This window comes from Pristis pectinata, chromosome 20, assembly GCF_009764475.1.
Source record: "Pristis pectinata isolate sPriPec2 chromosome 20, sPriPec2.1.pri, whole genome shotgun sequence".
NCBI classification, from domain to species: Eukaryota; Metazoa; Chordata; class Chondrichthyes; order Rhinopristiformes; family Pristidae; genus Pristis; species Pristis pectinata.
This window is the reverse complement of record NC_067424.1, coordinates 36,966,271-37,110,449: the sequence shown is the minus strand read 5'-3', so window position 1 is coordinate 37,110,449 and position 144,179 is coordinate 36,966,271. Positions and strand designations below refer to the sequence as shown.

The 144,179-nt window shown below is 45.5% G+C and overlaps 1 protein-coding gene across 8 annotated transcripts; it reads left to right on the top strand.

The window, feature by feature from the left end:
• Positions 1-80,715: 80,715 nt before the first annotated feature.
• LOC127580773 (potassium voltage-gated channel subfamily A member 2-like) lies at positions 80,716-124,156 on the top strand. 8 transcript variants are annotated; one of them, XM_052034625.1, is made up of 4 exons: positions 80,716-80,807; positions 81,432-81,503; positions 86,075-86,330; positions 120,565-124,156. In XM_052034625.1, the coding sequence occupies exon 4, from the start codon at positions 122,275-122,277 to the stop codon at positions 123,772-123,774; it is 1,500 nt and encodes a 499-aa protein (XP_051890585.1). In that variant the 5' UTR covers positions 80,716-80,807; positions 81,432-81,503; positions 86,075-86,330; positions 120,565-122,274; the 3' UTR covers positions 123,775-124,156. The 8 variants fall into 8 exon arrangements, with proteins under 8 accessions (XP_051890585.1, XP_051890583.1, XP_051890587.1 ...); XM_052034623.1 differs by lacking the exon at positions 80,716-80,807 and adding an exon at positions 80,865-80,884; XM_052034624.1 differs by lacking the exon at positions 80,716-80,807 and adding an exon at positions 80,906-81,232.
• Positions 124,157-144,179: the final 20,023 nt, after the last annotated feature.

Below are 144,179 nucleotides of genomic sequence, written 5' to 3'. Positions count from 1 at the left end.
TGGGTTCTTCCAGAGCTTGGTCGGCTACAGGAACAGTACAGTAAGTAACGTGAATCTCCGGAATTCTAAGCTTGACACATGCAGATCTCTCTGAAAATATATTCAAATATTGCAATTTGAGACCGAGCATCAAGAATGAGCACTCCATTACTGGAGGAGATTGCTGCAATTGTTGCCTGACTTAAACATTCTAGAAAATTGGGGAAATTATCAAGCAAACTGTTGCTTTTGCATGCATTGTTTGTGACGTGAGGTTAAATAAAGGTGTTAGAAGTCTTAAACTGAATATTTCAAAGCGCGAAAGCTGGCGGAATTGAAACCAATATTGAATCGATAATGTGATTACTAATTCAATCTAACACCTCCAATTAGGAAAGAGATCATCAAAATACAAGTAGCACCTTCCGGATGTGGTCCCATTTCCTGTCAATGAGGATAAATGTGAGGCTATCCACTTTTGATCTAAAAATAGCAAAAACAGAGTGTTTTCCGAAGAACGATAGATTGGAAAAAAGCAAGATGCAACGAGACCTGGGTGTCTTAGTACACCAGGCTCTGAAAGAAAATTTTTTAAAAAAACACATGAAACGTAAACAGAAAATGTTGGAAACACACAGCAGCTTGGACAGCATCTATGGAAGGAGATACTAAGTGAATATTTCAGGTCAAAGAAAAACTCAATTTCCCTTCTACGGCTGCTGCCTGGCCTGCTGACAGTTTCCAGCATTTTTTGATTTAGTCGCCGAAAACAAACATTCAGGTGCAGCCAATGGTTTGCCAAAATATTTGAAAACTGGGACGGGGATGGCTTGCTACAACTGTATAGGGCCCTGTGGTAACACAGCTACAGTTTTGCGTGCTGTTTTGCACTCCTTATCTGAAGAAGGAGGTTCTTGCCATGGAGGGAGGGCAAGGTAGATTACTAGACTGATCCATTGCATGGAGACACAAGAGACTTTTGGTCCTGATTCCTGGGATGGCAGGACTGACGTATGAGGAGAGATCGGTTCAATTGGGCCAATATTTACAGGAGTACACAAGATGAGGGAATTTTGCAGAAACCTATAAAAGACCAATATGACTATACTGACTAGATACAGGGAAGATGTTCCCAATGTCTGGCGATTCCAGAACAGGGGTGGTAGCCTCTATATCTCTGATTTACAAATAAATTCAGGAGAAATTTCTTCACCCAGTGGAATTCTCTACCATCGAAGTCAGTAACAGCAAAGTCATTAAATATATTCATGAAGGAGGTAAAGTTTTGTAGACTGAAGGGAATAAAGTGGTATGGAGAAAAGGCAGAAACTGAAGTGAATGATCTGTCATTTTCGTGTTAAATAGTGGTGATGGCTCAAGGTCCTCAGTTTTATGTTAATTAGCTGCCAGTTGGTTGATTTAATATTAAACAACAAAACGCCTTTTAAAATGTCTTTCAGAGAAGGAAATCAGAGAAAAAGACATGGGTAAATTTTCATACTATCCTTTGTGTTATTTTAATTCCTCCATTATGTTTTGGGTAGAAAAGCATTATGCATTAATTGCCCCGAAAGCAAAAGTGATGTTGCTGTGAACGCATTTTGGTAGAGTCGACGGTTAATGTGAGTTAAAAGTCAATGCAGTTTTGAGGTATTGTGAACAGCATAGGTCCATTCAGTAACTGGCCACATGGGTCCAATGAACTTAACTCTATTCACTACAATAGATAACAATGTAATTAATGGAAGCAAGCATTCAGTTATTTGTATAATCTAATGTTTGTTCCACAATGAGAATTTCATGCTTCAAAGATCAGGTTGAAATTTAGCCAGTTTCCTCTCTGGGCAACGTTAAGAACATAAATTTCCGTGTAAACGGGATTCAAGGCTGGAATTGTCTGTTTAGATTATCTGTTTGTCAGGCTTGAGGAGGTCAACTTCAAACATTTCCTCACAAACTGCTCTCCGGAGGTAGTCTTTGGTGATGCAAGTACAAGACATTCACATGTTCTTCAAATCTGGCCATGTCTCACTCTGAATAAAGGTGCATTTGTTTCCCATCTACCTAAGCCAAGGTACTAACTTAGTTTCATACGTTAAGTTATGCACGTTAGACTGCAAATATCCCATTCTCAAAAAATGCACCAAAACTGGAGCAGTGGTTGGGTGGAAAAAGTCAGCATTTGACGATTTGGGGAGGTGGTGAATCGTAGTTGCTGCACGTCTCACTCCAATTTCTTTGATCCAGATCTGCCAAGAATAATTATGCCATATGAATGTGCTGTGCGACATAAAACGGTGTAAAGTGTTAATCTTTGAACAAGCTCAAAAACTTGAAGGTTGACTGAAACAGATTAGGTTTAAAGGAGGTATTTTTCTTCCAGAGATTGATAAACTGAAGAAAGGTCAAAAAAGTGCAGGTGAGATTGAGATAACAAAGGGAAGAAAGAATATGTAAAGAGATAAAATGATTTATATATCTCTGCCATCGTCAGTTGAACCAGTGCTGATAATTTTGTTTTATTTGTTCTTTCATTTGCTATTGGATATTGTTGACAAGGACAACATTGTTCGTCACTCCTAATTGCCCCGGAACTGTGGATGCAATAAACGCAGGTCTGGAGGCAAATATAGTGCAGACAGGGAAAGGGTTGGAGATTTCTATCCCTAACCCAGATCGGTTTTATAATAAATGATGAGTTTGCAGCCACCATTACTAGCATTGTTTTTTTGTCCAGGTTTACTTAATTACTTCTACGTATAGTCTTCAGCTGCTATGGTGGAATGCAAAGTCATGTCTCCCAAGCCATATTCCAGGTCTTTGGGTTGTAATCTAGTAATTAAGCCAGTATGCTGTTACATCAGGAGATCTCCCCTGCTACCTGAACTGCTGGGTATTTACAACACTTTCAGTTTTTATTTCAGATATCCTGTAGTCTCCCTTTAAAACCAAACAAATAGACACAAATTTATCCTACAGGGAGCAGCCTCCAAAAGGCAGGTTATTTCAAGCTATAACTGACACATTGGATGATCCTTTCTGGTTTACCCAAAGGGCGAGCGCAATGGCGCAGCTTTTAGAGCCGCTGCCTCACAGTACCAGAACCCCGGGTTCAATCCTGACCTCGGGTGCTGTCGATGTGGAGTTTGCACATACTCGATGTGACTGTGTGAGTTTCCTCCAGATGCTCCACTTTCCTCCCACATCCCAAGGATACTCCAATTGGTCGGCTAATTGGCCAATGTAAATTGCTCCTGGGGTGTAGGTGAGTGGTAGAATCTGAGGGAAGTTAATAGGAATGTGGGAAGGATAATAAGTGAGATTAATGTAGGATTAGTATGAATGAGTGGTTGACGGTTGGCAGGGATTCAGTGGGCCAAAGCGCCCGTTTCCGTGTTGTATGTCTCTATTACTCTATTATTCCTACTAGGTACAAGTAGATCAGTAGATCGGTGATCTTCGTAATCCACTGGTGGAATGTTGATTCCTTCCTTTACTGTGTGAAGCAATTCTGAATTAAAAATACAGTATCTAAATCCTTGCAACCCCTACATAACCTCGACGTGCTAAATCAAGAAAGTTATGGTAAAAGCAGGACAAACTCAGCAATTCAGACGGTATGTGTGAAGGCAAAACCAAGTCGGTGTTTCAGGTTGATAAATAAAACATTAATCCAGTTTTTCTTTGGAAAACCTGAAGTTAAGAGCGATTCTAATGTTTTATACCCTTATAGTTGATTTCCAGCATTCACGTCTTGCTTTTATAAATTTAGGAACACGAAAAGATATGAATTAGGAGCAGGAATAAGCCACTCATCCCCTCATACCTGGCCTATCATTCAATAACATCATGGCTAATCTGACTGTAACCTCAACGTCAAGTTACCACCGACCAGAGATTTTCAAATTTCGATCTACTGCAGCTTTTAAAAATGTTCAAAGATTCTGCTTCCCACCGCTCTTTGAGAATGAGTATTGCAAAGACTCACGGATTTAAAAAAAACATCTAATCTGCATTAAATGGGCCAACCCTTATTTTTAAATAGTAACTCCTAGTTCAAGATTTTCCAAAGAGCAAATCCCTCTTATCATGCCCACGCATTATGTTATGTCTTTCAATCAAATCTCCTTTAACTCTTCGACACTCTACCCTACATAAGCCTGGCCTGCCCAGTTTACTCCTAAGTGTATAGATCCAATATTTGTGGGGAGATAAGGTGTACAACGTATCAGATAGACAGGAAATTTTTGAAGTGAGACTTTTTTCAGTAGCATGATTTTGGGAAATCTTAAAGAGGACTGTTGCTTCTTTGCAGTAAAAGAAATTTATCCAAAACAAACACATAAAAAGTAACATTGAATAACGGTGCTGGAAGCTGGGGGTGAAGGATAAAGTACATTTTCATTTGAAGTTTCATAGTTAGCAAGGAAGAGGGGCACTAACAGTTTATCCGATATATAATCAGACATTATTCAGTAAATATTAAACAGAGACACAAGTGACCAAGTTTACTTTGATTGAAATGCGAATAATAACGTCTTCTGCAATTACACAGGCCTTTAGAAAGGCCACACAGAATGTACAGTTTTGTTCTTCTTACTTAAGGAAGAATAGATTTCCCTTAGGGGGGACGTCAAGAAGATTGAGTGGATTGATTCCTGAGATGAAAGGATCGTCTTGTGTGGAAGGATTTAAAAAAATGAAGATGTTTCAGAAAGTAATCAAATAATGCCAACCTAATAAGTATGCTTTCCATTTGAGTTGTTAATTTGTACAACAGTGGGTAATTAATATGTCCATTTTGAGTTTATAACGGGATCAAAAATACAAACTGATATTGAGTTACAGGACTGACAGGGTTTTTTAATGTGCTTTCACGGTATTTTAACTGAGCTTTTGTTGTCTTGTAACAACTTGTGCTGAAGAAAAAAACTTCTGGACTTACTTCATCCTGAGAACTAAAAGTATCACCTGTAGTGCAGCAAAAATAATATGTTTCACAATAATGTCCCTTAGAAATGATTCAGATTGATCATCTGAGTTGTGAAGAGACCTCAGGGATTTTATCAATAGAAAGCACTCTGCAGTCGAAGCGTTTTTGTATTCTTGTATATCTCATAAGTGTATTCAAATACAACTAAATAAGAAAAACGTAATAACTACTAAAATTTGTGCAACGTTTCTTAATTAAAATAATGTATCTACTAACAGGTATTTAAAATGATTAAAATAACTCAAACACTTAACTGCACACTTATATTTTTGCACTAGGTCCATGATCTTACTTTAACGGCATGTTGAGCTTCAGAATTTCTTGTTAAACATATGATCACATCGATAAATCGATTGTTCGATTTATTTTTTCTTGCTTTTCTTTTCAGCTGAAGGAACAGAAGAGAATGCAGGTAACTCCTGCTGTTCGTCCAACCCACCTTGAGTGAAAGGTTCAATTTATGCACAGTATTTTCCTCAGCGAATTGGGTGTGAATGTAGGAGGAATCGTATTTTGAATCCAAGCCTATTGGACATGTGCACTTTGAATACATGTGTTCTACATTGCCTCTACCCCGCGTATATCTTCTTAGAGTTAGGAAGGTAAAGAAAGTAACAGCATAAAATTAATTTGTTTGAAATATCTACTTTCCCCATGGAATATGGGCGTCGTTATCAGAACGGTATTCGAGTGTGAATCCTATATCCAATTACTATTTATATTTTATTGCTAACATATTTCAAAAACTGAATTTAAAATGCGTCTGTATATTAATAGAATAACATCTGATGGTCTGTAAAATCTGCCAGTCCGGTATCACCAAAATCTCGATCGTACCAGATTAAACGAGTTTTACCATAACATGAATCTTAGTGACGGTTCTACATAGTGCGCCTGCTTGTTGTCATGCTGAGCTGTGGATAGTTAATCAGCTAATGTGAGGAGGCTTCAAGAGCATCACCATCCTCGATGATCGCCCAACAGTGAAGTATCAATCACAAAGCTGAAACGGCTGCAACCGTGTTCTGCAAAACACTCAACACTCTCCCTTCCTCCTCCCCCATCTGGCTCGATCTTCCCATAATTCGGTCTCCCCCATCTGGTTTCCATTCATCACCTGCCAGTCTCTGTCTCACCCCTCCTGATGTACGCTCTCTACCTGAAACGTCGAACATGCCTTTCCCGGCATAGATGCTGCTTAACCGTCTGAGTTCTTCCAGCAGTTTATTCGTTTTCCTAAGTGCCTTACTATTTGCTGTATACGTCCTACCTCTATGTGACTTCCCAAAAGTCATCACCTCGCAATTTTCGGGATTAAAACCCATTTGGCAGCTCTCTGCTCAACTTTCCATCTGATCTATATCCTTCTGTAGACTTAAATAACCTTCCTCACTATCCAAAATACCACCAACTTACTCATCAAACCGCCTATATTCACATCCAAGTCATGAATGTACGTTATAAACAACAAGGGACCCAGCACCAACCCCTGCAGTACGGCACTGGTCGCAGATTTTCAATCTGAAAAGCATCATTCTTCTGTTACCCTCTACCTTCCAGTATCAAGCCAAATTTGGATCAAATTAGCCAACTTGTCTTGGATTCCATGTACATTAAACTTCAGGATCAGCCTACCTCGCGGGACCTTGTCGAATGCCTTACTGAAGTCGACATAGACAACATCAGCCACCGTGCCTTTATCAGTCTTCTGAGTTACCGCCTCAAAAGAAACTCGATCAAATTAGCCAGGCAGGATTTCCCCACACAAACCCACGCTAACTATTCTTGGTAGCCTCTGCCTTTCCAATGTACATAAATCCTATCCCTTAGGATTTTCTCCAATCATTTCCCTACCACTTCCATAAGACAGGCTAGCCTTTAGTTACCTGGCTATTAGTGGGAACATCTGGAAGCAGAAAAAAATCAAAACAGTCAAAAAGAAATGTGGCTGTGCTATACAGCGCAGAGGGGAAAAAAGATGACAAGAAAAGATTGCTCTCGCTGCTGTCTTACACAAGGAAAGTCGCCATCTTGGCTACTCAGCACCACTAAAATTTGCAACCTCTATCACCAAGAGGGAAAGCAGAATTTTAGGTAACTGGGGAGACCACTAACTGCACAAAGTTACGCAGCCTGACCTGGATATCAATCACAGTTCCTTCATTGTCATTGTGTCTAAATCCTGGAAACCTACCACAAAGGCATTGAGTGATTACTTCAAAAAGAGGACTGCAGCAGTTCAAGAATGCAAAGCACCGCCAACCTTGTGAAGACCAATAATGGACGGGCAATAACTGAAAATCAAAAGTACCTGCAGATGCTGGAGATCGGAAAGAAAAACAGAAATGCTGGAAGCCCCTGGGTCAGGCAAAATCTGTTATCTTAATTATATCAGTCATTCCAATGTCAACTCTGGCCTTCATCTCCTGGCATTATTATGTGTGACACCTCTATCATTGAAATAGCTTGCAGTTTTGTCCTTCATTTAACTGAGGATCTACAAGCATTGAAGGCGGTGCAGAAGAGATTTACTTGGCTAATTCCTGGAAAGAATAGTTCGCCCTATAACGTACAGTTCAAAATGTTATCCCTATCTTCTTTGGGGTTTAGAAAAATGAGAGTTGACCTTATTGAAACATGTAACATCATAAGGGTGAACAACAGGGTCATTGTTGAGATATTTCCACCAGTAGGAGAATCTTCAACGTGAGGACATAGTTACAAAGTGAGAGGGTGGTCATTTCAAACTAAGATACATAGGATTTTTTTCTCGCAGAAGGTGGTAAATTCTGGAATGCTCTGCCCCAAGGTGTTGTGGCGGCCGGATAATTGGGGTATTTAAAGAGGAAGTAGATAAATGTTTGAAGCATTGGGGAATTGAGGGCTATACAGATCTTGCACAGAGGTGGAGTTGAGGTCGGGGTGTATATCTATCACAATCACATTGAAAGGTGGAGGAGCCGGATTGAGGGGCCTGTTATTTTCTTGTGCTCTTAAGCGTTCTTGTAAAATCGATTTTGCCACTCTATCAACACCCGGAAAGGTAAAACAAAAACAAGTAAAGAAAATTCTTCTGCATAAAATAATAGTAATTTGTTAATCCACCTGTAGTGATTTTATCAAAATTACTTACTTTTTCAAATGTGTTTGAAATTCACAAACTTGAATTAATTATCTTTTCTTTCAGAGCTCGTCCTCCTCCAACAGAAATACAGTAAATATTTAATGTTTTTCTTTTCCAGAGGTTTATGGCGTAATGGTCATGTTTGCCCTTTCCTCCATTATGTCACTCGCCCCCAAGATACTGTAAATTCTTGTGTAAGCGTCTACGGAGTGGGAGAGAGGTGGGGAGGTTCTGGATTTTAGCAGTGGGAAGGGTTGGTGAAAGAAAGAGGAGAAGACATTAAATCAGAGACAGAGTAACCATCACAAGTTAGTAGAGAAGTCTGGAAGAGAAAGTTGGTATTTTCGAATTTCGTCATGATAAATTGGTGAAAACTTTCCTTATAATCTGCCGGTCAAAACTGACCATGAACTGTTCAGAATAAGTGGCTAAATAATGCCATCCACTGGCTTCTCCTCGGAGAAGGTGATCCACTTAACATGTTCAAAGCCGATGGGTTAAATAGAATCACGCTTGATTTTCTGGTCGTGACGTTTGGAATAACGGAGTATAATTTTACAAGTAATTTGGGAAACACTTTATTTTAGAAAGTATCCAGGACTCCCTTTCCAAAATACTAACATTGAACCATTCGTGGTCGTTCAGTCACTTGAGGGAAATGAATAAAAGACTTGCGAACCTAGTACTCCACGGCAATAATTCAGCAGAAGTTTAAGTGAAGTGCCCAAAAGATAGCTGACCTGGAAAAGTCAATTGCGAAGTGATATCATCTCGAGTTGAAAAGGTAATTGTTAGGTGAGTTTTATTCCCTTGCGTGCACTTTAGGAGGGTTGTAGTTTCAACAAAGCCCTCAGAAAACATGATTTATTTTATTAAATAAATAATATATGCATGATAATTTACGACGCTAAACCAAATTAAATTACTCCCATCTGATTGGAGGTATCAGGTTAGAATTGCTTGTGACGACAAGAGCAGCTGTTGAGCCCTCGCCGTACACATTGAGATGTTCGGTGAAGACCAATAAGACACTGAGCTATCACAATGGAAGTGAGTAGATGCATATAAAGGAACTAAGGTTCAATGATACTGAGCTGGTGAGAGAGAAGTAGACATTACGATGCATCAGAGAGAGACACAGTTTACTGAATAGTTTGATCTGAGGGTGGGGGGGTTGCGTCGAGGCCGGAGTTGTTCGTTTTATGCTAAATTGAATTTTTCAGTTAGATCAATGGCCAGTGGTGGCAGGATGTGATACGGAGACAGGAAGGTACAGAAGAGAACATGCTGAATACAAAAGACTCAGACTCTAATTTTGCTAATAGGCATGAGGTACTGGTATGAAGGATGTAAGAGCACGAGAGAGAATGGTAGGAATAAACCACATGGCACACCAATTCTGCCCCGCGGGTCAACAAGGTCAGAGTTCATCTGATCATTGTCTCAATTCCAATTTTGCCTGCCAAATACACCAAAAATGTGGGATTTGAATGTATTCAATAATTCAGACTGCATGTCTCTCTGTGGAAGTTAATTCCAAAGATTCGCGATGATCTGAGGGCAGAAATTTTTCCTCATCTTTGTCGAAAATGTGCGATCCCGTATCCTGAGACAATGATCAAGTGTTCCATACTTACCCATGTCCTGGATTTCTCCTCCTCTCAGCATCGACCACGTCAAATTTCTAAATGATCAATATGTTGTAAGCCCAGCAAGAACATGGGAAGCAGTAATTCTTGGTTGACCTTGAGAGAGCAGATGGAAGGAGTATTCAAATGAGAATGTTTTCAGGTAGTTATCACAATTCAGTTAGTCGGTTACAGAAACAACCAAAGATAAAGTAAACTTTAAATTAGGGCAAGGCTGTTTCTACTACTGGGAAGGGATTTTGAGAGAGTGGAGTGGAAACAGATACTTTGGCAAATAGGTCTCAGAGCAATGGAGATATTTAAGGAAGTCAATGCAAATATGCACCGAAACAGGACCTTTGGCCCACCAAGTCCACGCTGACCATGAAGCACTCATTTTGCATTTCTCCCATGTTATTCTCCCTAAATTTTCATCAATGGCCCTTCACACACACACACACACACACACACACACACACACACACACACACACACACACACACACACACACACACACACACACACACACACACACACACAGATTTTACTACTCACCAATACCCTGGGGGAATTTACAATAGCAGTATGCGTTCTGAGGCAGAATGCCAGACTTTCGGGGTTATATTCAGGCTAAGTGACTGCGCAAGGACATTCCAGATGTTATATAATGTGGAAAAAGTGGAGTTCCTCCGCCTTGTGGGAAAAAGTATAAAGGCAAGGCATTTCTAAATGATGAAGGATTGAAAAGGCGTTACTCTTTGGAGGGGCCCTTGTAGCTTTGTACGATAATTACTGACACCAGGGGAAACCGGAAGGACAAACCTCAAAATGAGATTGTACCATCTGCTGCTGATGTTGCAGAGCAGATGGGGCAGCATCTTCACAAAACCGCCAGATCGATTGAACTTGTAAACGCAGAAATGTTAGTTTTATAGTTTTCGTGTAAAATTGGACTTTGAGTCTGTATTTTATGTTCGTTTTCGTTCAAATTTAAGGGAATGTCACGTGGTAATGTATGTTCTGAGGGCACTTTAAGAGCCATGTGAGATAACTGTGTTGTCATCCGACTCTTACCAGCGCCCTCTGGTGGATGAGCAGACAGATAAAATTCCTTCTTTCAACAGCGTGGCCTATGTTTCAATCGTCAAATCGTGTTGTTTGATATTTGAATACATTGAGCAGTGTCATGACGATATGTAAGGCTTTTTTTATGTTTTAAAAATATTTAATTGCTTATTTCATCCTTTTAAATGTTTTTAAAGTGAGGGACATTCCGAAACAGTGAACATTTTTGGCACATTCCATGGGTTTGAGCGTCGCTTTGCCACCTGTCAGGTTTCTAGAGGCTCATACGGAGAGCGAACCCCGCTGAGAATGTCCACACCAGAGAGAATTACAGGGTAGATCCTTCTGGAACAAGAGGAGATTAAACAAGGATAACCATGATCTATATAATACTGCTATATGAAGAAGTTTTTATTTAGGGGATGTCAGTTATGTAACATATCCAAGTATGAGACATATGCTTTGGATATTGAGCACATGGGTGGATATAGGGATTATGCAGTAACTGGGTTTAAAGGATTAGGATCTCCAGGACGTGCAGGTAGATACTTTACTTAGCCACTGTAAATTGCCCCAAGTGTGGCGGTGAGAGGTAGAATCTGGGGGAAATAGACAAGAATGTGGAGAGAAAATGGGATTGATGTAGGATTAGTGTAAATGGGTGGTTGATGGTCAGTGCGGACTCGATGCGCCGAAGGCCCTGTTTCCGTGCTGCACTCTCTGTGACTATGTTGAACTAATATATTGAACGGCGGGGCATGTTTCGGGATTTATGGTCTCTTCCTAATTCTGTTTCTTAAGACCATGTGGTCTTTAAAGTGGAAAAGCTTCAAGAGACTGAAATGCCCGTCAGAATTCTTCTGCTTCTGTAGTCCTGGGGCCACAGAGGATCGTTAGAGATGGCTTATTCTTGACTCTTGACCCACGGTTATGGCTGGTGTCATCTTCTTTGGTACAGCCTCAGTCAGGCATTGGATTATTAAAGAAAATCCTTCCTGCCCAGATCGCATGAGCTGACACTGCTGGGTCCGAAGATAACCCTTGAGATTTAGCTGTTTAAGTGGCTGTAAGTTCAAGACATCCGCAGAAGGGGTCCCGTGGCGGAGGCCAGTCCAGCTGAGATTCCCAAAGTCCGAAAAAAACCCTACAGGTTCGGCACATCTGAAACAACAATAAACAGCGAAAGAGAAACAGACCAAGGGTCCTGTACATGAAACATTAACTCTGCGTCGCTTTCCACAGATACTGCCTGACCTGCTGAGTGTTTCCGACATTTTCTGTTTTGATTCTTTTCGGAACCCCAATATGGAAATCAGGAGATGCTTGCTTATGAAGGGATAACTCGGACGCTGTAGTCCCTTGGAATTACAAAAGCGCCAAACGTTGTTGCACTAAATGTTGGTTAAATGTTGTGCGTGGTGTGAATAGAGAGAAGCGCTTCCAGGGTGAGAGGAGATTTGGGTTTTAACTCTTATGGACCAGTGGGTCATTTAGATCTGTTTCTATGCTGCACAGTCGATTATTGGTATTCAATGCAACTTGCATTCTCGAGATGGCTCAGAACTGCTTTGTTAACTGTTCTGCCTTGCTTATGTCTCCTCAGTTGAGTGCAATGTCAGACTATCAGGTAAGACTTAGTATGTTCTAAACTTAAAATTCCACGGGTTAATGTTGTGCTCATAATCCAAAGTTCAGAGCAGTTTTGTAAGGGAATTGCACTCACGAAGGACCTGTGCATTTATTAAAGAGTTTATGTCTGCTCCCAGATGGACCTATTATGGACACAATTGGAAGATGATTACGTCAGACCTTGTTTATCTCACAGCCAACATCACTGAAACCTGATCGTTCCTTGACGTTTATGAGATCTTGTGGAACATAAATTTCATGGACCACAATCAAGACAACAAATAAAGAACAAATGTCCTTCATTTATTCTGAAACATGTTGGGAAGGTCCTGCTATAAAAGAACACGGAGGTCAGATATTCATACCACCGAGCCAGTACCATGTCTTGGTCAGTACAATCCAAGTTGACCAACCCTGAACTATAGTATAGTTAGATTACCTTGAATTATTTATCCAATTTCCCAGTAGTCTGCATTTTTTTCCTACCGCCCTTTCAGAGAGTTCAAAACAATCTACTGGCTTAAGTTTTACCTTAACTTTGAACTTTCAATCAAACAGATTACCAGCTGCTTTACCACTACAAACAGTTCATTGAGTCACAGAGCCATAGAGCATAGAAACAGGCCGTTCGGCCCACTGGGTCTATGCTGGCCATCGAACACTTGGTTATAGAAATCCCTCTTTCCAGCACGTGTCCTGTGTCCTTTTATGCCATAACATTTCAAAGGATCATCCAGATACTTCCTAAATATGAGAGTTTCTGGCGCCATGAATCCCTTCAGACATTTTATCCCTGTCACTAGCTTTTGTTCACGTATGTCTCTGCAATTCACCAACCATGTAGAAAGGCGAGGTTATGAAGTTACTTTGATAGACTCTCCTTGCACTCCCTTGAATATGAAAGACTGGTGTGTTAAAATTTTTATAAGTGTTGACGGGGTACGTTGGGACAAACTATTTTCTTTCATCTTAAACAAATAACTTAAACCATTAAGTGGCCTGATCAATCATCGGGAAACTTCATGCAAACAGCAGTAAATCTGAAACCCTCTCCGCTTTTCATCAGAACATCATCATCCTCAAACATTAACTCTGTTTCTCTCTCCACAGATGCCGCCTGAGCCGCCGATTATTTCCAGCATTTTCTGTGTTTAATTTCAGATTTCTAGCATGTACAGTGCTTGCTTTTGGTTTTGAGTTGTTTATTGGTCTACAACTTAACTCAATAATGCACACGGACCTTTCGTCAAGTCCTCCTAAAGTCAAGGAAGCAGTTCCTCTCACAGTGATAACAGATCGAAAGAAACCAAAGGCATACACATGGAGCAGTAAACTATGCTTTCGAGACCAGAAACAGGCATTAGAAACTGGACAGGAATAAGCATAAGCATACTCCCCTCCCCTCACCTCCAGCACACAGCGTATTTCCTCCAAACCTTCATTAACCTGGCCTTTCTATGGACACAGCTTGAAGGTTCGTGTTATATACAATAAGCTACATTGATGCTTGGGTCTGTGTGTAATAGATACAAGGAAATGGTTTTATTTTGTCCTAATTTGATGACTAAATTGTTCACTATTATTTTCAGAATTTCAAGAGAAGTTTGAAGGATTAGGTAGGACTGACTTTGCTTCCATATTTTGCTCTTAAGATCTCACGTTGTGAGGTGATAGCAGTGAGAGAACGGTTGCACAGGCTCTGTTTCACCTTGAGCATCTGCGCTGAGTTCTGGGCAACACACTTGAGCACAACTTGAAGCGGATGTAGCATAGAATGAAGAGAACGCAGCAGAGTCGAAAAGGACAGATTGCACAAACTTACCCCATGTTCTTTTGATTTCAGAAGATGACGGATAATATAATTTGAATGTTTTAAAATTAATTTACAAAAACAATATTGGCCGTTTTGAGGAGTGGTGGTTAAATTGCTGGACTAGAGATGCTGATAATATAAGGTCACTTTTCACCGTGGCTGCTCGAGAGTCATAGAATCATAGAGCATGGAAACACGCCCTTCGGCCCAACTCGTCCATGCCGACCATGATGTCGACCATGCTTTCATTTGGCCCATGTCCCTCGAAACTCCTACACATCCAAATGTATTTTAAATGCTGTTGTTTTCACCTGCCTCGTCCACTCTCTGGCAGCTCATTCCATATATGCATGACTCTCTGCGTGAAGAAGTTGGCCCTCGGATCCCTTTTAAATCTTTCACCTCACCTTAAACCTATATCCTTTTAGTTCCCCTTCGCTGGGAAAAAGACTATGTGCGTTCACACTATCTATGTAGACTTCTATAAGGTCACCCCTCAATCTCCTATATTCCAAGGAATAAAGTCCTACCAGCCCAACCTCTCCCTATAACTCAGACGTTCAAGTCCTGACAGCATCCTTGTAAATCTTCTCTGCACTCTTTCTAGTTTAATGATGTCTTTCCTATCACAGGGCGACCAAAACTGTTCACAATACTCCAAGTGCGGTCTCACTAATGCCTTATACAACTGCAACATAACGTCCCAACTCCTATACGCAATGCCCTGACTGATGAAGGAGAGCATGCCCGAAGCCTTCACACTGGCCTTCATCAGTCAGGGCATTGAATACAGGGGTTGGAACGTTATGTTGCAAATGTTGGTTAATAATGACAGCTTGAATAGTTTGCGATCTGAAATTTGTTATTATACATGACGAGAAGTGGCCATGTTAGTGCAAAGAAAACCATCTTGTTTAGAAATTACTTCCAGGGAGGAAATTACTCTTCAAGCCACAACCTTATCCAGTGTATGGATCTAGAACAACACCAAAGGGCGTGATTCTATGCTATCTGCTCATTTGGCTCAGCCAGCTATTCAGTGGTGCCAAACGTGCTACAGTCAATGGTTCAAGAGGAAGGTGAATAATGATGTTTCTCAATAAAATTGTTTGTTTATGGTGATTACTTACTTGCATTAAGAGCAGGAAATTGCCAAGTGACTTGTCCAGTATAATTAAGAATCATTAATAGCCAATTGAAATCGCAGCTACAAGGTCAATAAATTAAATTATGATCGACATCACAGGTCAATGGAGGCATAGCGGCTGTGGCATTTGGGAGCTAGTGGAGACTATTGTAATCAACAGCAAAGAGGTCGGCAACGAGGGTGTGTGCAGCTGTAGGGACTTCAACTCTGACATTACAATGCCCTAAGGATGGCGAAAATTGCCTGGATATGTTGTTCGAGGAAGTAGTCCATTATGAGACCATTGACCTAGTCAGTGGTCAGCGATGTGAAAGGAACTTCAGTTAGTCCAACAAGCAGGAGCTTCTTGTAGCCCGTGTGGCCAAGAGCAGAGTCTGAGGGGAGGGTGACCACAATACTCTGATAGAAGGGGATACTCAAGATGGGAAGTAAAATGGAATGTAGTGTAGTGATAAGGGACTGCATAACCAGTGGATAAATGATGTTCTTTGCATCTGTGAATATGAGCCTGTAACCCTGTGTTGCTCATCCATTCTGAGAATTCAGGACGTTTCCTTGGGAAAGAATAGAGCAGCGGAGGGAAAGAGCTAGATATCATGGTGCACAAAGTTCAACTAGAAATTCTGAAGCAACGCCATCTCCCACCATTCTACTGATCTCATGCTTCATGGATAGAGCTTCATCAATTTTCCTTTCTGCATATTTTCCGAAATGTACGGCACAGCAGAATATTTATTTTGAAGCAACAAACAATCTGCTAGAGGAACTCAGCGGGTCGAACAGCATCTGTGGAAGACCTGATTGCTTGTTGTTTCGGATTCCAGCATCTGAAGTCTCTTGTGTCTCCATATTTAAAGTCATAGAGTCATACAGCATTGAAAAAGGCCCCTCAGCCCAACTCGTCCATGCCGACTGTGTTGCCCATTGAGCTAGTCCCATCTGCCCGCGTTTGGCCCATAGCCCTCTAAACCGCTCCTATCCATGTACCTATCTGGACGGCTTTTAAATTTTGCTAATGTGCCCGCCTCAACCACTATTTCTGGCACCTCATTCCAAGTCTGCGTCACCCTTTCCCTGAAGAAGATGCCCCTGATGTCCCTTTTAAATCTCTCGCCTCTGATTTTAAACCTGAGCCCTCTTGTTTTAGCATCCCCTCCCTGGGAAAAAGACGATGTGCTTTCACCCTGTCTATGCCCCTCATGATCTCATATACCTCTATCAGGTCACCCCTCAATCTCCTACGTTCCAGGTAAGAAAATCCTAGTGCAGACAACCTCTCTTTGTAACTCAGGCCCCCAAGTACAGGCAACATCCTGGTAAATCTTTTTTGAACTCTTTCTAGTTGAATAACATATTTCCTATAACAGAGTGACAAAAACTGTACATAATACTCCGAGTACGGCCTCACCAACATCTGATATTACTGCAACATAACTTCCCAACCAACATAACTGCAACCCAAACTTCCCTATCGTCAATATCCCAACCAATGAAGGCAAGAGTGCCAAACGTCTTCTTCACCACCCTATCTACCTGTGATGCCGCTTTCAGTGAACTATTCATTTGCACTTCTAGGTCCATAACACACTCCAGGGCCCTACAAGTCCTACCCTGGTTTCATCTCCGAAAATGCAATACCTCACATTTATCTGGATTGAAATCCATTTCCCAATCGTCAGCACACTTACCTAGATGACCAAGATCCCCTGTAATTTTTCATAACCTTCTACACACTCTAGAACACCACCTATTTTAGTATCATCTGCAAATTTACTAACTATGCCTTGTACATTGACATCCAAATCATTTACATAAATTGCAAACAACAAAGGTCCCAGCACCGACCCCTGTCGCACCCCGCTAGACACAGGCCTCCAGGCTGAAAAAGAACCTTCCATCATCACCCTCTGCTTCCCACCACTGAGCCAATTATGAATCCAATCCACTATCTCTCCTGGGATCCCATGCAATATAACCTTTCAGACTAGCCTGGCATGAGAACCCTTGTCCTGGCCTTGCTAAAGTCGATATCGACAACATCCAATGCCCTCCCCTCATCTGCCTTCTGAGTTACCTCCTCGAAGAACGCCGAGATCTGTCAGACACCACTTCCCACACACAAAGCCGTGCTGACTGTCCCTAAACAGACCCGGTCTGTCCAAATGTTGGTAGCTCCTGTCCCTCAGAATCCCCTCCAGCAACTTACCCACCACCGATGTCAGACTCACCGGCCTGTAGTTTTCTGGCTTGTTTTTGTTACCCTTGTTAAACAATGGTACAACATTAGCCACCCTCCACTCCTCTGGAACCTCACCTGTGGCCAGAGATGAAGCAAACCCCTCTGCAAGGGCCTCCACAACTTTTTGTCTAGTTTAAATCCTTGGCTACTTTGCAACCATGCCTCTAGAATGGCTATCCCCTTATTCTGGCCGTTTCCAGGGGCACCTTTCTGTCAAACTTTCGTTATTATCACCCTTGTTGTTCGTTGGCACTATTGACGGTATTTTTTCCTAAATTTCCCCTCAACCTCCACCCTCAATGACCTGTCTCACACTACTTAGCTTAAAACCGTTTTCAATTTGCCAGAACTCTGATCCCAGCCCTATGTCATTGTGCACATGGCTCAGACAGTAATCTTAAGTAGTAAACGTTTGAGTTTTGTTTTTTTTTATTTAGACGCTGGTTCTTTTTATACCTTTGATAGCACCTCTTCCGTCATCCTTCCCATGCAGTTCAGAACTTTGTGCACCATGATATCTAACTCTTTCCCTCTGCTACCAAGTCTTAAAACAAAGCCATTATACGCCAGATAGTTTAACATAACTCAGTTATAGGAAGACTATTGGTATCTATTCTGAGAGAGAGAATGAATCTCTCGAAAGGGACAGATGAATCAAGTATGGATTTCTTAAGGGGAAGTCCAACTAAAGATTGAATTTTTCAAAGAAACAGTAAGGACAGGTGAATGAGGGAAGTGTACTTTAAGTATTTGACCTGCACTTCAGGAAGGCTTTTCACAAGGTCAATCTGGTTAACGGGAGATTGCCCAAATGATGCAATAGTGGCTTAGTAGAAGGAAATCGAGAGGAACAATTGGTTGGCGTTTTTGTTACTGGAAAGCTGTTACTGGTAAAATCTGATGAGGCGCAATACTAGATCCTTTGCTTTTAGTCGTACACGTCAATAAATTGGCCATGCTAGGGTCATTTGCAGTTGACACAAAAATTTGTCACGGGGTTGTCATGGAAGAGAAAAGCTGTTGAGTTCAAGAGAATATAGTCGATCGGGAGGAAGCATGGTACATCTACAGTGCAGAATGTACACTTCTCGTCGCCGTACTGCAGGAAGTATGTGGTAGCAATGGAGAGAGTGCAGAAGTCATTCAAAGCGATATTGCCTGGAATGCAGCGATGTAGTTATAAAGAGGGATTACATAGGCCTGGTTTATTCCGACTGGAACCCAGGAAACTGAGGAGAAACTTCACAAAGTTTTATAAAAATTATGAGGGGCAAAGGTAGGTTTAATAAACAGAGTTTTTTTTCCCGGGGCAGGAGAGTCTAGAACTAGAGGGCACAGGTTTAAGGTATGGGTGAGACATCTAAAGGAAATCTGAGGGGTACGTCATCACACACAGGGTGGTGAATATCTGGAACGAGCTGCCAGAGGAGGCAGTGGAGGGAGATACAATTACAACGTTTAAAAGGCGTTTGGACAGGTCCTGGGATAGGAAAGGCGGAGAGGGATGCAGGCTTAATGCGGGCAAATGAGATTAGAGTAGATAGGCACGGGAGGCGTGGACGGGGTGGACTGAATGTGACCGTTTCCTTGCTGTAACTTCTTTGATCTGATAATTCAAGGATAATTTAATCCAGAGGAGTGTGCGGTTATGTATTTGGGAATGTGCAACAAACCCAGGGAATATAGAGAATATGGGGGCGGGGGTATATTAAGAGACCTTGGAGCCTATTCCCAGAGATCCTCAAAAATAGAAAGAGAGGTAGATAAGATTATAAAGTCAAATGAAATCAGTTCTTTTTAGAATCTAAAAGCCCAAAGATTATGTAAGAATTGGATGCGATTTTTGTTCAGGCAAAGCTCATTTACAGTCTCCACATAAAAGGGAACATGTAATTGTGTTGTAATGGGTGCAGATGACGTATCTGAGGATGCTGCCAGGATTAGAAATTTTTAGCTGTGAAGAAAGCTTGATAGACTTGGGAAAAGAGGAGGCTGGGGAGACACTCAATGAGGTGCATGCAATTATGAGGGGTCGAAAATAATGAACGGGGAGAATGTATTTCCCTTAGCCCGGGGTCCAAAACCGGGGGCATGTTTAAAATACTTGGTAAAAGGCTTAAGATTTTTTCCCCACCGAGAGGATGGTGACTTTGGAGGAGACAAAGCCCCACAACACATGTAATAGATTACCTGGATGTTTCCCTGAAGGATAATGATATTAAGATGGATTTTTCACGCATTTTCTGAAGAGGATGTGACTGGACAATCTTCCACAGTGTTGTAATGGTACCCGCATGGATTAGCTGAAGACATGGCTAGTTCTGCTGTGCCATACTTCTGTGCAACAGCCAGGGTATTTTCTGGCCCCGTTGCCTGTTCTGTATCCCGTGATCCCATCTGTTTCTTGACGTTATGTTGAGGGAATCGAACTGACTGACGATCTCAACAGAAGTCTCCAATACACTAAATGCTGCATCAGACAGACTATTGAACTATTTGGACATTTAGTGTTGTGGGGAGTAGGAAAGAAAGTGGACGCAACCACTCGATGAGAGACGATTTTAGATGAAATGGCTGAGCTTGCTCAAAGAGCAATGTTCATCTTTCTTGATTTATTTTTCAAATCTGTCGTGCCTTTTTATTGCAGCCGACTGCACAAGCAATGCTAAAGCTGCAGGTGAGATCCTGGCCATTGGTCCTCTGACTAAATGTCTTCATTGGGCTTCCTCAACTTGTCACCTGTTCTGAACTCCCGGATGTAATTTAAACCACTGTCATTATGTAGAGAGGGTGATACTGAAACCGAAGTGGTCTAACTGCGCGGTCTATGCGGTCTGTAACTAATTATGCGGTCCTTGCAAGGAATTTCTTCAGCATTATTACGGAATTTGGCGAGTGCCCATGCAAGTGATATGAAATTTGTACAACAGCAGCTTAGACACAATGTTCCCTGAACCTAACCTAGGGTAGCGCTATTCCGAACTCACGTGCCCAACCCTCTCACTCCAATACATTAGAAACTTTCATTTCGCTGCCTCAGTCTTCAGTCCCATCAGCTGGTCAACACCATCCCTCCTAACATCCTGCATTGCTCTCCTACTCCTTCTCCTATCCTAACCGCCTTCTTCTTAGGTAGTCCCCTGGAGTCGAAGATGACTTGTTTGCTCTCATGTTCTGTGGGTTCTGGGGTGATCGATGGAACCCGCATACTCTACCACTTGGGCGGCCAAGATGGCTGTGCAGGTTGCAAGGTGATGTGCACCTTCTGCTCATTACACTGGGGTTCTGTTTGCTCCCAACAACTGGACTGAGTGTTCTCAATACGATCCCAAGTTGAGAGGTCATTGGCCAAGGGTTTTGGTATTGGTGTTGGTATTGGTATTGCTTTATTATTGTCACTTGTACCGAGGTACAGTGAAAAACTTGTCTTGCGTACAGATCGTACAGGTCAATTCATTACACAGTGCAGTTACATTGAGTCAGTACAGAGTGCATTGAGGTAGTGCAGGTAAAAACAATAACCGGACAGAGTAAAGTGATTCAGCTATACAGGAAGTGCAGTGCAGGTAGACAATAAGTACAAGGTCACAACAAGGTAGATTGTGAGGTCAAGAGTCCATCTCATCGTATAAGGGAGCCATTCAATAATCTTATCACAGTGGAATAGAAGCTGGCATTTAGCCTGGTGGTATGTGCCCTCAGGTTCCTGTATCTTCCGCCTGATGGGAGAGGAGGAAAGAGGATGTCCGGGGTGGGTGGGGTCTTTGATTATGTTGGCTGCTTCACCAAGGCAGCGAGAGGTATAGACAGAGTTCATGGAGGGGAAGCTAGTTTTCTTGAGGCGCTAGGCTGTGTCCACAACTCTCTGCAGTTTCTTGCGGTCTTTGGCAGAGCATTTGCCATACCAAGCCGTGATGCATCCAGATAGGATGCTTTCTATGAAGCATCGATAAAAGTTGGTGAATGTCAAAGGGGACATGTCAAATGTCTTTAGCCTCCTGAGGAAGTAGAGGCGCTGGTGAGCTTTCTTGGCCGTGGTGTCTACGTGGTTGAACCAGGACAGGCTATTGGTGATGGTCACTCCTAGGAAATTGAAGCTCTCAATCCTCTCGACCTCAGCTCTGTTGATGTGGACAGGTGCATGTACACCGCCCCCTTTCCTGCAGTCAATGACCAGCTCTTTTGTTTTGTTGACATTGAGGGAAAGGTTGTTGTCATGGCACCATGAGACTAAGCTCCCTATCTCCTTCCCGTACTCCGACTCATTGTTATTTGAGATACGGCCTACAACGGTGGTATCATCTGTAAACGAATGTGGAGTTAGAGCAGAATCTAGCCACATAGTCATGAGTATATAGGGAATACAGTAGAGGGCTGAGGACGCAGCCTTGTGGGGCACCAGTGTTGAGAATAATCATGCTGGAGATATTGCTGCCTATCCTCACTGACTGCGATCTGTTGGTCAGAAAGTCAAAGATCCAGTCACAGAGGGAGGTGTTGAGTCCCAGGTCTCGGATTTCGGTGATGAGTTTGCTGGGAATTATAGTACTGAAGGCGGAGCTATAAGTCAATAAACAATGGTCGAACGAAGGTGTCTTTACTGTCCAGATGCCCCAGAGCTGTGTATAGGGCCAGGGAGATGGCGTCCACTGTAGACCTGTTACGGCGATAGGCGAATTGCAGTGGGTCGAAGTTGTCTGGTAGGCTGGAGTTGATGCGTGCCATGACCAGCATCCCAAAGCACTTCATGATGGTGGATGTCAGAGCCACTGGTCGGTTGTCATTAAGGCATGTCACCTTGCTTTTCTTTGGTACCGGGATGATAGTGGTCTTCTTAAAACAGGTGGAAATCTGAAATTGAAGCAGGGAGAGGTTAAATACGTCTGCAAATACTCCCGCCATCTGATCAGCACAAGCTAGGAGCACTCAGCCAGTGACACCATCTGGGCCAGATGCTTTCCTCGAGTTCACTCTCCGGAAGACTGATCTTACGTCCTCCACGGTGACCACGGTTTCAATTGCATTGGAGGCTGTCAGGGTGGGTGGTGACAATACACTTCTGATCAAAACGCGCATAGAATGCGGTAAACTCATTAGGAAGGGATGCGCTGCTGTTAACTGTGCAGCCCGACTTCGTTTTGTTTCCATGGGTCGGCTAGTATATTGCATATTTCTAAGGAAACTTTGAGAACGTAGAATAATGGAGTCATACAGCAGGGAAACAGGCCCTTCAGCCCACCAATTTCATGCCGACCACGTGCACTAATTCTACATTGATCCCATTTTATTCTCCCCACATTACCATCAATTCCCCAGATTCTACCACTCATCTACAGACTACAGGCAACTCACAGTGGACAATTGGCCTAATTAGCCCGCACGCCTGTGTGTGTGGGGGGGGGGGGGGGGAGAAGGTTGTAGTGGCCGGTGGGGGGGGGGGGGGGGGGGGGTGGAGTTTGGAACCGGAGCATCCGATGGAAACCCGCGCAGTCACAGGAAGAACGTGCAAACTCAACGCGGCACCAGAGGTCAGCATTGAGCCTGGGTGACTGCAGCTGTGAGGTTACAGCTCGACAAGCTGCTCCACTGTGCCACCCATCCTGGTGTATTTTCCTATGTCCACCTGGCAATTAGGCACCACTGCTGGGAAGTTGGCCTGAGGGAGAACGTCAGCTTAATTTGCTTATCCTATCAATCGATTTGGAGGGTTTTGTACAGAGATCGTTGGTGGTAAATCTCCACTACTTTGGGAATCTATATCGCAAAAGCATGTGAAAGAGCAGGGATCACAGTTGCTTCTTGGATCATAACGTTTAGGCCAGATTTGACGTCTTGATCTTGAAACACTTTTTCCCTTTGATACCCAGAAGGTGTGCTGGTGCACTGAAGGCCCCGCCAAAGGCATCGTTGTCTGCACTCATTGAGGGTTATGTCCAGCGATGTGGGAAGCACTCTGCATTCTTCAGGGCAATGTCGAGGACCTGTTTTGCCATTTTGAGGAGTTTGGTAGAGAACCTGTCGATGTTTAAGTGCCAGACCAATTCCACGATATGCTTCAGTGCGCGAGTCAACATCGAACCATAGCTCAGGCTTTGAACGTGCAAGCGGTGCCCGCAGTCTGCATCTCAGTGACTGAAGTTCGGACTAACCTTGGTACTGACAATTCCCCTCGGTTCCACTCCGACTTCCCCCGGCGCTTAGTCCAAACCTTCCAGAAATGTAAATAACTGTTTTTCTTCCGTGTTGTAACCATTCCTTCAGTCAAAAGGCGGGTGTTGCCTGCTATTGGCAGATCGCAGTCCACTGGGCTTTCTGTTCAGTCCCGGGCAGGTTTTCTGGCCGGTGGCTGTGGATTTACCCTGCGAGAGCGGGAGCAACTCACTCGGGTCCTGGCTTTTCTTATTAACAGGAATTCCTTCTTCCTCCAAGCACTCTGACAGACAGGTTGCAGACACAAGCGAGAGGTGGCACAGTGGCGCAAATAGCAGAGACGCTGCCTCGCAGTGCCAGACACCCGTTCGATCCTGACATCCGTGTTGTCTGCGAGTTGTCAGGTTCTCCATTTGACCGCGTAGGTTTCCCCAGATTTTTTCTGGTTTCCTCCCACATCCCAAAAACATGCGAGTTGGTAGGATAATTGGCCGCTGTAAATTACCCCCAGTGTGTAGGCTAGTAGTAGGATATGGCGGAGATAATTAGAATGTGTGGGGAAATTTTTAATGGATTAAGGTAAGGTTGATATAAATGAGTGATCGATTGTCGACGCGTTCTGGTGGGCGGAATGGCCTGTTTCCATTGCTCTATCTCTCGATGAATGTGACCTTTGTACCTGTTAGCACAGGTACTGACTAACAGACTAAATTGATTTAGATTTTTAAAGATGCATGCAATTTTGAAAACGCAATGCTTAAAGCATGAACTGAGTTGCACGGGACTCTAATGTGTTAGATAACTTTCATCTTTTATTTTCTGCCCAAGAAATTCCAACCATGGACTCCAGTCCAGGCCACCAAGTAGTATCACACCATGTAGTACAACAACCATGCAGTACTCTAGTCCAGCCCACCATGTAGTACCACACCATATAATACTACAACCATGCAGTACTCCAGTCCAGCCCACCATATAGTACCACACCATATAGTTCTACAACCATGCAGTACTCCAGTACAGCCCACCACGCTTCTACTTCTGCCCAATATACCCATCTGTGAAATCCACTCACTTTTTCTTTGCCCTGATGGGTGTGTCCCACAGCCCTGCTGTCAGCAACATATAATTACAAAAAAGTGTAATTGTTCTCTTCGCTTCTCGTTTCATAAGACCTGCGCTGACCATTTTGGAGATATTCCCTTTATCCTATCCACTTCTCCCTCCTCTTTCTCTGCTATTTAAAGCCATTTTCAATCTCTCCTTCCCAGAATCTTGGACCTGAAACATTAACTCTGTTTCTCTTTCCACAGATGCTGCCTGGCCAGCTGAATATCTCCACCATTTTCTGATTTTATTTCAGAATTCCATTACTTACAGGGTTTTATTTCATTTGATGTTAAATATTCCTTTAGCTCCTGAATTGAAATCCAGGTTCACCCCAACTGAATATGTACCTTGCCGGAGGTGCTGCCTGACTAACTGAGTGTTTCCAGCATCTTCTGGTTTTGATTCGATGTGCAACCCTCTCGGCTGCTGGGTCAGAAACCGATGGGTTTCCTTCTCCTAGGTCTATGCTTCACTGCCGGATTAATATTGTGCCCTGCAGCCTGAGAAACCGTTCGCACATCGTTGACCAAAAACGGCAATCTAATAACTTCTTCACTTTATTTTCAGAATGGAAGAAGATTATCAACTTCAAAGGTGAAACACTTCAAACCAGAAGGAAAATCACTAAGGGACACCTAGAAATTCACTTCTCCAGTATTGTTCCAATAAGATAATCTGTTGGAGAGATGCACTGTCGAACCCCAGACAGTAACTGGGAAGGCCTTTTAGTTGTTAGGGTCAGGTTACTCAGATCGGGCGTGGTTCCCTTGCACAGAGATTAATGGATTACGTACACGACTACTTGAAATATTTAATAGATAAAAATAATTTATTCAGGAAGAGGATCATCCGTATCAAGTGGATACATCGGAAAGTTAAAGAGAGGCTTCTAAGAAATGGCAGATGAGATTCAATGTTGAGAAATGTGCCGTTGTACACTTTGGAGAAAGAAATAAATGGGCAGATTATTATCTAGATGGGGAGAAAATTCAAACTACAGAAGTACAAAGGGACTTGGGGATACTCGTGCAGGATACCCTAAAGGTTAACCTCCAGGTCGGATCGGCTGTAGAGAAAGCAAATGCTATATTGCTATTCATTTCGAGAGGTATAGTGTATAAAAGTAGGGAAGTGTTGATGAGGGTCTATGGAGCACTGGTGAGGCCTCATTTGGAATACTGTGTGCAGTTTTGGGCCCCATATCTTAGGAAGGATGTGCTGATGTTGGAGAGGGTTCAGAAGAGATTTACGAGGATGATTCCCAGAATTAAAGGGCTTACTTATGATGAGCGTTTGTCGGCTCTTGGACTGTACTCACTGGAGTACAGAAGAATGAGACGGGACCTCATAAAAACATTTAGAATGTTGAAAGGACTGGACAGAGTAGATGTGGTTAAACTGTTTCCCTTGGTGAGTGAGTCCAGGACTAGAGGGCACAATCTTAGAATTAGAGGGTACCGGTTTAAAACAGAAATGACGAGAAATTTCTTTAGCCAGAGGGTAGTGAAATTATGGAATTCTTTCCCACGTACAGCTGTGGAGGCCCGATCATTGGAGGCGTTTAAGGAGGAGATAGACAGGTATCTAATTAGTCAAGGTATCAAGGGATATGGGGATAAGGCCGGAAATTGGGGCTAGATAGGAATAGTTTTAGTTTAGCTCATGGAGCAGACTCGCTGGGCCGAATGGGCTACTTCTGATCCTTTGTCTTGTGATCTTCTGAAATGGGAAATCAGGAAGCAAATCGCATGAGGCTTTGTACAATTTGATATAGATATGCTGAAAAATTATCGCTGGGAAGCATAAACTGAACACTTCATAATGAAATACCATGGCTCCACCTTTTAATCGGGGCAGGAGATATACAATCTGGGTGGGAAGATACAAATTTAATGACATAAGTGACTCGAGCGATTGAACTTCGTGAAGTGAAATCTTGCTTTATTTTAGTTCCAAAAGTGTAAAAGTCACTTATAGCGGCATTAAAGAATTTTAAGTGATTGTTTTTCTTCATGGGGATTGCTGTTTCTTCCGAGGGGGGGAGGTGGAGCGTGTACACGAAAAAGGGGGCTTCATTTTAAATTTGGAGCTAATCTGTTGAGGGATGCGTCTGCAAGTATTGTTTTCTATTCGGAATTCGGCCAAAAGAAAATTGCTGTGTTTGTGATCATTTGGAGCTTTCGAGGCCGAGGTTGAATGATAATGGGACTAACGCTCGATTTCCGTCTCGTTTTTCGCAGTGACGGTGCTGCTGGACCGATACACAGCCGACCCGCGCTTCACCGTGTCCAAGGATTCGACCGGCGTTTTCTGGGATAAGGCTATGGAGGATGGTCCCATCTCCTGGAAGAAGCACTCCAATACGTGGACCGTGTGGGGGGCGGAGGGATTCACGGGGGGCAGCAAGTACTGGGAAGTGACTGTGAGTCCAGGCACGGTGTGGAGTATAGGTCTGGCCAAGCAACACGTGGCCACAGGCCGCTGGAACAGACCGCAACCACAGGACGGTTACTGGACCTTGATGCTATGGAACGTCAAGTCACCGGGTCGCGGGGTCCGCACCCTGGGAACATCCATCGTCGTAGTCGAGTTGAATAAGGTGGGGGTTTACCTGGACTACGAGGAAGGAAAGATAGCCTTCTACAACCCGGAAAACTCTTCCCACCTCCACACCTATCACGACAAATTCGCCAACCGACTCTTTCCCATCTTTAAGCTTTGGGTCGGCTCCTTTGAAGAGGCCATTTTGACCGTTTCCTAGACGGACCCCTCCCGCATTAACAGCGCTGCAGACTCCACCGAGTAAAACCTTTAGATCCCGCAACTCCCCTGTAAATTGTACGTTCCAACTGATGTGGAACCAATTGTAGTCGGCAGATGGACTATCCGAATATGTACTGAATGCCGAGAGTATGTTCTTGGAAATCTCTCAACGGCCGTGGCTGCATTTCTCTCGGCCTCTGCTTTCTCTGCCGTACGTTCTGTTGCTCTCCCTCGTTCCCTAAGTTTTTACATCTCCCCCCTCCCCCGACCAATTTTTACAACTTTCTCCCCAGACCTTCGCTTGCTGTTTCTATTTAATTGTTTCATGATCTTCCTCTCGCTGTTTCGGTTCTATTGTCTCCCTCTTTCCCCCTCCGGCATTTTATTTTGTTGAACTTCCTCCTTTCATTCCCTTGTCTTCTCCCCCGTCCTACTTCTGTTCTCGGGCTTCGTTTCATTTCTCTTGCCCTCTCTCCTTTCCTCCGTCTGTTTCGTTGCTCTGGCCCCTTCCCAGACTCTCTCGCTGAATGTGTTTTCTGACCTACCCAAGTTCCAAGTCAGGTCACCCTCGGCCACGCCCTGCCCTTGTCAGTTAGGTGATCTCCTCCAGCTCTGCGGACATCCGCACTCCTCTAACCTGGCCTCGGGATCATGCCCCGAATCCAATTGTTCCATCAGGGTGATTGGCACCTTCAACTCCCAATGCTTAAAATCGGGAATTTCCTCCGGATACCTTACCGATGTTCTAGCTTTCTGTCCCCTTTAAATCAACCCTTTAGCGTAACTTTTCATCATCTGTCTTTTTATTGTTTTACATGTTCCATATTCTGCTTGATTTTTTCCCCTGAAACGCCTTAGGACATCCTACAACGTTGAACGAGTTAATATTAAAAGCATGTTTTGTTAATAGTTTTGCGAATACTTCCTTAGTTCTACTGGTATCTATCTTCCTCTATTCCCCACGCCTTTCTCTTAAGATTACAATCCGTCATTGAGTCAAACAGCAGACAAGCCGTGTCCGTGCGGACATCAAGCGCCCATTTCCACCAAACCCTCTTCATTCTCCCCTGAATTCCCGCAGATTCTATCATTCACCTACACAACAGAGGTAATTTAGCCAATTAACCGACCAATCTGCACGTCTTTGGGATGTGGGAGGAAACCGAAGCGCCCGGGGGAAACCCGCTCAGTCACAGAGAGAACGTGCAAACTCCGTGCAAACAGCACCAGAAGTCAGGATCGTTTTCGGGTTTCTGGAACTGTAAACTGCGCCTCTCACAATCTCTCTATCAATCAGTGCTACTAACCATATATCATTGAAGTCATTGTTGTTACCTCATCTTCTGGGTAGAATCTTCGAATTTCACTGCAAAGGAAACAGACGAATGGAGATGTGGAACTTGTCTATAATTTTTTCCATGTGAATTATAAAGTAGAGCACAAATTCAAAACTGGCTTGTCATTTGTGGATTATATTTAAGGTCAATCATTTGATGGGGAGAGTTTAAGCTCTGAGAGGAACTGTTGCAGAAGGCCATTAGTTAATGAGCGAGGTAACACGAAACAGCACGGTAACTCTTCATAAACCATTAGTAAGATTATTTTCAACGATTAAAGCAACAATTTAGTGGAAATGTTAAGGCATTTGTCGTGCCACATGAGAAATTTAATAAAATTATACTACGAAACACGGGTTACAGTTTTAATACAGATAGCCATAGAGTCACACAACATGGAATCAAGCTGTTCAGCGCCCTGAGTACTTGCCGACCTTCCGCCGCTGATTCGTCACAGAGTCAGCGTTCTGTAGAACAGAAACGGGCCCTTCGGCTCAACTCGTCCAAAGCCACTGTGATGGCTATCTACCCTAATCCTACTTTCCTGTATCCGGCCTGTGTCCCTCTATTCCTTTCCTATCCAAATACCTGTCCAAGTGCGTCTAAACAGTGGAATTGTATCTGCTTCAATACCGTAGATGTTAATCCCATTTTCGATTTACTGTGCATTCATTAGAGAAGTTGGGTGAGATTCCTTTAGAGCAGGCTTCAAAAGTTACCCTCGATAGATGTATCCAAACTCTTCAAGGGTTTGATGGAATAAATTTTTAAAATGCTCTCTGCAAAAAGTCAAACCCACCACTACACAATTCTCAGTGTAGGATAGGTGTCTGCCCTCTCAGGGGCTGAAGGTACTTCATTCTAGATCCAGCATTAACACCAAATTAGCTTCACTAACCAGAATCAGCTCTTGTCCGAGTTAGACGTCCCATTACAATTGCCCTCAGGACGGATACCAACCATACCATGACTGAGCAAAGAAATGCAACTGCATTTTGAATAAGAAATAGTATCACAATGTATCTGGTTAAAGATCAATAGTCCATTTCACACAGTTCAGGACATTTAAGTGGTTCATAATGAGAATGTTGCCAGGACTTGAGGGCCTGAGTTATAGGAAGAGATTGGGCAGACTAGGACTGTATTCCTTGGAGTGTCAGAGACTGACGGGTGAATTGATAGAGGTGTGTAAAACCATGAGGGGCATCGATAGGGTGAATGCACACTTTTTCCCAGGGAAAGGGAACCAAAAACTAGAAAGCACAGGTTTAAGGTGAGACAGGAAAGTTTAAAAGGGACCTGAGAGGCAACTTCTTCTGGTGAGTAATATAGAATGAGCTGCCAAAGGAAGTGGTTGAGGAATAACAACATTTAAAAGACATTTGGACAGGTACATGGATAGAAGGATATGGGCCAAACGTGAGCAAATGCAACTAGCTTAGATGGAAATCTTGGTCGGCATGGACGGGTTGGGCCGAAAGGCCTGTTTCTGTGCTGTGTTACTGACTCTACAATTCTAAATGCAAGCTGTATAAGACCTCACAGTATATACGTATACATTGTACCCTGAACTCACTGCACATCACCACAGGACCACAGTGTAAATCAGCAGAGGTGATGTGGTTTGTCTTGAATAACCAATATTATCATAGTGATTCCTGGCATAGGTGAATGCCACACTACACCTTGAGTGGATACAATGGACCAGATCATGCACAGTATGTCCAGCAACTCATGCTTGTTCCCTGCCCCCTACAATTTAAATCGAGCTGTAGGCCTCGCTACTGGGGCCATCCCAGGAAAGGGAGTTGACCGTGAGCGGTGACTTAACCACAGATGGCGGATCCAAAAGGCTTAGCCTTCATGGCCATTTATCAAAGATATTTAAAAATCATTCAAAAGGATTCCAATAACTTAAAAACAAAAATAATCATAATCAATTATCGAAAAACAACTATTTAAAACACATTCATCTGATATAAATGAATTTAAAAGCTGATGTAAGATGAGCTAAACTGAGGGCAAAATAAAACATTTATTTGCATGTGACTTTTCACTCCAGTTCAATGACCACATTCAAATAACTGGAATCATGCTACACAGACCAGTATAGCATAAAGCTGACAGGCCAAATCTACCGCATTGAGATTCCTTCTGTTCAGAATAATTGTATTCATGTTCTAGATTCATTGTTTGATGTTCAGCTTTCTGACTTCTCTAATGTGATACACAACTCTGCCGGCCGGCACTTCTTACTGGAATCTCAGACTGCCATTCATTAATCCAGGTCTATAATTGTGATACATATAACAGTCAATTGAACTTTGAGGTAGATATCTACTCTGCCCTCCCCTAGGATGACTTACCAAAAAAAGCATGGCTCAGTGTACGTGCAGCACTCTCATCATAAACTCTTGCACAGATAGCATGTGATATCCCAACTCAAAGAAAGTTTCCACTTTCTAATGCCGCATAATGACACCTAACTGCTCCACAGTTTAAAATGGTACCAACCGCAAACCAACATTAGGGGAAAGCTACTTGACCTCATTCTCGCCAATCTACCTGTGGCAGATGCATCTCTTGTTGACCCTTACCTCGGTCAACTAATTTCGGTTGGGTAAGTGACCAAACAAATCCTAATTAATTCAAACTCGTAACATTATCATATCAAGTTTATTGTATCAATGCAAATATCCATGCAAGTTATGTTGACTCCGGATCAATGACTTAGATTCCTGAATGCCATTGCTCCTTCTGTACCAATTCTCACCCAGACCCTCGCTCCAATTTCTCCAACTTGTAACACCGAAATAAGGGATTTTCTGTTGGCCAAACCATTGATCCCTCTTCTCCCTGCCCCTGGCATGAAGGTCTTCTTTGTGATAGTTAGTCTTCATTCGCTACGCATCCAAAATCCTTCATTATTATTCTCTTTTCTTATCAGTTCTGAACTGTAATACTTTGATTCCATTGGTTCTGACTTATTGGGCTAGCCTGTGTCCATTTTTCATTGGGTCTGGCCCAAGGCTACAGATAGCGTTACCTCATTGCTCTTCTCCTAAATAAAGACATGCCTCTGATGTTATTCCTTTGCTTTTCCCTGAATCAGGACATTTCAAACCAGTTACAGCCAGGTCAAGTCAGACACTGGCCTCAGGTTATTTTAGTTCATGGACACAGACTATCCTTCTAATAAGAGTGTGTTGATTCTTCTACCTTATCAAAGAGCACCCCAGAAGTAATTGATTTAGCAGATTATTGGTAGAGCATTTGTTACGTTCACTTTCAAGTGCTTTAATCCAGCAAAAGTTAGTTCAGAACATCAGTTCACAAAATGGTGGTCACAAGAACAATCACACAAAATAACAGCCTCCATGTCTTCCACCACACGGAGAGAACAAAGACATTTGTTCTGTCTACCTGTCCACTGTCCTTGACTTGTCCCAGCTCGCTCTTTTGCCGATTTTGAATTTCTTCAGGCCAACATTCTCAATGACCACATTGGTGGAAATGAGTACCACACAGTCCTTAGCCGAGGCAAAGTTCCATCTGCAAATTGCAGAAACAGTTCCATTGTCCATAAGGCACTGCAGTTCTGCTAACTGCGATTAACTCAGGACGGAACTGGCAGCTGGAAGCGGAGCATCCAATGGATCAACAGCAGCAGCAGAAATGCAAACCAGCACAATCTATAAGCTCATTGCATATCCCTTGTGATAATGTTCCAAAAAGCCCTGGTTCAATGCAGGTTGCAGAAGACCATGCCTGAAGGAGCAAACTATTAGGTCAATTAAAAGCATTAAAAAGAGTGCAAAAGAACTATTTTGGTTACACTTGCTGGCACATTGGCACAGCCAGTAGAGCTGCTGCCTCACAGCTCCAGAGACCTGCGATCAATCCTGACCTCAGGTGCTATCTGTATAGAGTTTGCTTACTACATCACATTAATTCTATAGTTTTTAAGTACTGGCAGGATACAAAGAAAAATGAAGTGCCCACCTACTGAAGATAAAACACGGGACAACATGTACACTAAACATTAATACCATTCAATAGACAGAGATAAGAGGAAACACAACTGACAGATCAGATCAAAGCTCTGCATCTGGTCATGATTGCTGGCGGACATTTAAACAAGTAAAGAAGGATATCCACACCCTCAATGATAGTGGACTCAGCTTGTGATTGTCAAACAGAAGGCTGTAACATTCACCGACATGTTAAATGAGAAGTGCCAAGTGGATTATCTGTCTTGGCTTTCTCCTGAGATTCACACCGGCAAAGAAGCCATCCAATTTGACCCAATCCACGTAACATCAAGAAATACTGGGAACACTGAATGAGTAAGGTCTATGGGCCAGGCGACATTCTAGCTGCACTAACAAAACTGACTGCACTTGAACCAGCTGCACCTCCAGCCAGGCTGTTCCCATACAGTTACAGCATTGGCATCTATCAAACGCCGTGGGAAATTGTACAGGTATGTCCTATACACAAAGCCAATCTAATCTAATTGTTGTCCACACAATCTGCACCAACAAAGTGATAGAATGTATCATTGAAAGCATCATCAAGTGATGCTTACACACCAGTAACCTACTTACCAATTTTCAGTTTGGGTTCGCCAGAGCTATTAAGTAATGTGATGTATTAAGCAAACTCTATACATACAGCACCTGAGGTAGGGATTGAACCTGGTCATTGGACCTGTGAAGCAGCAGCCCTACTAGCTGTGCCACTGTGCCATTGTGTATAAACAAAATAGTTCTGCTGCATTGATTTAAGGACTTTTATTAGACCCAATAATTTGCTGGCATTTCTAAAGTCTGGAGGATTAAACTCTAAACATGAAACACGACAGTCTGTTACAACAGTAACATTATTAAAGCTCTATGAACAACCATCAACCTCAGGGATCAGAAACATGTTTCACTCTTTCTCTGTCACCCTACCCTCACAGCAAGTAAATTCACGGAGCCATGTTTCCCTTGGGCAACGCTGCGATACTACGCCTGGTCAATTGTCTCCCACTTTACAACCACCCACCTCATTGTGTGGGTGCAGTTGCCACTCTTCTTGTAGGTGTTGTTACAGGTAGTGTTCAGTGCAGTAACCGAGATCCAATATCTTCAGCAGCTGCATTAATGACTTTCCTTCCATAAAGAGGTCAGAACTGCGGAAGCCTGGTGATGATTGCCTCATGTTCAATCAATTTGCAGCCCCTCAGAAAACAAAGCAATCCATGTTTGATGCAGTGATTCCTGGATTGAGACATTCGCTGATTTGTGGCAAGTAACATTTATGCCACAGAAGTGCCAGGCAGTGACCATACAGAATAAGTAACTAGCCTTGCAATTCAGTGGCAATTACTATTGCCTGAGTGCCCCATTGTCAACATCATTGGGGTCACCATTGACCAAAAGTTTGACTGGAAGGCCACATAATTACTCGACCTACAAGAGCAAATTACGGGCTAGTATTCCATGGTGAGTGACTCACTTCCTGACACACCAAAGTCTTTCCAATATCCACCAGATGCAAGTCAGTAGTGTGATAGAATATTCTCCGCTCAAGAAGTTCGATACCATCTTGACTGTAACCCAATCCACCCTGCTAAGCATTCACTCACTCCACCACCATCAGAACATGGCTGCAGTGTGTTCATCCATAAAATGTACTGCAGTTACTTGTATGGATCTCTCCAACAACACCTCCCAAACCTCCACCAAGAAGGGAAAATGTCGTCAGCATGTGGGAATGCCACCAGTTACAGAAACAGAAAATGCTTAAAATACTCAGAAGGTCAGACCGCATCTGTGAGGAGAGAAAACTGAATCACAGTTTAGGGTCGGAAACCCGTCGTCAGAATTTCTCCAACCTGAAACGTTGACTCTGTTTCTCTTCCCACAGATGCTGCCTGACCTGCTGAGTATTTCCAGCAATTTCTGTTTTTGTTTTAGATTTCCAGCATCTGCAGTTTTTTTTTATTTTCACCACCAGTTATAGGTTCCTCTTCAAGTAATACATCAATCTAATCTGGAAATATGTCACTGTTCTTTCAACATTTTTAAGTCTAAATCCTGAAACACGATATCGGAATATCAGACACCATTGTGAGAGTATGTCCACAAGAAGGACTGCAGCAGTTCAACAAAGTCGCTCCAACTACCTTCTCAAGGGGACTGAGAGGTGGACAGTAGACGCTGGTCTTGCCAGCAATACCTACAATCAGAATAAATGAAAAGGAAACTAAATTCACATCAGTTTAAGGGGTTTCAGACTGTGGTAGAGAAGGTTTGAAGCAACCCAGCCTGTGAAGTCATATTTACTTACAGCCAGCAAATTTTATGTTTTCCTGTTCAACAATGCGAGCACAGAAGTCTGGAATTTGTTATCAGTTTCACGGAAAGGTGGTGGTCACTTTTTCACCTCTGTAACTGTATCTTCAATCTTTTGGCCAAACTTAATGGGGCAGTGGTGCAGTGGGGAGGGACACAGTGGAGAGCAAGCTAAAGAGAAAAAAAACAGGGAAGCAGTCAGGGAAGAGACTGGGTCAGGAGGACCAGATTGTGTCAAGAGGGGGCAGAGCATAGAAACAGAAGAATGTACTGACAAATAGGGTCCAGGTAAAGATCAAGGTAATAAAACAATCCAAAGAACAATGTTAAGATTTCTAAAAATTTTAACAAGGAAAATCTAAGGCTGCTTTATCAAAATGTGTGTCTGTTCAAATGGCATCTGACCCATCCCGACACTGGAAGCCTGTCAAAGGTAGATGATGACATTGTGCCAACTTGTTCTGCCATTGTACTTACTTTAACTTCATTTCCGTTCCACACCTGTTGCACTTGCTTCACCTTCTGAGCCTGTCGGTATATCTGGGTCTTCTTCACTTCACAAGACACACATAGATGTCCAGTACTCACTGCAGTTTCAATCACTAAAACCACCAACACAATGCAATTCACAGCCATAAACCAGGATATGTCTTCTACAGCACATCAATCAAAGTTATCGCAAAACAAAAGATAATAAATGCTGAATGCATGAAGTAAAAGCAGAAGATGCTAGAAATACTCATCAAATTAGGCCTCACCTCTGGAGAGAAAAACAGCATTCACATTTCGGGACAATGACCTTTCATTGGAACTGTAAAAACTTAGGAATGAAGCAAGTTTTAAGTTACAGAGAAAGTGGGTGTGGAAGAAAGCAAGAAGAAAAGCCAGGGCTCGGATGGAGACCAGAAGAGACTGAATATCACAAGTGCCACTGTCCCAACTGAAAAAGGCTTGGTCCACAGGAGGTGCAAGAAGGAGGAGATGAATGAAATATGAAACTCCAAAAGGGAAGGGAAAAATAATCTGAACATTGGAAACATGAGGTACAGTTACCTGATCATCCAAAATAGATGAAGTTGATGGTGATTCCTGAAGGTTGCAATGAACCAAGTCATAAGATGAGTTACTGCTCCTCACACTTTTGTTCAGCATCGTGGAAAGTTGAGCTCTGGATGTGTAACCTGCCATATAATGACTGATATCACATATCCCACAGTATTACATTTCTGGATGGTTCAGGATGGAAATGTAACATGACAAAATACACAATAAAATCACAATTTAAATTGGGACATCAAACCATTGTTCAGCATAGAATATACAAGACCCCACAGGTAAGTAGCAATATGACCATGATTGGTATAAATACGACACACCCCCAGACCCCCTCTTCCACGCCCAGACCCCCTCCCCCCAGACCCCACACCCCCAGACCCCATCCTCCAGACCCCTTCCCTAGACCCCACACCCCAGAACCCCTCCCCAGACCCCATCCCCCAGATCCCCTCCCTAGACCCCACACCCTGAGAACCCTTCCCCCAGACCCCCTCCTCCACCCCCAGACCCCCTTCTCAGACCCCACACCCCAGAACCCCTCCCCCAGACCCCCTCCCCCAAGACCCCACACCCCTAGACTCCCTCCCCTAGACCCCACACCCTGAGAACCCCTCCCCAGACCCCCTCCTCCACCCCCAGACCCCCTTCCCAGACCCCACACGCCATAACCCCTCCCCCAGACCCCCTCCCCCCAGACCCCACACCCCTACACACCCTCCCCGAGACCCCACACCCCGAGAACCCCTCCCCCAGACCCCCTCCTCCACCCCCAGACCCCCTGCCTCAGACCCCACACCCTAAGACCACCTCCCCAGACCCCACACACCTAGACCCCCTCCCCAGACCCCCTCCCCCAGATCCCACACCCCCAGAACCCCTCCCCCAGACTCCCTCCCCCTAGACCCCACACCCACAGAAACCCTCCCCCAGACCCCCTCCCCAGACCCCATACCCCCAGAACCCCTCCCCCAGACCCCACATCCCCAGAACCCCTCCCCAGACCTCCTCCCCCAGATCCAACACAAAACCTCAGACCCCACACCCCCAGAACCACTCCCCAGACCCCCCCATACCACACACCCCCAGACCCCTCTCCCCAGACCCCTTCCCCCAGACCCCACATATAAATATGACACCTGACTAAGATTAGATTTCACATGTAATAACTTCTCAAGTTCGGGACCTTATAACAGATGACCTCAGAAAAGCTAAGCCACAGCATTTGGTCTCAGGATTAGAATCTCCATGCAAGTCATGGCTCAGGATCCATACACCAGTGCAGGAGAGATACTAAGATGACCATGAATCAGATTCAATACAAGACAAAGTCATGTCCAAAGGCAGTTGACAATTTCCCTCACGGCAGATAATCAGCTACACCATGGCTCAGGTTGGATCCCTCAATCCAAGAAGTTCCATTGCTTCTTAATAAATTTATCGACTGGCGTTGTCTCCTTTTGTGATCTTTGTGGCTGTTTACTTGGAATCCTTTATTTCAAAGGCAGAATTAGACTCTTCTTTTCAAGCAGTATTTGATCTCCTAATGTTCTTTGTGTGATTTGGATAATTGTTGCTGCAAGGGAACCAAGTGCACACTCAGAGTGCAAAGGAAGAGCAAGGAATTGGTTTGGTCCACCAGTGCACAACTCAGCATCCCTGCTATGACTGATCACCTGTGACAAAATTTCGAATGGTGCTTCTGTTGTGAAGGTTCAAATCCCATCTGACCAATCCCAAAATGTTGTCAAAAACATAAGCCTGCCAGGGATAGACGGTGGCATCGTATGGATTTGTTATGTCATGCTATTTATTTCAACTTCACTTTCTTTCTATACCAGTTTATTTTTGTAACACTGGTGCAAAACCAAAATAAAACCAAAAGGTGTCTCACAGTTTTCAATGTGTATCATTTCTCAGCAAAAACATATGTCTTGAAGGAGCATGATTGCCTAAATCCAGCACACCACCCCACTGTACCAGACACTCCATTATACACTCTATTATACACACACTGCACTGCAAGTGGATCTGATAACAATGTACAAACATCCGTGATGCATAGAGATACAACCTAATGAACAGACACGCTCTCAGAGTACATACACAAAGGTATGTATGAGTACTGTGACGGAAACAGAGAGGAAGAGATGACAAGGAGACAATAATGAGAGGCAGACAGACTTTAAAGCTCTACTTTTCAGAAAACTCTTACAACATCCTCCAATAGCAGATTCAGTTCCAAATGTATGCTAGCAACTCACTGTTCTATTTAATCATTACCGCACTGGACAGCTTTGCTCAGGAAACTAATGTTAAGTCATGCCAGGGGGACAAAACTATGGTCGTTGCAGATTAAGTTTGCATGCGATGTAGTAAACAAATGCTCAAAATTTAAACAGCTGTTTTCAGATATGTGAGAGGCAAACTGACTGGAGTATTTGGGACTTTGGGTTAAGAGACATCATGTTCTTCTTTCTTGATTAGTCTCTTGGGGTTGGGAATGACTTGCATTCACTCTAATTCTGTGGGCTCAGGTGCCTGTTGGGAATGACTTGCATTCACTCTGATTCTGTGGGCTCAGGTGCAATGTGGGAACTGTGAATGGGGCAGTTGCTGCTTGATGGACGGATGAGCTGTTTCCTGGGATAATAAGAAAAATTGCTCGAGGAACTCAGCAGGTTTAGCAGCATCTGTGGATAGTCAACATCTCAGGACCTAAGGGCAGGGTCTCGACCCAAATCATCAGCTCTCCCTTTGCCTCCACAGATGCTGCTTGAGTTGAGTTTGTTGTGTTCCTCCAGCAGTTTGTTTTTTCAGCTCCAGATCTGCAGTCCCTTGTGCCCCTCTTTCCTGGGATGTTGTGTGCATCTTTTGCTCTTTGTACATGGCTTCCACAAGCTCCCATCAGAGCGACTGGAGATGCTCATTGCCATCCTAACAACAAATACTCTACTTTGTGCACTCGCAGGCTTGGTATTTGTGGGAGTCAGTGAGGAATATAGACTTTTTAATGGAGATTGTGAGAACATCTTTGAATCATTTTCTCCGTCCTGGAAATCCCTTCAGAGCTCAGAGGAGCCAGCTAATGTTGGGAGTCCGGTGTCAGGCTTTTGAACAATGTGGCCCATCTACTGGATCCCCTTGGCCATGATCAGAGCTTTGCGAGTGAGGATATCATCATCCTGGAAGCATGATACTGTCCCGCCAATGACATGGAGAATTTTAGAGTCATGGAGACATATTACATGGAAGCAGGCCCTTAGGCCCAACACATCCATGCTGACCATGATTCTACCTGAGCTAGTCTCTATGCCTGCATTTGGCCCACATCCTTCTGAACTTTTCACATCCATGAACCTGTCCAAATGTGTCTTAATTGGTAGTGTAGCGGTTAGTGCGACGCTATTACAGTGCCAGCGATCAGGGTTCGATTCCCGTCGCTGTCTGTAAGGATTTTGTACGTTCTCCCGTGTCTGAGTGGGTTTCCTCTGGGTGCTCCGGTTTCCTCCCACATTCCAAAGATGTACAGGTAGGTTAATTTGGGTTTAAAATGGCCGGCGCGGACTGGTTGGGCCGGAAGGGCCTGTTACCATGCTGTAAATAAAATTTTTTTAAAAACTTAATTGTACCCGCCTCTACCACTTCCTCTGGCAACTCATTCCATATACCCACCACCCTCTGTGTGAAAACATTGTCCCTCGGGTCCCCTTTAAATCTATCCCCTCTCACCTCAAATCTATGCCCTCTACTTTTAGACCACCCTACCCTGGGAATAGGAATGTGACCAGCCACCTTATCTATGCCCCTCATGATTTTATCTATCAGGTCACCCCTCAGCCTTCTACACTCCAGGGAAAAAGTCCCAGTGTATCCAATCTCTCCTTATAACTCAAACTCTCCAGTCCCAATAACATAATCGTGAATCTTCTCTGCACCCTTTCCAGTTTACTGACATCCTTTCCTGTAGCTGGGCAACTAGAACTGCATAAAATAATTCAATTGTGGTTTCTCCAACAACTTGTACAGTTCCAACGTGACATCCAGCTCCTGTACTCGATGCTCTGACTGATGAAGACAAGCATGCCAAATGCCTTCTTCGCCACCCTGCTGATCTGTGTTGCCGCTTTCATGGAACTATGTACCAGTACCCCTCAGTCTCTCTGCTCTACAACACTCTCTAGTGTCCTAGCATTTACTGTGAAAGTCCTGTGTAAGTAATTTTGATGAGATAGCATTTGTAGTACGTCTTGTCTTTTGTTATGCCTTCTGTACATTGCTCATGTCTCAAAAGCACAAAGGAAGTTGGTTTCACTGGTATAGATGAGCATCAAAGATCCCCACCATCCAGGCCATGCCACCTTCCTGTCAGGCAGAAATTACAGTAGCCTGAAGTCCCACACCTCCAGGTTCAAGAACAGCGACTTCCCTTCAGCCATTCAGTTCTTGAACCAACCGGCACAACCCAAATCACAGCTCAGTAATAACAGCACTGTCACCACTTTGGACTTGCTTTTTGTTTGTTCCAATTGATTTCTTTCATGTCGAAATTGTGTATAATTTATGTCTAACTAGTATTTTTCTTCTGAATGCTGCTTATCTGATGCTATGTGCCTGTGATGTTGCTGCAAGTAAGTTTTTCGTTGCACTGTGCAGACATGTACTTGTGGATATGACTGTAGCGGTTGCTACTGCGGAATAAAACAAGACTCTACTCGGAGGATTGCCAAACAGAACTGGTTTATTTTCCCGCCTTGCGCGGGCCCTTTAAGGGAGAATGTTCCCGCCCAAAACAACCGGCAATGACGTAAGTCCTACGTCATCAGGACTTTCCCGCGCGCGGGTTCTCCCCGTCGCTCGGAAAGATGAGGCTCGCCGCCATCTTGGGCCTCGTCACTCCGACGCCGCGCGACCCGACTGCCGAGCCGGTTCGCCCGACTAGACGGTGAGTCGCCACACAACCCCCCCCAGAACCGGCGAGACAGTCCCCAAGGTCCGTGGGCTGTGCCAGCTGCCGCTTAGGGGGGCAGCCTCTGCGTCGCGGCGTGGCAACCTCGACAGGCTGTTGCAGATCCAAATGGGCTGGTTTGAGGCGGTCCGCCGTGAAAACCTGTTCCCTGCCTCCAATGTCCAAAATAAAAGTGGATCCATTATTCCGTATGACTCGGAACGGTCCCTCATATGGTCGTTTCAATGGCGCCCGAGGTGTGCCCCTGCGAACGAAAACAAACTTACAGTCCCGTAGTTCCTTGGGCTGGCAGGATGGGGCTTGACTGTGCCGTGAGGTGGGAATCGGGGCTAAGGCACCAAGCTTCTCGCGCAGTCTTTGTAGGACTGCTGGGGGTTGTTCCCCTTGGTCCCGAAGGGCAGGTATGAAATCCCCGGGGACAACTAGTGGCGACCCGTATACAAGCTCAGCTGACGAAGTGCGGAGGTCTTCTTTGGGGGCAGTGTGTATGCCGAGCAGGACCCAAGGCAGCTCGTCAACCCAGTTAGGACCCTTCAGGTGGGCCATCAAGGCCGATTTCAGATGGCGGTGAAAACGTTCCACCAACCCGTTTGATTGAGGATGGTAGGCCGTGGTGGTGTGCAGCTGCGTCCCAAGCAGGTTCGCTAATGCAGCCCAGAGACTGGAAGTGAATTGGGTGCCTCTGTCTGAAGTGATGTGGGCCGGAACGCCAAAACGTGAGACCCAAGTTGTGAGCAGCACCCGGGCGCAGGAATCAGTTGTGATGTCAGTCAGGGGGGTTGCCTCAGGCCACCTCGTGAACTGGTCCACGATGGTAAGGAGGTACCGGGCTCCTCTTGAAACCGGCAGAGGGCCCACGAGGTCGACGTGTATGTGGTCGAACCTCCTACGGGTAGGCTCGAACTGCTGTGGTGGGACCTTGGTGTGTCGCTGGATTTTTGACGTCTGGCAGTGCGGACAAGTCCTGGCCCACTCACTGACCTGTTTGCGCAGGCCATGCCAGACAAACTTGCTGGCGACCAGTCGGACAGTAGATCTGATGGACGGGTGCGCCAACCCATGTACTGAGTCAAAAACGCGTCTCCGCCAGGCTGCAGGGACTATAGGGCAGGGCTGACCAGTCGCAATGTCGCAAAGTAGGGTCCGCTGACCTGGACCAACCAAGAAATCTCGGAGCTGCAGACCCGAGACTGCGGTTCTGTAGCTGGGCAGTTCGTCGTCAGCTTGCTGTGCGTCAGCTAGGGCCGTGTAGTCGACACCCAAGGATAGGTTGTGGATGGTTGGTCTGGAAAGTGCATCAGCAACGACATTATCCTTTCCGGAGACATGTTGGATGTCAGTTGTGAACTCGGAAATGTAGGATAAATGTCTCTGCTGACAAGCCAACCAGGGATCGGAGACTTTGGAGAAGGCAAAGGACAGAGGCTTATGATCGGTGAAAGCGGTGAAAGGCCTGCCTTCTAGAAAGTATCGGAAATGCCGGACCGCCAGATACAGCGCTAGAAGTTCCCGATCAAAATCGCTGTACTTCAGTTCAGGCGGTCTAAGGTGCTTGCTGAAAAATGCCAAGGGTTGCCAGCGGCCTTCGAGTAGCTGTTCCAGTACCCCACCCACCGCGGTGTTGGACGCGTCTACCGTGAGGGCAGTTGGGACGTCAGTCCTGGGGTGTACCAGCATCGTGGCGTCTGCCAGGGCGTCTTTGGCCTTAACGAAAACAGCCGCAGCCTCGTCAGTCCAGGTGATGTCCTTGCCCTTACCAGCCAGCAGCAAGAACAGAGGGCGCATGATACGGGTTGCTGCAGGGATGAAACGATGGTAAAAGTTGACCATCCCAAGGAATTCCTGTAGGCCTTTGACTGTGTCGGGGCGGGCAAAATGGCGGATAGCATCCACCTTGGCGGGTAGGGGTGTTGCCCCGTCGCTGGTGATTTTGTGGCCGAGGAAATCGATAGAGTCAAGTCCGAATTGGCACTTGGACGGGTTAATTGTGAGGCCGAAATCGCGGAGGCGGGAATACGGCTGGCGGAGGTGGGAAAGGTGTTCCTGGCGGTTATGGCTGGCGATCAGTATGTCGTCCAAGTAAATGAACACGAAGTCCAGGTCTCGGCCTACCGCATCCATCAGCCGCTGGAAGGTCTGCGCAGCGTTCTTAAGGCCGAATGGCATCCAAAGGAATTCGAACAGGCCGAATGGGGTGATAATCGCAGTTTTGGGGACGTCATCCGGATGGACCGGGATTTGGTGGTATCCCCTAACGAGGTCCACTTTGGAAAAGATGCAGGCCCCGTGTAAGTTCGCTGCGAAGTCCTGGATGTGAGGGATGGGATAGCGGTCCGGGGTGGTGGCGTCATTCAGCCTGCGGTAGTCGCCGCAGGGCCTCCACCCTCCGGTGGCTTTGGGGACCATGTGCAGGGGGGAGGCCCAGGGGCTGTCTGACCTGCGAACAATCCCCAGCTCCTCCATGTGACGGAACTCTTCCTTTGCCAGGCGGAGCTTGTCTGGAGGTGATTGTCGTGCTCGGGCATGAAGGGGTGGCCCTGTGGTAATGATGTGGTGTCGTACCCCGTGTGTGGGCCTAGAATTTGTAAACGAAGGTGCCAAAATCGATGGGAATTCGGCTAGAATCTTGGCGAAATCGTCGCCAGAAAGGTGCGGGGCTGGTGGGCTGATTTCTCCCAGGGGATAGGTCCGGAGAGTGCTAGAGTGGACTAAGCGCTTCCTTTGCAGGTCGACTAACATGTTGTGGGCCCGAAGGAAATCGGCTCCTAGGAGTGGTCGGCCGACGGTGGCAAGGGTAAAGGTCCAGGTAAAACGGCTGCCGCCAAAGTGTAATTGAAGCGTACGGGTGCCGAAAGACTGTATCGTTGTACCGTTGGAGGCATTGAGTAGAGGACCTGGTGGCCTGTCACGAGTGTCGCGGCCTGTCGGGGGCAAAATACTGACCTCCGCTCCAGTATCAATGAGGAAACGCCGTCCAGATTTCTTGTCCTGAACGAAGAGGAGGCTCTGTCGGCGGCCAGCCGCCGTAGCCATCAGCGGCGGCTGGCCCTGGCGTTTCCCTGAAACTTGCAGGGTGGGCGGCATCGACGGGCCTCCGCACCCCACCTCTGATGGTAGAAGCACAGCTGGTCACCCGTGTCGTCGTCTGCATTCCTGGGGCGTGGCTGCTCGGTTGCTGGGGCCAGGCGAGGCGGGCGTTGGGTTCGCAGCCTGGTGATTTGACTGACGGACGAACCGCTCTTGCGCTTGGCCCTCCACAGGACATCTGCCCGGGCAGCCACCTCACGGGGGTTGCTGAAGTCGGCGTCAGCTAACAACAAGTGGATGTCATCGGGGAGCTGTTCGAGGAAGGCCTGTTCGAACATCAGGCAGGGCTTGTGTCCCTCGGCCAATGCCAGCATCTCATTCATTAGGGCGGATGGGGATCTGTCCCCCAGGCCATCCAGATGAAGCAGGCGGGCGGCGCACTCACGACGGGAGAGGCCGAAGGTCCGGATCAAAAGGTCTTTGAAAGCCGGGTACTTATCTTCCTCCAGAGGCAACTGGATGAAGTCTCCACCCTGGGCGGCTGTCTCCTGGTCCAGAGAGCTAACCACATGGTAGTACTTCGTGGAGTCGGAGGTGATCTGCCGAAGGTGGAATTGCGCTTTGGCCTGGTCAAACCAGACGCTGGGCCGAAGTGTCCAAAAGGTGGGCAGCTTGAGGGCCACTGCGTTGGCTGCTGCGCTGTCATCCATTTCGCGGGTCCAAAAGCCGTTTGGACCATCGGGGTCACCAATGTAGCGGTTGCTACCGCGGAATAAAACAAGACTCTACTCGGAGGATTGCCAAACAGAACTGGTTTATTTTCCCGCCTTGCGTGGACCCTTTAAGGAAGAATGTTCCCGCCCAAAACAACCGGCAATGACGTAAGTCCTACGTCATCAGGACTTTCCCGTGCGCGGGTTCTCCCCGTCGCTCGGAAAGATGAGGCCCGCCGCCATCTTGGGCCTCGTCGCTCCGACGCCGCGCAACCCGACTGCCGAGCCGGTTCGCCCGACTAGACAGTGAGTCGCCACATGACAATAAACTAAACTTTGACTTTGACATTGACTTGAAATGCCATGGCATGGAAGACTATGAGCCAGTTGTTGAGAAATAGAAATAGCAGAGGTTGGTACTTGATGGCTAGTGTGAACACTGTGGGCCGAAGGCCAATTTCCAGGCCATGTGGTTCTCTGACTTGATGACCATGACCCTCATGCCTGAGTAAGAGCAGGGCACATGTCCTCTCAATCATGCTCTGGAATTGATCTTCCCATGGGGTGGGAGTGATATCATCCCCTCAGAACTTACCTCATCCCTGGTCCTCTCAGAACCAAGTAGGTTTCAATAAGATCATCACCTCTCATTCTACTAACCTCAGATGACTACAGCTTCAGCTTGCTCAAACTTTCTGCAATAAAACAGCCCTTTCATCCCAAGAATCAGTCTATATGACCTTCTCTGATCTTCAAATGCAGGTAGATCTTTCCTTAAATCCATTTGGTTACATTGTTAAAGTACTCCAATGAATTTCTCAAACATAGTTTTCCTTTCATGAATCTACACTGACTCTTCTTGATTGTATTAGGATTTTCTAAACGTCCTTCATGACAGATTCCAGGATTTTCGCAATTACAGATGTCAGGCTAACCAACCTGCTTCCTGTTGTTCTACTTACTTGAATAGAGGCATCAAATTTGGGCTTTTACAATCTACTGGAACCTTTCCAGAAGTTAAGGGATTTAGGAACTTCACCCTCACTAGCTTTGCAGTTACTTCCTTCAGGAATCTGGTACTCAGGCCATCTGATGCAGGGACCTGTTGGCTTATAGACCCATTAGCTTGCTTTTTCCCTTGTGACAGTGATTACTTTTGGCTCATCCATTTTTTTTTTTGCCCTGAATTGTCTACTATTACTGCAACATTTTTGGTGTGAAAACAGGTAAAAAGATATTTGTTCAGTCTCTGCCATTCTAATTAATTCTCCATTCTCAATCTCTACCTTCGAAATTCTTTTCCTCTTATAATCTTGTCGAACCTCTTTCTGCATTTGCCTTTTTTGCTTGCTTCTGCTCAAAATCTCCCTTTTTTATTGACATCTTTTACTGTGATTTAGAAAGTTGTTACCAATCTTCTAACCTTCCTTTAATCTTCAGTATACTTTGTCACAGAGTCATCGAGCCATACCGCACAGGTACAGGTCCTCTAGCCCATCCTGTCCACGGCAACCATCAAATACCCATCTACCCTAATCCCATTTACCAATTTTGATACCATTCTTCACTTTTTCAGTCTTGATCTTCAAAAATTATTTTCCTCAGTTGGATTAAAACTCTGCCGGTGCACAGGGTGGAGCTTAGAATTTCAACATCAAGGTCCTTCTTCAATGTGAGGTGCCTCCCAAGAAATAGAAAGTGATTCAGGTTTCCACGATCTCGTCGTGCATCTTGATCATTGTTGGGGAACAGTTTTTCTGAAGGAGTCAACGATGAGGTGGCTCTCTGAGTCCAAATGTCACGAATGTAAACATCATCATTGTACTGTGAGTTGATAAATCAGGTTCGGATAATCTTGCTTCTGGTACAGAAGTGACGAACGAATGGTTTCCAACCTGTTCTTCAGATTACCTCTTCCCCATGTTGAAGGTGAGGCACAATACTGCAGCAAGGAATATTGGGAAGGAGATTGGTGCAGTGTCACAGCCTTGCTTCACTCCAGTCTGTACTGCCATTGGACCATTGATGACCAGCAATAAGGACTATGTGGCAAATGGCGGTAATACAGTTCTCAGACGGCAATGGATTCTCCATAATCCCTCAGTTGATAGAATCAAAGGATTTTGTGTGATCACAAAAGGCCATGAACAGTGCATCATACTGCCATCTACTGTACAATTCTTCTTGGTAATAACTAATTCAGTTTTCCTTCTCGATGGATAGAGTCAGCATGATGATTCTGGAAGGAATTCTTCAGCCATTGAGAGAAGGATACTTGCAAAGACTTTCCCTGTATCAGTGCTCCCTCCTGTCTCTCTGTCTCTCCTGGATACTAGCTGTCTCTTTGTCCTTGATAAACTTCCCTCCAGTCTGTGGCATTGGTCCTTGGGTGTTAGAGCCAGAAGTAGTCTGCATGGTAGTGAAGAGTCCACGCTTGCTGTAGTTATCAACAAGTTGCTGGATCCCCTGCGTTCTCTGGGTTAAAGGTATTTGTCGAACCTTTGCATCCTGCTGCCTGCAGACCTCATTCTTTTGTCCCTTAAGACATGATGGCACTTTCAGTCCAAGAATGTCTTGCATTTACAATTAATTAGTCGATGAATCTCCTGGTCATTCTTAAGAAACCAGATTTGGTCTATCTTCTGGTAAAGCGACAGTGATAATTAATGCTGGAAGGCAGAACACACTAAGCACAGTGAATGTCTGTCTATACCTCTCGCTGCCTTGATGAAGCAGCCAGCATAATCAAAGACCCCACCCACCCGGGTCATTCTCTCTTCTCCCCTCTCCCATCAGGCAGAAGATACAGGAGCCTGAGGGCACATGCCACCAGGCTCAAGGACAGCTTCTACCCCACTGTGATAAAACTATTGAATGGTTCCCTGATACGATAAGGTGGACTCTTGACCTCACAATCTGCCTTGCTATGATCTTGCAACTTATTGTCAACCTGTAATGCACTTCCCTGTAGCTGTGACACTTTACTCTGTATTCTGTTATTGTTTTACCCTGTGCTACCTCAATGCACCGTGTAATGAATTGATCTGTACGAACATATGCAAGACAAGTTTTTCACTGTACCTCAGTACAAGTGACAATAATAAACCAATACCAATACTAATAAAATTTTACAACTCTTACTAGTCAGGAGTCACTGGGTTGTCTGTGAGCTTCTCACTGTGTAGAGTTTTCTTCACTTGGTGTTTGAATCCTTCACAGTGGTGAATTTTCCAGTGGCAACATTTCTGTTCCCATCACCATTTAAGGGGCAGGTTGAAGGAGATGTTTGAATGGATGAGGTGATTGTCAGTAGCTGCCACAGCACAAGAGGTATGAACACAGTTCTGGAGCCTGGCTTGGATAGTAACCAGCTAGTTCAAATAAGATAAGATAAGGTATCTTTATTAGTCACATGTACATCGAAAAGCACAGTGAAATGCGTCTTTTACGTAGAGTGTTCTGGGGGCAGTCCACAAGTGTCGGCACACTTCCGGCGCCAACATAGCATGCCCACAACTTCCTAACCTGTATGTCTCTTGGAATGTGGGAGGAAACCGGAGCACCCGGAGGAAATCCACGCAGTCATGGGGAGAACGTTCAAACTCCTTACAGACAGTGGCCGGAATTGAACCCGGGTCGCTGGCGCTGTAAAACATTACACTAATCACTATGTATGTAGGGTGTTGCTGTGACACTTTAGGCTTATTTGTCTGATGAAGCAGGTTATTAATTATTATGGTGAAACTTTTGCAAACAATTCAAGCTTGAGGAACAGCACCTCATCTTTCATCTGTGTGTGCTGTTGCCGTTGGGACTTAATACTGAATTCTGCAACTTTGGAAAACTTGATTTCTGTCTATAATCAGTCATCCATCTGTAAGATCGGTTCAGCTAATCTTTTGTTGTTTTCCACTTTCTCCCTTTTCTTTCTCTGGGAGTGGAGGACATGTCAAACCTGACCTGCTGGACATGTCCTCCTGCTCTGCATTTCACAACTCCTGTACTTTTTGTCTATGTTCTCACTCTCTAACTGCTCCCATTCACTTACTGACCAGAGAACCATGTTCACAGCTTATCGTCATGGTTACCCCAGTTTTACCTCGCTGAGGCTTGGCAAGTTTCTTTTGTCTCCCTTCCAATCCTCGGTCTTTGACATGAAACATTAACTCAGTTTCTCTTCCCACAGATCCTGCCTGAACTGCTGAATGTTACCAACATTCATTTCAAATTTTTACCATCTGCCGCTTTTTGATTTTCAAGGACCCTGTTGGACTTAACTTTCCCTCCCCTTTTCTCACCGACCATACCATCCTATTGGACCATGACCTTTATCCAAATGTAACATTGATGCCGCCCAACTGGGACGGGTCTGTCTCCTTCTGAGACTTGGGCCAGGGATTGCTCAATGTTCAATGTTGACATCCTCTTTAGCTTCATACACAGGGGATTGTGGCTCTGCTGACCAGCGGGAAGACTGGAAGGAGTACATGTCTGTTGCTCTGCAGTTACCACAAAGACTTGACAGAACAACACCTTGGTTGAATGGCAATGAGATCCAAGAAGTCTGGGAACCAGGCATCACTGCATACACCTAGCAGAGTCATAGAGCCACAAATACAGTGCAGGAACAGGCTCTTCGGTCTTCTCAGTCTGTGCCAACCATCAAGCACCCATTTTATATTCATCGTCCGCAAGCCCGTCTTATTCCTCTCACATTCCCATCAGCTCCTCCCAGATTCTACCACTGACCCACACACTCGGGGCAATTTACAGCAGCCAATTTACACACCAACCCGCACGTCCCTGGGATGTGGGAGGAAACTAGAGCACCCGGGGGAAACCCATGCGGTCACAGGGAGAACGTGCAAGCTCCACACAGACAGCGCCGGATGTCGGGATTGAACTGGGTCACTACAGCTCCACTGGCTGCACACAATGTCGACACATACAAATGCACACACATGACTTCTAACAACACTCAAATACACGTTGCTGACACACACAAAAATGGACACAATCAAGTCCATGCCTATACCTACTTCTTGCATCTTTCTCCTTCCTTAATCACTTCCCAAACTTAGCCCTGCCTTCCCTTATATCACCCTCAGACTTTCTCCCTCAAGTCCCCTTCCCCTTCACTCAGCAACCTCTTTCTCTGTACCTCCTTCGTTGCCACCTCCTGGCCCCTACTCTTCCTTTCCATCCCCACCTTCCCACTCTGCCCCCAATCTCCACCTGCTGGTAGCTTGAAGCCTACACTCAAATGCCACCAATTGACTTCAGGAAGGGGGGCAACGCACACGTTCCTGTTTACATCAACAGTGCTGAGGTCGAGAGGACTGAGAGCTTCAAGTTCCTAGGAGTGAACATCACCAATAGCCTGCCCTGGTCCAACCACATAGACGCCAGGGCCAAGAATGCTCACCAGTGTCTCTACTTCCTCAGGAGACTAAAGAAATTTGGCACGTCCGCTTTCACCCTCATCAATTTTTATCAATGCACCATAGAAAGCATCCTACCCAGATGCATCATTGCTTAGTATGGCAACTGCTCTGCCAAAGACCACAAGAAACAGCAGAGAGTTGTGGACACAGCCCAGCACATCATGGAAACCAGCCTCCCCTCCATGGACTCTGTCTACACCTCTCGCTGCCTCGGTAAAGCAGCCAACATAATCTAAGACCCCACCCATCCCGGACATTCTCCCTTCTCCCCCCTCCTATCAGGTAGAAGATACAAAAGCCTGAAAGCATGTACCACCAGGCTCAAGGACAGCTTCTATCCCACTGTTATAAGACTATTAAACGGTCACCTAATACGATAAAATGGACTCTTGTGCTCACAATCTACCTCGTTATGGCCTTGCACCTTGTTGTCTGCCTGCATTGCACTTTCTCTTGGTTACATTTTATTCTGCATTCTGTCATTATTTTCCCTTGTACTACCTCATTGCACTGTTGTAATGAAATGATCTGTATGGATGACATGGAAAACTAAGTTTTCCACTGTACATCGGTACATGTGACAATAATAAACCAATTTACCATTTAGCCTCTCTTGAAGGCATAGTCTTAGGCTTAGGAATGAGACACTTCAGGCTGACATGAGACATCATTCACCCCCAAAGGTCTCTGACTCTTTAGAATTCCGGATGTGGATGGTCAGGGATGCTCATGGAGAAAATTATGAAATTCTCCATTTTGACAGGAAAAGTACAAAAGAAGCAAATTATCTACACGGTGAGAGACTGCAGGACTCTATTATGCAGAGGGATCTTGGAGGCTTAGGATATGATTCACAGAAGTAGCAGGTAGAGCAGGTAATGAAAATAAACTTAAAGAATGTTATCATTTATTACTTGGGTAACTGAATACAGAAGTAGGGAGACGATGCTTCACTTACAGAGTCAGAGTGACACAACACGGTAACAGGCCCTTCAGCCCATCATTTCCACACCAACCATCAACCACCCATTTACACTAATCCTACATTAATCCTTTTTTCTCTTCTCATTACATTCCCAGCCACCCACCCACCAGATTCTACCACCCACCTACATAGCAGGGACAATTTAGTGGCCAATTAACCTACCAGTCCACTCATCTTTGGGATGTGGGAGGAAACGAGAGCATCCAGAGGAAACCCATGCAGTCACAGGGAGAACATGTAAACTTCACACAGACAGTGCTCGAGGTCAGGATTGATCCCAGGTCTCTGGTGCTGTGAGGCAGTGGCGCTACCCGCTGTGTAACTGTACTTCCCTTGGGCCAATATGTTGGACATTAGTGAGACCACGTCTACAGTTCTTTGTATTTTGCTGTCGATTCCGAGATCGAGAGCAAAGTTCATGAAGGGTCAATAGGTTGAGCCCACACTCAGAGTCTAAATGAACATGTGGCGATTTTAACGAAACAATTAAGATTCCGAGCAGATCAAAACAGAAAATGCTGGGAATGGGTCAAACAGGATCCATGGAGAGGGACACAGGGTCCAGGGACTGTGTCAGTGTGGAGTTATCCCCTATCCAAGAGTCTCTGGGACTGTGTCAGAGTGTGGGGTTATCCTTGGAATATTGTGCATAAGTTTGGTCACCCTGTTATAGGAAAGACACTGTCAAGCAGGAGAGGGAGCAAAAGAGATTTACAAGGATGCTGCCTTGGAAAGACATTTTTAACGTTATTTCAACTGTATTGAATATTGATTTACAACCTCACCCAATCACTGCAATTTTTGGGCTACCAATGATGGAATCTGGCCACTTATCTGCTGCTGCTTGTCGTATGATTGCCCTTGTTACATTAACGGCCGAGTGATCCATTTTGTTTAAATGGAAGAATCCAATACCTCCCACTACTTTTCAATGGTTTTCACAAACTATATCATGCTTAAACTTAGAAAAAATTAAGAGTGGCACTGTTGATCCTTCACTTAAGTTTGAGGAAGTTTGGAGTCTATTCATTCAATATTTTCATATGATATAGATCCCTTTTCAATAATCTTTGAACTTAGAGGAGCAGAGTTGATGACATAATAATGCTCTTTGTTCATCGAGAAATATCAGTCCAGTTTTTTTTTCTTTTGAAATTTTTTTTAGTTTGTTTCATTTTATTACTTACAATTTTTTTCGATTTGGGTTTTTTTTATACAATAAATCTTTTTCTTTCTCTTTTTGATTTTTTTTGTGATATATTCATTTACTAAGAAACTGTAGGGCCTAGAATATATTTTTTATTCTTTATGACTATATATGTCATGATTGTCCTTCCGATCTCTTTGTATTATGTGTATAATTACCAATGTTATATGTATTAATCTGTATTAATTTGAAAATTAATAAAAAGATTGAAAAAGAAAGAAAGGATGCTGCCTGGACTAGAGGGCCTGAGTTATAGGGAGAGGTTGGCCACGCTGGATCCTTATTCCCTGGAGCGTGGAAGAATGAGGGATGACCTCATAGAAGTTCATAAAATCATAAGGGGTATGTATAAGGTAGATGGTCATAATCTTTTCTCAACGTTTGGGGAGTCCATAACTAGAGGGCACAGATACAAGATAAGAGGGGAGAGATTTAAAAGAGACCTGAGGGGTAACTTCTTTACACAGAGAGTAGTGAGTACCTGGAATGAGCTGCCAGAGGAAGTGGTCGAGACGGGTACAACTGCAACACTTAAGAGGCATTTGGATAGGTACATGGAGGGGAGGGGCTTGGTGGGTTATGGGCCAACCGCTGGCAGCTGGGACAAGTAGGGAGGATACTGTGGTCGGCAAGGAACAGTTAGGCCAAAGGGCCTGTTTCAGTGTTGTATTACTCTGTGACTCTTATGATCCTATCCTGTATCTGAGAGTCTCTGGGACGTATGAGAGTACGGGGTTATCCTGTATCTGAGAGTCTCTGGTACACTATGAGAGAGTAGTATTCATTGTGTCCCTGTCAGTCTCAGAAATTATATAAATTAGAGCTTGGGATTTGTTCTGCATTAGTGGTTCAGTTTGAGAAGGTGGGATGTCTCTGTATATTGGTGTTTCTTGTACCCATGTGAGAGTGTTGGATTCACTCTTTACCTGTTTATCTCTGTGAGAGGACGGAGTTACCCTCTGTCTATGAGTCTGTGTTTCTTCATGATATTCTGCAAACATTCCGTATTTCTCCATCTCTGTGACTGTGTGAAAGCAAGGGATTCATTCTTTATTTACCAGTTTCTAGTACAGTGTGAGTGTAGGATTTATTCTGAATCTGCCAGTCTTTGATACTCTGTTGTGATAATTCGGTGCCATTATGTGTCTGCTACCATGACAGTGTAGAATTCATAGTGTATCTGTGAAGCCTTCAGTACTGTGTGAAGATAATTCTGTTTTGGGAGTTCCTGTGAGTCCATTTTTATCTGACAGTCTCCAGCACTGCTGGTGGGATTATTCTGCATCTGTGAGCTGCAGATACTGTGTAAAGTAATGGGATTATTCTGCATCGATCCATCTGTTATACCTTCCTGGGAGTTTGGGATTCACACTGTATCTCTCAGTCTCTGCCATTGTGTAAGTGTGAGACTAATCTGCACATCTATGATCCCATTTCAAACAGGAATTAATTCTGTATGTAGAAGTCTCAGGAAAAATGAGACTTGTGTTTTATATTTTTGGATCTCTATTTCTGTGTGAGCGTTTCTGATTCGTTCTTTCTTTGTGAGCATTTTGAAAATGGAATTATGCCATAAATTTGGCTCCCTGGTTCCCTGTGGGAGAGTGGGATTAATTCTGTATCTCAGAGTCTCTCTAGCATAAGTGCATGGAACTAATCTGTATTCTTGGAGTTTCTCATATTATGTGAGTGCACAGTATTATCCCAGATCTGTGAGATTCTGGGACACAATGGAAAGTGGAATCCATGATCCATCTGTCAGTCTCCTGCACTGTGTAACAGTGTAGAATTACTCTGCGTCCATCATCATCCTCTCCCAGTGTAACATCCCCACCATCGAGACTCCCGTCACCCTCATCCGGCTTCAGTGGGCAGGCTGATTCGCTCACGTGCCCGACACCTGACTCACAAAACAGGCAGCCTCAACAAACTCCAGCACTACAAGAGATGTGCGATTGGGTGCTTGCTGAGGCATTTCAGAGGGCAAATTTGCCCGGGGTGTGGAGTCACATATAGTCCAGGGGGTTCCAGCCAGACCTCCAGCCAGAAGAACGCCCTGGAATTCCCCTGAAACTTTGGAATTCTCCACCTCAGAGAGCTGTGGAGGATGAATCATTGAATATAATCAGCCAAGGGAAGTGGACTTTTGGTCCATTGGGGAGTTCAGGATGATGGGGATCAGGAAAGATAATGAAACACAGGCCAAGACCAGATGAACATATTGAACTATGAAGCAGTCTCAGGGAGGCATGAGACCTACACTTGTTCTTCTTTCCTTTAAACTATTGTGCTTTTCGAGCTTCTTTAAATTCCATATATTTAACTGAGTGTTTTACTGGACCTGAGTTCATGATAGTTGAAGCCTGTGGGTTACTGAAGCCTGAGAGAATGGGCGGGAACATGGTCTAGGTGTATGGTCGGAGCCAAGGTGTTGGCTGGGCGTGCCACTGGAGAAGGAAGTCAAGAACATGGGCAGGGTGTGTGACCAGATTGAGGGTTTGGGAACCCGGTCTGGGTGTGTGGCTTGAACCTTGAGCTGGGAGTTGGGAATGTGGTCTCAACATTTTGCCTGAGCCAAGGTGTACAGACAGAACCAGGAGTGCGTGGGGTCTGTGTGCATTAGTGTCTGAGGAGTGTGTGGGGTCTGTGTGCATTAGTGTCTGTGCATATGTCTGTGTCTGTGTCTGTATGTATGGGTGTGTATCTGCATGAATGTGTGTGTCTGTTTGCACAGTTGTATGTGTCTGTGTGCATTTCCATAGGTGTATATGTCTGTGTGTCTGAGTGTGTATATGCATGTGTGTCTGTGTGTGTGTAAGACCGTGTGTGTATCTGTCTGTCTGTGGTGTGAGTGTGTGCGTGTGAGTGCGTGTGCGTGTGCGTGTGCGTGTGCGTGTGCGTGTGTGTGTGTGTGTGTGTTGTGTCTCTATGCATATGATGACTGAATTTGTGTATGGTACTTTGTGTGGCCTGTTCAGGGAAATATGGACTTGGATCCTAAGATTCCTCTGTATATCAATTTTATTAAGAGTCCTGCCATTAACTGCATACTTTCACCTTACATTTGACCTCCCAAATTGCAATACCTCAAACTTGCTCAGATTAAACTCCATCTGCCATTTCTCCACCCATATCTGTACCTGATCTATACTCTGCCATATCCTTCGACAGCCCTCTACACTGTCCACAGCTCCACCAATCTTTGCGTCATTTGCAAACTTGCTAACCCACCCATTTACATTTTCATGCAAGTCATTCACATATATCATAAACATCAGAGATCCCAACACTGATCCCTGCAGAACACCGCTGGTCACAGACCTCCAGCCAGAAGAATGCTCTTACACCTCTACCCTCTGTCATCTACAGGCAAGCCAACTCCAAATCCAAGCTACCAAGTCATTGTGGATCCCATGCATCTCAATCTTATGGATTAATGTAACACAATGATACAACGTGGTAAATTATGGATGAACCAGCCTCATGCTGTTTGATCTGATTTAGTTATAGAGTCATATAACACAGAAACAGGCCCTTCAGCCCACTGCGTCCATGCTGACCATCAAGCACCCAGATACACTAATCTAATTTTTTCTTTTCCCCACATTCCCATCCAACTGCCCCCAGATTCTACCACTCACCGACACACTTGCGGCAATTCACAGTGGTCAGTTAACCTACTAACCTGCACGTCTTTGGGATGTGGGAGGAAACCACAGCAGCCGGGGGAAACCCATACGGTCACAGGGAGAATGTACAAACTCCACACAGACAGCAGCGAAGGTCAGGATTGAACCAGGGTCTCTGGAGCTGTGAGGTGGCAGCTTTACTACCTGCACTACTACTATGCTGCCCTAAAGCAAATGATGCAGCCTTCTGCAGAAAAAAAGCATATAATACATGCTTGTGAAGTATGGACTGCTGTAATGTTCTGTGTACGACACAGCTTTGCATATTATAGACATATGTTCTCTGTGTGTGTGTGTGTGTGTGTGTGTGTGTGTGTGTGTGTGTGTGTGTGTGTGTGTGTGTGTGTGTGTGGACTGCAGTGTTTTTTTTATTCACTTTTCAGTATGCAGTTATTTGTAGCTCTCTAAATGCCCTTAATAAGGGAGGTGGTAGGAAAGGTTCAGTTTATGACACAGCTGTATGGACTAACATACAGTCAAGTGTATGGCACTGACCTGTGTATTGTCAAGGCAACAGGTGTCACCAGCAAGGCCATCATTTATTGGCCTTCCCTAACTGCTGCTGGGATGTGGATGAGAAGCCACCTTCCTGAAGTTCTGCAGGTAGTGATTACGATCCCGAGTGGTTTGTGCCTGGCCGTTTCAGGGTAGCGATGGGGGGGGGGCAGAATTAAGAGTCAACCACATTGTTCTGGGTCGGGGGCCACATCTAGGTCTGATCATGAAGGACGTTTGTGAATCTAATCAGTTTTTACAACATTCTGATGATTTCATAATCAACATTATATAGACTGGAGGGCTGGGTTTCAACATAAGGAGTCGTGCATTTAAATGGACAAAGAAGTTGGAATGGAAATGCTGGGTCAAAGGTCCAGTTTCTCTGCTCTATGACTATGATTCTAAAACAGAGATGAGGAGGAATTTCTTTACTCTGTGGCTTGTACATGTTGGGAATTTTCTATCCCCTTGAGTTGTGGAAACTGCATCAGTGAACATATTGAACTGCAGGTAGGGCAGGCACGGTAGTGTAGCGGTTAGTGTAACGCTATTACAGTGCCCAGCGACCCAGGTTCAATTCCAGCCGCTGTCTGTAAGGAGTTTATACATTCTCCCCGTGTCTGCGTGGGTTTCCTCCGGGCGGTCCAGTTTCCTCCCACGTTCCAAAGACGTACAGGTTAGGAAGTTGTGGGCGTGCTATGTTGACACCGGAAGCATGGCGACACTTGCAGGTTGTCACTCTACGCAACACGCTATGCAAAAGATGCATTTCACTGTGTATTTCGATGTACATGTGACTAATAAAGATATCTTATCTTTTTGGGTCCAAAGGGGATCCAGAAATTACTGATTCAAGAATATGGATCAGCCATGAACCCATTGAATGGCAGAGCAGATTTGAGGGGACTGACGGCCCAATTCTGCCCCAATTTCGCACTGTCTAATGTTCTCAGTGTGTTTCTTTACATTCCATACTATTCATTAAGTTTCTAGCTGAACTAGAACCACTGTTAGTTAGACCCTCTGGGTCTCTTGTCCAGTAAGTTAGCCACTGCATTGGCATTGTATCCACGAGTGAATGACACAGGATCTCACATGCATAGGCGTAAGATGAGGTGTATGACACAGAGTCATACAACATGGATGAGTGCAATGTGGAATGTTCAGCATCAGCCTTCATGTGCTTATCGAGCTGCTCCTTTTGCTTCGTGGTTAGTTAGCTCCTGACTCTCCCTGGTCACTCTCTCCAACCCAGCCCTGGTATTTTCTGCGAGGGAAGCCCAAGGTATTTTCACAGGCACTACTAATGGTGGACTTCAGGCCAGTGCAGACACTGTGCTCATCCTGCAGCTGCTGTTGGCTGTGGCTTGCCAGGTTGTCTGTGTGGCACTGTCTCAGGAGAGCTATCATTGCAGCGTCCTTGAGACCGATTGATTTTCTTGCAGCAGTGTTCCTGATGCTGCAATGATTTGGCAGCCTGGCTGATGGAGACAACAGAAAGGATCGGGTGGTGGTCAGTGAGATGGTCATCAGTGCCCTGTCATGGCGAAAGGGATCCAGATATCCCAGTGGACTCTCGCCGGATGTAATCTAACAGGTTCCAGTTCCTGGATCAGGTATGTGGTCATGAGGTCTTGTGCCTGCTGCTCTGATAAAACAGAGTATGGACTATGATAAAATCATGTTCCAAACATTTTGCCAGGAGGAGGACTCCATAAGAAGCTAAGAAAACAGGAAGAGGCCATTTGGCCCCTTGGGGCTATCCAGTCATTTCATAAGATCATGGCTGATCTTTTACCTACATACCACCTCTGTGCAATAACCTCATATCCTGTGACTCCTTCAACACTTGAAAATCCGTTGTTACCGTGCCATGAATAAAGTCAGCAACTGTGTCTCCACCGTCCTCTTTGGTAGAGAATTCCGAAGATTCACCACTCTACTGGAGAAGTTTCTTCTCATCTCCACCTTGAATGTGTAATGTCCTCTTAAGACTGTTGCCCCCGGCTGTGGACACTCCAACTCAGCAGCTCCCTTAGTGTTAGCTTTCCTCCTCCCTCCTTGCCAATGCCGCCTTGCTAGGGGATTGCATGGTTTCCAACTCTGGCATTGAAGTCACCTGGCAGGATCAACATGCTTCCTTCTAGGATGTGTGTTTTTCCTCTGAAACCTTCCTCAGCCTTCATATTGTCATAGAGTTATCTATACCTTCCAGGTTGGGGCCATGGCTTGCTGGCTTCACTTCAGAATGAGCTGAAGAGTCACAAGACGTTCATCTGTTGCAATTCCAGACAACCTCCTTCTTGATGGCCAAATCCTCCCCAAGAGGACACTGACCCTCTTCCAGGAGAAGGTTCACCCAGCACCTAGTCCTTTGAGCTGGACCTCTCCTGCCTGTTGTGATCTGATTTAGCACATGTCAACATCAAAGCGTCTGGGTTCCTGGACTAAGATGGCAAAGTGACGTCCAGCTGTCGCTGTTGTCATTCTCCCTGAGGTTTTTCCATTTCAGGTCCCAAACAGCATACTGAGGAGTGAAAAGTTCCCACCTCTGACTTCCATAAGTGGGAAGGTTGCTGCAAACCAGCTACAAGGCAAGGTTCTGATCCAGTGGCAAGGGTGTCCAAGACTAGTCTCTAGTTACCAGGCCCCGCTACATGGGTATCAACACAAACAGGCAGACACACACACATATACACCACACACACACACACACACGCACACGCACACGCACATGCACGCACACACACACACACACACACACACACACAACATACACGGAGACACACACCTGTGTAGTGGCTGTCAGTGTATTCACACTCACACACACTGGTGGGTCCAGGTCTCCTGCCTCTTCCTCATTTTCACTCCAGCTCCTCTTGACCTGTTTAACCCTTGATCTGACCCGTCGTTGAAGCTCTTCCCCTTCAGTGACTCCCCACCCTCCCACCCTCCCTCAGATCCCTTCTGTTGCACCCTAGCCCCTCTCTCTTGCACCTCTTTTCTTCTCTGCACGAGGTTTCCCTCCTAATCTCTCTCCCCGGCCCCCTGCTCTTCACCCTTTTCCCACCTGCATAACCCTGCCCCAGGTCTTCATACAGCCATAGAGTTATACAGCATGGAAACAGGATTTTTTGCCTAACTCGTCCATATCGACCAAGGTGTCTTCCTGAGCTAGTCCCATTTGCATGCATTTGGATCACATCTGTCTAAATCTTTCCTGTCCACGTACCTGTCCAGATGTCTTTTAAATGTTGTAATTGTACCCTCCTCTACCACTTCATCTGGCAGCTCGCTCTATATACCCACCACCCTCTGTGTGAAAAAATTTCCTCTTAGATCCGCTTCAAGTCTTTCCCCTCACCCCTTAAACCTATGCCCTCCAGTTTTAGACTCCCCTATCCTGAGAAAATGACTGTGACCATCCACCTTATCTATGCCCCACATAACTTTATAAATCTCTATAAGGTCATCCCTCAGCCTCCTTCAGTCCAGGGACAACAGCCCCAACCTATCCAGTCTCTCCTTATAACTCAAGCTCTCCTGTCCCAGCAACATCTTTGTGAATCTTTTCTGCATCCTGTCTTCATGACATCCTTCCCATAGAATGGCGACCAGGACTGCACAGAATATTCTAGGTCCAGTCTCACCAATATCTTGTATAGCTGTAACATGACATTCCAAGTCTTCCACTCAGTGCCCTGATCAATGAAGGCCTTCTTTGGTGACCTTCTTCACCATTCTGTCAACCTGTCTCACCACTTTCATGAAACTGTGTACCCTTGGGTCTCTGTTCTGCAGCACCTCCCCAGGCCCTGCCATTCATTGTGAATGTCCTGTCCTGGTTTAACATCCCAAAATTCATCACTTCACACTTGTTTGAGTTAAATTCCATGTGTAGTCTCACTATAACCTGCCTCCCTTACTCTCCAACCCTGAGACATGCCCAGTCACCGTGACGTTCCCTCAATGACAAATCAGGCCAGCAGAGGGCTCACGTCAGCAGGCAGACTCGGCGAAGGCCACCGTGGGCACCACTGCAGGCAGAGGGTGGGCCTGGGGAACCCTACCCTCTCAACACTCTCCCCCTTCATTCACTCCAAGCCCTCACACACCCTTTCCCATTTTTCTCTCAGTTCCCCAGTTCTCCTTCCCACCGCAGCCCACTCTGCTTGCCACTTTCCAGCTAAAGCTGTTCAATCTGCGTCAACAGCACGGAAGCAAGCCCTTCGGCCCAACTCGTCCATGCCGACCAAGGTGTATTCTTGAGCTGGTCCCATTTGCCTGCATTTGGCCCATATCCTTCTAAACCTTTCCTACCCATGTACCTGTCCAAACATCTCCCAAACGTTGTAGTTGTTCCCACCTCTACCACTTCCTCTGGCAGCTCGTACCATGTACCCACCACCCTCTGTGTGAAGAACATGCCTTTTAGGTCACCTTTAAATCTCTTCCCTTTCACTTTACAACAATGCCCTCTGGTTTTTGACTCCCCTACCCTGGAAAAAAGACTGCAACCATCTATGACTATCTATGACGCTCATGATTTTACAAACCTCTATAAGGTCACCCCTCAGCCTCCTTCACTCCAGGGAAAATACTCCCAGCATATCCAGTCTCTCCAAGCCCTCCATCCCATCACAATCAATGATACGTCTCTGCAAACTCCCCCAAATCCACTGAAGGATAAATAAACCAACATCAGTGCCCCCTCCCAGTTACACTCAGTCTGCTATGTTATTCACATGCCCAACACCCAGAATCCTCAAACCCTCTCTATTCCAAGTGCCATCAAGGCAAGAGATTACCAGCTGGACAGGTGAAACAATTTGAGAATGTCCGCAATGCCTCTTTGTAACTGTATAATGTTCCCACTGAGTCTCTGGCCCATGACTGCTCAAAATACAGAAGGAGCACTCAGGATGGGAATGAGAACCTCACAGAAGCCCGGCCTGAACAGCAGGAGAAGTGCACCACCTCCCTAACTACCTATCTGCCCCTCAAGGACAACCTGCCTCACCTGTGGCAGAGTCAGCAAGTCCCACTTTTGCTCTACCAAACTTGAAAAAAAGGACTTCAGAAGCAAGTCCTCCTCAAACTCATCTGAGGAGAACAAGAAGGTCGAATGCATAGCACCGAGAGGGTGACAGGGTGTAGCATCACTCAGGATGGAATCTGAACATCCAGGGATATTCAGTATTTAGAAGGACAGGAAAAAAGAGGAAAGAGCTGGAGTAGTGTTTTCAGTAATATAGGAAATTAATACAATAGTGAGGAAGGATCTCACCTCAGAGAATTGGTGGTGTTGTTGATAGTGCAGAGGGTAGTCAGGCTACAGAATGAATTTGATCAGCTAGTAAACTGGGCAGAGCAATGGCCAAAGAAACTTAATCCCAGTAAGTGGGAAGTTGTCCATTTTGAGAGGTCTAATAAAGGTAGGACATACACAGTGAATGGTGGGGCTCTAGGGAGTGTTAAGGAACAAAGGGACCTTCGTCTACAAGTCCATTGATCCCTGAAAATGTTGGCACAGGTAGAGGAGATGGTGAAGAAACAGTTGCTTACCTTCAGACAGTCAATGAGTCAGACAACATGGAAACAGGCCCTTTGGCCCAACTCATCCATGTCAACTGTGTTGCCCAGCGAGTTAGTCTCATCTGCTCGCATTTGGCCCATAGCCCTCTAAACCACTTCTATCCATGTACTCACCAGGATGGCTTTTAAATGTTGGTAACGTGCCTGCCTCAACTACTATTTCTGGCAGTTCATTCCAAATACGCACCACCCTTTGCGTGAAGAAGCTACACCTGATGTCCCTTTTAAATCTCTCGCCTCTGATCTTAAATCTATGCCCTCTTGTTTTTAGCACTCCCTCCCTGGAAAAAAGATTATGTCCTTTCACCCTCTCTATGCCCCTCTATCAGGTCACCTCTCAATCTCCTACGTTCCAGGGAATAAAGTCCCAGTCTATGCAACCTCTCCTTGTAACTCAGGCCCTCAAGTCCAGGCAACACCATGGTAAATCTTTTCTGAACTCCTTCTAGTTTAATAACATCTTTCCCATAACAGGCTGACCAAAACTGTTCACAATACTCCAAGCGCAGCCTCACCAACATCATATACAACTGCAACATATCTTCCCAACACCTATACTCAATGCCCTGACCAATGAAGGCCAGTATGCCAAATGCCTTCTTCACCTCCCTATCTACCTATGAAGCTGCTTTCAGTGAACTATGCACTTGCACTCCTCAGGGCCCAAGCATTCACTGTATTACTCCTACCCTGGTTTGATCTCTCAAAATGCAGTACCTCACATTTACCTCAGTGCACATAACTAGCTGATCAAGATCCCCCTGTAATAACCTTCTACACATTCTACAACACCACCTAATTTAGTGTCATCTGCAAACTTACGAACCGTGCCTTGTATATTCATATCCAAATCGTTTATGTAACAAAGGTCCTAGCATCGACCTCTGCGGGACTGGACACAGGCCTCCAGTCCGAGAAACAACCCTCGACCATCACCCTCTGCTTCCTACCACTGAGCCAATTATGAATCCAATCAGTTATCTCCCCCTGGATCCCATGCGATTCAACCTTCCAGATTAGCCTGCCATGAGGCACCTTGTCAAAGGCCTTGCTAAAGTCCATATAGAAAACATGCACTGCCCTGCCCTCATCTACCCTCTTGGCTACCTCCTCTAAGAACTTCGAGATTGGTCAGACATGACATCCCATGCACAAAGCCACGTTGTCTGCCCCAAACCAGATCCTATCCCTCCAAATGCTGGTAGATCCTGTCCCTCAGCAATCTACCCACCACCGATGTCAGACTCACTAGCCTGTGGTTTCCTGACTTGTCCCTGCTACCCTGTTTAAACAATGGTACCACATTAGCCACTCTCTAGTCCTCTGGAACCAATTTACAAAATCAAATATTGATCAGCTGCTAAATTGGGCAGAGCAACAAAAGAAGGAATTTAATCCCAATAAGTGGGAGGTGATATACTTTGGGAGGGCTAACAAGGGTAAGACGTATACCATGAATGGTAGAGCCCTAGGGAATGTTAAGGAACAAAGGGACCTTTGTCTATAAGCCCATTGATCCCTGAACATGACAGCACAGGTAACAAGGATGGTGAAGAAACAGTTACTTGCCTTCATTACCATGAAGATCATGGTGGAACTTCATAAAACTTTGGTACAGCCACAGCTGTAGTATTGTGGGCAGTTGTAGTCACTGCACTATAGCAAGGACATGATTGCACAGGAGCTTCACCAGGACGTTGCCTGGGATGGAACATTTCAGTTATGAGGAGATACCGGAGAGGCTGGCTGGGTTTGTTTTCTTTAGAGTAGAGGTGGCTGAGGGGGACCTGATGGAGATGGAAAACTTAACCAGCGGTGTAGATCAGGTAAATAGTCAGAAAATTATCCACATAACAGAAGTGCCTATAGCCAGACAGCATAAGCCAGAGAGGTAAAAGGTTGGAAGGGGATCCTCGGAAGAATTTATTCTGGAATCTGGAATGCACTGCCAGGGGGTGTGGTGGAGGCAGGTGGTCTTGCAACAGTTAGCATGCTCTAGATGAGCACTTAGATCACCAGGGCAGAAAAGGCTATGGACCAAGTGCTGGTAAGTGGGATTAGTGTAGATAGGTACTTGACAGTGTTGTGGTACATGGAGGCCTTGAGGGCCCATTGCCATGCTATATGACCCCATAACTCTACGGCTGTAATCCTGATATGGAATATACATGAGTGAAGCTAAGAAACACCAAGGGGCAGAAAACATTAGTGGAACCCCGAGCAGTCGTTGTAAAGTAGGGGCTGGCATGAAACAAAAGATTAGAGTGCGTGCAATCACGTATACTTGTACTGATGGGTAATTTTAAACTATATATAGATTGAACAAACCAAATTAGCAATAATACTCTAGAGGAAGAATTCCATAAGTGCATTTGCAATGCTTTTTTATAACCAATACACCGAGGAGCCAATTAGAGAGCGCACCATCCTACACTAGGTTTTGTTTAATGAGAAAAGATTAATTAACAGTCTTGTTGTGTGGGGCTCCCTGGGGAAGAGCAACCATAACGTGATAGAATTCTTCCATAAGATGGAAAATAGAACAAACCGATTCCAGGACTAAGGTCATTGATTTAAGTAAAGGAAACTATGACGATATGTGGTGCCGGTTAGCTGTGATAGATCTGGGAATGACACTTAAAAGGGTTGGTGGTGGAAACTACAACAGTTCACTCCCATTACGCATGAAAATAAAACAGGAGAGGTGGCTTAACTACTGTTCACAAAAGAAATTGGGAACAGGATCAGATCCAAGGATGAAATTTTTGAGCAACAAGCAATCTGCTGGAGGAACTCTGCAGGTCGAGCAGCATCTGTTGGGGAAAAGGAATTGTCGACGTTTTGGGTCGAAACCCTGCATCAGGAATCATGAAATATTTTAAATGGCCAGAAAAATGAGCAAACCTGAGGACTAGGGGCAGTTTAGAACTTGGAAAAGGATTAGTCATAGATTAAGAAGTAGAAAATAGAGTATGCAAGTAAACTTGCAGAGAACATGTAAACTGACAGGAAAAGCTTCTGTAGATGTGTGAAATGAATTGGGATAATTTAGAATAGCGGATCAAGAAAATATTTACCTTGGGTCTGTCTTTACCAAGGAGGATACTAATAACCTCCCAGAAATGTTGGGGAACATGGGATCGAGTGAGAGAGAGGAACTGAATGAAATCAGTATAACTCGGGAAATAGTGTCAGGATTGAAGGCCGATAAATCCCCAGAGCCCAGTAGTCTGCATCCCAGAGTACTCAAGGAAATGGTTCCAGAAATAATTGATGTAGTTCTGGTAACTTTCCAGGGTTCTATAGACTCTGGGACAGTTCCAACGGGTTGGAGGGTCGATAATGTAATCCCACTATTTAAAGAAAAGGAGATAGAGAGAAAACTAATCTGGACCAGTTAGCCTGCCATTGGCAATGGGGAAATTACCAGCATCCATTATAAAAGATGTAACAGCAGAACACTTGGAAAACAGTGATGGGAGCAGAGTAAATCAATGGGGATTTATGAAAGAGAAATCATACTTTTTTTGAGGATGTAACTAGCAGAATAGATGAGCAAGAAGCAGTGGATGTGGTATATTTGGACTTTCAGAAATCTTTTGATTAGGTCCCTGAAGACATTATATACAAAATTAAAGTACATGGGCGTGGAGATAATGTACTGACCTGGATTGAGCTCCAATTGGCAAACAGGAAACAAAATGCAGGAATAAACCAGCCTTTTGCCAAGCAGAAAGCAGTGACCACAGGGATCGGTGCTGGGACCCAAGCTGGTCACAGATGAGGGAATTAAATATAATATATTCAAGCTTGCAGGTGACACAAAACTGAGAGTTGTGAGGAGGTTGCAAAAAAGCTCCATTGTGAATTGAGCTGGACAAATGCATGACAGATGCAGTTTAAAGATGACAAATGTGAATCTATCCACTCTCGTGGCAATAACAAGAAAGCAGATCACTATCTGAATGGTGGTAGGTTGGGAAAAGGGGAGGTGTAACGAGATCTGGTGCCCTTCTGTACCAGTCCCTGATAGTAAGCATGTAGGTGCTACAGGCAGTTAAGGCAAGTGATTTGCTGGCCCTCATAATGAGAGATTTTGAGTATAGGAGCAGGAGTATCTTGCTGCAATTGTATAGGACTGGGTGAGAACACACCTTGAGTATCCTGGACAGTTTTTCTCTCCTTATCCAACAATGTTCTTGCTATGGAGATAGTACAGCAAAGGTCCACAAATCTGATTCCTGGAATGGCGGGACTGATGCATCAATTAGGCTTATGATCACCACAGTTCAGAAGAATAAGAGGAGGTCTCATAGAAACCAATTTGAACAGGACTGGACAAACCTGTTGCAGGAAGGTGTTTCCAAAGGTTGGGGAGTCCAGGGCAAAGAGAGACCATCTAAGAATAAGGGATAAACCATGCAGAACTGGGCAGAGAAATTTCTTCACCCAGAGAGTCACGAATCTGTGGAATTATTGACCACAGTCAATAGCTGAATAAGTATCATGAAATACATTCGAGAGTCAGATATAGTTGGTTTGTTGAAGGGACCAAGGTTTATAGGGCAAGAACAGGGTACTGAATGTGAGTGATAAGCCATGATCATGTTGAATTCAGATCTTACTGTTCAGAAAATCCCATGATATTGAAAAAGGCAAGAGAGGAGATTGCTGGGGCCTTGACAGAGATCTTTGTATCCTCTTTAGCCACAGGCAAGGTCCCTGAAGACTGGAGAATAACTAATTTTGCTCCTCTGTATAGGAAGGACAATAGAAACAAAGCATGATATTATAGGCTGGTGAGCCTTATTTCACTGGTTGGGAAATTGCTGGAGAAGATTCTCAGTAGTAGGACCTACTCACATCTGGAAAAGCATAGACTTATTGGGGATGCTTAGCATGGCTTTGTTCAGGAGAGGTCACGTCTTACAAACTTGATTGAGTTTTTTAGTGAAGGCGACAAAGATGATTGATGAGGGTCCGGCAGTTGATGATGCATTCATGGTGGACTGATCCAGAAGATTAAGGCACATCTGATCCATGGATGTTTGGTAGATTGGATCCAAAATTGGGTTGGCCACAGAAGACAGAAGTAGTAGTGGAGAGGCGTTATTCTGAAAGTTTGGGCACCCCTGGCCAAAATTTCTGTTACTATGAATAGTTAAGTGAGTAGAAGGTGAACTGATCTCCAAAAGTCATAAAGTTAAAGATGAAACATTCTTTTCAACATTTTAAGCAAGATTAATGTATTATTTTTGTTTTGTACAATTTTAGAGTGAAAAGAAGAAAGGAACACCATGCAAAAGTGTGGGCACCCCAAGAGATTTGAGCTCTCAGATAACTTTTACCAAGGTCTCAGACCTTCATTAGCTTGTTAGGGCTATGGATTGTTCACAGTCATCATTAGGAAAGGCCAGGTGATGCAAATTTCAAAGGTTTATAAATACCCTGACTCCTCAAACTTTGTCCCAACAATCAGCAGTCATGGGCTCCTCTAAGCAGCTGCCTCGCACTCTGAAAATTAAAATAAATGATGCCCACAAAACAGGAGAAGGCTATAAGAAGATAGCAAAGCAGTTTCAGGTAGCTGTTTCCTCAGTTTGTAATGTAATTAAGAAAAGGCAGTTAACAGGAACGGTGGAGGTCAAGTTGAGGTCTGGAAGACCAAGAAAATTTTCCAAGAGAACAGCTCATAGGATTGCTAGAAAGGTAAATCAAAACCACCATTTGACTGCAAAAGACCTTCAGGAAGATTTTGCGGACTCTGGAGTGATGGTGCACTGTTCTACTGTGCAGCGACATCTGCATAAACATGAGCTTCATGGACGAGTCATCAGAAGAAAACCTTTCCTGCGTCCTCACCACAAAATTCAGCATCAGAAGTTTGAAGAAGAACATCTAAACAAGCTTGATGCATTTTGGAAACAAGTCCTGTGGACTCATGAAGTTAAAATAGAACTTCTTGGCTGCAATGAGCAAAGGTATGTTTGGAGAAAAAAGGGTGCAGAATTTCATGAACATCTCTCCAGCTGTTAAGCATGGGGGTGGATCGATCATGCTTTGGGCTTGTGTTGCAGCCAGTGGTACAGAGAACATTTCACTGGTAGAGGGAAGAACTAATTCAATTAAGTACCAGCAAATTGTGGAAGCAAACATCACACCATCTGTAAAAGAGCTGAAGATGAAAAGAGGATGGCTTCTACAACAGGATAACAATCCTAAACACACGTCAAAATCCACAATGGACTACCTCAAGAGGCACAAGTTGAAGGTTTTGCCATGGCCCTCACAGTCCCCTGACCAAACATCATTGCAAATCTGTGCATAGACCTCAAAAGAGCAGTGCATGCAACACGGCCCAAGAATCTCACAGAAATAGAAGCCTTTTGCAAGGAAGAATGGGCGAAAATCCCCCAAACAAGAATTGAAAGACTCTTAGCTGCCTACAGAAAGCGTTTACAAGCTGTGATACTTGCCAAACAGGGTGTTGCTAAGTACTGACCATGCAGGGTGCCCAAACTTTTGCATCGGCCCTTTTCTTTTTTTGTTATTTTGAAACTGTAAAAGATGGAAATAAAAAAGTAATCTTGCTTAAAATATTAAAGAAATGTGTCATCTTTAACTTTATACCTTTTGGAAATCAGGTGATCTTTTACTCACTTAGCTATTCACAGTAAAAGAAATTTTGACCAGGGGTGCCCAAACTTTTGCATGCCACTGTATGTGTATATATAGATATAGAATTCACCAGGATGTAGAGGGTGAATTCCTCAATACTCTTAAACAGTAATTGAAGAGCCTTGACCTGAAGCAACCTTTTGCAGAGGGTAGTGAGCCTTTGGAATTCTCCACCCTGAAGGATTGAGGAGGCTGGAGAACTGGAGGCATTTAAAGAGGCAGTATATAATTTTTTGAAAGATCAGGGAATTGGGGGCTATGGGAACCATGACCATATTGAATGGTGGGGCAGGCTTGAGGGGCCAAGTGGCCTACTCCTGCTCCTATTTTCTTGTGTTCTTGAAATGGACCAAATGCTGGAACTGGGATTAGGCTGGAGGGCTTTTTCTCTGCCAGCAGTGATGGGGTGAACGGCCTCCTTTTGTGCTGATAGTTTTCTTTGTGATTTACTGATTCAGCTGCAGGCTTACAAAATTTATCTTTGAATTTACAGAGAACGTTATTTAACTGTCACGTCTACAATAAAGAAGCAGGTCACTCCCCAGGACACACCGAACAGCCCATTGATACCTCACGGACAAACACACGGCTTGATGCTGCTGATTGTCTCTGTCATTGCCACGTTAAAAGGGCGGCACGGTGGCACAGCTAGTAGAGCTGCTACCTCACAACGCCAGAGACCCAGGTTCAATCTTGACACCGGGAGCTGTCTGTGTGTGACCGTGTGGGTTTCCCCTGGGTGCTCCGGTTTCCTCCCACATCCCGAAAGGCATGCCGGTTGGTAGATTAATTGGCCGCTATAAATCGCCCCTAGGACGTAGGTGGGTGGTAGAATCTGGGGAGTTGATGGGAGTGTGGGGAGAATAAACAATAAGATTAGTGTAGAATGGGTGGTTGATGGCCAGTGGGCACTCAATGGGCCGAAGGCCTGTTCTCTGCTGTATTTCACTATAACTGTGACCAAAAAGTGTGGCAATGACACCGAGAGATTTCAGTTTATTAACTTTCCTGTTACTTGATCACTGGGCAATTGTTCACCGGAAGTCTTTACATCTACATATCCAAGAAGCCATCATGTACCACCTGGGACTGAGAGAGAACAAAACTAGTACTTTCTCACCAGATGGAACCCTACCAGTAACCTGACACCTGGGGTCTGACTGCTCAGAAACCCAGTACCCGTTAAACTTCATCAGATCTGATTTCTCTTTCCACAATTATTGCTGAATTTTTCTGGCACTTTCTCTTTTTTTGTTTCAGATCTAATTTAGATTTTTAACTTCAAGGTCTACCCAAGACCGATGATACACCAAAAATGAAAAAACTGCAAACACTGGCACTCTGAAATAAAAACAGAAAAAGCTAGAAGAGGAACAATTAACGTTTCAGGTTGAAGGCCCTTCGTCAGAACTGAGAAAGACGGAAAGCAATGGAGACGCAAAAGAATGCAGGTGCTGTAATCTGGAGTAACATACAATCTGCTGGAAGAGCTCAGCAGGTCAAGTAGCAGCTGTGGGAGGAAAGGAACTGTTGACGTTTGGGTTGAAACACTGCATCAGGATGCAGACGGTATCTCCACCAAATTCTTAAAATTTGGCAGTGAAGAGGTTCACTCACAAATCCATAGCCTCATCGCCCACTTGCGGGAAGAGAAGTGTACACCAGAGGATCTCAGAGATGCCACGAACATGACCACCTTCGAGAAAGGGGACAGGTCCAACTGCCATAACTACAGAGGGCTCTCCCTGCTGTCTGCCACAGCCAAAGTTCTTACCAGGGTCCTCCTCAGCCTCCTCCTCATTGTGATTGAAGGACTGTTCTCCAAATCACACTACGGATTCCTTCCAAACAGAGGCACAGTGGGCATTACATTCACCTCACCAAAACTTCAAGAATAAAGCCAGCACCAACACCAGCCACTTTGCAGGGCCTTTTCTCGACCTTACCAAAGCCTAGAACTCAATCAATCGGGGGGGACTGTGGAGCACACTCCTCTGTTTCGGCTGCCCACAGAAATTCATCTCTGTCTTATATTTGCTCCTTCACGACACGCAAGCCAGAACACTAACCAACAGGTCGGCAACAGTAGCAGTAGGGCCCCTGGGAGTTCTGATGGAGCATCTCAGGCCTAAACTGTCAATTCTGTTTCTCCTTCCACAGATGCTGCCTGACCTGCTGAGTGTTTCCAGCGTTGTCTGTTTTTGTTTCAGGAAAGTGTAATTAAGAATAGCCAGTTGACAACTTCCTATGGGAAATGCCGTGTCTTTGCCTGTGAACATTTTTATTTTACAAGATCTACATTTGATAACCTAACTACCTCTGACACACTAGTGACAAGGAGAAAAGGTAGCCCAAGTTCTCTAGACTCACTCTGATCTTTTGGTAAGATCACCCAGGAAGAGGAGAACAGCTTGTGCTGAGTGACAGATGTGGCCCTAAAGGGAGATACTGGTGTGTGTGAAGGTACGACAGGTTACCTGTGAGGAAACGGGCTTGTAGGATTGTATTATAAATTGCGCTGAAGGACATGTCTTTGGAAATGACACAGTTATTTAAAAGCAGCAGCGAGGAAAGAGATACTCAAGAGTCACAAGTGGCGCAACTAGTAGAACTGCTGCCTCACAGCTCCAACGACCTCGGTTCAATCCTAACCTCAGAGCCTACTGACATGGTGTCATGACAACAACCTTTCCCTCAATGTCAGCAAAACGAAAGAGCTGGTCATTGACCTCAGGAAGGTGGGCGGTGCACACACTCCTGTTTACGTCAACGGTGCTGAGGTCAACAGGGTTGAAAGCTTCAAGTTCCTAGGAGTGAACATCACCAGTAGTATGTCCTGGTCCAATCATGTAGACACCATGGCCAAGAAAGCTCACCAGCGTCTCTACTTCCTCAGGAGTTTAAAGAAATTTGGCATGTCCCCTTTGACCTTCACCAATTTTTATTGATGCACCATAGAAAGCATCCTATCTGGATGCATCACAGCTTCGTACGGCAACTGCTCTGCCCAGGACCGCATGAAACTGCAGAGAGTTCTGGACACAGCCCAGCACATCACAGACACCAGCCTCCCCTCCATGGACTTTGTCCACACTTCTCGCTGCCTCAGTAAAGTAGCCAACATAATCAAAGACCTCACCCACGCCGAATATTCTCTCTTCTCCCACCTCCCATCAGGCAGAAGATACAAAGGCCTGAAAGCACATACTACCAGGCTCAAGGACAGCTTCTATTTCACTGTTATAAGACAATTGAATGACCTCACAATCTACCTCATTATGGCCTTGCACCTTATTGTCTGCTCACACTGCAGTTCCTCTGAACAGACTGAGCTTGCTATGGAGCAAGATCTTCAGTGCCATGGGCGGCTGGTAAATTCATACCACAGAACTAGCAGGCAGTGACCTTCTCCAAGGTCTTCTGTAACTGTAACACTTTATTCTGCATTCTGTTATTACTTTCCCTTGTACTACCTCAATGAACTATTGTAATGAAATGATCGGTATGGATGGCATGCAAAACAAAGTTTTTCACTGTACCTCAGTGCATGTGACAATAATAAACCAATTATTATGCAAATATGTGCTGGCAGTGTGGAGTTTGCATGTTCTCCCTGTGACTGTGTGGGTTTTCTCTGAGTGCTCCGGTTTCTTCCTACATCCCAAAGATGTGCAGGTTGGTAGATTAACTGCCTGTTGTAAGTTGCCCCTGGTGTGTAGATGAGTGGTAGAATCTCAGAATCAGAATCAGGTTTACCATCACTGACATATGTCGTGAAATTTGTTTTGCAGCAGCAGTATAGTGCAAGACATAAAGACATAAAAATTACTATAAGTTACAAAAATAAATAAATGGTGCAGAAGAAGAATAACAAGGTATTGTTCATGGGTTCATGTTCAGAAATCTGATGGTGGAGGGGAAGAAATCTGGGGAGGAGTTGATGAGAGTGTGGGGAGAATAAAAAAGGGATTAGTATAAGTGGGTGCTTGATGGTCAGCACTGACACGGTGGGCCGAAGGGCCTGTTTCCATGCTGTATGATTCAATGAATTCAAGTTTACCAACAGCCGTGGAACTTGAACTCGTCTCTGAATTGCTGCTCCAGTGACTTACCCAAATGTGCCTCATGGATGGTCGGAAGGGTCTGCAGAGTCCTATCACACAGTACCCAGACTCTGGTACCTGCCCTTATTAAATTTTAAATTTTATTTACAGCGTGGTAACAGGGCCTTCCGGCCTAACGAGTCTGCGCCGCCCATTTTAAACCCAATTAGCCTACCCGTATGTCTTTGCAATGTGGGAGGAAACCGGAGCACCCGGAGGAAACCCACGCAGACACGGGAGAATGTACAAATTCCTTACAGACAGCGACGGGAATCGAACCCCGATCGCTGGCGCTGTAGTAGCATCGCGCTTGAGGCCAACTTTTTATATGTCAAGCCCTACTGATTGGTCAACAGTAGGATGTCCTGGTGTATGATTCCCAAAGGGTTAGCAAGTAATTAGGAAAGTAACATAATTTCAATGGTTATTACTATGGGAAGTTTTGTTCTATTAATATAAGGTATTGGTGGGACCACATCTGAAGTACCATGTACTGTATTGGACTTCCTGTCTAACAGGGAATTGGATGCAATTCAGAGAAGATTTTCTACACTGGATTTACTACTCACAAAAAAGTAGTTTTATGAGGAAAAAATTGGATAAACTAAGCTTGTATTTGCTGAAGTTTAGAAGAATATGAGGCAATTTGTGTGAAAGATATTAGATCCTGGGAGGACTTAACAGGGTGAATGAGTAAAGGGTATTTCATCTTGTAGAAAATATGGAACAAGGGGCCAATGTTTAAAGATAAGAGGTTGCCCGTTTAAAACAGAGATAAGGCAATTTTTTTTTCCTTCTGAAGGTCTGGCGTGTTTGGAACTCATAACTAAAGGGTGGTGGAAGCAGAGCCTTTGAATATTTTTAAGGCCGAGGTGAATAAATACTTAAAAAGCAAGAGGTGAAAAGTTACCTGAGATCGACAGAAATGCAGAGTTGACTTTACAGTCAGATGAGACATGATTTTATTAAATGGCAGAGAATGTACAAGTGGCCAAGTGAACTACTTCTGCTCCTAATTCAGCTGTTCATATGTTCATATAATAACTGCCAGGATTTATGTGGTGGGGAATGGTGATGATAATGATATTGATTGTGATTAGACTCTGTCTTCTCGGAAAAGGTCATTGACTGCTGGTTGTATGGTACGAATTTACTAGCCACTCATGGTCCTGAATATCTTGCTGCATTGCAGGCTTAATCTGTTCAATATCTCAGGAGATGCAGAAGGAATTAAACAATGCACATCAGCAAGTTTTCCTATTTCTGACCTTAGGATGGAAGGAAGGTCATTGAAGAGCAGCTGCGGGTGGTTGCTGGTTGGGACCTTAGAAACTCTCACAGTGGTGCCCTGGTGCTGGGATGATTGACCTCCAGCAACCATCCGCAGCCAGTGGGAAACTTTCTCCTCAATTCATAATGACCAACTTTGCTAGAACACCTTGTAGCTTGCCTTAATCAAAAGTTGCCTTGGTATCTGGAGCATTCATCTCTCCCTTGGTATCCAGCTTCTATATTAAAATGAAGCTTGGATAAGAGCAGTTCATCAGAATCCAAACCGATCAGGCATGGTAGTGTAGGGGCAGGCACGGTAGTATAGCGGTTAGGGTAACGCTATCACAGCACCGGCAACCTGGGTTCAATTCCCGCCACTGTCTGTAAGGAGTTTGTACGTTCTCCCCGTCTCTGCGTGGGTTTCCTCCGGGTGCTCTGGTTTCCTCCCACATTCCAGACATACGGGTTAGGAAGTTGTGGGCACGCTATGTTGGTGCCGGAAGCGTGGCGACACTTGCGGGCTGCTCCCAGAACACTCTATGCAAAGATGCATTTCACTGTGTGTTTCGATGTACATGTGACTAATAAAGGTATCTTATCTTATCTTTAATAGGCTACTGATCAGCCTTTGTCTTCTTATAGACTAGGGGCAATCTACGGTAGTCAATTAACGTATCAACTCTGTACTTTTGGGATGTGGGAGAAAACCAGAGCACCCAGAGGAAACCCACGCAGTCACGGAGAATATGCAAACTCTACGCAGACAGCCCCCAAGGTCAGGACTGAACCCAGCTCCACTAGCCGTGCCAGTATTTCTCCCCTTGCACAATCCTTCAAGGATAATCAGAATCAGGTTTATTATCACTGACTTATATGTCGTGAAATTAGTCATTTAGCAGCAGCAGTACTGTGCAAAGACATGAAATTACTATAACTTACAAAGAAAATCAATAGTGCAAAAAAAAAGGAATAATGAAGTAGTGTTCATGGGTTCATGGATAACTTGGTGCCACTCTGGTTTTGTAGGTTCTGAGGGGTTTGATGAGGACAATGTGGGGACCACAGACTCTTCCACATGTGGCACTGGAGGTGGTTGCCAGGACAGGCAGATGCATGGCTTATGAGGTAGTTCACTTCTTCTGCTGCTTATGCAGAGCTTCAACGTGCTTCCGGTACATGGCCTTGGGGTCTCAATCCCATGCCGAATGCATCTTCTCCAATTTGAGAGGTCATGGCCAGAGATTCCCAGGAGTTTTCAGGGATGCTGCACTCCTTCAAGTAAGTTTTGAGCACAACTTCGAATCTTACTCTGTCTAGTAATGTCCTCCCACATCTAAGCCCAGAATGGTGCCTGTTTCCACAACCTGGTGTCAGGTATGTGAAGGACATGGCCAGCCCAATGTAGATGGCTGAGAGTAACACAGGCCTCATTGCTGGTATGTTGGCCTTTTCTGCACCATTTCCTGCTTAATGACAACATTCCTATAGGTGGGTGAGCAGAACTGCACACAATACTCCAACTGTGGTCTCGCATTTGATGGTGAGGTGACAGATGGTGTAGGAGGGAGCGCTTTAGATTCCTGAGGTACTGGGATCATTTCTGGAGAAGATAGAAGCTCTAACAACCCAGACATTTGGCCCCCAGCAGGAATGGGACCAATATCCTGGTGGGGGAGCAGGGTGGTTTTGGTGGATTAAAACTAGTTTGGCATTTTGGTAGGAGCCTGGGGCTACAACAGAAGGGAGAAAAATAGATGGGGGTTGAGGAAAGGAGGTATATAGGAAGGCAAAGGAAAAGGCAACAGTGCAGGGCATTGACAAGAATTGCAGGAACCGGGATGTATTGAGGACAGAGGGTTCAAGCATATGGGTGCATCAGCAAATAAGGTCAAAGTCAAGAAAGTTATATGGTTCGTTTTAAAGGTTGTGAATCTGAATGCCTGCAGCATTTGTAGCAAGAGAGTTAAGTTGATGATACAAATAGAAATAAATGGGTATGATCTAACAGCTATTATGGAGATGTGGTTTCAAGGTGACAAAAGCTGGAAAGTAAATATTGTGAGGCATTTGACTTTTAAAGGGTAGGTAGAAAGGGAAAAAAGAGTTGGATAAAGGTTTTAATAAAGAATGAGGTTACAGCAGTTTTGTGGTATGATAATGGCTGAGAAGCTCAAGACGTAGATTCTGTGTTGGTAGTGATAGGAAATAGTAATGGTACAGAGTTACTGGTGAGGGTATAAGGGAGGTCCTCTAACAGTTGCTACAGTGTAGAACAAAATATAAATGAAAAATTAATAGGGGACAGTAAGAAAGGTACTTCAGTAATCATGAGCAAATGTCATTATCATATACATTGGACAAATCAAATTGGTCAGGGTAGCTTTGAGGACAAGTCCATAGAGTACATTCAGAATGGATTCTTGGACCAATACATTGAGGAACCAACCAGAGAGGCCAGTTCAGATCTGCTATTGTGTACTGATATCTCTTAATGGCCTCATTGTGAAGAATCCACAGCAAACAGGTGATCACACTGTGGCAGAATTTCAAATTCGGTTTTTATGTGAAACTTTTGACTCTGGAACTAGTGACCTAAGTTCAAATAACTGCAATTACAATGAGGATAGAGTTGACTAAAGTGGACTGGGGAAAATGATCAATGGGTCAGATGGCAGCTCAGCAGAGGCAGTTATTTAAGGAGTCATTTCCTAAACTTCAGTGAAAGATTCTACGAGAAGAATGTGTCATTATGGCCAATTAAGGAAGTTAAGGATAAAACCCATATTGCAAAGATTAATGCTAGGCCAGAGGATTGGGAATTTTTTGGTAACCAGCAAAGGATAACTAAAAAATATCTAAAGATGGAGACGAAATATATGAGAGTAACCTAGCCAATAACTGAAAAACAGACAGTAAGAATTCTCAGGTATAAAAAAAGGAAGAAATTTGGTGTTGGCCCCTTAGAGGATGAAACTGGGAAATTAATAATGTGAAATAGGGAAATAGTAGAAATACTAAGTAATTAATTTGGATCAGTCTTCATGGTAGAAGATGCTTAAAAACATCCCGATAATGTTAAGACAGTAAAACACTCAATCCCTTGAGAAGAAGTCTGAAGCAATCTGATGGAGCTAAAGGCCAACAAGTCCCCTGGACCTCTTAACCTGCAGCCTAAGGTCTCAAAGGAAGTGGTTGCAGAGAAAGTTGATGTGTTTGGTCGTAATCCACCAAAGTTCCTTGGATTCTGGAGAGGTCCCAGACTATTGGAAACCTCAAATACGATGCCACTACTCAAGATAAAAATCAAGGCAGAAAACAGGAAACTGTAGGTTAGTTAACTTAATATCTGTCCATAGGAAAACAATAGCAGGACATTAACAAAATCAACATTGTTTTATGAAAGGAAAATCAAATTTGACAAATTTGCTAGTTTTCTATGAGGATGTAACAAACAGAGTGATAAAAGGAAATCAATTGATAGGCAGGCACAGTAGTGTAGCAGTTAGCATACCGCTATTACAGCGCCAGCGACCTGGGTTCAATTCCAGCCCCTGTCTGTAAGGAGTTTGTACGTTCTCCCCATGACTGGGTGAGTTTTCTCCGAGTGCTCCAATTTCCTCCCACATTCCAAAGACGTATGTAGGAAGTTGTGGGCATGCTATGTTGACGCCGGAAGCGTGGCGACACTTGTGGGATGCCCCCAGAACACTATGAAAATGGTGCATTTCACTGTGTGTTTTGATGTACGTGTGACTAATAAAGATATCTTATCTTATCGTATCTTATTTGGATTTCCAGAAAGCATTTAATAAAGTGTCACATAAGAAGTCAAAGGGCAGAAAGATGGGGGTAATATATTGGCATAAATAGCATGTGTAACTTTCAGAAAACGGAGAGTTTGGACAAATAGATTATTTTCAGACTGGCAAACAGTAACTAATGGGGAGCCTCAGGGATCAGTGCTGAGCCTCAACAATTTGTCCTGATGAATGGTCTCGGCCCAAAATGCCGACTATTCATTTCCCTCATAGCTGCTGCTCCAGATTTCCAGCATCTGCAGGCTCTCTTGTGTCTCCTTAACTGTTTATGTTCTGTAGGTACCTTGAATAAAGGGGCTGAGTGTACTGCAGCCAAACGTCCGATGACAGTAAGATAGGAGGGTTGGCAAGTTGTGGGGAGGACACCAGGAGCTTGCAGAGTCTAGGTGAGTAGGTAAGAAGTTAGGAAATGAAGCATAAAGTGAGAAATTGTGATGATATTCATTTTGGAAGGAAAAATGGAAAAGCAAATCATTATTTAAAGGTACGAAGGGATCTGGGAGTCACAGGGCATGAAACACAAAACATTAGCATGTAGACACAGCAAATATGCTGGTACATCAGTTGCTGCTGCTACCTCACAGCTCCAGGGACCCAGGTTTGACCCAGACTTCAGGCACCATCTGTGTGGAGTTTGCACATTCTCCCTGTGACCGCGTGGGCTGCCGCTGGATGCTGGTTTCCTCCTACATCCTGAAGGCATGCTGCTGGTTTACCTGTTCACTGTAAATTGCCCTTTAATGTAGGTAAATGGCAAAAGAATCAAAGAGAAAATAATCAGTGCTTGAGAGAGAATAAGTACCAGGGCTACAGGGACACCAGGGGGAATGGGACTGAAAGGACAGATCTGCTGGGGAGCCAGCATGGACCAGATGGGCCAAATAGCCTCCTCCTGCACTGCAGAAAATAAGCAGCTGGGAAGATAAGTGGAAAGTTGCCCATGTTTACAACTTTGAGTCAGGGCTGGCTGCTAGACCTGCTGCCTCACATCGCCAGAGACCCAGATTCACTCCAGTGCTGTCTGTGTGGAGTCTGCACGTTCTCCCTGTGACTCCAAAGGCAAGCGGGGTGGTAGCTTAATTGGCCACTGTGGATAGTATGTAGGTGTGTAGTAGAACCTTTGGGGTGGGGGATAACAGCAGAAATTGAAGAGACGATCAGGAGAATAAAAAATGCAATTAGTGTAGGATTAGTGTAAAATGGTGGTTGATAGTCAGTGTAGACTCAAGAGGCCAAAGAGCCTGATTCTGTGCTGTATTGCTCTGTGGCTGTATAACAGCAGGGAAGTTGTGATACAACTATACATTCCTAGTCATACGGCACAGAAACAGGCCCTATGGCTCACTGAGTACATGCAGATCATTAAGACGCATTTGCGCTAATCTATAATAATCCCATTTTATTCTCCCCTACATTCCCATTAACTCAACCCCAATCCCAGCCCCAATTCTACCAGCCACCTACACACTAGCTGCAATTTGCAGCAGCCAATTAACCCACCAACCCTCACGTCTTTGGGATGCGGGAGGAATCCACAGCACCTGGGGGGGAAACCCACGCAGTCGCAGGGAGAACAGGCAAACTCCACACAGACAGCAGCCAAGGTGGGGATCAAACATGAGACACTGGAGCTGAGAGGCAGCAAATCTACTAGCTGCACCACTTTGCTGCAACACACAGCAAAATGCATCTTTTGCGTAGAGTGCTCTGGGGGTGGCCCGCAAGTGTCGCCATGCTGCCAGCGCCAATGTAGCACGCCCACAACTTCCTAACCCGTACGTCTTTGGAATGTGGGAGGAAACCGGAGCACCCGGAGGAAACCCACGCAGACACGGGGAGAACTTACAGACTCCTTACAGGCAGCAGCCGGAATTGAACTCTGGTCATTGGTGCTGTAATAGTGTTATGCTAACCACATTTCAATGTATGTGTGACTAGTAAAGATGTCTTATCTTATCTTATCTTATCATATGTGCTTGCATTTGGGAGAATGTAGAGAAGATTTACTAAATTGATTCCCAGAACTGAAGGGGTTAATGTATGAAGGAAGATTGTGCAGGGTAGGCCTATCCTCTTTGGAGTATGAAGAATAAGAGATGTTCTTATTAAAACAGAAGATTTTGAAGGGGTTGGACAGTGTGGATACTGAGAGAATGGTTTCTGAAGGGTATCATTTCAAGTAAGGGATCACCCATTTCAGGAACTCCTCCCTCAAAGAACGGTAAATTTTTAGAATTCTCCACCTCAGAGAGCTGTGTCACTAAATTTATTCAAAGTGGAAATTAAGACAGATTTAAGCTGGAAAGGATCAGTGGATAAACGGAAGGGAGAAAGAAAGTGGAGCTGAAACCAAGGCTGGATCAGGCATGGTCTTCATGAAAGGCGGAGCAGGCTCGAAGGGCCGACTGGCCTACTCCTGCTTGACATATTTATCACAGGTATAGTGCGGAAGTGGTACTGTCTGGTCCGTGCGGGGCAAGTTAACTGTGGCATCGGCGTGAACAGAATGTTCGAGGTTTGTAGAATGCAGGTGGGGTCCAGCAGGCGGACTGAGCCGCACTGAGAGGGAACAAGTTAGACAAGATGTGCGGACTGAAATGTGCAATGAAAGAAGAAGCAGAAGGGGGATACTGACACACAAGAGAGGCAGCGACAGAGCGGGGCGGGCGGGCAAATGAGCGATAAGGAGAGAAAGATGGAGAATGGCAGAGAGTGAGCTGTTCTCCTGGAGTTCACAGTCTCTTCGCCCCTTGTTCCCTTGTTTTGTCTGGGAGTGCTGAACCCGTGAGCCGTGTCTGAGTGCCCTGCCGGAAGACGGTGCGGGAGCAGCATTTGTCCTTGGCGCTGGGGAGCTGATGTACAGGTAAAGGGCCGTGCCCCTCGCCAACCTGCGATGCTCCGCACGGCTCCCCGGTGCCCGCCCGCATAACGGGCTAGCAACAGCTGAGTGATTGGACAAGGCTCTAACATGGGATCTGCCCGATATTCCCAACACTGCCTACGGTCGGGAATGGCGAGCTGGGAGAACCGGGAATCGACATCATTGTAACATCTTTTTCCAGATCCCGACTCCCGAATCCGGCTCCAGGATTTTGGGGTGCCGTTAATCGCAAGGAGTGCACCAGTTTCCCAAGGTCAGTCTGTTCCAGCCGAGGTAAACAAGTGTTTCGCTTTTCCTTCAGTCTTTTATTCAACAGCTGCTGTTGCTGGAGAGGGGGAGGGGGCTGAAGCAGGCTGCAGGGGAGTGGGAAGGGGAAGGGGATGGGGATGGGGAATCGGTGCGGGGAAGGTCGGCAAGGAGGGGGGAGAGGAGGTGTGGACAGCAGCCAGGGAGAACGGGGGGCGGGTGGGAAGGAAAATGGATCAAGGTTGGGCTTGGAAAAGCGAGAGGGGGGGGGACAGCGGAGAGGGGTATCACGTTCTCACTTCTTGTACCCCTCCCTCCTCTCCACACCTCCACCGCTTCCGCTCACTTTCACTGCCTCCTTCATGATCCCTGCCGCCTCCTTCTCCCTCCTCCCGACTCTCCTCCACATCTCTCCTCCAGCCATCTGCTATCCCCCTCCACCCGGCTCCCCCCACCCCACCCCGTCTGCCTCCGCCCTCCTCCCGATTGCCCTCCACCTCCCCCAGCCCCTTCCTCATCTCTCTTCCACCCCCCCCCCCGTCTGCCATCCACTTCCCCCACCCCTTTCCCCTACGCCCCTCCACCCTCTCCCCGTCTCCCTTCCACCCGTCGGCCCCCTCATCCCCCTCATCCCCCCTCCTCCTCCCGACCATCTTCTTCCAGTCCCTCTTCCGTCTGTTCACCACCCTCTCCCCACCACCTTCTCCGTTTCCCATCCACCTCCCCCCTCCCGTCTGCCTCCACCCTCCTCCTCCTCCTCCTCCCCCACTCCTCCCGTCTCCCCTCCCGTCCCTCCTCCGTCTGTCCTCCACTCCTCCCTACCATCCTGCCATTTCCTCTCCACCCGTCTGTTTTCCACCCTCCTCCCGTCCCTCCTCCGATCTCCCCCCTCCCCCCACAGGACGATGGCTGTCCGCCTTGCTGAATGGCCGCGGTTCTTGTGGTGAAGTCTCCTGGTCTCATGCTCTCCTCTGATCTCTCCGACACTTCTCCGGCCATCCCGCACATCAACACACAATAACACTCTCCTCCCTTGAATGGCTTTATTTCCACCCTCTCCGCATTCTCCTGTCTCCAGACTTACTCCCTTCACACTCCTCGCTGTCTGCCCATCTCTCTTTCACCAACACCACAACCTACCGTTTTCCTTTAACGTCTCCACATCGTCCATTCCCCTCCTGCATGTTGTCCCTCTCTTCCTGCCCTTGCTCGGTAAACATTCTTCTGCAGCTTTCCAACTGTCATCCACATGCCCCGCACCAGCTCTGTTCTCTGGGGACATTTTAATCATTTTGTGCTCTATCCCTCCCCTCCCCACCCTCCTTCTCCACCCTCCTTGCCCTCTGAGCCTCTTCCCTCCACTGTTCCTTCCCTCTCTCTGCCTCCCCTCCACTCTCCCTGTCTTCCCTCTCCCCTTCATCCTCCCTCCAATCTCTCCTCCACCCCTACACTCTCTCCCTCGCTGCCCATCCTCCATTCTCTCCCTCTCTCCTCCACCCTCTCTCCCTCCTCCAGCCCCCTGCTCTTGCTCCCTCCTCCATCCACCCTGCCCCCTCTCCCTCTCCCTCCACACTCTATGCTTCTTCCCTCCGCTGTTCCACCCTTCTCTCTGCCTCCCTTCCATCCCTTCCCCCCTACCCCCTCTATCCCTTTCCCCTCCACCCTCAAGGCTCCAGCATTCTCTTCCTCTTTCAACCACCATGCTCGTTCACCATCTCAAATTCCTCTCTGTATGTCCCTCCCTATTCCCCTCTCCTTCATTCCCACAGTCCAGCCTCCCCTCCCTCCTTCCACTACTTACCTCACTGTTCGCACCCTCTGCTCTATCTTTGCCATTCTTCTTCACTTTATGCACCAATAAAACCAGTTTCTCTTCTATTCCAACTTTTGCCCCTTCTGAGATCTTCTTGACCTTTTGACTGCATTTGACCACATTAAACTGCTGACTCACCGACTTCCATTTGCCGGCTCCCTTTGATATTATCAATGGTTTTTCAGTGCTGTCCAGCTCGACTTCAAATCTCCCTCAACGACACTCTCCCAAACAAAATGCCTCCTGACTCCACCCTTGCCTAATGCCTCCCACCCCTAGCCTTTCGTTCCTCCACAAATTCCTTCAGAAGAACACCAGGGTCTGGAATATATAACCGCTGACTGCTGTGTTGGCCGCTGTAGGTTTGAGTCCTGTTGTGGTCTATAGCCTGCAGGACAAATTGATTTCACACAAGTTAGCATTGCTTGAGTCTGAACTTGTTGCATGAGAGCCGTTCTCTGTTACAGCAATATTTTCTCCAGTGAGTGCAGGAAATCTTCCAACAAACTAATAGAGGCAGCCTGAAACCTGGACTTTTCTTTCACAATCTTGTTTCAAATCTCACCATGTAGCTGCGGAATTGACCCGTGAAACTATTGTATAGTCATAAAACCCACCTGGGAATAAAATCTGCCATTCTTATCTGACCTGCTCTTAGTGTGTCTCCAGATCCACGAATAGAACATGGTACAGTACAGCACAGGAACAGGCCCTTCGGCCCACGGTGTTTTGCTGAACTCATTAAGCTATTGACACTCTTGGCCGCTGAAAGGGTTAGAAGGCAATTAAGGACGGATAATAAATGCTGGGTTTGCCAGCAGTGCTCATATCCCTTGAATAACCAGATCAAAAAATTCAAAGATTGTGTTGCTGCCTCCCAATCCATGCCGATCTTCCCCATCTGAATCTCTCCAATCCCTGCTACAGCCACAGCCACAAAATAATCTGATTAAAGCCACTGATGACATTTTATGTGACATAAGTCCCTTCTTTGTCCTATCTGGCATCTTTGACATGGGTAACTGTATCAGAGTCCCCCTGCCCAAAGTCACCTGGCAATGCCTGCACTTGCTCCACTCTTACATATCCAGCTGTAACTGAAGAGTCACCACCGATAGTTTCTTCTCTGGCACATGGCCCATTAACTCTGGCGAGCCCAAGGTTGATACTTGTCACCTTGCTCTTTCTTGCCTACGCAATGCCCCTCTACAATAATGTCCCAAAACACAGCAATCAATTGGCTGGCATACTCCTTCAATTACTCAAGCCTCCATCTCTCTCTACCTCAGCTTCACTGGGAAGACATAGAGACACACAACACATAAACAGGCTCTCTAGCCAACCCTCGAGCACCCACTTACACTAACCCCATGTTTCCTTTTGTGTTTCTTTCGCTACCCCACCTCCCCCCATATCTAATTCTCTTAGTACCCACTGATACACTTAGTGCGATTTACAGTGGCCAATTAACCTACCAACCCACACATCTTTGACATGTGGTGGGAAAGCAGAACACCCAGAGGAAACCACACAAGGAGAACGTGCAAAGCTCCCCACAGACAGTGCCCAAGGTCGGGATCGAACCCGGATCTCTGGAGCTGGGAGGTAACAGCATTAACCGGTGCGCCACTATGTCACCATATCTATACCTTGCTCCACATCCTGCTTTCTATGCTTCTGGCTTTCCTTTCACCCACTGTTTTTTCTTTCCTCTCTTCACCGCCTCTCTTGACCCCTTCACTGCCTTTCAATCGGCAAACTGGTTTTCCTACATTTTCCGACTGATTGAACAGAAATCTCTTCCAGCTCGTGAAATCTAAAACCGTTATGCTTAAACCCTGGCACAAACTCCATTCACTGCCTATCAATTCCATTCTCTCTCTCCAAGATGAACCAGATGGTTGAAACCATTTTTGTTTACTGAAGCGGTCTATTTCCACGCTATCGCCGCCCAACCTCGCCCCAGCCTCGGCTCACCTGCTGCTCTCAGCCCCATTCCTATCTAGTCCTTTACTATGCAGATACTTCCCAACTTTTCTCCCTCATTATACTCTCCGTAAACTTGAAGTCACCCTGTTGCCTGTGTCCCAACTACCACCCAAGTCCTGCTCAACCCTTCTCCTTGTGCTTGCTGACCCAAATTGGCTTCCAGTTAAGCAATTTTACAATTTCTCATCCTTAATTTTCAGTTCCTCCCTATTCCCACCTCTTCCTATCTCTGAAATCCCTCACAGCCCTCTGAAATATCTGTACTCCTCTACCTCTGGCCTATTAAAGTGACAGAGTGTCACAGCTGGTCGAGCCACTGCCTCACAGCTCAAGAGACCTGGGTTCAATCCTGACCTCGGGCTCTGTCTGTATGGAGTTTGCATGTTCTCCCTGTGACACCGTTGGTTCCCTCTGGGTGCTCTGGTTTCCACCTGCATCCGAAAGACGTGCAGATTGGCAGGCTAATTGGCCACTGTAAGTTGCCCCCCAATGTGTGGGTAAGTGGTAAAATCTGGAGGGGGGTTGACAAGAAAGTAGGGAGTATTAAAAAATGGAATTAATGTCAGATTGATGTAAATGGATGGTTGATGGTTGGCACCTCCTCAACGGACTGAAAGGCCTGATTCTATGCTGCATCTCTCTGTGACTCTTGAATATCCTTGAATATTGGTCATCTATTATTCCACAATTGGCACCGTGCCTTCAGCTGTCAAGGCTCTAACCTCTGGAATTCCATCTCTGAACTTATCAGTGTTTGTACTTCTGTTTTTTTAAAGGTACTTCTTTTCCGTGACCTCGCCAAATATCACCATTCATGACTCAGCAGCAGGAAGTTCATGGGAACATTTTGATGTACTTAAAGCTCTAGGCAACACAGTGGCACAGTCAATAGAGCTGCTACCTCACTGCTCCAGAGACCTGGGTTCAATTCTGACCTCGGGTGCTGCCTGTGTGGAGTTTGCACGTCCTCCCTCTGACCGTGTGGGTTTTCTCTGGCTGCTCCAGTTTCTATCACGTCGCAAAGACATGCAGGTTGGTAGGTTAATTGGCTTCTGTAAACTGTCCCTAGTGTGCAGGTGAGTGGTAGAATCTGGGGGGAGTTGATGGGAATGTGGGGAGAATGAAATGTTATAGATATAAATGGGTGCTTGATGGTTGGTGTTAATTCGGTGAGCCAAAGGGCATGTTTCCGTGCTCTATGACTTGGTAAATTTTGCTTTAATTGTCTTGACTCCCTATCCTTATTTTCTTCTCAATGCTCACTCACTTGCCCTCTCTTCCACCATCCCTGCTCTGTTTGGCGCTTCTCTCTCCTCCTCTCTCTTTCTCCACCCTCGCTGTTTTCCCTTTGAACTTTGCCCCTTTCTTTCAGCCCCCCCTCCATTCATCATCCCATCATCTACAAATCTCCATCCCTCTCAGTCCCAGCTTCCCTGGTTTCTATGCTTTTCTCCTCCAACAAGCCTCCTTTCTATTCCCCGTGTCCTTTAATTTTCCATTTGTCTTACATCCTCCCAATCTTTACACTTTCCCCTTTATTCACCCCTCTCCACACCTCTTTTTTTACATTCACCCATTCAACATCCCGTCAACCATCCCACTGTGACTGTCTGTCTCTCCATCCTGTTCCATCTGCCAACAGGACAGGACATGTGTAGGGATTATGATGGAGGAGCATGGCATATTGTCCACAAGGAGTACACTTATGTCAGGTTGTTGCTTCACTTGTCTGTGGGATCAGTCTCCCACTATAGATACCAGTCCTCAGGTATTTGTGAGGAGGATTTTGCAGTACTAACTGCGCTGAGACTGACTTTGTTGTGTCCAAATTCAGTACCTCAATTGACACCAGGCAGTCCATTCACTTTTATTCCTTCTCTGAATGGTACAACAGAGTCACTTTCTTGGCCATGTCTGAGGACACTAAAGGTCAACCACATGGGTTTGGTCTGGAGTCATATATGAGCCAGACCAGGTTAGGACAGCAGATTTCCTCCCCTGAAGGAGCCTAGTAAACCAAATGGGTTTTACAACAGTCCATTAGTTGTCATTACCAAAACTTTTGCTATTTTTTTTTCAAATTGCACATTATTGACTGAATTAAAATTCCCTTCTAACACTCTCTTTTTTCCTCTTTGTCCATTTTTTCCTCTAGACTCTCTGTTCCTCCTTCCACCACTGTTCCCACATTATATGTCTGTCCTCTAGTCCCCCTATTTTTCTCTTTCCTATTAACTCTCCCTGCTCTCCTCCACACTGTTCCTTATCCCTCCACCCACTCTGCTTTCTATTCCTCCTGAGCACCACTCCACCCTCTATGACTTCATTCCGCTCTCTGTTTTTGAGCAGTTCCGCTCTGTACTTTCTTCCCCACTTTGCACTGTCTCACCTCTTTACGCTCCCAACACTTCCCTCTCAGCTCTCCTGCCTTTACACTTCTTCTGCCTTTCTCTGCATCCTCTCATCTCACTCTTCCGGATTGGCTCCCATTCTTTTAACTCCCTGCTCTCACAAGCTCACAAGAAAATAGGAGAAGGAGTAGGCCACTCAGCCCATCGAGCCTACCCCACCACTTAATATGATCATGGTTGATCTGTGTCAGTCCCCCATAACCCTCAATTCCTTGATTTTTCAAATTTTTATCGATCTCCACCTTAAATATTTCAAATGACCTGTGCTCCACCACCCTTCCGGGGCAGAGAATTCCAGAGATTCACTACCTTCTGAGAGAAGGAATTCCTAGGCACCTCAGTTTTAAATGACCAGCCCCTTATTTTGTAGCCATCTCCCCTTGTTTCTGACTCTCCCAATAGCCAAAACCTCTCAACATCCACCCTGTCAAGCACCCTCAGGAGTGTATATTTCTGAAGCAGATCACTTCTCATTCTTCTAACCTCCAAGAAATAAAGACCCAAACTGTCCAGTCTCTCTTGATAGGACAACCTTCTCATCCCAGGAATTAGCCTGGTAAATCTCCACTCAATATTGCTGCCATTCCTGGCTCTGTGAAGATTTTTCATTCAATATTCTATCTCCCTCTCCATTAACATCCCTTTTTAGTTCTTGATACTCCCTTCTCCCCAGACCTCGAACTTCCACTCTCCATCTCTCTTTTGTCTCTATTGCACAGTTCTCTCCGTCATTCTCTAAACTATCTACCCCTCTCTTCGTAACATTCTCCTCCTTTCTATCAACATCCATTAACCTCTCCACATTATATCAGTGCCCCTCCTGGCATTCCATCCCTCACTATTTACAAGTTATAGAAATGACTTGGATGAGGGGTTAAACATATGCTTGCTAAATTTATTGATGGCACAAAGATGTACAAAACATTGATTCCAGGTGTTACAAACTAAAGCACAAGGTAAGGATAAATAGATTTGACATAATTGTCATTGTGCGGTGACCAAGATTGGAATCAAATATTCCAGAATAATTGGTGTTCAGAAAGGATAGAAGAAATTGAAAAGAATGAGGGGAAGCCTTGATTATCGTGGATGAAGTAAGGGCCATATTGAGAAATGAAACCAGTCCAAAAGCACGAAAAGCAGAGTGAGTTTTATTGAAGCTAACAGAATAGGGACAAAAAAGTTGTGGTGAGTTTTACAGATATCCAACCGCAGCAATACTGTTGGAGAGAGTATTAATTACTAAATAGCAAAAGTAATATAATAACCATCAGGGAACTTTTACCGGATAAAATGTCATAAATAGTTTTGATCGTGAGTGCACTTTAAACAGATTCCTGGAGCAATATGTTATAGAACCAACTGGAGAACAGACTATTTTAGATCTTAATTTTTTTGAGGAAGTACCTAAGAAAATTGGTGAAGGCAGAGTGGTAGACATAGTTTACATGGACCTTCGTGAGGCTTTTGATGAGGTCTGTCATTGTAGGCCGGTCCAGAAGTTTAAGGCACGAGGGATCTGAAGCATGTTGGCAAACTGGATCCAAAATTGCCTTGCTAAAAGGAGGCAGAGGATAGTGGTGGAGGGGTGCTTTTCAGACTAGAAATCTGCAACAAGTGGTGTACCATAGGGATTGGTGCTGGGACATCTGTTGTTTGACTTGGATGAGAGTGTAGATTAGTAATTTTGCAGGCAGTACAAAAATTGATGGAGTCGTAGACAGCAAAGAAGGTTACCTAAGGAAACAGTGGGACATAGATCACCTGGAAAGTTGGGCAGAGGGGTAGCAGGTGGAAGTTAATCCAGACAAGTGTGAGAGGATGCAGTTTGGGAGGTCAAATTCTGGTGGGACATTTCGAGTACATATCAGTGACCTTAGGAGCATTGAAGTATAGAGAGACATTGGACTGCTAGTCCATAGCTCCAAAGTGGCAGCACAAGTGGATAGGGTAGTGAAGAAGGCGTTTGGTATGCTTGCCTTCATAGGCTAAAGCATTGAGTATAAGAGTTGGGATGTCATGCTGCAGTTCCACAAAATGTTGGTTAGCACTGTGTACAGTTCTGATTGCCACACTGCAGGAAGGATACAGTAGCAATAGAGAGAGTACAGAAGAGATTCACCCGGATGTTGCCTGGAATGGAGGGCTGTGGTTATGAGGAGAGATTGGATAGGCTTGATTTATCCTCACTGGAAAGTAGGAGGCTGAGGGTTGACCTGATAGAGATTGACAAAACTATGAGGGAGATAGACAAAATATTTTTCTCAGCACAGGGGAGTCCAAAACTGGATGGCACAGGTTTAAGGTGAGAGGAGACAAATGTAAAGGAGACCTGCACAGAGGGCAGTGCATGTCTGAATGAGCTGCGAGTAAAAGTGGTGAGACAGATGCTAGTACAATATTGAAAAGGTGTTTGGACAGGTACTTGGGTAGGAAAGGCATAGAGGGATATGGCCGAATGTGGGCAGTTGGGGTTAGCATGGATCAGCATCACAGTGAAGTGGACCGAAAGGGCCATTTCTATGCTGTGTGTTTCTATCGTTCTTTGATTCTACCTTATCTGCATAATGAGAAAGGGTTAATTGGTAATTTCATTGAAAGATTGTCGTGGAAAATTGATCAAAATATAATAGAATTTTGCATTATTTACAAGAGACACTCAATTGGTTAGTAGATTCTTGAATTATGCCAGTTATGTAATTAAAAGGGTTGGATTTGCTGAGACAGATTTGATTTGTAGGTCAATAAATACTGACAAGTGTTTGAAGAAATATACATTCCATTCAGAAATAAAAACTCCATTGGAAAAATTATCTCTCCATTAGTAACTAAGGAATTAAACATGGTATTGGATTTTAAAAAAAGTTTACAAATGTTGCCAATAATTACCAACTCTGATTAATTGGAGACTTTAGCAACTAGCAACAGGCGAGCAAAAATTGATACATGCAGACCAGACAGAAGATGAGGAAATTAAAAAGAAATATCAAGAACTTATATGAGTATCCACAACTATGTAAGGAAGAGAATAGCATAAATAATTGTGAGTCCCTTGGAGGCAGAGGCAAGAAAATAAAGAAATGGCTGAGTCATTAAGAAATGTTTTGTATCCGTCCTCCATGTGGAAGATGAAGACGTATCAGATATGATGGGGAACTAAGAATCTAATGACCAAAGGGAATGTTGGAAGATGAACACAACAGAGAAAGTATTGGGCAAATTAAAGGGACTAAAAAGCTAACAGATCTCACGAATCCTGAAGCTTGTATTGCAGGGTTCTAATCGAGCCAGAGATAGTGGATGCATGAGTGAAATTTGCCAACTGCTTAAATATTCCCTGCAAATTGGAAAGTAACAAATAGAGCATCATTATTTGAGAGAGAGATTAGATTAAAAAAACAGGAAACTTTAGACCAATTAGCCTGGGATCAATATTTTGCAAACTGCTGAAATCTGTTTTTACAAGTTTTTTTTAACAGGATGTTAAGGAAATCATGATGTGATCGGGTAGAGGCTGCATGGCTTATAATTTTTTTTTAAATCACGTTTTACAAACCTAATAGTTTTGTTGCAGGATGTAACTATATAGATCATAAGGAGGAACCCAGTGGATTTACCACATCTGGGTTTTCAAAATGCATTTGATAGGGTACCACACAGCCTGAAAGGGCTCATGATGTTGGCAAGTATAGAGACAGTTAAAAACAGAAAACATTGTTGGAATAAATGCTTCTTTTTCCAGTTAGAAGGCAGACACTAGGGGATCCCACAGGGATCAGTGCTGGGCCCTTGGCTATTTACAATTTAAATGAATGACTTGAAAGAAAAGACGGTGTGTAACATTTCAAAGTTTGCTGACATTACAAAACTAGACAGGATTGTGAACTGTGAGGAGCATATAGAGTATCTGGAAGGAAATATAGACAGGTTAAGTGATGTCAAGAGGATGACAGATGGATCATTATGCAGGAAAATGAGAGGTTGATAGGAAGAATTTTTTGCCATCACTTAACCTGTCCACATTCCCTTACAGATATTCCATATGCTCCTCACAGTTCACTGCCCTACCTAGTTTTTTTAACATCAGCAAACTTTGAAATGTTCCACACTGTCTGTTCATTCAAGTCATTAAACCAGGGAAGTTGGTGTACAGAGGTATCTTTGTGTACTGGTACGTGAAATGCAGAATGTTAACGTACAGGGACAGCAAGAAATTAGGAAAGGGTGGTGGAGGCAGGTACTCTCACATACTTAAATAATCATTTGAAATGTCACGGCATAGAAGGCTGCAGACCAAGTGCTGGGAAATGGGATGAGTATAGATAGGTAATGACTAGTAAGTCTGTAAGGAAGGACACAATGGGACGGAGGGGTTGAAATATCTGTATCTTGATGCTAGGAGTATTATGGGTGAGTGTGATGAACTTAGAGCAAGGATCAGTACATGGAATTATGATGTTGTGGCCATAACAGTGACTTGGTTGAGAGAGGGACAGGAATGGATGCTTAACGTTCCAGGGTTTCAATGTTTTAGGAAAGATGGAGAAGGAGGTAAAAGGTGGTGGGGGGGAGCTGCGCTATTAATCAGGGACAATATCACAGCTGCACTAAGAGGGGACATAATCATAGGATCATAGAACAGTACAGCACAGTACAGGCCCTTCAGCCCACAATGTTGTGCCGACCTTTAAACCTCACCTAAGACTATCTAACCCCTTCTCCCCACATATCCCTCTATTTTAAATTCCTCCATATGCTTATCTAGCAATCTCTCGAATTTGACCAATGTACCTGCCTCCACCACCGCCCCAGGCAGCACATTCCACACCCCAACCACTCTGTAAGTAAAAAAATCCTTCCTCTGATATCTCCCTTGAACTTCCCACCCATTACTTTAAAGCCATGCCCTCTCGTATTGAGCATTGGTGCTCTGGGAAAGAGGCGCTGGCTGTCTGCTCTATCTATTCCTCTTAATATTTTGTATACCTCTATCATGTCTCCCCTCATCCTCCTTCTCTCCAAAAAGTAAAGCCCTAGCTCTCTTAGTCTATCCTCATAATGCATACTCTCCAAACCAGGCAGCATCCTGGTAAATCTCCTCTGCATCCTTTCCAATGTTTCCACATCCTTTCTATAATGATGGACACAGTACTCTAAGTGTGGTCTAACCAGAGTTTTGTAGAGCTGCATCATTACCTCGCAGCTATAAAACTCGATCCCATGACTTATGAATGCTAACATCCCATAAGCTTTCTTAATTAACCTATCCACCTGTGAGGCAACTTTCAGGGATCTGTGGATATGAGCCCCCAGATCCCTCTGCTCCTCCACACTACCAAGAATCCTGCCATTAACTTTGTATTCAGCTTTGGAGTTTGTCCTTCCAAAGTGTACCGCCTCACACTTCTCTGGATTGAACTCCATCTGCCACTTCTCAGCCCAGCTCTGCATCCTATCAATGTCCCTCTGCAATCTTCGACAATCCTCCACACTATCCACAACACCGCTGACCTTTGTGTCATCTGCAAACTTGCCAACCCAGCCTCCAACCCCCTCATCCAAGTCATTAATAAATATCATGAAAAGTAGAGGTCCCAGAACAAATCCTTGTGGGACAACGCTAGTCACAGCCCTCCACTCTGAATGCACTCCCTCTGCCACAACCCTCTGCTTTCTACAGGCAGGCCAATTCTGAATCCACACAGCCAAGCTTTCCTGGATCCCATGCCCTCTGACCTTCTGAAGAAGCCTACCATATGGAACCTTGTCAAATGCCTTACTAAAATCCATGTAGACCACATCTACTGCACTACCCTCATCAATCTGCCTGGTCACCTCCTCAAAGAACCCTATCAGGCTTGTGAGATATGATCTTCTCTTCACAAAGCCATGCTCACTGTCCCTGATCAGACCATGATCCTCTAAATGCCCATAGATCCTATCTCTAATAATCCTTTCCAACAGCTTGCCCACCACAGACGTAAGGCTCACTGGTCTGTAATTCCCTGGACTATCCCTACTACCTTTTTTGAATAAGGGGACAACATTTGCCACCTTCCAATCCTCCGGTACCACTCCCGTGGACAATGAGGACTCAAAGATCCTAGCCAACGGTTCAGCAATCTCCACCCTCACCTAGCGGAGCAGCCTGGGGAATATTCTGTCAGGCCCTGGGGACTTGTCTGTCCTAATATTTTCTAACAGCTTCAATACACACACTCTTTTGATATCAACATGCTCTAGAACATTAACCTTACCAACACTGTCCTCAGCGTCATCAAGGCCCCTCTCCTTGGTGAATACTGAAGAGAAGTATTCATTGAGAAGCTCACCCACTTCCACAGCTTCCAAGCACATCTTCCCACCTTTGGCTCTAATTAGTCCTACCTTTACTCTCGTCATCCTTCTGCTCTTCACCTGTGAAAAATGCCTTGGGATTTTCCTCAACCCTACTCGCCAAGGACTTTTCATGTCCCCTTCTTACTCTCCTCAGCCCCTTCTTAAGTTCCTTCCTTGCTACCCTATATTCCTCATGAGCCCTATCTGATCCCTGCTGCCTACACCTTATGTATGCTGCCTTCTTCCTCCTAACTAGATGTTGCACCTTCCTTGTCACCCATGGTTCCTTCACCCTGCCATTCCTTCTTCTGCCTCACCAGGACAAATTTATCCCTAACATCCTACAAGAGATCCCTGAACATCGACCACATCGCCATAGTACATTTCCCTTCCGTCCAATGAATGGAGGGCTCATCCACTCAATCTATATGAGTAGAACTCAAAAATAAGAATGGTCCAATCACTCTGATGGGATTATACTACACACCACCACCCCCCCCCCCCCCCACCCAATAGCCACCAGGACATTGAGGAACAGATATGCAGGCAGATTAGAGAAAGGTGTAAAAACAACAGGGTTGTTGTAGTGTGTGACTTCAATTTCCCTAATATAGACTGCGTCCTCCTTGGTACAAGACGTTTAGACAGGGCAGAATGTGTTAGGTGCATCCAGGAGAGTTTCTTAAATCAATATGTAGATAGTCCAACGAGAGGAGGGGCCATACTGGACCTGGTGTTGGGTAATGAGCCTAGCCAGCTACTGACCTTTCAGTGGGGGGACAGTAAGGGAACAATGACCACAACTCTTTATGTTTTAAGGTAGATATAGATAAGGATAAATATGGACCCTGTGGGAGAGTATTAAATTGGAGCAGAGTAAATTACGAGAATATTTGGCAGGAACTAGGGAGAATTAATAGGGAACAGCTGTTTTTGGGCAAGTCCACATCTGACATGTGGAGGGTGTTTAAAGACCAACTGCACAGAGCACAGGACAGGTGTGTTCCAGTAAGAAAGAAGGACAAGGACGGCAAGGTAAGAGAACCTTGGATGTCGAGAGAGGTGGTGAGTTTAGCCAAGAAGAGAAAGGTGTATGGTTTAGGAAGCCAAAATCAAACAGAGCCCTTAAGGACTATAAAGAACTCAAGAAGGGAATTAGGAAATCCAGGAGGGGCCATGAAAAGTCCATGGCAAGTAGGATTAAAGAGACTCCTAAGGCATTCTATACATACATCAAGAGCAAGAGAATAACTAGGGAGCGGGTAGGACCACTCAAGCATAAAGGAGGGAACATGTGCTTGGAGACGGAGGATGTGGGTGAGGTCCTAAATGAGTACTTTGCATTAGTATTTACCAAGGATAAGGATGTGGACGACAGGAAGATCAGTGTGGAGCATGCTTATATGTTAGGGCATTTTGAGATAAATAACGAGGTAGTTTTGGGTCTCTTAAACAACATTAAGGTGGATGTTCCCAGGGCCTGATATGATATACCCCAGGGTATTGAGAGGGGCAGGAGGTGGGATTGCTGGGGGCCTGCCCAATATCTTTGTATCCTCTCTAGCCACAGGCGAGGTCCTGTAGGACTGGCGAGTAGCTAATGTTGTTCCATTATTCAAGGGAAATAGGGATAATCCTGGAAACTACAGACCAGTGAGTCTCAGGTCAGTGTTAGAGAAGTTACTGGAGAGAATTCTTAAGGATAGGATTTATGAATATTTGGAAAAACCATGGCCTAATTAGGAACAGTCAGCATGGCTGTGTGCAGGGCAAGTCGTGTCTTTCTAAGTTGATTGAGTTTTTTGAGGAGGTGACGAAGGTGATTGATGAGGGGAGAGCTGTGAATGTTGTCTACGTGGATTTTAGTAAGGCATTTGACAAGGTCCCTCATGGGAGGCTCATCCAGAAGATTAATATGCATGGGATCCACAGCCATTTGGATTGATAATGGATTTGCCCATGGAAGACAAGGGGTAGTAGTTGATGGGACTTAATCTGTGACTAGTGGTGTTCCCCAGGGATCCATACTCGGACACCTGCTGTTTATGATGTATACAAATGACCTGGATGAAAACATAGATGGGTGGGTTAGTAAGTTGGTGTTGTGGATAGCGTAGAGGACTGGCAAAAGATACAGGGGGATATAGCTTAGTTGCAGATATAGGCGGAGAAATGGCAGATGGAGTTTAATCTGGCCAAATGTGAGGTGTTGCTCTTTGGGAGATCAAATGTAAAGAGACAGTATGCTGTTAATGGCAAGACCCTAAACAGTGTTAATGTGCAGAGGGATCTTGGGGTCCAAGTCCATAGCTCCCTGAAAGTGGCTACGCAGGTTGATATGGAGGTAAAGAAGGCATATGGCATACTTGCCTTTATTAGTCAAGGCATTGAGTTCAAGAGTCCGGAGGTTAAGTTGCAGCTTTATAAAACTCTAGTTAGGCCACATCTGGAGTGTTGCATTCAGTTCTGGTCGCCCCATTACAGGAAGGATGTGGAGGCTTTGGAGAGGGTGCAGAAGAGGTTCACCAGGATGCTGCCTGGATTAGAGGCATGTGCTATAAGGAGAGGTTGTACAAACTTGGGTTGTTTTCTCTGGAACGGCAGAGGCTGAGGGGAGACCTGATAGAGGTTTATAAGATTATGAGGGGCATAGATAGACAACCGGTATCTTATTCCCAGGGTTGAAATGTCTAATACCAGGGGGCATGAATTTAAGGTGAGAAGGGGTAAGTTCAAAGCAGATATGTGGGGCAATTTTTTTACACAGAGTGGTGGGTGCCTGGAATGCACTGCCTGGGGTGGTAGTGGAGGAAAATACAAAAGAGGCGCTCAAGAGGCTCTTCGATGGGCACCTGTATGTGCGAGAAGTGGAAGGACATGGACATTGCGTAGGCAGAAGGGATTAGTTTAGTTGGACATTTGATTACCTATTTAATTAGCTCGACACAACATCGTGGGCCAAGGGGCCTGTTACTGTGCTGTACTGTTCCATGTTCTGTATTTAATGGCCTTCATGGACACTGTAGGCTGAAGATCCCATCTTCCCCTGTAAGACTCAATGACCCTGACTCTGTTGAATAAATTATACCAGTTCTCTCTGAAGTTTCAAAAAATGTGAGGCAACCTCACTGAGACATACACTCTGACAGGAGTGGTTGCTAAGAGACTGTTCCTCAGGTATTAGGATTCATCCATTTTAGATCTGAGATGAGGAAGATTACTTCAGTCAGACAGCTGTAAATCTTTGTCATTAACATGACCCATAAGGCTGTGAATGCTTGGCTATTTGTACTCAAGGCTGAGATTAATAGATCTTTGGATACTAAGGGAATCAAAGGAATGGGGATGGGGCAAGGAATTGGCGAGTGCCAAGATGAGAAACAAACATACTGATTGGTAGAGCAAGCTCAGTGAGTCTATCCCCGCTTCAGTTTCCTATGGTACATTTCACTTCCTCTTTTGCTCTCCCTGCTTTCTACCACTTTGCTCTTCCACACAAACTACCCCTCCCTCTTTCAAACTCCTGGCTCTCTAATCCTGTACAAATAGCTGTGTGGGAATTTGTCGTGTTGTCATTAACCGAAACATTGAGCAGCAACGCCAGCACTAAATCCTAATATGGAGACACGAGAGATCCTGCAGATGCTGAAATCTGGAGCAACACACACAAAATGCTGGAGGAACTCAGCAGGTCAGGCAGCATCTGTGGAGGGAAACAAACAGTCGACATTGCAGGTCAAGGCCCTTCGCCAGCACCCTCTTCCTTTCCAGTCCTGATGAAGGGTCTCAACCTGAAACTACTGTTTATTTCCCTCCATAGATGCTGCCTAACCTGCTGAGTTCCAGATCTTAATATTCCTGGATACAAGATGCTCAGAAAAGATTGGGAAGAGGAAAGAAAGACCAGGGACAATATTACTGATTTGCAAAGATATTACAGTGATGGAGAGAGAAGAGGAGAATCCATTTGATTGGAGTTAAGCAAGAATAGATGCTGCTGAGGGATTCGAAAGGCCAACAAATAGTGAGGGGGAAGCACTATAAGGGGATGAGGAAGGATTTCTTCTCTCAATGAGTTGTGAGTCTTTGGAATTTCTTGCCCAAGGAAGTAGTGGAGGCTGAATTCTTGATTATATCCAAAGCTGAGATACATAGGATTTTATCCAATACAGGAATGAAAGATTATGGGGAAGGAGTGGGAAAACACATGAGGATATTTGGATCAGCTATGATCTTAATGAATGCAGAGCAGGCTCAAGGAGCTGACCGGCCTACTCCTGCTCCTATTTCTTATGCTCTTAGACATTTTAATGTGGACCAAATGAGATCTGGTACACATTGTCAGTGTAATCATCTGTCCCTCACTGTCCCAGTAATCCATGACCACTCACCAACCCCATTCAGTATCTCTCCCTCGTTCACCGCTCACAGACCATTCCGCTTTGCTTCATAATCCTTGCCATGTTCTCTTTCTGTCATTCACCCTCTCTGCACCGTACCAAAACAGGCACAGTCGCTGGGCATGAACCATCTCCCCATTCACCCTCTCTGCACCGTACCAAAACAAGTACAGTTCCTGCACATGAACCATCTCCCCATTCACCCTCTCTGCACTATACCAAAACAGGCATAGTCCCTGCACACAGACCATCTCCCCATTCACCCTCTCCGCACCGTACCAAAACAAGCACAGCTCTTGCACATGAACCATCTCCCCATTCACCATCTCTGCACCGTACCAAAACAAGTACAGTTCCTGCACACAAACCATCTCCCCATTCACCCTCTCTGCACCGTACCAAAACAAATACAGTTCCTGCACACGAACCATCTCCCCATACACCCTCTCCGCACCGTACCAAAACAAACACAGCCCTTGCACACGAACCATCTCCCCATTCACCCTCTCTGCACTGTACCAAAACAAGTACAGTTCCTGCACACGAACCATCTCCCCATTACACACTCAGCTAGCTATCCCTCTATACCTTTCTGACTCATGTCAGCCACCCTTTCCCATCTTCCCAAGTTTTTTATTTTCTCCTTCATCCTCTGTGCTAGATGTGTCTGTCCATCACACTCCCTGCTCCCCGTGATCTTCTGAAATGTTAGCCAGTCTCTCTGCCTCTCTGTAACCCTCCCAGCTTCCACTGCCTCTCTGTAGCACCCACGGCCATCTGCGTTTCCCTGTCAGCCACTCCACTATCATGACCTCGCCATGATCTAGGAAAGCACCTCCTACACGTTCCATGAATTCACCTTCCTCCTTATTGGAGCAAACTTGATTTGTCCAGCCTATATGTAGATTAAAGTCCAATAATTACTCTATTACCCCTGTTAAGTGCACCCGTGATTTCCTGATATATACCACACCCAATATTACAATGATTATCTGGTGGCCTATAAATAATTCACACCAATGCTTTCTGCCTTTTGCAATTTCTAAGTTCAACTCAAATTGATTTTAATTCTACATCATGATCTGTCAAGCCAGGATCATTTCACCCCATTTTACTGAACTCCTTCCCCATTAGTAGTGATACTCCATCTCCCTTTCCTTTGTGCCTGCTTTCCTAAATGTTGAACACCCTGGAATAATTTTATTCCAAGCTTTGTTTTCGTTGAAGCCATATACCAGTGATGGAAATGTGATCATATCCATTCGTTTCCATTTGAGTTGTGAATTCATTTACATTAGTTGTTATGTTCTGAGCATTCAGAAACAGTGTTTTTGGCCTTGTAATTTTACTAATTTTCTGTACTTTGACGCCCTTAGAATCATAGAACACTACAGAACAGAAAACTAGAACCTTCTAGTCTGTGCCGAAATGTTATTCCGCTAGTCCCATTTACCAGCACCCAGTCCATAACCCTCCAGACCTCTCCCATCCATATATCTATCCAACTTATTCTTAAAACTCAAGAGCGAGCCCGCATTTTCTACATCAGATGGCTGCCCGTTCCACACACCCACCACTCTTTGAGTGAAGAAGTTCCCCCTAATGTTCCCCCTAAACCTTTCCCCTTTCACCCTAAAGCCATGTCCACTCGTACTTATCTCTCCTAATCTAGGTGGAAAGAGCCTATTCACATTAACTCTGTCTATACCTCTCATAATTTTGTAAACCTCTATCAAATCTCCCCTCATTCTTCTGCGTTAGGAATAAAGTCCTAACCTGTTTCATTTTTCCCTGTAACTCAACTCCTGAAGACCCGGCAACATTCTAGTAGATCTCCTCTGCACTTTCAATCTTACTGATATCCTTCCTTAGCTGCCTGGTTTTTTTATTTTTCCATCCATTTATTTCACTTAGGACTTTCCTAACTTCGCCTTTAAACTTTGGTTCTCTCTTTCCTGAAATTTCTTTGATGTTCTTACCTTCCTGATCAGGCTTCCCAATAGCACGAACAACCCCCTGAAAAAATTATCCCCCCACACCCCATTTTACTTCTCTGGTCCATCTGACCTCTATTGTCTCCCCTCTGAACTCTGTCTCCCCACTCCCTGTGCTCTTCCCCTCCCACCCCACCTATTCCCCGTCATTCCTTCCCCAGCATTCTCTGCCCCCAATCCGCACTCTATCCTAGCCCGTGCTCTCTAAACTCACCCCCCCCGCACTATTTCCACGGTTCCCATGCTTGCTACATTCTACCATCTTTCCCCAAACCCCAGCGTCTTTCTCCCCCTTTGTTGTCTCTGTGATCCCTCTGTGCCTCCAGTTTGCTCTGTGACCCACAGAACACTACGGCACAGGAAGAGGCCCTTCCGCCCACAGTGTTGTGCCAAACCAATGAAACTGGTAATTAAACGCCTAACTAAACTAATCCCTTCTGCCTACACCATGTCCATATCCTTTCATTTTCCCCACATTCACGTGCCCATCAAAGAACCTCTTGAGTGCCTTTATCGTATCTGCCTCCACCGCCACCCCAGGCAGAACATTCCACGCACCCACCACTCTCTGTGTAAAAAAACTTGCCCCACACATCTCCACTGAACTTACCCTTTCTCACCTTAAATGCGTGCCCTCTACTATTAGACATTTCTGCCCTGGGGAAAAGGTACCGACTGTCTATCTATGCCTCTCATAATCTTATAAACTTCTATCAGATCTCTCCTCAGGCGCTGCCACTCCAGAGAAAATAACCCAAGTTTGTCCAACCTCTCCTTATAGCACATGCTCTCTAATTCTGGCAGCATCCTGGTGAACCTCTTCTGCACCCTCTCCAAAGCCTCCACATCCTATGGGGAGACCAGAATTGAATGCAATACTCTAGATACAGCCTAATGAGAGTTTTATAAAGCTTCAACATAACTTCCTGACTCTTGAACTCATTGTAAATCGGTAAATTAGTTTATTATTGTCACACTGAGGTACAGTGAAAAACCTTGTTTTGCATGCTATCCATACAGATCATTTCATTACAACAGTTCATTGAGGTTGTACAAAGGAAAACAATACAGAATGCAGAATAAAGTGTTACAGTTACAGAGAAAGTGCAGTGCAGGCAGACAATAAGGTGAAAGGCCATAACAAGGTAGATTGTGAAGTCAAGAGTTCATCCTATCATACAAGGGGACCATTCAATAGCCTTATAACAGCGGGATAGAAGCTGTCCTCGAGCCTGGTGGTACGTGCTTTCAGGCTTTTGTATCTTCTGCCCAAAGGGAGAGGAGAGAAGAGAGAGCGTCTGGGGTGGTTGGGGTCTTTGATTATGTTGGCTGCTTAACTGAGGCAGCAAGAAGTGTAAACAGAGTCCATGGAGGGGAAGCTGGTTACTGTGATGTACTGAACTGTGACCACAACTCTTTGCAATTTCTTGTGGCCACAGGCACAGCTATACCAAGCCGTGATGCATCCAGGTAGGATGCTCTCTATGATGCATTGATAAAAATTGGTGAGTGTCAAAGGGGACATGCCAAACTTATTTTGCCTCCTGAGGAAGTAGACACGCTGGTGAACTTTCTTGGCTGTGGTGTCTATGTGGTTGGACCAGGACAGGCTATGGTGACGTTTGCTCCTAGGAACTTGAAGCTTTCGACCCTCACAACCTCGGCAGCATTGATTTAAACAGGAGCATGTACACCACCCGCTTTCCTGAAGTCAATGACCAGCTTTTTTGTTTTGCTGACATTGAGGGAAAGGTTGTTGTCATGACACCATGTCACTAGGCTCTCTATCTCCTTCCCGTACTCCGACTCATCGTTATTTGAGATTCAGCTCACTATGGTGGTGTCATCTGCAAACGTGTAGATGGAGTTAGAGCAGAATCTGGCCATGCAGTCATGAGTGTAATGGGAGTAGAGTAAAGGGCTGAGGACGCAGCCTAGTAGGGCACCAGTGTTGAGGATAATTGTGGCAGAGGTGTTGCTGCCTATCCTCACTGATTGCGGTTTGTTGGTCAGGAAGTCAAGGATCCAGCTGCAAGGGGAGGTGTTGAGTCCCAGGTCTAGGAGTTTGGAAATGTGTTTGCTTGGAATTATAGTATTGAAGGCAGAGCTGTAGTCAATAAACAATGATCTAACGTAGGTTTCTTTACTGTCCAGATGCTCCAGAGCTGAGTGTAGAGCCAGGGAGAAAGCATCCACCATGGACCTGTTTTGGCAGTAGGCAAATTGCAGTGCGTTGGGGTTGTCTGGGAGGCTGGGGTTGATGTGTGCCATGACCAGCCTTAAAGGCAAGCATGCCATATGGCTTCTTTTCCACTGTTTCAACCAGTGCAAGCACTTTCAGGGAGCTATGGACTTGGACTCCAAAATCCCTCTGTACATCAACACTGCTAAGGGTCTTCTCATTAACAGTGTCTCGTCCCTTTACGTTTGATCTCCCAAACTGCAACACCTCACATTTGGCCAGATTCCCCCGCATCATGTCTCACCACCTCTGTGCACCTCTGCATTCTCTGATCCCTGTACCCTCAGTCCCCCACGCTGCCTGCCCCCAATAATCTCTGCCCTGCTCTGTCCCACTGAGAACTCTTCCCCTCTGTGCTTCTCACTCTCTCTTGTATTTTCTCATCTGTCATATAAATGCAGTTCTGCATTCCTTCCACTGTGCCTCTTCCACTCTCTGTTTCATCCCTCTCTTTGTTCTCTTTGATTTCTGTGTCTCTCTATCACTGTCCATTCTCTCTGTCTCTCCTGCTCTCCCTACTCCCTGTGTTTCTCTTTGAACTCTCTGCTTCTCTTTCACACTCTGCTCTCCCTATGCCTCTCTCTCTCTCTCTCTCTCTCTCTCTCTCTCTCCCTCCTTCCCTGCTCTGATTCTCTGCATTCTGTGTGTCTGCCTGTCAGCCTCTGCGCTCTCTGATCTGTGTCTCCCTCTGATCTGTGCCTCTCTTTGATCTCGGTGCCTCACTTTCAATCTGTGCCTCTCGCACTCTCTGCGAATCTGTGTCACCCTTCCCCCCACTCTCTGCCAACACTGTGTGCCCTCTGATGACTCCTGCAGTGTCCGATTCCCTCCAAGCTCCACCCTCCCCCCCCCCCCCCCCCCAACCTGGCGCTCTCTGCCTCCTCCCATCTCTAACCTGGCGCTCTCTGCCTCCTCCCACCTCTAACCTGGCGCTCTCTGCCTCCTCCCACCTCTAACCTGGCGCTCTCTGCCTCCTCCCACCTCTAACCTGGCGCTCTCTGCCTCCTCCCACCTCTAACCTGGCGCTCTCTGCCTCCTCCCACCTCTAACCTGGCGCTCTCTGCCTCCTCCCACCTCTAACCTGGCACTCTCTGCCTCCTCCCACCTCTAACCTGGTGCTCTCTGTCTTCCCCCCTCGCCTCTCTGTAGCCGCCGCGCTTTGTCTGTCTCCCTACGACCGTCCCCACTGTGCTCTCTGTGCCTCACCGGTTCCCCCTCCTGTCTGTGCCTCGCTTTCACTCTCTGCTGTCCCTGCCTCTCTCTGACTATCTCCACTCCCTCGGTGCGCTCTGTCCCCACCCGGTGCTTTCTGTCCCTCCTGGCACTCTGTCTGCCCCGACACTACCAGAAACCCCCCTCCCCGCGCTCTCGATGCCCCTCCACACTCTGTTCACCTCTCTCTCACTCTCTCTGCTCTTCTTGTCCTCTCTCTCTCTCTCATTCTCGTCTCCCGGTCAGACTCTGCGCTCTCTCTCTCGCTCTCTCTCTGAAGCTGTCGCTCTCCGCGCTGCTCATCTCTTCTTTGTCCCCATGTGTCACCCGCTCTGCCCTCTCTTTCCCCCTCAATGATCAGCCTCCCTCTGTGCTTTCCACACACACCCCTGCAAGCACATTTGACCTCCACACTCTCTGTCTCTGTCAGCCCTGAACTCCCAGTTAATCCCACTCTCCCCGTCCCCCTCTCAACTCTCATGGACTGCTGTCTCAGCAGCCCCACAGGTTGCACTCTGTATCCCCGCCGACACTCCTGTCCGTCCACCATCCCCCCACACACTCTCTGTCGCGCTCTGTGCTCTCTTGACCCCTGCGCCTCTTGGTCACTCTCTCTGCTCTATGCATTTTGTGCTCTTTCTGCTCCTTGTTTCTCTTTGAACTCGCTGCTTCTCTCTCACGCCCTACTCTCCCCATGCGTCTCTCTCTCTCTCTCTCTGCATTTCTCTCTCTCTCTCTCTCTCTCTCTCTCCCTCTCTCTCTATCTATCTATCTATCTATCTATCTATCTGTTCTGCCTCTCTCACTCTCTGCATCCTGTGTGTCTGCCGGTTGGCCTCTGCGCTCCCTGTGCCTCTTTGATCTGGGTGCCTCACCTTCGACCAGCACTCTCTGTGAATCTGTGTCACCCTTCCCCCACCCCGTACCTCTCTTTAATCTGTCCTCCTTGAACACTCTGCCCCTGCACTTAATGCCCGTCTCTCCACTCACCCCACTCCTCCCCTCTCCTCCGTCCCCTTCCCCACTCCCCGTCCCCCTCACCTCCTCCTTCCCCCTCACCTCCTTCCCCTCCCCTCCTTCCCCTTCCCCCTCCCCTCCTTCCCCGCTCCCCCTACCCTCCTTCCCCCTTCCCCCTCCCTTGCACTCTGAACCCCTCCCTGTGCTTTCTATTCCTCCTTGCACTCTCTGTCCGCCCCTGCATTCCCAGGGACCTTCCTGTGCTCTCAGTTCCCCTCCCTGCTCTTTGTGCTTGACACTCTACCAACTCAAGCCAGTCCTGATGAAGGGTCTCGACTCAAAACATTGACCGTCCATTTCCCTCCATAGATGCTGCCTGACCCGCTGAGTTCTCACAGCACCCTATGTTACTGCAGCTGCCCTCTTTGTCTCTCCCTCTGTCAGCCTCTGTATTCTCTGCAACTCTCGGCCGTTCTTTGTCCCCATGTATCACCCTCTCGGCACACTCTCACCTCCCCCCGTGAACTCTGTCCCTCAATGCTCTCCAGACACCTTAGCACTCACTGCTGACTCCCACACTTTTCTGTCACGCCCTCTGCCACTATCATCCCCTCTCTTCCTTTCCCCTCCTGTGTTCTTCTTGCCCCTCTCTGCTCTGTGCCCCCTGCATTCCCGTCACACCCATCACTCTCTATCACCTGCTGCACCCTCTTTCCCCTCCTGAGTTCTCGGACTATAACCCTCTGTTTCCCCTTTTACCCTGTCTGTCTCTGTACCCTCCACACTCTCTCTACCCCTTTTACGCTCTCCATCCCACCCTCTACCCTCACGGCATGTCCACTCTCTTGTTCTTCACTGTTGTTACCCTCTGAACACTTCGGCCTTACTCTGGACTCACTGCCCCCTTCACCCTTCCTCTCACTCCCTGTTCGCTCACCACCTCCATGCCTACGCGTTCTCTCCCTCCCTGTGCTGTCGACCCTGGTAACCCTCTGTCACCCTCTGCTCTGCCTGTCACCCTCTGAATCCTCTTGTGCTCTCTACCCTCCTCTGTCACTCTCTGCCCTCCGCTGTCGAGCTCTGTACTCTCTGCCTGCCCTGTGCTCTCTGTCACCCTCTGTTGACCACTACTGCTCTCTACACTACATTGTTCTCTGTCGCCCTCTGTTGGCCTCTGCACTGCCTGTCATCCTCTCTGCTCCCTGATGCCCTTTGTATTTCCCTTTCACCCTCTGTGCCAGCTCTGCTCATTCTCGCTGCTACCTTCTCTTTGATATCCGCGCCTCCCTGTAGCACACTACATTCTCTGTGCCCCTCTGTCCCCCCTCTACACTTGCTGTACCCCCTCTGTCCCCCTCTGCACTCTCTGGGCCCCTCTGTCCCCCTCTGTATTTTCTGGCCCTTCTCTGTCTCCCTCTGCACTCTCTGTGCCCCCCTCTATCCCCCTCTGCACTTTCTGGGCCCCTCTTTCCCCTCTGCACTCTCTGGGCCCCCCTCTGTCCCCCCTCTCCACTCTCTGGGCCCCTCTGTCCCCCTCTGCACTCTCTGGGCTCCCTCTGCACTCTCTGGCTGCTCTCTGTTCCCCTCTGCACTCTCTGAGCCTCTCTGGAATTTCCTGCTCTCTCTGCCTCTCTTTGATCTTTGTGGCACTTTCACTGTCTCTCCTTTTGTACCTCATTGTCCCCCTCTGCTCACTCTGCCCCCCTCCGCAGTCACTGTTGCCCACCCCCACATTCTGTGACCCCCCTGAATTCTCTGCCCTCCCCTCTCTGTTCGCTGAACACTCCATGTCACCCAGACACACCCTCTGTCCCCTGCACTTTTGCCCCCCCTCCGTTCTTTCTGTCCACCAACTGTGCTCTCTATCCCACCATGTTCTCTGTCCCCTCTGCTCTGACTCTGCCTCTTTGCCCCCTTATTTGCCCCCTTGTTCCTGTTTGTTCTTTCTTGCCCCATCCCACACTGTCTCCTCCCCCGTGCCTCCCTGCTCTTCCACCCCTGCTCACTCTGCCCCTGCTGCACTCTCTGACCCCACTTCATGATCGCGATCTCTTCCTACGCACTCTATCACTCTCTCCCACTTTGCTCTCTATCCCCTTTTCGGACACTCTCCGTCCTCCACTGTTCTTTCTGACCCTCCCTGTGCTCTCTGACTCCTCTTGTCCTGCTGTGCTCTCCGTTCCTCTCTCACTTTCCATTCTCAGTGCTTCTATTTGATATCTGCACCTCCTTGTCACACTGCCCTCTCTCTGTGCCTCTCTATTCATCTGTCTGCCTCTGTGTCTCACTCTGTGCTGCCTGTCCCCTTCTTTCACTTCTGTGCCTCTCTGTCCCCACCTGCACTCTCTTGCCCCAACCCGTACTCACCATGCCTCTCTATCCCTCTCCCCGTGCCTCTGTCACTCTCACTGCTGCTCTCATCTGGGTGCCTCTGTCTCCCTCTGCATCCTCTCTGTGCTCTCTGATCCCCTCCCCTGTCTGCTCCCCCATCCCACCATCTCTCTCTTGTCCCTCTATCTCTCTGTTACCCCCATGCGCTCTGTTTCCCCTGTGTGCTCTGATCTCTCTAAGCTCTCTCAGCACCCTGTGTTCTCCGCCCTGCCCCATCCCACCCTTGCTCTGTGTTCGTCCCCCCAGGGTCTCATTTTCCCATTTTGTGGTTGGTGTCCAACTCCCCCACCCCCACACACACCCGTCTGTAACCATCCCTCACACTGCTCAACCCATATTCTTTGTCCATCCTTGTGCTCTCTATTCCCCCCCTCCCCCCCCCCCACCCCTTTGCTGCTGGGTCCATAGAAACCATAGAAAAACTACAGCACAGAAAACAGGCCATTCAGCTCTTCTAGTCTGTGCCGAAACATTAGTCGGCTAGTCCCATTTACCTGCCCCCAGCCCATATCCCTCCAGACCTCTCTCGTCCATGTATCTATCCAATTTACTCTTAAAAGTTGAGACCGAGACCGAGCCCGCATTTACCACATCAGATGGCAGCCCATTCCACACTCCCACCACTCTTTGAGTGAAGAAGTTCCCTCTGATGTTCCCCCTAAACCTTTCCCCTTTCACCCTAAAGTCATGTCCTCTCTTTGACGTCAGTGTCTCTCTGTAGCCCTCTCCTCTCCCTGTGGCCCTCCCCATCTCAATCTCTATCTGTGGCCCTCATCCCTCTCTGTCCCTCTCTGTAGCCCTCTCCCCTCTCCATCTCTCTCTATGGCCCTCTCCATCTCTCTCTGTGGCCCTCTCCCCTCTCCATCTCACTCTGTGGCCCTCTCCCCCCTCCATCTCTCTCTGTGGCCCTCTCTGTCTCTCTCTGTGACCCTCTCCCCTCTCCATCTCTCTCTGTGGCCCTCTCTGTCTCTCTCTGTGGCCCTCTCCCCTCTCCATCTCTCTCTGTGGCCCTCTCCATCTCTCTCTGTGGTCCTCTCCCCTCTCCATCTCTCTCTGTGGCCCTCTCCGTCTCTCTCTGTGGCCCTCTCTGTCTCTCTCTGTGACCCTCTCGCCTCTCCATCTCTCTCTGTGGCCCTCTCCGTCTCTCTCTGTGGCCCTCTCCCCTCTCCGTCTCTCTCTGTGGCCCTCTCCCCTCTGTGTGCTCATCTGTCACTCTCCCTGCTCCCTGTGACGTTCCATTTCTCTCCTTGATTTCAGTGCCCCTCTGTCACATTCTGCACTCTCTCCCTTGGATTTCTGTGCCTCTATCACCTCCTGCACCCCCGGGACCTCGCTGATCCTCTGCACCCGCTATCTCACACTCCCTGATCCATTTGCTCTCCCTCCACTCTCAGTTTTTCCATGACTGCTGCGTTCGCAGTCGCCCTCTGTCTTCCCTGTACTCTCTGAGGGTCTCTGTTATCCGACACCTGCTCCACTCTCTGTGGCCCTTTCCCTATCCCCCGTCTCCCACGACCGCATCAGTGTCCCCTGCTCTCTGTATCTCACTACAAACTCGGTGTCTCTCCATCTCTGTCTGCAAACTCTGTGCCTCCCCTCCCCTCTCTGTTCCTCTTTCACCTCTGTGCCTCATGGTTCCCTGCCTCTCTGTCACCCTGACTCCTCTGTACTTTCCTTTCTTTGTCGCTCTCTTTCTGTCACCACCTGAACTCTCCGTGCTCTTCTCTCACCCTCCGTGTTCTCTGTCCCTCTCTCACTCTCTGCTCCTCTTCTGGAACCCTTTCTCTCTCTCCCTGTGTTCCCTGTGCTTCACTGATGAGCTTTGCTCTCCCTCTCCTTCTCCCTCTCTCTGTCCCTCTCAGTCTTCCGTGCCTTAATTTGATATTTGGGACAGGATTAATAGTCACTGGGAGGAAATTCCATTAAGTAAGTCAAGCCAGGACAAATTTGTTAAAGGCAATCCAGATTTGTGTGTACAAGTCATTGAAAATGGCAGGACAAGTAGAGAAAGCAGTTAATAAGGCAGATACAATACCAGGCTCTATAAATAGAGGCACAGAGTGTGAAAGCAGGGATGTCATGCTGAATCTTTATATAACACTGGTCCAGCTTCAACTGGAGTATTGTTGCTTCGTTATCGGAAGGTTTTAGGGTGTAAGAGAGGGTCCAGAAAAGAAACTATAACGACAGTTCCTGCGATGTGGGACTGCAGTCAGAAGGACAGATTGGAGAGGCTGTGACTGTTCCTTTGGAAGAGAAAAAGAAACCTTGAGGGGAAAATTGATAGAAATATACGAAAGAGTGGACGGTGAGAGGCTGTCCCCATTGGCAGACGGCTCGAGGATTAGAAGTCCTGGGGAAGAGCGATATGAGGAAAAACATTTCTTTTTGTTGCACACTGTTCGAATCAGAGATGCACTGCTGCTTTCAAAAAGAAATTGAATATACGGTGGAGAAAAGAATTTCAAGGCACAAGAGGAAAGGCTGAGTGGTGGAACTAGAGAGTTGCATTGGTAGACAGCTGGCACAGATGTGTGGGGCTGAATGGCCTCCTATGCTGTCACCATTCCGTGATGCTATCTGATTCTGTGAGACCTGTACCTCTCCGTCCCTGTCTCCTGGCAATAGCAAATAATCAGTGGGTCACAAGAAGTTAAAACCATCTCGATCACTCGAGCAGTAGTGCTGGGAAAAATGAAAGGGGTCCCTTGGTGGTTGATGGTTCATGGTTCCCTTGGACCTGATGACCAGCAACCACGGATCTTAGAGGAAATGTCTGCAGTGAAGTGGATGCATTGGCTGTGATCTACTGAGATTCCCCAGATGCTGGAGAGGTCCCAGAGGACTGGAAAACTGCAAATGTAAGGCCACTATTCAGGAAAGGAGGGAACAGGATGGCAAGAACTGCAAGGCCAGTTAGCCTACTGTCTGTCATTGGGAAGATGCCAGAACGTGTTAGTAAAGAGACAGAAAATCATTAGGCAATCGAAAAATCAGTACGGATTTATTAAAGGACAATTGTGTTTGACAAATTTGCTCGAGTTCTTTGAGAATGCAACCATCAAGGTGGATAAAGGGGAACCAGTAGACATAGTGTATTTGGATTACCAGAAGACTTTCGATAAGGTGCCACGTGAAAGGTTACTTCACAAGATCAGTGAGCAAAGGGGAAGGGTGACAGAAACATCGAAAATAGGAGCAGGAGTAGGTATTTAGCCCTGTGAGTGAGGTCCATTATTTGACGTGACCCTAGCGGGTCAGCCTCTTCAGTGCCCAGTCCCTGCCTTCTCTCCACATCACCGCGCTCTCTGCACTCGACTGTCCATTTGCCTCTGCCTCACCCACTGAGTTCCTCCAGCAGGCTGTTCTTTTGCTCCAGACTCCAGCATCAGCAGTTTCTTTTTTCTCCGTCTCTCTGCACCCATCTGTCACTCCTGTTCTCTGCCATTCTTCTACCTCTTTGTGCCCCTCTCTGTCCTCCTCTGTTGATCTCTGTACCTCTGTCACTCTCTCGACACTCGTGCTTCTCTCTACATTCCCCATCACTCTCTGCACCTCCCCAACACTCCACTCCTGGTGCCTCTCCTTCTACTCTTTTTACCTGACTTTGCTCTCTTTTATCCTCTGCACCCTGTGTGTGTCCCTCACTGTCTCTTTTCTCTGTATGTCTCTTTGAACTCATGCCTCCCACCGTTGTTTTTTGCCGCTCCATCACCTGCCTCTCTCTCTCTCTCTCTGTGCCTTTCTGACACCCTTCCCACTCTCGCTGCCTCACCCTGATGCACCACATTTTCTGTGACACACGTCTCCCTCTCTCTTTGTGCCTCTGTCTGTCACCCTTCCTGCTCTCCAGGCCCTCAGTAACCTCAGTGCCTGTTTACCGCTTTGCCCCTCTCTTGTCAGACTCCCCGAACTCTCTGCCTGCCTCTTACTCTCCCTGCACCTTGCACCTCTCACTCATGATCCCCATCACCTGCCTCTCTATTAACCTCCCCACTTGTTCTCCCGACACTCTCACTCTGTTGCACTACCTGCTCCGTTTGCCTCTGCCAACCCGCCTTGACCTCCCTATCACCCTCGCCACACTCTGGGCCGCTCGTTACCCTCCCTCCTCCCGGGGCTCTCACTCCCTGACCTCATCGTCCCTGCATCACCGTTCCTGCTCCCCACTCTCCCCTTTTTGTCAGACCATCCCGATCTCTGTACCACCTACTCCCCCTCGCCCTCACTCTCCTTCACCATTCTCTGTACTGGCCTGTCACCTTCCCCGCCCTCCCTGCACCTCCCTCACAGAGAGTGCGAGACTGACCCAGACACTAGAGTGCCGATGAGGAGTCAGAGGGGCACTGAGGACAGTGAGGGTCAGACATCTCTCTCTGTTATCCTGTGCTTCTCCATCACACTCCCTGCTAACTCCCCGTCTGCACCTCCCCCTCTGTCCTTCCCACCCATGCTATGCACATCTCTGTCCAGTACCTGCTTAAGGGCCTACCTGCCAGCCTCCATTTCACTGTGATCCCCCGTCATCCATCATCTTCTCTTCATCTCCCTGTCACTGTTCTTGACTCTCTGCACCTCTCGTAGCTTTCACTGCCTCCACCTTCCTTGAGTCTCTCTACCAACTGCACTGGGATTGGTTGGTCTAGGTTTATTATTGTCACTTGTACTGAGGTACAGTGAAAAACTTGTCTTGCATACCGTTCATACAGATCAATTCATTGCACAGTGCGCTGAGGTAGTACAGGGTAAAACCAATAACAGAATACAGAGTAAAGTGTCACAGCTACAGGGAAGTGCATTGCAGGTAGACAATAAGGCGCAAGGTCATAACAAGGTAGATTGTGAGGTCAGAGTCCATCTCATCGTATAAGGGAACAGTTCAATAGTCTTATCACAGTGGGGTAGAAGCTGTCCTTGAGCCTGGTGGTACGTGCCCTCAGGCTCCTGTATCTTCTGCCTGATGGGAGAGGGGAGAAGAGAGAGTGACCCAGGTGGGTTTCTGTCTCCAGTCCTGGACTTTACACACTTTTTCAACCTCCCCGTGCTCTCCATCCCTGTAACCCACTTTTCCTCTCTGTTCTCCACCCCGTTCCCTATTTACCCTTCCTGCTCTCTGCTCCTCTCCATCCTTCTCTCCCTGCCTGTATTCTCGCTTCCTTTCCTCTCGTCTATGCACTGCTCTGTACTGCACCTGCTTTGCCGTCACTGCTCTCAAACCCATTCTCCTTCAACCTCCCATTCTTTTCTCTGTTCCTCCCTCACCTGGCCTCTCTGCTCTTTAGCACTCTCCATTATCCACTGTCTTCCATACTTCTTTCTCCTCTACTTTTCCTGTTGTCCATCACTCCTTCACCCTCCATGCTCACCATCCCCCTCTCCTAGAAACAACGCCTCTCCTTTGCTCTCCTTGCTGTCTCTCTTCGCCATACTTACTGTGCCTCTCGACTTTTTACCCCTCTCCCTTCCAATCTCCATGCCCTTTCTCCGTCTCTACTTTCCCTGCCTTCTCGCCCTCTCACTCTCACATTCCCTGCTCCCTATTCCCTTCTTCTTGCTCCTTCTCGCTCTGTCCTTTATATTCCACTCGGTGCTGTTGATGCATTCGGTTCCATTATCCGGCCCTCTCTGCTTTACCCTCTGATCTCCAGCCCTCTCTGCTTTACCCTCTGATCTCCAGCCCTCTCTGCTTTACCCTCTGATCTCCAGCCCTCTCTGCTTTACCCTCTGATCTCCAGCCCTCTCTGCTTTACCTTCTGATCTCCAGCCTCTCTGCTTTGCCCTCTGATCTCCAGCCCTCTCTGCTTTGCCCTCTGATCTCCAGCCCTCTCTGCTTTGCCCTCTGATCTCCAGCCCTCTCTGCTTTGCCCTCTGATCTCCAGCCCTCTCTGCTTTACCCTCTGATCTCCAGCCCTCTCTGCTTTCCCTTGTCTCTATTCCCTTCTCTTTCACACTCACTGCTCTTTGTCCCTCTTCTTGCACGCACCACTCCCTCTCCCTCTCCATTTACTCTCTGCTGTTTTTCCTCTCACTCTTCCTGCTCTCGAATCCCTTCCCCTCCACCAACCCAGTTTCCGCACCCTCCCAGCTCTACACTGCCCTCTCTGTTCTGTACTCTCACTGACTCCTTTCCCTCCCTCCCCTTATCCTGCCTGCTTTAACCTCCTAGCTCTTTGCCACTCTCACCTTTGCCGTCCCTGCACTCTGCCCCTCTCCCCTTTAATCTCATCGTGATCCCTCTTTCGTTTACAGTCCCTCCTTTTGGTTTCTCCTTTCTCGTGCCTCCCTCCCTGTGCTATTGGTGCCTCTTTACACCGCCCTCTATCCAGCTACTAACCACTCCGGTCCCTTTTCTTCTTACTGCTCCCATTCCCCCAACCTCACAGCTCTCTGCCTCTCCTCCCTTCATTCGCCTTGTTCTCTGTCCACCTCTCTATTCCAGTCCCTGATCTCTATCCATCCCTCCTTTCCCCTCACTCCCCACAACACCTTCATCCTTACCCCCTGTGCCCCAGTCTCCTTTTTCCTACTGATGGCCACATCTTTCTCCATCGTTCTCCCTGCTTTGTCCCTCCCTCTTCGACTGAGCTGGTTCCGAGCTCTCTCCCCTTCACTCTCACTGCTCCGTGCAGCGGTTTCCTTTAGTCTGTCTATCCCTATGTCTTTACTCTCACTGTTCGCTTTCCTTCTCTCTTTCACCCCTCAGACTCTTCATCCCACACTCCTCACTTTTACTCTCGCAGCTTCACATTTCTCCCTTCCTTACTCTCCACTTCCTTTGTCCATAATCTTTCTGTTTTACTTCCTGATCTGTATCCACTCCTCACTCACCACCCATCCCTCCATTCCTCACCCTATTCCCCTCTGCTTTCTCCTCCCTGCTTCCTTTCGCTCTTCGTTACCACCCATTCTCTTTCCCTCTCGTTTTTCCTTGTACTGTCCCCTTTTTCCGCTATTATCTATCTTTTGCTTCTAAGTTTCCTCATTCCCTCACTCCTTTTCCTGCTCTCCTCTTCCCTCCCCTCCAGTCTGCCGGCCTTTCATCCCTTTCTCTTCAACTCTCCCTGCTGTGTCCCTCCACCATTTACCCTCCCTGCTCGCCATCCTTCCTCCTCCACTGACCTCCGTGTCCCTGTGTACTCCCTGCCCTGTTTCAGAATCAGAATCGGGTTTATTATCACTGACGTATGTCACGAAATTTGTTGTCTTGTGGCGGCAGTACAGTGCAAGACATGAAGACATTAAAAAATTACTATAGGTTACAAAAAGAAATAAATAGTGATAAATAGCGCAAAAGAGGAATAACGAGGTTCCTGGTTTCATGGACCGTTCAGAAATCTGATGGCGGAGGGGAAGAAGCTGTTCCTGAAACTTTGAGTGTGGGTCTTCAGGTTCCTGTACCTCCTCCCCGATGGTGGTAACGAGAAGAGGGCATGTCCCGGGTGGTGAGGGTCCTTAGTGATGGATGCCACCTTGTTGAGGCACCGCCTCTTAAAGATGTCCTCGATGGCGGGGAGGGTTGCGTCCGTGATGGAGCTGGCTGAGTCTACAACCCTCTGCAGCCTCTTCCGATCCTACACATTGGAGCCTCCATACCAGGCGGTGATGCAGCCAGTCAGAATGCTCTCCACCGTACATCTGTAGAAATTTGCAAGAGTTTTACTACTCTCATTACCCTATCCTTCGCATTCCCCGTCTCTAACTTACCTGCTCTCTCTTACGTTACTCTGTCCATCTCTGTTATCTTCCGTCCACCAGCACTTTCCTATTTCGAGCACTGTTTTGTGTTTTCCTTCTTTCTCCTTCACTGCCTCCTGTCTGCATCTCACCCATCACCATCTCGCTCTCCATCCCTCTCTCCTTCCCCTTCCCCAGTTTCTTCTCCTCTGTTCCTCTCTAATATGGCACAGAAGACGCCTGCATGGCCCTTTGTGCTTGTTCCAGTTGAAAAAAGGCTCCTACCATCATCCTAGCTTCCTGTACTTGATGCACAGCCCTGCACGTCACCGCTCTCCAAGAACAAATAGAGTCATAGTGTCATACAGCACGGAAACAGGCCCAGCTCATCCATGCCGACCCATCTAATCTGATCCCATTTCCCCGCATTTGGCCCATATTCCTCTAAACCTTTCCTATCCCTGTCCAAATATCTTTTAAATGTTGTTAATGTACCTGCCTCAACCACTTCCTCTGGCAGCTCGTTCCCTGTACACACCACCCTCTGCGTGAAAAAGTTGCACCTCAGGTCCCTTTCAAGTCTTTCACCTCTCACCTTAAACCTATGCCCTCGAGTTTTTGGTTCCCTTTCCCTGGGAAAAATGACTGTGTGCATTCACGCTGCCTATACTCATCATGGTTTTACACACCTCTATAAAGTCACCCTTTCAGTATCCTACATTCCAAGGAATAAAGTCCTAGCCTGCCCAACCTCTCCCTATAACCTAGCCCCTCGTATCCTGGCAACATCCTCATACATCTTCTTTGTGCTCTTTCCAGCTTAAGGGTGCCTCCCTTATAATAGGGAACCAAAACTGTCCACAATACTCCAGGTGTGGAACATTTTAATCATGATGAGGCTTTCTTCCTAAACCTCCCTTTGAATGATTCTTTTCTCCCTAATTTCCCCTCTAATCTCCCTGCCACTTCTCCCTAATTTCCCCTCTAGTCTTTCTACCACTTATTTTGAGTCTCTGCCCTCTGGTCTACTGAAGGAATGTCTACTGTCTAGGCCCCTCATGATTTCATACACCTCAATTCAGACCCTCTTCAGCCATCACTACTCCAGAGAAAAGAACATCCTAACCAATCTTTCCTTGAAGCTGATAAGATAAGATTTCTTTATTAGTCACATGTACAATCGAAACACACAGTGAAAATACATCTTTGCGTAGAGTGTTCTGGGCAAGCCCACAAGTATTTGCCACACTTCCAGCGCCAATGTAGCATGCCACAACTTCTAACCCATACGTCTTTGGAATGTGGTAGGAAACTGGAGCACCCGGAGGAAACCCACACAGACACGGGGAGAACGTACAAACTCCTTACAGACAGTGGCTGGAATTGAACCCGGGTCGCTGGCGCTGTAAAGCATTACGCTAACCACTACACTACCGTGCCTGCAATATTTTCCAGTCCTGGCAAGATCTTTATAAATTTCCACTGGAATTCCATTCAGTTCAGTCGCATTTTTCCTGTAACATGGTGTAATGATCACAATACTCAACAAGCATCGTTCCTTCCTGTTTTACGTCGATCCTACTTGCTACCCTCTTCAAAAAGTTCAATCAAGTTTAGCCAATGTGACCATCCCTTAACAAATGTCGACTGTCCTTGACTGATCCTGTGTCTTTCCGACTGAGGTTTCTACCTGTCCCTCAGAATCGATTCCAATAAGTCTCCCACCAGTGACGTTAAACAAACTTCAGTAATGTTCAGTGTGTCAGTTGCTCCAGTTTTGCAGCATCAGCAGGTCTCCAGTCTTCCAGCAGCACCCCTGAGGCCACAGATGTTTGAAAACTGGTCAGAACCTCAGCAATGTCATCCCTCCTCGCTTCTCTTCACAGCCTGGGAAATACTTCATCTGGGCTTAGTGATTTGTCAGTTTCAAAGATGTTAATACTTCCTCTTTTACAATGCTTAACCCGTGCAAATATTCCACACACTTCCTCATTAACTACAACACCTCTTTTGTAAAGACACCATTGTTGGTCCCTCATAGGCCCCCTGTTTCCTTTGTTCACAAGATCACAAGACAAGGGAGCAGAAGTAGGCCATTTGGCCCATCGAGTCTGCTCCAAGGAAAAGGGAAAAAAGAAAAAGAAATGAGAAATTGGGGGGGGGGGGCAAAAAAAATAAAACTATTCTAACCCCAATTTCCGGCCTTATCCCCATATCCCTTGATACCCCGACCATTTAGATATCTATCTATCTCTTCCTTAAACGCCTCCAATGATCTGGCCTCCACTACTGTACCTGACAAGGAATTCCACAAATCCACCACCCTCTGGCTAAAGAAATTTCTCCTCATCTCTGTTTTAAACCTGTACCCTCTAATTCTAAGATTGTGCCCTCTGGTCCTGGACTCACCCACCAAGGGAAACAGCCTGGCCACATCTACTCTGTCCAGTCCTTTCAACATTTTAAATGTCTCTACGAGGTCCCCTCTCATTCTTCTGTACTCCAGTGAGTACAGTCCAAGAGCCGACAAAAGCTCATCATACATAAGCCCTTTCATTCCAGGAATCATCCTCATAAATCTCCTCTGAACCCTCTCCAACATCAGCACATCCTTCCTAAGATATGGGGCCCAAAACTGTGCACAGTATTCCAAATGAGGCCTCACTAGTGTCCCTTATCCTCCTGATCCTTATGTACCTACAGAACACGTCTGGATTTTCTTTTACCTGCCAGTATCCTTTCATGCCTGCTGTTTGCTTTCCAAATTTCCCTTTCAATTTCACCCCTATACTTCCGACATCCCTTTGAGCTTTCTAACGTCATGGAGCCACAGAGCCTGGAAACAAATCCGTCGGCCCACTGTGTGCGTGCTAACCATCAAGCAGACACCTACACTAACCCTGCCCTAATCCCAGTTTATCTTTGACATTGCTTCAACAGTATTAGGTTCCTGCTATTTAAAAACTCTCCTTCACCAGCTCCAATCTTGACCTCACTCTCCATTACCCCACTTTCCTTCATCCTCTACCGTCTCTATCACTCTCTTCAGCTTTCTTCTCTCTAATACTCTCTCCTTTACCCTCTCCAGTCTCTATCTCTCCGGCTTGAACCTTTCACTGCTATCACCCCTACCCTCTACTATTCTCAGATTCTCGCTGTGGACTTTCTCCTTCATACCTTTCTCCTTTCTCTCTCCCTCTCTCTCTCTCTCTCCTCCTCCTCCTCCCCCCCCCCCCCCCTTTCACTCTCAATGTTCTATATCTTTTCCAACTCCCCTCTCTCCATTTTGGCTTCTTCATTATGCCCCCTTTCGGCTTCTCCACCATAATCCCTCTACCCCATATGGATCCATGTCATAATCTGTATGGGAGGCGTGCAAAACAAAGCTCTTCACTGTACCTCAGTATAGGTGACAATAATAAACCAATTTACCAATCTCATTCCCACTCTTCACCATCCCTTTCAATCCTTATTTCTTTCACAGTTCTTGTCCACAATTTCTCTCTACTCTCTCTCTTTAGCCCTCCCAGCTCCCTGTCATTTGTACTTCCATTTTACCTGCTCATCACTCCTCCCTTCTTCAAACTCTTGTTCCCTTTCTTTTTGGCCTGTTTGTTCCGTTTGCTCTGCTCCGTACCCCTTGTCACATCTTCTCCTTCACAGTCATCTTTCCGTCATCCTTCCTCATCCCACTTACAGTCAGACACGGCTGAATTGGCATTGACTGATGATTGAAATTATAATGGCGTTCCCACTTGAAAAGAACTTTCGGAAAGCGCTTACATAAAATGCATTGGGATATCCTGGGGCTGTAAAAAATGCTAAATAAAAGCATCTTTCTTTTATCTTCCTTGCTCTATAAATCTCACTCTTCACCTTCCTTCTGTCTTTCCTTCATGCAGTCTGACTTGCAGTCTGACTCTCCATCTCCCTCTCCTCACAGGAATTGGGATATCGTGTCACAAGACGTCGGTGAGACGGCACTTGGAGTGACGTGCGCAGTTCTGGTCGCCCAGCTATAGGAAGGAAATCATTAAACTGGAAAGGGTGCAGAAAAGATTTGTGAGGATATTACTGGGACTGGAGGGCTTGAGTTATAAGGAGTGACTGGTTAGGCTGGGATACTTTAACTTGGAACATAGGAGGTTGAGGGTGACCACTTAGAAGTATATAAAATCATGGGGGGCGTAGATAAGGTGGAGGTTCCCAGGACAGGGGAGGCTAAAACTAGAAGCTATAGATTTAAGGTGAGAGGGGAAAGTTTTAAAGGGGAACTGAGGGGAAACTTTTTCATGAGAGGGTGGTGGGTATGTAGAACAAGCTGTAGAGGCAGGAAAAATTTCAAAGTCTGAAAGACATTTGGCCAGGCACATGGATAGGAAAGGCTGAGAGGGATATGGGCCAAACACAGGCAAGTGAGAGTAGCTCACGTGGACATCTTGACCAGCACAGATGTGTTGGGCTGAAGCATCTGGTTTCATGCTCTATGACATCGCTTAGTCTCTATTCACATTCTCAGTCCCTTTCTGCTTCATGTCCCTGCTCTCTCCCTCTCCAGTTCAATCCCACTCATTTACACTGACCCTATGCTCTTTCCCTCCCTCTTCACCCTCTCTAATTTCCGTCTCTCTCACTTTCAGCCTTCCAGCTCTCTGAACCTTCATGTTCCCTTTCACATTCTCTCTCTCACACATTCACTCTCTTTTGTTCCCTCTATGTTCCCTTTCACTCTCTCTCTCTCTCGCACGTTCACTCCATTTTGTTCCCTCTCACTCGCTTTCCTTAGTTCTTTTTTCTCACTCTCTTCTCCCCCCTTTACTTTCTATAAAAGGACACTGGTCTGAACAGTGCATTGCCAAGAAAATCACACTGCACAGTACATTAAATAAAATTCCTATTAATGACTAGTTTTTGAAAATTCCACGAATGGCAGTTCAGCATCAAACAAGCATTTAAAGTTCAAACACAGGGACCTCTCTGTCAACTTACCTGGTCGCTCTTGCAGTTTCATCTCCTTTCTCTTTACTGTGCCTCCTCTCACAGGTTCCAGCTGATCCCAATGCCACCATCCCCTCAATGCATAAACAGCATCTATGGAGAGAGAAACAGTTTAATGATTCAGGTCCAGGACCTTTCATCAGACCTACCTCCTTCCACAGATGCTGCCTGACCCACTGAGTATTCCCAGTGTTGTCTGTTTTTATTTCAGCTTTCCAGCATCTGCAGCTTTCTTTTGATTTTCCTCTTTTCACAACTATCTTGGTAGTTTCACGGTTACTGTCATTGAGACAGTTTTTTATTTTAAAAAATCAGCTTTTAGTTAATGACTTGAACAAATTCCATGGATGGGATTCGAACTTCCATCTCCGAATCAATGTTCTAGAACCTGGCTGCTCATCATAATTTAACCCTGCTTCCTATCTCTTTTTTCAACTTCCCTTCTCTTGCCCTTTATCTGCCAATCCATTGCTTGTTTTCTCCCCATCCACGTGTTCTTTAGTCTGACTGTTCCCTAGCTTCATTGACTTTCACACACATTTCTTTCTTTTCTTTTCCAATTCCATTCTCCCTCACCGTGCTCTATAGATATATATCTCTCCTGCCTGACGGATGGAGTAGATAACATTTTCTTCTCTTTTGATTTAGGTTCCATCGAAATTCTCCTGAGTACAAGTCACTGCTTTAAACTGGTGTTCTGCTACGCTGGAGATTTGTGGTGTGGCACTGGGCTGGATGAGTCAGGACATCTCGTGCCACAACGTTACAAAGATCCAAGCGGTTTCTCCATTGCTGCTTTTGTGGAAACACTTTTGTGCATTAAAAAAAATCTGGAAGGAGGAGCTTGCTAGCCAGAAAGGAGTATTTATTTACTCTACCAAATTTCAGGACCTACTGACTCCAGAATCCGCCACTTTCAAGTCCATTCATTTCAGGATCCACAAACGACAGGAATCACGAACTCCAGAATCCACTGTACAGGGCTAATTAATTCCAGGAATCATTGTCTCTGCGAGACACTAGCTTCAGAATTAATGAACTTCACGAACCACACAACTCTGAAATTCATTAAGTACCACATGGACAAGTTAACTGTAGGATTCACCAGTTTCAGGAATCCGTGAGCCTCAGAAATCATTAACTCTACAGTCCACCAACGCCATTGGCCACTAAGTGCAATATTGACTAATTCTAGGAGTAAAGAACTCTCCAACTCCAGGTTTTACAAACTTCAAAATCCACATGCTCCAAGATCCACAAACCATGAGATCCACTAACGCCAGAAGCCATTAACTCCAGGATGTGCTGACTCACGAAGCCAAACTAACCCAGGAACCATTGAGACCCAGATTTACTAAGCCCCACAGACCTCAGGATCTATGGACTACAGGACCCACAATCTGCGGGATCTACAAACTGCAAAGTTCACTAACTCCAGGATCCATAAAATCTAGAATTAACAAATTCTGGGATCCACTAGCTCTAGGTCCACGTACCACAAGTATCCTCAAACTCCATTAGTCACTAAGTACAATATCCATTGCTACAGGACTCAAAAACTCCTAGAACTAGTAAATCTGGGACCAACAAATTCCAGGAACAATGAATCAATGACTCTAGATTACACTAATATCTATAAACGACAAGATACACTAACTTTGGGTTGTACAAACCAGGGTATACCAACCAGGATCTGCTACTTAATCCATTAAATCCCAGCTTCAACATCCAGAATTCAGCAGCTCTAGCTCCAGAATCTATCTCCGTCTCCTGTATTACCTAACTTTTGTAGATACACCAGAATCCACCATCTCCAACTCTAGAATCCACTAACTTCAAGAGATTCTTATAGATCCAGGAGCCAGAAACAACCAGAATAAAAAGCTACAAGTTCCACTAACGAAGAACCTCGAAGCACAGGATCTACTAACTTTAGGATTCATTAAGACCCACAAACAACAACAACAAATTCACAATTCCAGGATCGACTAACACTATTGATCCACTCACTGGAATATATGATCTAGCTCCAGAATGCATTAATTCCAGGATCCGGTTGCACAAACATCCAAGATCTGCTATTCCCTTAAAAACCAGGATCAATTAACTCTATGATCCACTAACTCCAGTGTCCAATAACAGCAAGATTGATTGACTGTAGAATCCACAATCTCACTATCCACTAACCCCACTTCAAGAATTCAGGTAATTTTAGTATTCCACCATCCTGAGACTCAAGATATCCCAGTATTCTTGCTCTCCAGTTTTAGGAGAGTTAATACACAAGACCCCACCACATTCTAATTCAACAGTTGTTCCCAGCTCCCCAGTGAGGGAAGCGTGATTCCCTCCAGCAACATGACAGTGGCCCACGGGGACAACGTTGATGAGTTGGCTGCTCTCCCAGTCCAGAATCAGGACTTGTACGGGCTGGAGCAAAACCACGAGTGCTGTGAGCGGGTGGTTATCAACATCTCGGGGCTTCGATTTGAGACTCAGCTGAGGACCTTGGCGCAGTTCCCCGACACCCTGCTGGGGGACCCCAAGAAGAGGATGGGCTACTTCGACCCCCTGAGGAACGAGTATTTCTTTGACAGGAACCGGCCGAGTTTTGACGCCATCCTCTACTACTACCAGTCAGGGGGGAGGCTGCGGAGGCCCGTCAACGTGCCCCTGGACATTTTTGCAGAGGAGATACGGTTCTATGAGCTCGGAGAGGAGGCCATGGAGATGTTCAGAGAGGACGAAGGTTTTATCAAGGAAGAGGAGCGGCCTTTACCAGAGAACGAGTTCCAGCGGCAGATCTGGCTGCTCTTCGAGTACCCCGAGAGCTCAGGACCTGCCCGAGTCATCGCCATCATGTCCGTCATGGTCATCCTCATCTCCATCGTCAGCTTCTGCCTGGAAACGCTCCCCGTCTTCAGAGATGACAAAGAGAATCCAGCTGGAGGAAGACCTCAATATAACAACGAGACGGCTCCCTATCACAGCCCAACCTTCGCTGATCCCTTCTTCATCGTTGAGACCCTCTGCATCATTTGGTTCTCCTTCGAGTTCCTCGTCAGGTTGTTTGCTTGTCCAAGCAAGCCCAACTTCTTCAGAAACATCATGAACATCATTGACATTGTGGCCATTACTCCCTACTTCATCACCCTGGGCACCGAGTTGGCTGAGCAGCAACAACAACAGCAGCAGGCAGGCAACGGGCAGCAACAAGGGCAGCAGGCCATGTCCCTGGCCATCCTAAGGGTCATCCGGCTGGTCAGAGTCTTCAGAATATTCAAGCTCTCCAGGCACTCCAAGGGCCTGCAGATCCTCGGGCAGACTCTGAAGGCCAGCATGAGGGAGCTGGGGCTCCTCATCTTCTTTCTCTTCATCGGAGTCATCCTCTTCTCCAGCGCCGTCTACTTTGCCGAGGCCGACGAGGCTGCCTCCTACTTCGACAGCATCCCTGATGCCTTCTGGTGGGCCGTGGTTTCCATGACAACCGTCGGGTACGGAGACATGTACCCCATAACCATCGGGGGCAAGATGGTGGGCTCCCTCTGCGCCATCGCCGGGGTGCTGACCATCGCGCTGCCCGTGCCCGTCATAGTCTCCAACTTCAACTACTTCTACCACCGGGAGACGGAGAACGAGGAGCAGGCCCAGTACCTGCACGTGAAGAGCTGCCCCACCATCCCATCCGTGACCGATCTGAAGAAAAGTAACAGCACTTCAAGCATCTGCAAGTCAGAGTACACCCAGGAGGGGATGGGTGGCACTCGACAGCCCGCCGAACATAACCTTCACAACGACAATTGCACTTTATCCAATCCCAACTATGTGAACATCACCAAGATGCGGAGTGACGTGTGAGCATCTCACTGACATTGGTCTCATCCGAGAGGCACCATTTATATCATCTCACCGTTCTTTAGTTTACGGCCTGCTTTGTGTCTGTCAGTGTAGCTTCTAGTACTTGTTTCAGAGTATTAAAAAGTCACATGATAACTATGTCCTTTTTACCCTTCCCGACACATTCCATTACACTCCACTTGGGAAATGTGCTATTAACTTTAGGGAAAGCCAAAATAAATAGAAGAATCCTGCATGTGACAACTATAATGAGTATCTGGAACTAGAGAGAACCCACAGAATCCCTTACTGGAATGGCCTAGTTCAGCTTATTTATCTAAATATCACTTCTACACTATGGATGATTAATCTGTCTGCCTGTTTATTACATCCTATCACTAAAGTTAAGCATAAGTTACACATGGTCAATGTTGTCTCGGTCATTTCTTTCCTTGCCCAGATATTCTGCTGTTTCATGTTTACCTTAGAGATCCTTGCTCCTATGGCCAGTTAGAGTTATACGGATGAGGTGAAAGATTTAACGCTCAACTCTCCCAAGAAATCCAACTCCCCATACTCTCATTGCTTCCTGCCACTGTTATTTACATGTATATAATATATCATCTTGCAGAGCTCACGTTTATCAGTATAATTCAGAGCCTGTTTGCCTGACCACACCAGACTGAGTCAATGCTCGTGTGGATACAGGGAACGGGGACACATGTAAAGAGAATCAGGTTTGTGGCATTTAGTGAGGTTGCAATTCTAAGACAGTGGGGCATTCATTCAAGCCCAGTGACCATGTAGCTGTAAGTGACCGGGTTTGAATTGAAACATGTAACTGATGTGTAATATATGCTCCCTGTACTTCAGGAAGGTATGCCCTGCCTACATGGAGAGAAGTTTGTTTAATAGGTTCTTTTCAAGGAGGTTTTTGTTGAGGTTTGTTATTAGGAAGTCTTTAGGTACTTAAGGACGTGGAAGGTACCCTCTTATACTGTGGTTCACAATTCACAATAGATGTCCCCGGACGCTAGTTGAATGAGGAATCAAATAATGAAACCCACCGAGCCACTGGGAGCATCACCAAGAAAACCACTTGAATCCTTAAGCAAAAATGTACAGCATTCTACAGAGGCAATGCTACACATATTTAATAAATCACTGGAAAAAGGTGAAGTGCCAAATTACATTATCAGAATGCCTACAGTTTAGAAGGAAGATGGAATATGTCCAGGGAATTACAGACATGTCAGTCCACATTACCAGAGGGAAAAAAAAATCATGGAATTCTGGCCAAAGGGGAAAAGAGAATGACATTTAAAATCAAAAAGTATGATCATGAATAGCATTGATCAACTTTACTGAATCTCTTCAAGAGATAGCAGACGGCATAGATAAGAAAAGATAAGATATCTTTACTCGTCACATGTACATCAAAACACACAGTGAAATGCATCCTTTGCGTAGAGTGTTCTGGGTGGCAGCCCGCAAGTGTCGCCACGCTTCCGGCACCAACATAGCATGCCCACAACTTCCTAACCCGTACGTCTTTGGAATATAGGAGGAAACCGGAGCACCCGGAGGAAACCCACGCAGTCACGGGGAGAACGTACAAGCTCCTTACAGACAGCGGCGGGAATTGAATCTGGGTTGCTGGCGCTACACTACCGAACTTGACCACGGTATTATGTAAATAATATTATGTATATATAATTATACATAATTATGTGCATACATTATATGCATACATAAAATATACTAACATAATATATACATAATTATACATAATATTATGTATAATATTATATAAAGTAAGATTATGTAAAGCACTAGATGCTGCATATCTGGATTTTGAAAAGATCTTTGATAAGTTGCCCCATAATAGACTAATGAACAAGAACTAATGAGAATGCAAACTTAAGGGACAAGTATTAGGATGAATTACCCAGTGACTCCATGACAGCAAGCAGAAGTAGGAGTAGAGAGTAGCTATTTGTATGGGAGATGGTGTTCCACAACTATCAGTGATGGGACCCCATATGTCTACAACTTACATTAACTTTGGAATCAGAAGCACTGTTTCTAAATTTGTGGCTGACACCAAATTGGAGGGAGGGGCGTGGGGGGGGGGTGGGGAGTTGGAAATCGCCAGTCCGCAGGAAGGCTGCAACATATTACCGGAGGACTTACAGAATGGCAAATAATTGGCAAGTGAAAGTCAATAGTACATTTTGGAAGAAATGTTATTTGGAAAGAGTGGAAAACCTGGATTTTGGAGTACAAATACACCAGTCACTAAATATTGTACCACAGGACATCAAGCCCACAATAAGACCCTTAGATGAATAAGCTGAAGTGTAGGGAAACTGTGTCGAACTGACATCAAACCGTGATGAGACCATACTCTACTATAAAATGGGTGAAGAGGCAATTAAGCAGTTAGAGAGGTACAAATGTTACCAGATAAATGACACCAAACATATCAGAAAGCGCTGAAGAAACTGAGTCTCTCTTCTCTTGAAAAAGGGTGACCTCATAGAGGTCTTTAAAATTATTGAGATCTTGATAAAATAGATACAGATAGCAAATGAGGAAGGACATTTCAAGAAGCCATCATCATAAGACATTAGAGAGGATAGGAAATAAACCTCTTTAGCCAGAGGCTGGAGATGCATAGCATTAGGAAAGGATTAAGAATGCAAGAAACTAGAAGCCAAGTGTAAGCAATCTGGCCCCTCAAGCCGGCCGTGCTGTTTGATGTGATTGTGGTTGATTTGCCCCAAGCCCTAATTCCTGTCCTTTGCCGGTTCCCATAAGCCCCTCAATTGCACAATCATTCTGATCTTTAAGGGGAGGCTAGACAAGAAAATGTCGCTATTCTGAGTGATTTAAATGAGGGTAGGTAGGAAGGTGCTCAACCTTAGTGTAAGCACCGGCAGGACTGGATGGGCTGAATAACAGTTCTGGGCAATACATCCTGTGGAATGTTAGGGCAGGGTCCTGCAGTACTCGGCAATTAGCCACAACAGGAGGACGACAAAATAGTACGGGTGGGTAGTGGGAGCAACAGAGATTTGCAAGTAAACAACTCACACCCAGGAGGGTACTCTTGGCACCATGTCAATGATAGTCACCCATTTGACTCAAGGGCACTATGTCATTGATTGTCATAGTGTCACTGGACTCCGGGGCACCCATTAGACTGAGGAACAGTGATTCTGCATGATGTACCTCCCAAGGTTAAAATGAATCAGAAAGTCCATCATAGAAAGTCACTCCTATCAACTCCTTCTGGATAAATAATACAATAACAATGACCACTGCTTAGCCCGTAGTACTGCCCAATCACCATGATCATTCTTTATCTAAGGCCACAGGAAAAAAAGTACACACATTACACTACCAATAGCACTTGGATATATTATCGTTTCACTCTAATTAACCTTTAGGTGCTATTGTTTACTCTGGAGCCCCTCCTAAGTGGCAGTCGCAAGGCCCACAAGCAGATGCTGAGATCCTGCAGTTCGCTTGCAATGGCCTCGAGCAGTTCTGGGCCAGAGCAGCGCACATCAGTCTAGGCCAGGGCAGCACACATCAGTCTGGGCCAGGGCAGCGCACATCAGTCTGGGCCAGGGCAGCGCATATCAGTCTGGGCCAGAGCAGCGCACATCAGTCTGGGCCAGGACAGCATCTCTCTTTTAACCCAACCTATAAGTTGTGTACGGTGCCAGTTTATGAGCTGGTGCAGTTTTGTGCACACGAGAGATTTAGGTACAGACAAAAAAGACAGACTGCAACATATGAATGCAAAGAGGGAGAGAAAGAACTTGCACAGGGAAAGCAACATAGAGGGGGGAAGGTCATCGACCTGAAAGGTTAATTTGTTTCTCTCTCCCCTAGATGCTGCCTGACCCACTGAGTGTTTCCAGCATTTTCTGTTTTCACTTCAGGTTTCCTGCATCTGTTCTTTTTTGCACATTTTAATATATGAAGGGACAAAATGTCCAGGTGCGAGGACTAAGAGTGAGACCAGCCTCCTTCTGTCACATACCTGTTCTATGATTCTAAACCAAAACACATGATAAATAATCTTCCAGTCATACACCCCTTTAGATGAAACATTCCCATGTCCAGACCAACATGGAAGTGAACAACAGCATCGATCAGAAACCTCTCCTGATTAAACACACCTTAACCAAGTAGATTAAAAATCTGAGTCAGAGAGACCCAATGAATGAACACCCCACAGTCAGGTACCCACTAAAGTAAATACCCCAGGGTCAGACAGCAACAATGAATGAACACCCCACGGTCAGACACCCACAGGAGTAAATACCCCAGAATCAGACAGCAGCAATGAACATTCCCACTGTCGGGTGGATATAAAACCGCGATAATAAAATACACCCCAGATCAAACGTCGTTATGCTCAACCATAAGACTGAAACACCTTCACGACCAGAGGACCGTGATCAGGATGCCTCCAGATTAAACACCCCGAGGTCACACATCCTAGATTACACGTCCTATGATAAAACCTCCTACAGGTGAAGCACCTCGACGTCCAGGCCACCCACTGATAAATACAACCTGGAACACGCCCGTCCACTGGCGGGCATTAAAGATCTCCCCGATCAGACACGGACTGACAGGCCCTGATCGGACCATCTCCCTGTGTTAGACACCTCCTGGTGTTGACACCATGAAAGTTGGCAAACCTCTTGATCAAACACACCCACTATCAGACAGTCGCTAAGCACCCCACACCCCACGGTCCGACATTCCCCACGATCCCGCCCACCCCTTCCCCGACAACAATCAGGACATCCCTTCATTAAACACCAGTGTTCGGACATAGCCCTGGTTCAAATCCCACAAACCCAAACATTAAATACACTCTAATGCTGCCTTAAACACAGCACGCTCCAGACAACCTACCGCTCAGTGACCACTCGCCTTGGGAACGTGTTTGATCGTCGTATGTTTTTTAATTCAATAGTGTATCAAATGGTGGGAGTGCTTAACCTGGGAATACGGCTGATCTCCAGGCTGTTTAATGTTGGGAGCAGACACTGAATTTAAAACCCCCGGCGATCTGACACCTCCTAATTTAAAGTCAGAGTCAGGCACCCCTTGATTAAACACTTTGAACCGAGGTTAAACAGGTTCGGGATCAGACTTATCAGACACCACTACGACCCAAACACCCCGAGATCATACACTCAGCAGTTTGTCACCATTTGTTTAATCACCCCCCCCCCCCCCCCCCCCCCCCCCCCCACCCCCCCCAACTACCATGAATAAACCACACCCACCCTGAGATTCAGCGCCTCAAGCAGCAGGGAAAACCGCTGGTACACACAGAGGACACAACCATCGGACAACCCCCAACACCAGATTAAACACTCCCACCAGCAGGCGCCGCCCAAATTTAAACACCCTGGGGATCAGTTGTATCACCAGATTAAATGTGCCCACTATCAAACATCGCTAAATTAAAAATATATATCTACTACGATTATAAAAATACTCTCAATTCCACCCGCAGTGCTTTCTCTCCCTCCCGTCTCCCACCCAACTCAATTGAACAATCACACGGCTAAAACGGAAATGTTGGAAGAATTCATCCGGTCAGGCAGTGTCTGTGGAAAGAGCAACCAGTAACGATCGGGTCAAGGACCCTTCCTCAGAACTTGTTTCAGATTCCAGTATCTGCAGTTTTGTTTTCCAAACAGTCCCAAAATTCAACATCCCCACACCACGTGCACTCTCATGACCAGATCTCAACCATTGTCCCGACCCCCGGACGAAAGACTCACACGATCCGACTCCTCCTCCGTTAAGGATCAAAGATCAAAGTCACCCCAAAGATCAGATACACCCAAAGATCAAAGACACCCCAAAGATCAGGCACACCCAAAGATCAAAGACGCCCATCCCCAGAGCCCCTGGAATAAGCGCTCCCTCGATCAGCGCTCCCACCCCGCCAACTCCCGATATTAAAACGCCACCGCGATTACAGACAATGTTGGATCAAGCATCGCCGGGTCAATCACCCACTTTGATTCCACAAAAACGTTCAGACAAGCTTCTGCCAAACACACCCATCATCAGACACGCCGGAGATTAAACACATCCCCGATGAGACATCCCAATAGATTAAACACGACCAAAATCAGACACTCTCGTTGTTAGGGACCATATGGTTCAGATCCCCCTCAAGACCAAAGAGCCCACAATGAGTCCCACCTCCAGATTAAAGACACTAATGGTTTTATTAACACCGTCCCACTCCGTCCCCAAACACTCACACAAGGTTACCTCGAACAGCGTTCCGTTTACTGCCAACCTATTATCTGAAACTGAGGTGACCTTGGTTCTAGATGGAGAGGCAGCTTCAACAGATTCCCATTTGCTCTGTGCATTAGCAAGCAGGAAGCTTGTTGCAGTTTGCTTCAGCATTGTAGCAACAACAGAGAATAGTACAGCACAGGAACAGGCCCTTCAGCCCATGATGTTGTGCCCAACTAATTAAACTAGTAATTAAATGCCCACAAAACTAATCCCTTCTGCCTACACAATGTCCATATCCCTCCATACTCTACACATTAATGGGCCTATCTAGAAGCCTCTTAAACGCCTCTCTTGCACTTGCTTCCGTTACCACCACTGGCAGCACATTCCCGATACCCACCATTTTCTGTGTAAAAAACTTGCTCAGCACATCTCCTTTGAACATTCACAAACACATGACCTCTTGTATTAAACATTTCGATCCTGGGAAAAAGATACCAGCTGTCTACTCTATCGATGCCTCTCATAATCTTATACATTTCTATCAGGTCTTCCCCCAGCCTCTGTTGCTCCAGAGAAAACAACCCAAGTTTGTCCAACCTCTCCTTATAGCACATGCCCTTTAATCCAAGCAGGATCCTGGAAAACCTCTTCTGTTCCCTCTCCAAAGTCTCCACGTCCTTCCTATAATGGGGTGACCAGAATTGAATGCCATACTCCAGATGCAGCCTAACCAGAGTTTTAAAAAGCTGCAACATAGCTTCTTGACTCTTGAATTTAATGCCTCGACTAATAAAGGGCAATATGCATTATGCCTTCTTTACCTCCCTATCAACCTGTGCAGCCATTTTCAGGGAGCTATGGACTTGGACTTCCAAGATCCCTATTGTCTTCTCACTAACAGCATGCTGTCCCTTTACATTTGATCTCCCAAAGTACAACACTTCACAGTTAGTCAGATTATCACAAACAGAAGAGGTCCTTATACAGATCCCTGCGGAACACCATTAGTCACGGACCTCCACCTAGAATAAGTCCATCAACAACTAACCTCTGGTTTTCTGTGGGCAAGCCAATGCTGAATCCAAAACGGCTAAGTCACTGTGGATCCCATGCAGCTTAATCTTCTGGATGAGCCTCCCATGAGGGACCTTGTCAAAACGTGTTACTAAAATCCACGCGGAAAACATCAACAGCTCCTTTGTCGCCTCCTCAAAAACTCAGTCAAGTAAGACACAACTTACCCAGCATAAATCCATGCTGACTGTCCCTAATTAGGCCATGCTTTTTCCAAATGCTCATAAATCCTATCCCTAAGAATCCTCTCCAATTGCTTACTTACCACAGGCATGAGACTCACCGGTCTACAGTTTCCAGGATTAGTCCTGTTTCCCTTCTTGAATAACAAAACGTAAACTTCTCATTAGTCCTCTGGGACCTCACCTGTGCCTAGGGAGGACACGAAGATCTTGGTCAAGGCTCCAGCAATATCAACTCTTGCCTCTTTCAATAACCTGGGGTACATCTCATCAGACCCATCACTACCTCTTTCTCATCTCAAAAAGCAGTTTAGCACACTACACACTGATCTGACTGTCCTCCATATCCTTTTCCTTGGTAACTACAGATGCAAAGTACTCATTTAGGACCTCACCCACATCCTCTGCCTCCAAGCACATGTTCCCTCCTTTACTCTTGAGTGGTCCTACCTCTCCCTAGTTATCCTCTTGCTCTTGCTGTATGTAAAAATATTAAGACAATGTGTTTGGATGATGATGCAGCCTTGTTTGACTCCAGAGATTGGATCTGTGCATGACACCTTATGATAAATGGAGAGGAATTTCTGTAGGCAGCCGACTGTGAGAATCTGCTTCCACAGTTGCTCCTGATTGACAGCGTCAGAAGCTTCAGAAAGGTTAAAACAAAGGCCACGTGCAGTCCTTGACGTTTCTTCCTGCATTCCTCTTGGAATTAATAAAACTATGAAATCATATCAACAGAAGATTACACTTATTCTACATTCTAACTTTGATGAGATGGAAGTTAACATTCTTTGTGGGACCATGTACCATAACCATCAAGACTTGTTCACAATGTATGAAGTAATTTCACTCAGTCATGTGAGGGTTTGTAAGCTGTACATTTTCAAAGAGAAAGATTGCACCATATAAAGCTTCTAATAATCTAAGATATTGTTTTGGTCATACAAATAAAATGTGATGTAATGAATTCCAGCGTTCTGGTGTCAATGGAAGCTCAGTCTACCATTAAAGGAGAAAGCATTTCTACATTGCATTATCAGGTTTTCATCAAATCAATCGATTGTCATGTGACGTATTACTATTTACAGTGACTCATCAAAGACCCCACCCACCCAGGTCATTCTCTCTTCTCTCCTCTCCCACCAGGCAGAAGATACAGGAGCCTGAGGGCACATACCACCAGGCTCAAGGACAGCTTCTATCCCACTGTGATAAGACTATTGAACGGTTCCCTTATACGATCAGATGGACTCTGACCTCACGATCTACCTTGCTGTGACCTTGCACCTTATTGTCTACCTGCACTGCACTTCCCTGTAGCTGTGACACTTTATTCTGTACCGTTGTTGTTTTTACCTGTACTACCTCAATGCACTCTGTACTAACTCAATGTAACTGCACTGCCTAATGAATTGACCTGTACGATCGGTTTGCAAGACAAGTTTTTCACTGTACCTCGGTACAAGTGACAATAATAAACCAATGCCAAAATTAATAATGCATAATTTGAGACAGCTTATCACAATGCTAGATATTGCTTTGATTGTCATCCTAAATCTTGATTATTGGTGACACACTTATTTGAGGGGGACTATAAGATTGTGGCAAAGCTTATGCTCAAAGTACCAGAATGAGAATCAGGTTTATTATCACTGCCACATGTCGTGAAAGTTGTTGTCTTGTGGCGGCAGTACAGTGCGAGACATAAAGACATAAAAATTCCTATAAGTTACAAAACTAAATAAATAGTGCAAAAGAGGAATAATGAGGTGGTGTTCATGGGTACATGGATCATTCATAAATCTGATGGCTGAGAGGAGCAAGCCGTTCCTGAAATGTTAAGTGTGGGTCTTCAGGCTCCTGTACCTCCTCCGTGATGGTCGTAACGTGAAGAGGGCATGTCCTGGGTGGTGAGGGTCCTTCATGATGGATGCCACCTTCTTGAGGCAATGCCTCTTGAAGATGTCCTCGATGCCGGGGAAGGTTGTGCCCGTGATGGAGCTGGCTGAGTCTACAACCCTCTGCAGCCTCTTTCGATCCTGCACATTGGATCCTCCATACCAGGCGGTGATGCAACCAGTCAGAATAGTCTCCACCGTACATCTGTAGAAATTTGCGTAAAATAATTTACATCAAAAGCAGTACACAATATGATGTTTTGTAAGCTGGTCTTTTTCAAATATAGATCTGGTCAATGAATGAGTGGCTGGCACATCTTCCTGCTTGAGAAACAAAGGACTGCAGATGCTGGAATCTAGATGAAAAGCACCATGATGCTGGAGGAACTCAGCTGGCCAGGCAGCATCTGTGGAGGAAAGCAGGCGGTCAATGTTTCAGGTCAGGACCCTTCTTCACGACTGAAGATAGGAAAAGGGGAAGCCCAGTATATAGCAGGGAATAGCAGAGCCATGATAGGAGAGTTCAGAGGGGTAAGGTTAGAGTGGGTGAGAGGAGCGCCAACAGTTGGCTGTGAATGGGTCCAGGCAAGGCAACAGGCCCAGTGGGGGAGTCCAGGTGGAAGAAGAGGGCTGGAGGCAGGAGAATGGGTCACTAAAAGGGGGAGAGGACTTCTTACCAAAAAAGAAGGCATGGAGGCGGCGGTGGCAGAAGAAGAGCTCAGCGTCGTGCCGGGCTCAGAGTTCATTGAGGCGCAGAGGTATGAAGGTGAGGCCTTTGCTGAGAACAGACCGCTCAGCCTCAGAGAGGGGGAGGTCAGGTGGGTGGACGGTAAACACTCGGCAGGGGTTAGAGTTGGGTGATAGAAGGGGAAGGGTGGTGGGGTTCGGGGGCTGGGCTGGTGAGAGGAAAGGGGTTCGGGGGTTCGGGAGTGGTCCAGGGTGAAGAGTGCGACATAGGATAGGAGGTGGATGTCGGGGAGGGGGAGCAGGACGAGAGGTCAGGGTAGGGGGAGGGGATGGGGGGGCTGGGAGTGGGCTGGTGGAGGTGCAAGGTGGGATGCAGAATTAGAAGTAGATGGGGGAAGAAACCTGGCAAAGAAGCCTGGAGAGTGGGAGGCCCCAGGGAGGAAGGGGGTGGGAGGAGCAGAGAGTGATATAGGGCAGGGGTGTCCGGCAGGCAGGGGATGGGGGAGGGGAGCCGGAGGACCGGGTGGTGGCGGGAAACTCTGTCTCCAGGCGGGCGAGGGAGGGAGATTTTCAGAAGGGGTAAGGTTGTCACTATGTTTTTCCCTCCTATATATCAGGCTTCCCCTTTTCCAATCTTCAGTCCTGAAGAAGGCCCCTGACCCGAAACGTTGACTGCCTGCTTCTCTCCATGCTGAGTTCCATGCTGACTGCCTGGCCTGCTGAGTTCCACCAGCATCATCGTGTTTTTCACGTCTTCCTGCTCTGCATTTCGGAACGCCTATGTTCTTTTGTTTACGGTCTCACACTCGAACTGCTCCCATTCACTCTGTCAGAGGACATTCCCCCTACCTTGCTTTCCCTGAAACGTAACAAGCTTCTTTTCTCTCCTTCCCAGTTCTGATGGAGAGTCTTTGACCTAAAACGTTAACTCTGTTTCTCTTCCCACAGATACGGCCTGACCTGCTGAGTACTTCCAGCATTTTCTGTTTTTATTTTAGATTTCCAGCCTCTGCAGTTTCTTCTTGACTTTCATTTACCAGTATAAAGCAATTTCCCTCAAATGAGTAATTTTATAGCATTAGTGTTTACAAGCTTCTTCCTTTCAAATAATCATTAAAACTGCATAACCTAAGTTGTTATTTTTGTCAAGTTAGTAAAATGATGTAGAAACCTTGTTTTGAAACCAATACAAACCAGTAACAAAAACACATTTCCTAATGGTATTGCCTACTCTCCAAATGATTCGTCTTACATGACTTTTTAAGCTTCTTGGTTTCAAGTAAACAGTAACAGCTCTTCATTTGAGTCAGTTTCTCACATTGCAATGTGTTGTCCTTGATCATTGTGCCAAATCTAGTGTGTTGGAGCTCAGTGTATTTGCTGGGGACTACAAGTGTCTGCACTGCCACTGGCATGGTTATGCAAAGTGTTTGAAGTTATGTCCATCAAATTAAATAGATTGCAATGTGACAGCTGCATCTTTTCAAATAAAGAGTGCTGTAGCATTGTGTAAAAGTTTAATCAAATTGTATGATGTTGCTTTGCTAAAGTAATTAAAAATGAGGTACAAGGCATTCCACCATTTTGGCAGCAAGACAATACAGTCCACTGTCAATGAGAATGCAATTGTCATGATATTACAGAGTTTCCATCAAAGCAATCCATTTGTCATATGTAGTTTTGCAAACTAAGAGGTCTCATGCACATATTAACACTATTTTGTGTTGGACAACTTACCATCATGCAATACGTTGCTCTGATCCCCAGTATAAATCTGGAATGTTGGAGACCTACTTATTTGGTGGGGACTGGGCGATTGCGTGACAGCATTAGCAAAGCTTATTCTCAATGTGTGAAGTAATTCCCATCAAATCAAGCAATCTGTGACATGAGGGTTTATAAGCTGCTTCTATTCAAATAAAGAGTGTACTGCAGTGTTGAAAGCTTTCATCATAATCATCAAGCCTTTCAAAATGTGTTTGAAAGCATTCCATCCTATTGGCATCAATGAGAACGTACAAGAAAGCATTTTCCCATGGTTTCATTGGATGAATCAATCTACCATTTGTAGCTTTGCAAACTGCTTGGTTTCATGCACACAGGAAATTTGCTTCCTTTGAAACTGAATAATCATAATGCAAGGTTTTGCTATTATAGTCATTCCAAACCTGGTACATTGCAGCCTAATCTATGTGGTGGGGATTAAAAGAATATGCATCGACACTGGCAAAGCACATTCTCAATTTCTGAAGTAATGCCTATCAAATAAGGCAGTGTGTACTGTGATGGTTGTGCAGCTGTTTTCTCTTAAGTAAAGAGAACATCTGCATTCTTTACAAGTTTTACCACAATCTAAGATGTTGCTTTCAAGAAGTTATTCAAAATATGGTGAATTGCACTCTACCAGTTATGAAGCAATGAAAGCAAAACGAGACAGATTGTCCTCCTGGATATTACTTAGTTTCCATGAAATTGATCAATTTGTTCCATGAGGAGCTGTAAACAGTTTGGGATTTATCCACCTAGAAAAATCCTTTTGTTCGAAACTTATTGCAATGCTGTATGTTGCTTTGATCGTCATTCCAAATCTATTATCTTGGAGTATATCTTACTTGGTGGGGACTAATAGAGTCTATACTAGCACTGGCAAAGTTTATCCTGAATTTATCGATTTCTTTCCCTCAAATAAAGCTCAGTGATACGACGGTCTGTGTGCTTCTTCCTTTAAAGCGAATAGAAGGACCGCATCCTTTCTAGGGTTTTGTCATTATAAAGAATGTTGTTTTGGTGTAGTTAGTCACAATGAGTTTTAGGAAGTCCCTTGGTATTGAGGGCGATTTGCTTCCACTCCAGTTTAGTGGATTCTGTGCTGACTCATGAGGCTAATGTGGGAACTGCAGACGTTTCCACTGATGGTGCAGGAGGTAGCAGGTAGGTAGGTTGTGAGGGCTTCTGTGCACTCCTGATTCATGGCCTTGAGGTTCTCAGTACCATCCTCAATGCTCCTTCTCCTCTTTGAGCTGCCATGGTGGAGATGTTACAATGCTTCAAGGAAGCTTTTAATCTCTTTCTCTGATGCTTAGTAATGTCTTCCCACAACAACATCATTACATAGTTTTAGTCACAGTGAAAACAAGGTTCACCATCAACCAGAAACTATTTCCTCAACATATTACCTAGTTTCCATCAAATTAATTGATTTGAAAGATGAGGTTTCGTGGAGTGCTTGGATTCTTGTACACAATAAGAGCCCTTCGTCTGACAAACATTATCACAATACAAAATGTGCCTTTGATCAACATTCCAAATCTGACATGTCGGAATCTAACTTTGAATAGGAATTCAATTCTATCACCAAATGCAAAAAAATTTTCTCAATGTCTGAAGAAAGATCCCTATAATGAAGCAATTTGTTATATGAAGATATTTAAACTGTTTCCTTGAAAAGCAAAATATTAGTACTTCGTCCTCTGCAAGCTTAGACATTAGCTTGGTCAAGACAGTCAAAAGGTGATGTAAAGCACTCCATCATTTCAGAGGTACCGAAAGCTGAAACTGACATCATGAGACACCTTTAACTACTGATATTATTTAATTTCCATCAAATCAATTAGCTCATCTGCCTCATGAAACTGCTTTATTTGAGACACCTCATCACAATAGAAGATGTTAATTTATTCACCATTCCAAATTGAATAATTTGAAGAATGTCTTACTTAATGAGGACTAATAGAGTATGTTCTGCCGAAAGCAAGGCTTATCTTTGATGTTTGAATTCACTTCCCCAATTTCCCCAGAAGAACTTCTTCCTCTCAAATGAAGCTCGAGAATGCATCATTAAAAAGCTTCAGCATAACCAACATATTGCTTTGATGTAGTCATTTAAAATGTGGTATGAAGCACACCACTGATTATGCAATGATGAAAGCATGGTCTACCATCAACGAGAAAGTACTTATTCATGGCATTACTCAGTCTCCAAATTAATTGAGCTGTCATATGTAGTTTTGTTAATTAGTTGTATTCATGTCCACAAAACACTGTTTCATTAAGAATTTTTTCCACAGTGCAAATGCTGCTTTGATCACTGTTGTGTGGCGGTAGTGTGTGGGGTGGCACAGTAGTGTAGCGGTCAGCATAATGCTATTACAGTGCCAACGACCCAGGTTCAATTCCCGCCGCTGTCTGTAAGGAGTTTGTACGTTCTCCCCGTGTCTGCATAGGTTTCCTCCGGGTGCTCCGGTTTCCTCCCACATTCCAAAGACGTACGGGTTAGGAAGTTGTGGGCATGCTATGTTGGCACCGGAAGCGTGGCGACACTTGTGGGCTGCCCCCAGAACACTCTACACAAAGATGCATTTCACTGTGTGTTTCAATGTACATGTGACTAATAAAGATATCTTTACCACTACTGGCAAAGCTTATTCTGAATGTTTGAAAGGGTTTCTCTCAAATGAAGCAGTTTGTGACATGATGGTTTCTAAGCTGCTTCCTTTTAAAAAAAGACCATGTCTTTGCAATCTGAGATGCTGCTTTGATATAGTTACTCAAAATGTGGTACAAAGGAGTTTGAGATGATAAAAGCATAATCTATCATCAATGAGACAACTATTCCTCCTGGTAGTTTCCATCAAATCAATCGATTAGTCATATGAAGATTTTCACAATACTTGGTTCCATCTGTATGGTAATACTGCATCATTTGAGATGCTTTATCACAGGGTAAATGTGGCTCTGATCATCACTCCATATCTGGTGTGCTTTGGAGAGAAAAAATAGTATCTTTACTATTATCAGCAAAGCATATTCTAAATTTATGAATTTGTGTATCTCAGTGAAGCAGCTTGTGATATAGGCTTTGTTAGCTGCTTCTTTTTAAACAAAGAATAAGGATACATCCATTACAGTGTTTTAAATCTGAAATTTTTCTTTGGTGTCATTATTCAAAATCTGATAATAAGCATTCACCATTTTTACCAACAATGAAAGCATTTCCTCGTAATATTGCCCAGAATTCATGAAATCAATTTGTCGTATTAAATTTTGTGAACTATTTGGATTCATTTGAACAGTAATCCTGCTTCATTTATGAGAACTAATCCTAATTTGAATATTGCTTTGATTGTCATTGCAAGTCTGCTATGTTGTTTTACCTTTTTGTTGGGGACTAAGGGGCTCTCTAAGATCAGCACCATTTTTAGATGAAATTTACCTTAAATGAAGCAGTTTATGATTTGAAAACGTTTTAGCTCTTTCTTCCAAACAGATCATAACATTGCATCCTTTACATCATAATTTAGCACATTGCTTTGGTCAAGACATTCAAAATATGGGATTAAGGATTCCACCATTTTCAACATGATGTAAGTGTAATCTATAATCAATGGAAAGGTCTACTTCTTGGGTATTATTTAATTCTCCCCAAATTAATTATTTAGTCCTAATAAGATTTCCAAGCTACCCAGAATCATCTACCTTGGAATACTAGTTACTTTGAAAAAAATTGTCGCAATCCAATTAAAGATCAACTAATTCAACAGGAACTAATATTATCTCTTCTACTAAGAGCAAAACATATTCTGAATATTTGAAGGAATATCCCTCAAACGCAAGACACCTTAACGCAAAGCAAGATATTGTTTTGATTGTAATTTCGAATATGTCATTTTGTGGTCTGCCTTATTTCGTGATAAATATACCAAAATAAGCAAAACCCATCTTCATTCTCCACCGACTGAATTGATTTATTATAATAAGCATTCTTATCTACATCTCTTCAAGTACAGTCAAAATTGCATAGTTAGAACAGTTTCTCACAATGTACATGTGACTTTGACCTGCTCACATAAATCTAGCATCTTATTTGATGAGGTTGAAAGGACATAATATCACCAAAAGCATGAAACACTTCATCTTATTTGGTTGAGTCTATGCTACAACCTCATTCTCAATGTATGAAGTAATCGTCACCAGATGAATCAATCTGCTGTAACAAGCCTTCTAATCTATCTCTCTTCAAGAAGAGATCAATACTCCACTGGTTCAAACAGTTTATCTTAATGGAAAACATGGCTGTTTACTTCATTGCAAGTCTAGTTGCAAGCACCCTACCTCTTTTAACTGGGTCTGATGGAAACGTAGTATCATTGGCAAATCACATTCACAATACCTGAAGTAATTTTGAACAAGTGAATCAATCTGTTATGAAAAGCATTTTAATCTCTTCTTTGTACCGAATGTACAGAATACCTCACTGCAATGCATGGCTCTGTTTACTTCACTGCAAATCCAGGAGCAAATGAAGCACTGTAAAGCAACGTAAAGCAACCAGTGGGAAAGCTGATCTATAATGTGTGAAGTATTTTCCATCAGTGAATCAATTTATAATAAGCATTCTAATCTATTTCTCCTCAAGTTAAAAGCATCACTGCATTAAGCACAACAGTTAATCTTAGGGAAAGTTGTGGCGTTGTTTTAATCATTGCAACTCAAGTATAGAGCACCATAATTTTTTATTGGTTCTAAAAGAGGCAAATGTCCCATTGGCTAAGCCCTCCCCCACCCTCACCACAATGTGTGAAGTAATTTTCAACAAGTGAATCAGTTGTGTGTAAGAAGCATTCTAATCTGCTTGGCTTTGGGTAAAGATTGAAAGTGTGTCCTCCATGGAAAAGTTCAACACCTTTGACCACAAGTCCATCAGGCAGTGGTCGGCACGGAACATGCTGCAGACACTGCAGGGAAAGGACTCAATGGATACTGTGGGGTGGTTCACTGAGCAGACTGTCCAGGCCACCTGGGAGAATGCCTCATCACCAGAACTCACCAAGCACCAAGACTTCGCTTGGCTGGTGGTGAGAGGGGCCCTCCCAGTCAGATCCTTCCTGCATGGTCAAAACATCACACCCAGCGCGTGCTGTCCCTGGGATGACTGCGCTGGGATTGAGACGGTCGCCCACCTCTTTGTGGGCTGTGGGTTTGCGAGGAGGGTGTGGCAAAAGATGCAAGGGTCTTTGTCACGGTTCATTCCCAGCAGCTGTGTAACAGAGGACTCTCTGATCTACAGGCTGTTCCCGGGAACACACATGGAGATGGACACCAACTGCTGCTGGAAGGTCATCAACTTGGTGAAAGATGCCCTTTGGTCTACCCGAAAGTTATTGGTCTCCCAGCACTGTAAGATGTCCATAGGAGAATGCTGCTGACTGGCACATTCCAGGCTGCAGGAGTACGTGCTGAGGGACGCACTGAAGCTGGGTGCAGCCAACGCAAGGGCTTGGTGGGGAAGGACCACAGTTTAGGGTTCTTCTGCCACTGGAGAGGGAGAGGCGGGGTCAGGCGAGGAAGATCCTGAAATATTGTAAATATGGGATTGGGGTAGCACCCTAGGGAGCCACACGACTGGCATCAGTGCTGTGGTTTTTTTATAAAAAGGTAACACTAATGATTGATCTGTAAATGAATGTAAAGGTTTGCACTGTCTTATTGTTGTATATAGTTTGTTTTTTATGACAATAAAGTTTATTTTGAAATATTAAACAAAATTGGTTAGAACAGTTTGTCTCAATGCAAGATGTAGCTGTTTACTTCATTGCAGATCAAAAATGAGGAGATGTCTCTTACTTATTTGTGGCTAAACAGGGCCAGGCCAACATTGTCAAACACCTTTTCAATATCTGAAGTAACTTTGACCAAATGAAGAAACATTCTAATTTGATTCCTTTGAAGATAACACCTCATTAGATAGAATTGTTTACTTTAATAAAAAATGAGGCTCCATTTAGTTCATAGCAAAACTAGTATGAAGCATTCCATCTTACTTGGTTCAGTCTAAAGAAGATTACACAACTATTAGCAAAGCACAGGGTCAATATAGGGAGTCATTTCCACCAAGTGAATCCACTTCTCTTACAGGTTAAGATCAAAACTGAATATGTAGGAAGGTTTTATCTCAATGAAAGATTTGGCTCATTGCAAATTGAATATGACGGACTGGATCATACTTGACTGGAGCTGAAGCAGTTTCTCTGACTATTAGCAAAGCTCATTTACATTGTATAAAGTACTTTCCACTGGGTAAATTAATTTGGTATAGAAAGCATTCTCATCTATTTCTCTTCATGTAAACATCAACACTGCATTCATTGACACAATTTAATTCAATGCAAATCACACCTTTGTTTACTTCATTGCAATTACAGTATGAAATACTCTATCTTCCTTTACTGCATCTAAAGGAAGACTAAAAGGACATCAGCAAAGCTCCATTTCAATCTGTGAAGCAAGTTACATCAAGTGAATCAATTTCTCTTCAACTAAAGTTCAACACTGCATTAGTCACAGGCATTTATCTCAGTAGAAGGTATGATTTTGTTTCATTCTTTACAAATCTATATGAACCAGTACATCTGAATTGGACCTAAAGGAGACTAAAAGCTCATTCTCAATGTTTGGAGTAGTTTCCATCAAGAGAATGGATTTGTTACAATCTAATGCTATTGGTAAATATTAATATTGCATGCTAGAACATCAATGTATGTTGTAGCTTTGACTGGATCATAGTAAACCTAGTACAATTGGACTCGTTGGAGATTATAGGAACATTAACACAGCTCATTCCCAATGTACGAAGTAATTTCTATCAAGTGAGTCGATTTTTAATCAGAACTGTTCTGAGTCACTTCTAATTAAGTAATGATAACTGATGAAAAGCACGATGATGCTGGAGGAACTCAGCAGGGCAGGCAGCATCTGTGGAGAAAAGCAGGCGGTCAACATTTCAGGTCAGGACCCTTCCACAGGACCCACGGATGCTGCCTGGCCTGCTGAGTTCCTCCAGCATCATCGTGTTATTCGTCTAGATTCCAGCATCTGCAGTCCTTTTGTTTCTCAAGTAACGATAATGCTGCATTAGTTAGAACAGTTTCTCTCAAGGGAAGCAATGGGTCTGTTCAGTTCATTGCAGATCTTGAATGAAGAACCCTACCTATTCAGATTGAGTTGAAAGGAGATGAAGGTAACAATGGAAAGGTCTATTCCAAATGTATAAAATAAGCTCCATCAATTGACTTGTTATGAGAAGCATTCTCATCCATGTCTCTTCAAGTAAGGATAAAGACAACATTAGATAAAACAGTTTAACTATAAAACCTAGCTCTGGTTAGCTTATTGCAAATATAAAGCACTGAATCTTACTTAGCTGGAGTAATATGACCATTGGCAAATCTTGTTCAAAATTTCTGAAGTAATTTGTATTATCTTTTTGTCCCAGGTGAAATTCCGGAAGACAGGAGGGGGCTAATGTTGTACCGCTATTTAGGAAGGGCAGCAAGAGAAGCCCCCAGGGAACTACAGGCCAATGAGCCCAACATCAGAGGTGGGTAAGTTACTGGAGGTGATTCTGAGGGAAAGGATCTACCAGCATTTGGATAGACAGGGAATGATTACATACAGTCAGCATGGCTTTGTGCATGGGAAATCAAGCCTCACAAATCTGTTAAGAGTTTTTTGAAGAGGTAACCAGAGGGTTGATGAGGGCAGAGTGTGGAGTCGTTGTTTATGGACCTTAGCGAGGGCCTTTGACAAGGTGCCGCATGGAAGGCTGGTATGAAAGGTTTAATCACATGGAATCCAGGGAGAACTAGCTAATTGGATACATAATTGGCTTGATGGTAGGAAGCAGAGGAAGATGCTGGAAGGTTGTGTAGGGCAGGCACGGTAGTGTAGCAGTTAGCGTAACACTATTACAGCGCCAGCGACCCCGGTTCAATTCTGGCCACTGTCTGTAAGGAGTTTGTACGTTCTCCCCGTGTCTGCGTGGGTTTCCTCCGGGTGCTCCGGTTTCCTCCCACATTCCAAAGACATACGGGTTAGGAAGTTGTGGGCATGCTATGTTGGCATTGGAAGCGTGGTGACACTTGCTGGCTGCCCCCAGAACACTCTGCGCAAAAGATGCATTTCACTGTGTGTTTCGATGTACATGTGACCAATAAAGATAACTTACCTTATCTTATCTTATTTATTGGACTGGAGGCCTGTGACCAGTGGTGTGCCAAGGATCGGTGCTGGGCTCATTATTGTTCATCATTTATATAAACGATTTGGATGAGAATGTACAAGGCATGCTTAGTAATTTTGTAGATGACACTAAAATAGGTGGTAACGTAGACAGTGAAGAAGGTTATAAAAAATTATAGGGGGATCTTGATCAGCTAGGTAAGTGGTCCAAGGAATGGCACATAGCTTTCAAATCAGTTAAGTGTGAGGAGTTGCATTTTGGGAA

Excerpts from the sequence above, each read along its gene's own strand:
- LOC127580773 (XM_052034625.1), top strand. The coding sequence starts at position 122,275 with ATGACAGTGGCCCACGGGGACAACGTTGATGAGTTGGCTGCTCTCCCA.